Here is a 123,481-nt window from a genome sequence, read left to right on the forward strand (position 1 = left end):
GCTCCTAGCTTCCACATTCATACACTGAGGAAAATAAAACCACACAGCTTTTCCTATTGCTTTCCAAACTAAATTTACTTTCCCCTTTTCTCAGTGACTCAAATGAACACTGAAGCCTCCAAGTTCAGAAGAAAAATACAAAACATCAACTCTATAATCCCCTTTCTTACAGGAACAAAACCTATGCTGTCATGCTAGGCATCTGTCAGCTGCGGGTCCCAGCAACTTATCAGCTTGCTGGACAGTTTCATCCTGATCTGACAAAAAATGAAAAAATAAAAAAATTTAAAAAAATTATATATATATATGTTTTGTACAAGGTATGCATTTGACAGACATATCCTGGCCTGCCAGTCAGCACAAACAGAGCTCTTGAGCAGCGGTTAAAGTAGGGCTACCGGGGAAAAAGGGAAGAAGACAGGAAGGGAAGGGCTGCGGTCAGAAGACAAGAATTCAAAGGAATATTGGCTTCCTTATTTTGGTTGCTCATGCAGTGACTTGTTTTACTTTCTGAACTTAAAAATTGTAATTTGTCTTCACGATTTTGGAGGAGAAGAGGAAGGGTGCAGACAACCAAATTGCAATTTCTTAAATCCTCAGTAGGATAGTACTATTTTAACACACACACAATAAAAATAAAAATAAAAATAAAAATAAAAATAAAAATAAAAATAAAAATAAAAATAAAAATAAAAATAAAAATAAAAATAAAAATAAAAATAAAAATAAAAATAAAAATAAAAATAAAAATAAAAATAAAAATAAACATAAACATAAACATAAACATAAAAATAAACATAAAAATAAACATAAAAATAAAAATAAAAATAAAAATAAAAATAAAAATAAAAATAAAAATAAAAATAAAAATAAAAATAAAAATAAAAATAAAAATAAAAATAAAAATAAAAATAAATTCTACAGGACCAGTGATACCTGTTAGCAGCCAGGAGTGCTGCTTTACGTTGCACTTTGACAGACACTGCCTGGAGGAGCAGAGCCTTCTCTAACATTACCTAGATGCCCACCCCACAGCCAGAGACAGGACCGCAGGCTTTGTAGGACCTTTTTAATGACCACATCAGCTGAACTGTACCCAGCTCGTGCCATGCACACACTGCAGCCCTGTCCAGCTCAGGCAAAGCTTTTCCAGTGCAGACTTCTACAGAGGAGGATGAGCGCTGCAGCTTGCTCCAACAAGCACGAAGAGACAGCAGAGGGAGCACGCACACATCTCTCCCCATCCCACTGACTCCTGTGGAAACCCACTCCTGGGTCCAGCCCTTTGGTATCGCTCAGGAGAGGGACGTATGGGGTATGGCAATGCAGAGCAACCCCAACAGTCCCCTTCTGGGTAGTGAGATGAAATTTTAATGAATCATTTTAATGATTCTGACATCTTATGGTATACATATACATAATACCCAAAAATAATAAAAATGAATGACTGCCTTGGATTTCTCAGAAGCCTTAGGGTTAGATTGTAAACCCAACCCCTTTCTCCCCTGTCAAAAATGGCACTTGTCAATACTGAGACAAGCTCCCCCACAGCATCTCCTGGTCCCTACAGGAATCCTCAGAAAGCAGAGCAAAGAACTGCCTAATGCCATCAGAATTAAAAAGCAAAACCTGCGACTAAATGCCTAGCAGGGTGCAACAATGCCTACGTCCACCCCAGCAGGTGTCATTTCATGCACGTGTTGTGACTGGGAGGTTAAAGACGCATGCCAAGGGACGGGGAGAGGCCTCTACTACAAGCAGAACAACCCTGGCAGGTGACATTTCGCTGGGCTAGCAGGCCAGCTGGGGTCACAGCCCAGTGGCCCAGTTCAGAACTGAGATGTGAGCATAGCGGTGCTCCTGACCTGCAGCTGTCCCCGTTTAGACCACGCACACTGAAGCACTTAGCATCACATGGCCAGGAAGCAAAGGAAGATCTGCTTTAGAAAGATCTATTTCGAGAGCCCTTGGACACGCAGGTGGCCTCATTGCTTGAGCAGTGCTGTGTGTGCTCAGCAGCAAAACACGGGGGTGCAGGGCAGGAGCTGACGGGGCTGCAGAGCTGCTGACAGCCAGGCACAAGTAAGGTAGCAGTGCTGAGAAAGTCAGCGGGCAGGTACAGGAGGCAAAAACAGACCCTAAAAAACACAGTTTACCTGCAACTTCATTACTACTTGCTCTGGATCATGTTTTTCCATGAAAGTTTCTATTACAGGAAGGGAAAAAAAAAAAAGACTTCTTGCTTTTTGTCTTGACCTTAGCCTTCCACTGTATTCCGCACTCTTTGCTCAGTCAGTTTCAGCCTTAAATCTGGAGACAGGATGTGAGTGAGTCACGTTAAATGAAGACTGTTCTCTATATTTTCTGACTCACTGCAGACTCGAGTTTCCAAATCTGAAGTTCTTTCTGCACCGTCAGCCATCTTAGGTAATGTAGCAAATTCCTTAGCTACAGCGTTGTAACTTGCTCATTTTCTGCGGAAGCTTAGGAGATACCAAAGACTGACTGGGGGACTTCTTCCCAACTTTTATATTTGTCACCGTGTCCAGATGAGCTGAATGATTTCTTCTTTCTAAATTAATAGTATATGAAATATAACACCTGTGAAGATCTTGGCCTGTTCTGACAATAATAATAATATGGGCAAACATACTTACACAGGTATGTATTCTCAATTGTAATTCAGAGGCCTTGCTTTGTGGTAAAAGCTTTGAAAGATCATCTTTGTCTTTTTTCACTCTTATTTGCCATGATTCTGTATAGACCCATTGACTAAGACCATGACTTCCATCCACACACAAAGGAGAGTCAAAGCAACCCTGAAGAAGGGCATTAGGAATGATTTCAACCTATTTCCACTGGCTCAAAAATATCTGTGACCAGTTGTCAGTCAGACAGCTGCTGTGCAGTTTTCTGGGTTCCAGCACCAAACAGGGACTATGTCCATCCCAAAGTATCTGAAGGACATCCCAGTGAGTCCCTTGTCTCATTGGCAGGTGAGTAATGAGAGAAGTGCTGCCGTGATTTGGCTGCCCCACGGGGTGATGCCTCCATAACCAACAGAGAGCCAGGCAAAGCTATCTTTATGTGGGAAAAATGTGAACCACAGATTCAGGGGTTGCTAATTGGGGATGTGAGACTCAGAGGGGACTAACTCTATCATTTTCCTCATTCTTGTTTTGTGGACTCATAATAATAGCTTAATTATGGTTTTAATTTTGGAAATACAGATTATTGTTCTTCAATGCAAAAGCCAGACAGATAATGATTTCTTTGTTGCGAGTCTGGCAGAACACAATGCTTCTTGTTTATAGCAGTGACAGGATAATTTATTTGCATGCAGGAGATAGTTTGTTCCACTGGATACCCTTTAGCCTTTATTCTTCTATTGTTCAGAAATAACACACTATGTTACAATTACAATTATATCACAATAAGCCTTCAATTATTGGGTAAACCAATTTAATCAAACAAGCACGGCTCATACATAGCTGCAATTACCTGTTAAGCTATGGCTACTGGTGGTTAACAATGCTGTCTTTCATTGCATCTCAAGAAATGGCATTTCCTAATTTAAACACATTCAATTATCAGCAAGACTGACAGTGTCAAATAATATTATGGTAATTATCCTATTATGGTGTTATTCCACCGCTCTACCCACAGACGGACAGTGGAAAGATGACAACTTTGGTGCTCCTTGTGTATGTCGTACAGCCCCCTGCTGCCATCACACTGTGGGAATTTGTGTGTGCATCTCATTACACATGAAAGAGATCACAAGGGTAATCTCCTGTGATGTGATTCTTCAGCATCTGCCATCAAGGCAAAAATACCTTTGCAGCTCTGAACAGCACGGCAGCTACCAGTCCTGGTAGCAACAGCCTCTCCTTTGCTCACAGATGCCCTGAAGACCTTTCACACTGTGCTGAAGGATGAAGCCTGATGATATCAGGTAAAACTATAAAATAAGTAACCAAACCTCTGCCAAACTTTTCAGCAGAAATATCCAGCTTCCATGCTCACTCAGTAATCCCAACCCATCCACCACATCTGTACAGATACCCTGTGTCCAAAGCATTCCTCTGCAGAGCTTTGCAATTTATATCTCCTGCTGTCATTTTGCAGCAAACTAGCAAGTGATATGGGAGTAATGAGCGATAATAAGCTTGACAATGCAAAGAATTGCCCTGTCAATGCAATTACTCAACATCAAATCTAGCTGAACCAAACCCACCAGTGCTAATTTATCTGAACCTTCACAGACTGCCTCCTTTCCTGGGCCAGAGCATCTCAGAAATTTTTCTGCAGATCACAGACCTCGAAGCATCCACAGCTCTATACATGAGGATGTGTACAACTGCATACATTCCTTAAACACATACAGATAGTTTTCATGCTATAGAAACACATGTAAAAGTGCAAATCATATTTTATCAAACAAAAGCACTATGCCTCCTTAAATATGTACTACTTAATCTTTGAAATCTCTAAACTTTCAGAGTCTGTACTATAAATCAGAAGTAAATTAACTCACTCAACCATATCCAATCACCTCTTCTAGCCTTACTGCTCACTCTTTGTGACATTACAGATGTATTCGACTTTGTTTCACTACCCAATTGTTTTACCTCTAACTGAGCCTTGGATGAAGTCATAGGACTCAGTTTGTGTAACCCAATGTCGCTTCACTGGAGCTCAGGGAGTTATGTGTTCTTATAACAGCAATGAATCTAATTCACGCTCAGAGGAACAACATAGTTGCAGCACACTGCTCAACATGAATTATGAGGACAGCTTTGAGCACTCAGGTAAATGGATATCGTAAATTTAGCCCTGGTATAAATCTAGGAATTCATACTGGGAATGGATGCAACCGAGTTGTCTTGCTGTTCACGTGCTCTCTGGTTTAAAGGCTACACATTATTCATGGCTGATGTAAGCAGCTGAAAGTCTGCTAAACTCTCCGGAATTGCACTCAGCTATGCTAGCCATGAACGTGTCCCTGTGGCATTATCCAATACACAGCTAAGTCAGCAGTGCCAAATGGTGACACAAAACCGAGACACGCAGAATGAGATTTTTCAGAGCTTGTTTCAAAGATAATGGAAAATCTGAAGCCTGTACCCGAATATGAAGGACTATATCACAACTTCCTTGGAGAGGGATGACAGCAGTGGCAGAAGTGATTATCCCACATCTGAAGGAGTTAGCTGAAATCGGTGAAACTAATTCTGGGGGAAAGTGTTATGCAGAAGAACAAGGGCCAGAACTGAGCCCAGAGTAACATCCTATTCAAAGCCAGGAGGAGGAACCGAGGCTCCTCATCTGTTTGTGACACGATCCCCTCGCAGCACTTCTGTAAATCAAGATACAGGAACCCCTTATGTCATTGCTCTTCCCCCCAGCTTTCAATACTCCATGTAATTAGAGCTTTTTGACATGCAGCTCATGTGAGAACTTTGAATGTAATAACAAAATGCCTAATCTGTTTACCTGAGCCATCGGAAAGAACATGCATTGTTGCATATCAATGATGCATTAATACATCAGAAGCTTTTCAGAGTTATTAAAACGGACCTAAAACCACAAGCAATTTCCAAGCTAATATTCCAGATGCACCACGAGATCTAATTCAAGAAGTCCTGCCACAGAACAGTTTATCTCACTTTACTTCTCATGAGACCAATAATTATGAACTGATGTGCACAAAGGCTGTCTCAGGTGTAGCAATCCCCAGAGGAGCATCACCACAAACTGAACAAATGTATTTCATCCTGAGATTCTAGCAAACAAACTGAACAGAAATATGCAGCAAACAAAATCCAAGCAGTTACAAACTCAAGCAAACATAGTGAAATATACATGGCAAGTATCCATAGCTGAGAAACAACTGCTTTCCTCAGAAGGTCTCCTGACGATGCTTTGAAGCCTGGAGAGGATTATGGCATCAGCAGAATGCGCCCATTTTGCATTTCCATCTGCAAAGGTTTTTAAGTAATGAACCTTCACAAGGCCCCAGTGAGACAGGTAAGTATTTTAAGCCGCCTCACAGAAAGCTAAATTGGCTACTGATTTGGTAAAGCTGATGCCAGAGCAGATATCGGAAAGCTGTAGTCCCAAAGGCACTGTGATACTTCTGAGAACTTTTCTTCCCTGCATTGTACTTTATTCTTTCTACCCTCCTCCTTTGGGTTCAGCGAGGGAACACAGTGATGCTACGGCTGATTTTTGTCACCCTATGAAATCCACAGAGCTGACTCACTCCAGCAGAACATTTAGCACTACAAGAGCTATCGTGATGAGCAGGAAGTGGCTGACTTTAAGGCACTGAGCATAAAGCATGAAAGAGTGTTGCACTCTGGGCTGCAGAAAATGCCTCCCTTCACTTGAGATTGCAAGTCATTTATCTTCTACTGGAGTACCCCTTCCTGGTGAACAGTGCTAGCAGGGGAGCCTGCTCATGCTGTGTTAAAACCAGTTTGTTGGAGAATTCAGCCAGGATGTCGACTTGTCCTTCTCCTCCCCCTAGGGAAGATCTACACAGGGTTTAAAGCACTCTCTTGTTTCCAAACCCTTTCTTGTTCCCTCCTATAGGAAGGGGAAGGCACAAAACCTTCGTATGTGGCTTGGAACAGTGTAAGGAGACTGCAAGGCAGCAGGCAGCAAAACACGTGGCTATTCACTTGGGCAGTCTATCCTGATGGATGTAATGAGACTATTTGCAAACTTAAATATAAGGTTGCGTGGAAGTACTGGGCTGGAGCTGTGTGATGAGCCTTTAACTTTATTCTTTCTTAATATTCAAATGGTTACTTTGCAAGCTATGCTGAACATCCCATTATCAGTGCTTATGGATGCTGTTTCCCTTCACTGATTTGTTAATTAAATACTAAATTATAACAGGCAATGCATCACTGCTGATCAATTCATGTCTCAAGTCCTCTGTGAAACCCTGTCAGTTCAGAGTTCATGCCACCAAGAAATGTTCTTTTCTTTGCTATCCTACTTTCTGAGAATGCTTTATAAAATAAATGTGAAAGCAGGTGATACTGCATAGCTTCTGTCTTCAACACCATCCTTGTGTTAACAGTTCCACCTTGTGCAGCTCACAGAGGTGGTAGTCACTAAAATTGCAATTATAACATCTAAAGTGGTGGGATTATTTTAAGTACTAATTGAGATTCATTTCCTACTCAGATTTTGTCATAACAACTCTGTCTTCTTTCCCTTCTTTATGGAGAAAAGACTGGTGAAGCCACATAAAAAGAAACTCCTTCTTACAGACATTGATTTAGTTAACATTATTGACATTTAAAGATTCAAATGGCATTACGAAGTATTTCTGCATAGCAGAACTCTATCAATTGCCTATCTGAGAAATGCATTACAAGTCTGAACTAATCCTGCATTTTCTGTAATGTCAGCCATCATATGCATCTCGCTGCAAGATCTGAGTGTACAAAGAGAGAGTGGACTTCAAAGAAGAACATTTACCCCAGTTATATTCTTTGCACTGTATCGTCATTCTTTCCTCAAGAAACAAAGAGATGCTGTCACTCTACATAGCTAGCTGTTGTAGCCATAACTACTTTCTCTCACTTTTCAGTACCGCAGCTCTATGTGTGTCTTCAGAACACGTATTTTGTTGCTGGTTTTAAGTTAAAAATTGGTCTGTTCCCTGAGGCTGGAAACTGAAACCTGCTTTTAGGGGACTCCTGTTCCACTGCAGAGTTTGTAACGGAAGATGACACTGACTGTCCAGGGACTTTCTTTTTTCACCTTCTTGGTATAGTGCTGGGGGATCAACCACAACACAGCATGGCCCCACTCTGCACTCCCTTCTCTCCTGAGACCTGGTTCCTGCCTCTCTTTCCCCCCACAGCTGAGTGTTTCTAGCCTCAGCACAGCGAGTCTTTCCCCAGAATGCTTAATGCTGCTGTGGAAACTGGTGACATTGTGAGAAACTGACATGAGAGGTTCAGATGATACTGCCCGTCATAATGAAAGGGTCTCACGCAATAAGTCACAGAGCCTAAGCAAAACAAAAGAAAAAATGACCTCACAACGTAGCCTCTGAAAACTAGGCTTTTCTATTTTTTTTTTTTTTTTTCTAAAAAGCACTAAGAAAATGTTGACTCCTATGTGGAACAAGAGAAGCAAGATTTAACTGCAGAATAGTGTCCATAGATCTTGCCCATGGGGCCCTTTTCACACATGTAAAGCCCAGAGGACATATTCATCCAGAGACATTTTAATTTTTAATCAAAAACTTTCAGGCTGAAATATCATTATTGTAATTGGAAATGGTTCCATTTAAGCTAATGAACTGTTCTTGAACTGAACAGAACAGCATAAAATGCTCTTGGTTCTTTTATAAAATAGTAGGAAAACTACTTCACTTATAAATCAAAATGCTGGGGTGTTTGTTAGCTGCCATCTTATTTGCTGGAGCACTTTTATGTCCTAAGGTTGCACTGTTATCAGCTCCTAACATGAGCTCAGGCAAGGAAGCTTTCTTGAATCATGTCAGCCTTTTAAAGGGTTCAGAAGCTGAGTTTTTCTCAAGATGCTAAAATTCACATTCAACCTCTTACAATTTTGAGAAAAAAAAGTAATTATGGAGTTTGCTTTGGCTGTTCTTTGCTTGTTTGTTCTATTATTTTCTTGCTTCATCTATGTTCACATTCTATCCATTTTTTTTCTTTTATATTTTTATAGGAGATGCTGTTTTGATTGTGTTATTGTAGCATTCAAAAATATTGCCTGTAAAAAGAATAATGTATCCTTTAGTGTGAAACTAGCTGCTTGCATAGCAATTATACGATAAGTCATAGAGGTATAAATAAAATCACAAGCCTATGTTTCCATTTATTCTGTCTTTTTAAGGACTTTAACAGCTATTGAGAGCTCACCAGCAGGTAGTTCAGAGGGGTCGATACACGCAGTTCAAAGACTTTGCTAACTTTCCAAGGAAGCATGGATGTTTTCAAGCATTTCAATAGAGAGTTCCTCTTTCCAAATATAACCCTACAATAAAGATCTATGTAGCATGTACTTTCCCAGAAAACATCTGCACAGAACCATTCAGACAGTTTTTGCCACTGACTGCACTAGGACCAGGGTTTTGGTGTAACTACTAGTTTGCATTGTCAGGAATGCTTTTGCACGTGCTTTCTCTGCAAGCCAGGAGTCTGCTCAATGCATTAGCTGGATCCGGAGAGAAAGCAGCAGTACCTATATTTAATCAACATTGTTTTGAAGAGCTCAGCTTCCCTACAGTTACCATATACCATCTAGTGATACAAAAGGAAACTGCAATTTCTAATTCATTATTCTTTGAACGAAAGATGACAACAACATATTTTAGATATTTTGCTTTCCTTCCATTAAAATAAAATGTAGTCACGATAGTGCTATCTCTAATAGATTTTCTATCAAAAATCTTGTGACGCCAGCTAGTTTTCAAGATGTAACTTCTGAAGATGTCTGACTATATGAGAATCTCAGCTTCAACTAAAGTAAAAACAGTCATTTTTATAACTACAGAAATACATTTTAAAAAGGTGTAAAACTCAGGGGCCAAATTTAAAAGAAACTCAAAGTCTAATTTTGTTATTTTTTTTAAAACTTTGTTATTTTGAAGATCATTTTTTTAAAATACTAGATTAATATTCTCTGTTGATGGGAAGGAAGTCAAAGAGAAAGAGTTCTTAGTGGTCTTGAGACTAGGATACAAGATTCACTACTGGGAAAAGCAGGCTTTAATCCTGGAAACTCTCTGCATGGAAAACTAAAGGATTTAAATACACTGAATTATAGGGCAGTGGCTGTTTTGTTGTCATTATTGTTTGTTTATTTGTTTTTTCTGCTTGTCTGCATCACCATACGGACGATTTCAATTCAACAGCAACATATACTGTGATCGGATTCTGACAAATGGGGTAATGGAAAAAGTCAACGTTTACTTGGTGGAAGAAAATTTTACCTTGCCTGCCAAATGGGACAATAAAATAAATTTTTGTATGCTGTGTAGATTTTTTTTTATTGCTATTAAATGAAAGCAAAACAATCCGGATCTCTCCCTGGGAGTCTGCAGACAGAACGGGTACAGATCCACTGAGAGTCACAAGTCAGGAGAACTGAGAAATGAAACTCACCCTCAGCTTCTCCCATTTCTGCTCCTCAGCATCATGCAACATTCTTTTTTTTGAAGCAAAATGGGAATGCTCCCATGACTAAACAACGCAATCCTTCCAAACGTATGAAATAGCAGTGTATTTGCCAGGCATTGCTACATTTCTACATTATGTAAGCAAAACACAAAAAATGCACAAGGTAAAGTAGTTGGATTTCCATATTGCGCAGCAATATGATCCCACGCTCTGCAAGAGTTTAGAGGAAAGGAGTGCAGTGAGTGATAAGCAACAGGGCTTCATAGAACAGAATTGTTCTCAAAATGCAATCAGCATTTGTTTTTAATATAGTTGTGTTTTGGAATTCAACCCTCAGCCCATCCTCTGGCCGCTAGGAAAGAGCCCAGGGTTCACTGTCACTTGAGCGGCACAATGGAGTCTTCACAGCTTCTGTTCTGTACAGAGGGTTTGCTGAAGGTGCAGGGGTGTGGACAGGGGGACATGATACCATACATCATCCACTCCTTTAGTGCTAGAATAACTTACAGCTACTCTGAGGTTCCCAAATCTGCTTTGATATAAACTGACTTAAAACCACAGCAGGAGGAAAATGCTTTCTCCCATCTGTCTCTAACTGTGCCAAGTGCAGCAAGGGTCAAGCTCTTGGTAAATATGAGACATTGGTATATCTGCAAAGGTTTATATAGTATCAAGTACATTTGAAGAACCAGAAGCAAATTTTTATAAAAAGAATCACTGAAATATGGATTAATAGTTCTCCATTGTCAAAGCAGCAGCAAATATTAATGGCGTGTAGACACTTACCAGAGGAAGCAGTGTCTTTTAAAGACTAATCTGGTGAATCTACTTTTCGAGCCACTGTATTCATTAATAATTTAGTGGTGAGCATCAGACATCAATTCCAGATTGATGACACTGTAGACAATGGTAACAACAAAGAGACACATACGGGAGAACAGAACTGTGAAGGAAGAAGATGTAGAAAGGCAGAACTGAGGTGTTTTCATGTGTTATAACAAACAGGTATGAACTAATATGCATTAAGGAAACCATCACTGGAGTAGATGGGATGTGTCCGTGCAAAAGGCACTAGCACAGAAAAAGATACCATCTGCACTCTGACTGACATAAAAGCTGGTAATAAGGACTGTTTATAGTGTAGGTAACATTTTAGAAGGTATAATCTTACTAGATCTTAAGCAGATCATTTCTTATCCCTTTATTCCAAACTCTTCAACTAGATACTTTTGTGTTCCTTATTCCTTTAGTCCAGTGAGGTGTAACACATTTAAAAGTCTTTGGTTACCAGCTTTGGCACAATCTGCTATTGCCTTTAACTGCCATTCATGGAGTGGAAAATAAAATTGTGCATTCACTAGTACATTTTCTCAGTCGATCTGCAGTAAACTGTCACAAACCTCCTGAACACAGGCAGGGACTTTCTTCCCCCCCTAAATATAGTTTTCCAAGGTGCTGCTTCTCTTATGAAGCTGTATGCGATGACAGTAGCTGTGCTTTAAGTTCCTATATCCCCCGAGAACCCTGACTTGCTCTCCTTATTCAGGTCAGATTTCAACTGAAACCAACATGAATTTGGCCTCAATAACTTCCACAGGATCAAGGTCTGGTTTGGTACAGGATTAAGCCTACTGCTGGTGAACAAACTCACTGCCAGTAAAGGACTTTTCCTTCTTTATAATCTCTATTCTTTGGCCCAGCACCAAAAAGACCTTTCTAAATAGCAGGATAGGTTACGGAATCACAGAATCACAGAATTGTAGGGGTTGGAAGGGATCTCAAGAGAGCATCATGTCCAACCTCCCTGCCAAAGCAAGTTCCCTAGAGCAGGTTGCCCAGGTAGGCATCCAAACGGGCCTTGAATATGTCCAGGGGAGACTCCACAACCTCCGTGGGCAGCCTGTTCCAGTGCTCCATCACCCTCATCATAAAGAAGTTCTTTCGCATATTGGTGCGGAACTTCCTGTGCTCCATCTTGTGGCCATTGCCCCTTGTCTTGTCGCCACAGACCACTGAAAAGAGGTTGGCCAAATCCCTCTGTCTCCCACACTTCAGGTGTTTATACACATTGGCAAGATCCCCTCTCAATCTTCTTTTTTCAAGGCTGAACAGACCCAGGTCTCTCAACCTTTCCTCACAGGGAAGATTCTCTAGGCCCCATATAATATTTGTGGCCCTCCGCTGGCCTCTTTCCAGGAGATCCCTGTCTTTCTTGTACCAGGGAGCCCAGAACTGGACACAGTACTCCAGGTGAGGCCTGACCAGGGCAGAGTAGAGGGGGAGGATCACCTCCCTTGACCTGCTGGCCACGCTCCTTTTAATGCATGCCAGGATCCCATTGGCCTTCTTGGCCACAAGGGCACAGTGCTGGCTCATGGCCAACCTGTCGTCCACCAGGACCCCCAGGTCCTTCTCTTCAGAGCTCCTCTCCAGCAGCTCATCCCCCAGCCTGTACTGATACATGTGGCTGTTCCTTCACAGGTGCAGGACTCTACACTTGCTCTTGTTAAACCTCATTTGGTTTCTTCCTGCCAATCTCTCCAGCCTGTCCACGTCTCGCTGAATGGCAGCACAGCCTTCTGGTGTGTTGGTCACTCCTCCCAGCTTTGTGTCATCAGCATACTTGCTGAGGGTGGACACTATTCCCTCATCAAGGTCGGCGATGAAGATGTTGAACAAGACCAGACCCAGCACCAACCTCTGGGGAACACCGCTAGTCACAGGAGTCCAGGAGTCCCAAGGGGGAGTCTTTGAAGCAAAGATTGAAGCAAAGAAGGCATTCACTATCTCCACCTTCTCAGCATTCCCTGCTACCAGGACACAAATGCCACGTTGCCACACGGATGTTTGTCCTTAGATACAATCATGTCACATTTCCTAAAAACAGTATGAATTACAGCCAGGCCATTCTAGGCTTTTATAAATAACTCAGCAGCTTAACCAAATGTTTTTGTTTTATAATTACTGATTAAATTTAGAATTCAGCATTAGATCTGTTATATCCTGTGTTCTCTGATACCTGTGATTTCTGTGTGTTAAAACATGAAAAAGTGCAGCTGACAACACTTCTAGGCCTAGCAAGCATTTGATGAGACAATTTGCTCATTTAGTTATGTTGAAAGATTTAGTTTTGTATTTATGTGGAATGAGTACTCTGATGTGTTTGGCCTCTCTTCCTAGTATCATCAACTCCAACTCCTGGCTCCACATAGGTCTACCCAAAAATTCAGACCATATGACTAAGTGCACAGTCCAAACACTTCTTGAATTCTGACAGGCTTGGTGCCGTGACTACATAGCTGGGGAGTCTGTTCCAGTGCGCGATAGCACACCTCTCAGTGAAGAACCTCTTCCTGATGTCCAGCCTAAACCTCCCTTGTCGCAGCTTGACACCATTCCCTCGGGTCCTATTGCTGCACCTCACTTTTGTTCTTTTCTGTAAAGAATAGAATTAAATTATCTAAAAAAATGTTAAAAATAAACTCAGGGCACAGGATGGGAGGTGGAGGGCAGTCCCTGTGGGCGAGGGGCAGCCTTTCTCTCTGGCAAGCCAAATGGCCCGGGGGAGCCAGCCTCAGAAAAGGGGCCCTCAGCCCCCACAACCCTCCTCCTTGTCCATGTGAGGGCATCTTCCAGGCCGCTCCCAACACAGCTGCCTTTGGCCATGTGTGGGCCACTCCATTACAGAGGCTTGCTGAGGTCACAGTGGCCACCACTGCCCCGCCCCTGATCCAGGTCCTATAAACCAGGACCCCTGCAGCTGGCCCACCACTCGCTGAGCTTCTAGGCACTCTGACAGCCAGCTTGTGTGGCAGGAAGAAGTCCAGAAGCAGTAAGGCGAGAGGCAGGCCTCCTCGGTGTGAGAGGACAGCAATGCAGTCCAAGGAAGCACCGAGAATGAAGGCACCTAACGAGAAGTGTCATGGGCAGAGGGGCAGTGCCTGTGGCACAACTGACACCAGTGCCCAAGGTACCTCTGGCACACAGCCCATAGACATTTACAAGCGGTACCACTGGCACTGCAATGATGCAGGGAACAGGCCGCCCACTGTGTCAGCCACACAGTGACAGGGGGCCTGGGCCTTCCCAGTGGCACAATGGCAGCGTGGGGCGAAGGCAGAAGTGTCAGGCAGACATCCACAGGGAGCAGAGGCCTGCCCATAGTCCAGAACACAGTGTGGGACCCAACTGTGGCTGTAAAGCACACAGCAGCATGAAACCCACAGATGGAAATCAGCCAGACAGTGGCATGGGACCTAGGGGTGGAACTGGGTGACCCCCTGGTTTGGCACCCTGGCCCGAAAACATTCTGGATGGAAGGCATCCCGTTTGGGCAGTCCCAGGCAAGGAGTGGCTTATCCTTCTGCCAAACACCGTGGGGCCCATGCAGGTGAATCCACCAGCAGATGTGGAGGAACCGATGGAAGTGGATCCACCTTGGCCAGATCAGACCTGCGGCTACCCCAGCATGTCTTCACTCTCTGTCATCCGAGCCCACCAACAGCATCGCAGCACTGCCTGGAGAGCTCCCTACTCGTCATGCAGGCTCCATCCCAAGCATTAGCTTGGACCTGCCAAACACCACAGACATCCTGCAGGCTTACCTGCAAGATGTCCCAGCAATTAAGAACTCTGTTGCCAATTCTCACGGGTTGTGTGAGTGCTTCTTTCCCATCCCCCAGCCCTTGTGCAAGAGGTGGCATCCCTTCTGCACAGAGCCTTGAGGAAGAGCATGAGAGAGGAGCCAGCTTCTTTTGGGCTGCTGTGCTGGGGTGACAGGAGGAGTCCCTGAGGGCCACCATGCTCCTTTAACATTTGTGAAAATAGACTGAGGGGTAAAAATAGTAGTGTGTAAGCAATTATAGGTGGCTAATTTCTTATATTAGGAGTGAGTTTCTATACCTGAGTAATTGACAACGACAGGCATGGAGAAGGCTGAGGTACTCAACAATTTATTTGCCTCTGTCTGCACTGGTAGACGGACTTCCCAAGTCTTTAATTTCCCTGAACCCATAGATGGAGGTTGGGGGATCAAAGTCCCACCCACTGTAAGTGAAGAGCAGGTTCAAGACCACCTGATGAATTTGAACAGGTACAAGTCTACGGGACCTGATGACATGAATCCCAGAGTCCTGAGGGAACTGGATGATGTAGCTGCCATGCCTCTCTCCATAATAGTTGAAATGCACTGGCAGTTGGGCGATGTCCCTGGTGAGTGGAAAAAGGAAAATGTCATTCCCCTACTCTTCAACAATTAAAACAAAGAATTGAACAATGAGCACTACTCTTCAACAGTTAAAACAACTAGGAGACATTTCTTCTTGGAAAGGGTGGTCAGGCATTGGAACGGGTTGCCCAGGGAAGCGGTCAAGTCACCGTCCCTGGGGGTGTTGAAGGAAATCATAGAATCATAGAACATCCCGAGCTGGAAGGGACCCACAAGGACCATTGAGTCCAACTCCTGGCACCACACAGCTCTACCCACAAGTTCAGACCATATGACTAAGTGCACAGTCCAAATGCTCCTTAAACTCTGGGGCTTGGTGCTGTGACTACAGCCCTGGGGAGCCTGTTCCAGCGTGCAACAACTCTCTTGGTGAAGAACCTCTTCCTGATATCCAGCCTGAACCTCCCCTGTCGCAGCTTGACACCATTCCCTCGGGTCCTATTGCTGGTCAGTAAACAGAATAGGTCAGTGCCTGCCCCTCCACTACCCCTCGTGAGGAAGCTGTATCTCCCCTCAGCCTCCTCTTCTCCAGGCTGAACAGGCCAAGTGATCTCAGCCTCTTCTCATACGTCTTCAGGCCCCTATACGCCCTTCACCATCTTTGTAGCCACAGGAAGGTTGGGCCTGGTGCATAGGGACATGATTGTGGGTGACATTGGTAGTAGGGTGATGGTTGGACCAGACGATCTCGAAGGTCTTTTCTAGCCTTAATGTTTCTGTGGTTCCATCTGAAGTGATACATCGATTATTGTTTCACACCATGGTTTATTTACGGTGTACCTGCAGAAAACACGCCTCTCCTTCCCGTACGCTGCCTCCAATGCAGCAGCCCCAGTTTTGGGTCAGCCCAGCCCCCAGCTACACCCGGGTCCTGTCCCAGAGGCAGTAGGCCAGAGGAGCATCCAGCCCTCCTCGGGGCAGAGCTGGGGCTGCGACTTGGGGGAAGGCTGGACGGGGTGCTTAGGGACGTGGTGCTTAGGGACACGGTGCTTAGGGACGTGGGTTTGTGAGTGACACCGGTGGTGGTGGAGTCGGACCAGATGCTCTCGGGGGTCTTTCCCAGCCCTAACGCCTGTGTGGCTGCCCACAAGCAGAATACAGCCCCGCCGCCATGACACCTCCTCGGGCTGGGAGGCGGGGGGCGTGGCCGTGCCACCCCCCGCCCCGTGACGCCACCGGCGCGCGCGCCCCTCCCCTCCCCTCCCCTCCCCTCCCCTCCCCTCCCCTCCCCTCCCCTTACGGCCCCTCCCTCCCGGTGGCGTCACGGTGGCGCGGCAGCCCCCCCCCCTCCCTCCCCTCCCCGCCCGTGACGTCGGCGCGTCCCGCGGCGGCGGCAGGTGGCGGAGCGGCGCGCGCCGGGCCCGGCCCGACCCGACCCGACCCGGCCGTGCGGGTGAGTCCCCGGCGGCGGCACCCCGGGGGGACGGGGGGGCTCCAACGGTCACCAACGGTCACCAACGGCCGCCAACGGCCTCGCTCCCCCCCCCCGCCCGCTTCCCACCCTCCTCCCCGCGGCGGGGCCGGGCTGTGCGAGGCCCGGAACAAAAGGGCAGGCCCCGGGGTGCCGGCGGGGCTCCCCCCGGGCCCGGCAGCGCCGTGGGGAGGGAGGCGGCGGCCGGCGGCGGGGCCCGGGGGGGCGGCGGTGCCGGTGCCGGTGCGGGCCCTGCGCGGCCCGTCGCGCTGCGGTGTTGGTGTCCGTGCCGGTGTCGCTTCGCTGTGAGCCCAGCCCCCGGTCCCGTGCCGTGAACCGTGCCCCCGGTGATCGCAAGGGGAGGGCGCTGCGAAAAGTTGAGCCTTTGTCGGGTCTGTGGCAGGAGAAGCGCAGCCTCCCCTACCGCAGGGGATTGCTGAAAACAGGCCTGGAAGTGCCTCCCAAAACGCGTCGCCGAAAGCGACCTGCCGTGACAGCGCCCAGCGCCCGCTACGAAGCCCCGGGATCGATTTGGCCGCTTTGAGTTAATCTTAAATCCCCTGTGCTGGCCAGAGCCCGCTTGGCAGCGCCCTGTGGCTGATGCTGTGGTTGCTGTCCGAGGGAATCAAAGTGCCGATTGTTTAAATCGCTACAGTGCGGAATCTGTGCGGGGAGAAAATAAAAAAGTTCTTTTTGTTTCCTCCCAAACCCGCTGCAGCAGTTGGGGTGTCGGTCACGCCGTTGTCATTTGCCGAGAGGGATGGAGCTGCAGGATTTCAAGGGAGTTTGCATGGTGGGCTCTTGGAAATGGTGGAAGAAAAAACCTTTATTGGAATTGATTTCCCCCCCCTCCTTTTTCTGTGCATGTTAATCTGTCTCTGTTTAAAGATGTTCCTGTGCTTACTTTGTGTTTCCAAAGCATTGATAACTTCAGATGAACCCATTCTTGCTTTGTTTCCCTACGGCAGCTTTGACACTATCAGTTTTGTTTGAGAAAGAAGCTAATATTTTGCTCTCTTAAATAAAATGAAATATTTACTTCAAATTCAGTGTTCCAATTGTAGCATAGGACAAGAAACTCACTTTGAATAAATATGCAGCAGTTCAATAGCAAAATGGTTGACTGTTCTGCACTTGACTATTTTTCTGTGGTTTAGTTCTAAATCTATACAAGGTGTCTTTTGTTTTGTTTTGTTTTAATTAATGTGTAATGGCACTGCATAAGGAATGACAGGGAAGTTGAGCCCTCATGACATCTCTAATTTCCCAAAGATACTCTAACTTTAAGAAAGAGGTACAGAGAAGTCACCGTGGACAGGAGACAGGTTATTTATCTGCTGTGCATTGCCTGGTGATGGTTTGAAAAATATCTGAAAGGCTCAGTACCTTTAGCTGACACTGCGTTGACAATAACAGGCCTTCAGCTGGGAGAATGAGTTTTTTTCCCTCACCTTATTAAAAAAAAAAAAAAAAAAAAAAGGCAAAAATCTTCCCTTCTTTCTTTCCCCAGTGTTTGGCCGATGGTGGCTGGCAGGGAAGGACAGAGTTCTATCCCCTGCTTCCACCTCCTTCCACCCCGCCGCCCCCAGGAATCGAGGTATGAGATAGGGAGCTTGATGGAAACAGTCAAGTACTAAACTACATAAAAGCATTTACCGTTTTTATTTTGTAGTGCTGCACCCATTGATTTTTCAGCATATGGGGTCACAAAGGATTAGCTTGTGGTAACTATTCTAAGTAATCTGCAGAGTGCTGCAGAATTTATCATTTGAGGCAGGATTTAAATAAGGCTGTAGGTAACACCACATTTACATTCAGGAGCTGGTTTCTTAAATATGTGCATTTCTGGGATACTTTTTTTTTTTTTTTTTAATTATTATTGCTGTTTTTCTTTTCGCTCTGGTCTCCAAAGCAAAAGAAAAATGGGGGGAAAAAAAAGTAGTTTGGGCTCTGATAGGTTATTGGGAACCTGATGGGTAGCAGTTAACTGACAAGAAAGGTTTTGTTCCATCTTGGTTTAGTAAGAGCTCAACGTTTTTCTCAAAGAAGACCTGGGGTCACTGTTGGATGGTAGCTCAGGTAGGAGGTCAGCCACTTTGGAGTCATAAAGCTGCATGGAAGAGGCTGGCACAACTTCTCCCAGCAAGCGTCCCTGGAGACTTCCAAGGGAACAAAGAGCAGTCAGACACCGCCTGAGCCTCAGCGTGGGAGGAGCTGCTGGCCAGCTGCTGATGCCAGGTCGGTGCCAGGTCGAAGCCCTTGCTCCTGGGTGGTGGGATTGTCCTGCATCCGTTGCGTGTTGAATGCACGTTTCCAAATCCACGTGTGATGGGACGTGTGGGTTTAGTCAGTGCGCAAGGGGAAGGGACTCTTGCAGGTTGCCACAGTTAGCGTAACTCCCCGTACGAGGTGCTCGTCTAACGTAGGCAGTTAATTGCTACGTAGAGAACACGGCTCTTAGCCACTTAACTTCAAAGGAGCAGAGTCCGGGAAAGGGTGTGTGTAACCACCAGCGTCTTTTATCCCGTTTTGTAAAGTTTTCATGACTGGCTTATTACATAAATAACAACGTAATGAAGAGTAGAGGTTACCTGAAGTCAGTTTGTGAACTAGTTCTTTTTAAGAGCTGTGCAGCATTTAGAAAGTTGCCTTACCATAATCCCATAATTATACCCTAATTGGATTCTTCCCAGTATAATTACATGCATCGTATATGTGCGTGCATTTTTTTTAGTAGGAAATCTGTCAGAGCTGACCCAGCGTCCTTCTCCCATGCCCACGTAACATTTGGTGTTAGAATGCTCCACCTCTGACAGTGGATTAGAGGAGGTAGCAGATAAAACCTGCAGAAGGAATAGAAAGCCAGGGTCTGAGCTGAAGGGCTGGGCACCACACCCACAGCATCAAGCTTGTTGCAACCATCTCTTTGATCGTAGCAAACACGGTATTTGGTCTGAGTGGATTAGTAGAGCCAAAATTTCAGTGTGATTGCAGCTCTCCATTTCAGATTAATGTATGAAGATAGGGGAAGTTGCTGGATTGATGAGGGGAGAGCCATCTCCCTTTTGAAGGTGTGCTAGGACAAGTAGATAGGCATGTTCATTTTTGCATTTTTCCTTTTGAACGTTTGCTAAAAATAGCTGGACTGAATGCTACGTGGAGCTCAGCTATAAGGAAAAAAACACGTTTGAGTAATTTATCTTACACTGGAGTCATCTGAACATTTCAATCTGACATTATTCGTGATAAATGTTCAGTCATTTGATGGACCATAGCACAGAACACCGTAATACTAAATGCTCCATGTTCTTTCTGAGACTTACCACTCCTTGACTTTGCTCTAGTCTGTGCATAAATCTGATCTGCACCACGTTTACACCAAAACGATTCTTTCCTTGAGCAAATTGAAATCAAATACGTGACGTTCTTGGGTCTGCTTCAAAGCATTCGTAAGTGTAAGATTTTGCAGCAACTGAAAATTGTAATTCAAAATGCCTGAGAAACATCTTGAAAGCGACAGCCCAGAAGAGATGAAGATACAGCTGTATGGCTCACCAGTCTTCCTACATACGATTCCCAAAATACTTTCTGTAACTAAGGGTGGCTCTTTCAGGTCGAGACCTTCCTGTTTAGAGCTTGAGAACAGGACAGTGAAATCTTGGTGGTCTCCCTGCTCTTGCCCAGTTTGCAGATTCCTACCTGCCTACTGTAGAGTTATTTAGGTAATTGTTAAGACACTGGTTTCTAGTGACTGTTCTGTATTTGTGAAATGAATTGGTTCAAATTCTGGCTGGTGACATACTGCAAAATGTATTTTGGCTGACATTAACTGGTAGCCTGAAGAGGGGCATGTTACCTCAGAGTTGCGGAGCCTGAACTACACCCTTGTCCTCTTTTTCAGAGATCACACGTATTTGTTTCAGGATTGAACCTCAGAAGCACTTGGCACTTCATAAAGAGGGCCGTAAGCTGCAGACTGCTTGAAATGTGGACAGGACCTAGGGAAATCACCTGTTTGTATGCATTGTTTTCTCCTCAAACATCCCAAAACAGCCCTTGTTTACAGACAAGATACAAAGCTGGATAGGCCTTTGGAATAATATGATATGGCTCTTTTTAGATACAGGTTTAGGATGCTGTTGTTACTTGTTAAACTCTCTGAAAACAGGAAGTCATTTACTAGAGATTAAATATGCACAAACGTAACATACTCCTAACTTTAGTCTTGTTTCTCATTTTGTCTACATGGTTACTTTATGGAAATGAGGCATTAACTTCAGATGTAATAAGATAATTGCCTTTTATAATACTTTAGAAAAAGATAATTTGCATAAGTTAGACATCAGAATAATAGACATCAAACTCTAGGGCAAAATTGGCAATTGCAAAAAACGCAACAATGTCTTATGGTGTCTGCATCAAGTAAATTAAAGGATAGTTATTTCTTTTCTGTAACAGGACCATGGCATTGGGTTTTGTTCACTCATACCTGCGTACAGTGCTGTTGTAATGGTGATACTGTTTGCTTTCCATTAGTGTGCAGAGAAGCTGAAACACTGCAGTGTAACATTGGGCAGGACAGACAAGGAATGAGCCAGCCTTGGGAAAGAGGACCTGCCATCCTAGTTGGAGCCATCTGAAGAGAGGACATCTTAGTCTCGTGGCATGCGTCAGTAGAAATTACTCTGAGAAAGTAAGCTGCTGTTGTTTTGTTAATGGTCTTGCATGTGTCAGCTCATTGACAAACTGCTTAGTTGTAGCTGGAATTTGATCTGGAGTCTGAAAAATTACTTTTTGGGGTAGCGTTATGGGAATTTACTTGCTCTTTGGACAGAGTTCCAGAAGGCCTGGGGAATTTTAGTATAATTTTTATACATTACCTATTCCATACTTTGTGTGTTGATGAAGGCACTCTAGGCTATGCGTCCTAAGCTTACCAAATGAAATGTAGGTTTTAATATTAATTAAAAAAAAGAGAGAGATAATAGAAGTGAGATCTGCCAAGATTGTAGACCAGCTCCTTCACAGTTGGCTTTAGGCTGTATTTATGTTAAAATGTAGCATTCAGATGCTTGTTGTTCCCTTTTTTATATCTGAACTGATGATCCAAATACTTCAAATAATTTTATTTTTAGAACCTGTCACTGATTTTAATTTATTCGATAATGTAATTTTCCCTGTTAGCCAAAATTAATAAAGTAACCCATCTCTCCAAAAAACAGAGGTTAATATTTGAAAACCATTTAAATATGAATCCTTTTGTGATTAAATCTTGTTATAAAATATTACTGTTAATTTCAGGGAAAATACTCTGCGCTCAGATTTGTTTAGTTATTAATGCCATGAAGCTGGAATGAATGTGCTCCCACAGCCATAACTTAGCAGAATAGCAGCTCTAGATGTTTTTCCTCTTTTCCAAAGGGCTTACCTGTTCGATAAAAATCTACGTATATATGCCCTAGTACTAATTTATAGACAAACTCTATGAACTAGATCTGATACTTAAAAAGATAAACAATAAAGGATTAATTAGTATGTTCTTTTAGAAACAAAAAGTGAGAGCCTCAGTTCAGTTGATCTAAATCTTTAAATGGATAATTGTCCTGCATTCTGAACACATGCAACTGCAGTTGTGCTTGTCTTTTATTAAAAGTTTTATGTTGCGGGTAGTGCTTGGTTAGAGATAAGGGTATTCCTCTAGCTGTATTAATTTTACAAATACTGTCTTCCTCTAATTCATTAAAAATCAGTTAAGACTTTCAAAATAAGGCATTTATTCCTCCTTTCCGTTCATATGCTGCATTATTAGCTCGATCTAGTAAGGAATCAAAGAACCTTCAAATTAAAAGGTGACGTATTTAGCACAGCTCAAATATTAATGAGAACTCTCACACTGCTTTTTGTTTACTCATGATACAGCGTAATACATTTACTCATAATAGTAACAATACCAGAATTTGATTTGTCAAAATGGGTTTCATTTTAATCCCAGCAGTCTCCAAATTCTTAATTATTATACACAAATTATATAGAAGTTACTTATCTTCATGTTGTTTTTATATTTTCTTTGAAGAGGATAACCTTATAAAACATATTTAGGGAAAAGAAGCCTTTTGTAAAACTGTAGCATGGAAATAAAAATCTCAGCTGCTGTGCCTTTCTGCACAGTAGTATGTCATTATGGGAACACTTGAAAATTCAGATCTTTTTTCCTCAGCCATGGTTGGCACAAATTAATCAATACATGGATTTCTCTTTCAGCTCTTCTGTTGTGAGATAGCGTTTGACTTGTGTTCGTGGGTATTCTGAAATCTGAATAGCTTTTCTTCTCTCCTTTTTCTAATAAGTTTCTCGTCATAAAAACCTAGTTTTGGTGTAAAGTTCTGCTTCCAAATATAACCTCGAAAGTGTGAAGTTGCCAGGGAGCAACTAGTTCACAACACTTTTAGAATGTGTCTCACACGTAGATGTGCACAATAAAGACAATTACCAGGTGGTAATGCTGTCTGTATCTGCATGCTGACTGAAGAGCTAGTATGCATATTTGTTCTTAATCTCAGAGAAGGAAATTCAGATACAAAGGTGGACACAATTATATGCCACTTCAGAAAAAAATATATGAACAGTAGAGCTTAAAAAAAACGACTTGATTAAAGAATTAGATTAAAGAAAGGCATTCCTCTTTCGAGGGGAAATTACAGTAACAAGGGAATGGGTGGCATATAGAGATACATTATTGTAAAGATAAATATAGACACAGAAGCATAAATCTTTTTTTTTTTTTTCTAATCCCAGCATGCGTTCATAAGATGTATAAAGCAGTGGAGGCTTTTACTGTAACACGAGGGATTTTCTCTTGAGGTAACGTGTTTTACTAGAAATATGTCTAATACTGGAACAGGCTGTCCAGGGAGGTTGTGATACCACCATCCTTGCAGGTTTCACAAAAGTCAGCTAGACAAAGCCATGACTGATCAGATCTGATACTGGTGGTAGTGCCGTGTGGAGCTGGAATCTGGGCTCCTGTGACCTCTAATGGTCCCTTCTGGCCCACCCTTCTGTGATGCCTTTGGATGAACTAATCTCTGCTGTTTGTGCAAAGAGGACTAGTTATATTGAAAGGCTATTTTGCTGAGTGTCAGCACCATGCTGCCAAATTCCTTGGAGATTTAAAATGAAAAAGGCACATTTTTAGGCCCCATTCCCCCAAAGCCCGCTCTTCTCCCTCATTTGGTATCTATTGGTTTGTTTTGATGAGAATAAAAGGAAAATAACCATGAAAAAGACTGTGAAAGATTGCCATAGGTAGAATGTAGTCTAGCAGGCGTTTTTATTGTCTAGGCTAGAATATTTTGCCTATTGAAATCCTATAAAATGCCAGAGTAACATTGTAGTTGCTTACAAAATTTCTGTTTAATAACAGAGATAATACATGGCCAGAAAAGGCACAGGCAGTGACTTCACAAACGATCATGGCTGCATATTTCATCTCCTGTGATAGATACACTGCCCCTTCTGCTTGGCTGGAGCAATTCCTTTTGAGGTATCCTCAGCTAGATCAGCAAGTTCACCTGTTTTTTAGGAAAGAGAAATCCAGGATAGCTTTTGAAAAAGCCACCTGTCTTCAAATCCAGTTCCTCCTGTAGCCCTGTGGTTGTTACGAGCCCTGTCTGAGGGCTGGTACGCTGTGGTGACTTAAGAAATAGCAAGTGGGAATACTCCAGCCTGGTTCTGCTGCTGGGCATATTTTGTACTATGGAAACCTAGCCTGAAGTACTGTTCTGGTAATCCCCTAGTCAAACTGATGATCACCAGTACTGTACAGATGGATTGTTTTGTGGGTAGGTCACCTCTTGAGAAAAGAATCATAGCCTCTTCAGATTTTCTGAGGAGTTTCCAAAATAACAGGCTGGCTGGACACTTCGTAGTACCTTTAGGCTGCATAAAGCTAGCTGATGAGCACTGCTTCAGAAAAAGGACAGGAAATGCCAAAGTTTGGCATGGTACTGTGTTAAAAATGAAACAAAAGATTCAAGATCAGCGATTGGGGGGAAAAAAAGAAATCTACCAAAATTCAGCTTAGTTTGTTGACTCAGAAAACAGAGTGTTAACCTATCCCTTACTTTAGAAGTTGAGCTTCATAAATGATACCTCATCTTAACGCAAGGCAAGTGTCTCATTCTGTGGATGGTGAGGTAAGGTGCCAGTTTAGGTTGACACAGTAAACTGATTTACATCTCTTTGATCTTCTGCAGGATGGCTGGCTGTGGTGAAATAGATCATTCGATCAACATGCTTCCCACAAATAGGAAGACAAATGAGTCATGTGCTAATGCAGCACCTCCCCTGACAGTCCCTGAATGTGCTATCTGTCTGCAAACGTGTGTCCATCCAGTAAGTCTGCCTTGTAAACATGTCTTCTGCTATCTGTGTGTGAAGGGAGCTTCTTGGCTTGGGAAACGATGTGCACTCTGCCGGCAGGAGATTCCAGAGGATTTTCTCGACAAGCCAACCTTATTATCACCGGAAGAACTCAAAGCAGCAAGCAGAGGCAACGGAGAATATGCTTGGTACTATGAAGGTAGAAATGGTTGGTGGCAGTATGATGAACGTACCAGCAGAGAGCTGGAAGATGCCTTTTCCAAAGGTAAAAAGAGCACTGAAATGCTGATCGCTGGGTTTTTATACGTAGCAGATCTTGAAAATATGGTTCAGTATAGGAGAAACGAGCATGGACGCCGCAGGAAAATAAAACGGGACATTATAGATATTCCAAAGAAGGGAGTGGCTGGGCTTAGGTTGGACTGTGACGCTAACACTGTCAACCTGGCAAGAGAGAGCTCCGCTGATGGTGCAGACAGCACAGCGACCCCGGGGGCTGCAGCCGTACAGCCCCTGGTAGCTGTTCCTGCTAGGCCCCTGCCGTCACTCGATGGTCAGCTGATGAGTCCTTCAACACCATCGCCTGATGCAAGCGCTTCTCTAGAAAACTCTTTTGCCCAGTTGCAAATAAATGGAGACAGTATGGCCGAAAGGAGCCATAGGGGAGAGGGGGAGGAAGACCATGAATCGTCATCATCTGGTAGGGTGCCGGCCCCTGACGCCTCCGTGGAGGAGACCGAATCGGATGCTAGCAGCGATAGCGAGGATGTGTCTACCCACCTCCAGCAACAGCCATCCTCTGCCCAGCAGAGACACTTGAATGCCAACGCAAACCAGTCAGGAGCGGATAGACCAGTGGCAGGGGGAGGGGTGGTAAACGCAAGCGTAAGGTCTAGAAGGCCGGATGGACAGTGCACAGTCACTGAAGTTTAAATCTGGAGCCATGCGATTGAAAAACTCAGTCCCGTATCTGTAAATTTTCTGTCCACATTGGCATTGCACTCAAACCTAGCAGTGTGTTTGGTGGGAGGGTGGGGTGAAGGGGAGAACCAGATCTGGCCTAACTTAAGTCTCTTTAACGTGTATCAGCTGGAAGACTAAGTGTAAGAAACTGGGTCATCCTATTAATGGTTTGAAAGCTGCTTAGCAATACCCAGTTTTCTTGAAAATGTCTTGTGTTTATTTTGTAGCATCTTCCCCTTGGAGATACTCGGTCCCTTTTTGGCCAATGTATATCTACTGTACAACTTGAATTGTTTTCATTATCTGACTGTTGCATTAAGTGTCTTACTACTTTCTGCATGGATTGATGTATGAAAAGAACACTAAAGCAATGTGGGAGCAGGCAAGATGTTGGGTGTGAGCAGGATGCTTAATTTAATGTGAGAAAAAATAGATGTGAGTTTGGAGTTAAAATGTGTTTTTACTAGACAAAGAGCAATCACTTACCTTCCTTCAATGGAAATGTAAAAATGCTGTTAACTTTCGTTGCAAATTCTTACCTATACACTTCATGGCATTTTCATGGGCTTTGCCATCTAGTCCTTGTAGTTCTGTTTTTGAGGTCTTTCTTGATCTGTCTCGTTTTTGTTACGGAATTTATAATTTAATAAAACTACATTTTACCAGTAACAATCTTAGATATGTCTCCAGTTTAATTGAACTTCACTGGAGGAACTTTCAAGAAAACCATCATGAAACAGCTTCCTGTGTTTGCTGAACGGGAGGATTGGTTTTGAGTGGTATCTAAGTTCTTAACATCCCTGACTGACTGTATCTCAAACAACACTGTAGGAGTGTGCCTTTCTAAAGGAAAATCCTGAGTTACAGACTTAATGTTTACACAGGCTTAACGCTCCTCAGCTGAAGAGCTGATCAACTCACTTCACTGTTATGGTAGACAAAACTATCACAGTCTTATTTATTAACAGCAGAAACATTGAAATAAAAGAGCATGAATAATCAAACCCGACTTCAAGGTAAAGAACACATGTTAAGGAATACATTGCTATTCATCTTTTCTCCATAGCAAAACTAGCAGCACAGAAAAGATAATTGTGGGCTTGTATTAGAAATACATATCCTGGATACTGCATCTCCCAGTTTCTACAAACGTCAAGAGTACAATGTCTTTTTTTTTTCCTATGGCAGTTATTTCTCATTCTGAAAAATGGTGGTCAGTCATCTGTTGATTTGGCTTAATCTTTAAAACAAAGGTAATTAAACTCCAATTCTTAGTGCATATATCCCAGAATAGAAAGGGCCAATAGCTGAAATGTAATTATTTCAAATTGTGATAGAAAAGGTGCTAAAAATGGTAGTCTTAAGCTTCTAAGATGTTTTCCTTACTATAACAATGGCTGAAATAAATGTGTATTCATGGATAAAGCTGTGCAAGTCTTCCAGTTTCTGGGGTTTATTTTTGCCCGCAAGGTGAGACAGTGAGTCCAGGGAACAAAGGAATTGACACAGGAGGCTTAGATGGAATAAGGAGCATTACTTTCTTACCACTTAATAGTTCCAAAAGGAAATGAGCCAGTACTGTGATTGGAAGGAAAGAACTTAGATTGTCTTTTCTTCCATTTGTTAGTTGTCACCTGCCTTTTTTCTTTCTAGTTAGATTTTGATTAGAGCCATTGCATGCTAACTGTGCTGTAAAAACACAGAGTAAGAATGCTTCTGATAACCGCGTGCATTTCACTTAACACGAGGTTATGCACTGTTACAGCAAGATGCAAAATACAAGACTTGCTATATATGCTCAATTTGAGGACTTCCAGCACAAATAACATACAGTGAATTTTATTAGTGGTTATCCATGGGGGTTCTTGACCAAAGTAGAGGCAAACCTCTGAACACCCATGATGCTGCCTTTGGCTCCTGCTGGCTGACCGCAGCTGTGAATTACTGAAATTAGTTAAAGTAAGGCTGGTAAGTGCTTAACAGCTAATCATCAGAGTGGCAAATACACACCCCAGATCAAGCTAGGAAGACACAGTAACCAGTAATTCCCGTCTCACATTTAAATCATTACCATCAGTAGGATATTTGTTCTCTATTTTAGCCAAGCTACAGCCACACTGCATTATACCTTTTTCTGTAACTCTATGCATTACACAATCTTTCAACTTGTAGAAAATAACTATAGAAACGCAGAGTGGAGAGGAAAGAGGATATTAAAATACTATAAAATCTGTACTGCATCTCTTCAGTTCCAGAACAGATAGCTACAGATACAGAACTCCTCCAGCACAGTAAAAAACACCCAGCAAACCACGCATTCAGGAAGAACACCTCGGTTGCCCATTTGGTAAGTATATTCCTGCGGCAAAAATACAGGAAAGTATCAGTATTGCTAAAAGTGATCCCCAGCGTGACCGTATCATGCGATTGAACGCTTAGCTCACAATCCACACCCCCATTAAGTACTCGGGGTGTCCCAATACACAGAGGCAAGGAACAAGACAGGCGTTTCACAACGTAATGTGAAACCTCGTTTGCTGAGGAGGGAGCTGGCAAACTAGCCCCTAGGAAATAGAAAAGCTAGCGCTCCATTTAATTAGGAGGCTGGGAGGATCAATTTTGAACATGGATTTCTAATTCATTCTGTGCATTTAGCGCTTGTTTGGTTTTAGGTCATTTCTTAAGGGGAACAAAAGAGTGAAGCTTGTAGTATTTAATAAATTGTAATATATATATGTGTATATATATATAAAATAAATGCCTAAATGCCTATTAGCCACTGGTTACAGGTATTTGTCACTGTAAGATGATAATACAGTGATGTATGAAACTGGGCAGTTAGGTTTGCAATTGCTAAAATGGGACTCCATTTTATCTCTGGAGCCCTTGTAATACCACTCATGGTAATTTAGTTAGACTGGTTTTCATAACAAGGGCTACACTTGCTTTTAAGACAGAAAAAAAATAATAATAGAATACAGTATTAGGCTGAGCACAAAAATCCTTGATCAAAACAAACACCTATAATTACCTTGAGAATCTCCTATAGCAGCATTTGGTATGTTTGTGATTCCAACAGATCAGAGGACAAAATGAGTTTCTGTAACCTTTTCTGAAAGCGTCTTAGCCATTTCTAGCACCAGTTAATTATTTGTGCTGTTATTAAAAGCAAACACTGGCTTTGATACAAATCAGAGAGGATAGCTGGAGAAATGCACTTGCTGAAATGAGAAGTAAACTCATTGCCTACAGATTGAACTGGAAAAAGGTCCCCAGTAGATACACATACTAAGTTACGCTTACTGTCAGCATATGTCTAGTTCAAAATGCGCAAGTAAAACAGGCTGCTTTTCTGCTACAGTTTCCTCCCTTTCAAATTTATATCACGCAGTTCACAGAATATGCTATTGGACCTTATAGCCTGACACCCAAAAAATAAAAATATTCAAGGGTCTTGTTCAGGTTCTAAGTAATATTCACACCATTTTAAAAAACAATCACAATGTTAGTAATGGCAAATTTATTCTTGTTGCTATTAAAGACCTAACTATCTATCTGCCATTGAAAGTACTTTTTTTTTTTTTGACTAATAACAAAATGATGTGCTATTGCTTCAAAAAGTTGAACAGGAATTGGGTGAGCATGGAGTGAAACACGCTCTGAAAGTTCAGTGATGTTGGCAGTCTGGAATCCCTCAGGAATCCTGATGAGCTTCATGAAAAGCACATCAGCTTCATTACTAAATAGTTAAGTTTTGCCTTACTATATTAAAACAACCTTACCTCCTAAGTCATGGGTTTGAAATCCAGGAGAGAATCCAGCAGCACTGGACTAACAGTGAGCTGTTAGATAAAAAAGAAGGGTGGAGCACCAAACAGACCACTACCCTCTCCCCTGTTCCCATTCCTATCTAACTTGGAAGTAAACATTGAATGTTATCGTTGGGGAAGAAAGGTTTGAAATCTTTCAACAGTTTCAGGTGCAATGGCAGAAAGGAAGGATCAACAGGACAGGATAAGTTGCTTATCTTTTTTGAGGAGCCAGCTCAGAACACATCCCTTCCTTCAGCATTGCTTCAGGCTATACATGCTCCCCACTGCTAAAGCCATATAGTAAAATACCCAGCGGAGCATAGCATATGCTCAAAAGCTTTAGAATCTTAGCAGGCAATCCAAACCTAATTCCCATCATTAATCTGCCCCAAGATCCTCACTGTCTCAAACTCAGTAATTCTGCCACACTGTAGATACCGTAACATGGATTTCCCTGCAAGGAATCACCTCATTTTCCTAAGGGAGCTTGTACCACATACCTGTTAGTTATGCCTGGTCACAGCAAGAATGCACATCAATGCAAAACATCCCAGAGTTTCCTCCTTAACATGCTCCCTTGCGGGGGGGACATGGGTCCCAGGTTCAGGTATCGACCCTGCTTAACTTAGAGACAAGTTCCTTCTAATCAACAATACAGGAAACTCTCAGTCATGTATATGTCTGTACATTTTTGCTACCAAAGATATTTAATTTTAAACCAAGAATCATCTCCCAAAGCAGGGACTCAGTCTCAGTTTCTAATTTCTAAAGCAAAAACTCTCCCCACTGAGTTATCTGGTTATTCACACAGCCACTGGCATGGATATTGAGTTCCAAGTTGTCTGGTCTTTCACAGCCCAAATATGCCCTGCGAGTAAAAGTACTTTAAACGGAAGAAAAATCCTTCCAGAACACTGAAGTACTGAGACCATCCAGTCAACAAAATACCATCTGGGAGCATTACGCATCATGGCTTTCTAAGATTTCAACTAGATTTTAAGTGAATAATCAGGTCAGCAGCTTTGCACGTGCTCCGTATCAGATCCAGGCTGTGGGAATGTGCAGATGCGTATGTAAGATCGCTGTTCCCAAAGCAGTCAGTAGACACCTAAATGCACTTAAAGATTTGGATCCATGTCAGTGAACAAGGGCTACAAGCTCTTCAATGAACTAGAGCTGCTTCTATAAAACAATTGCCATTAAAAAAGACATATCACTTTCTTAGCAATTATACCCAGAACTGACTGAAGATGAAAAAAGAAAAAAATATCATCTCAGTAGTTACCATCCCTTCAAAGTTGCTTTAAGACACTGGCAACATGTTGGGGCACTCAGGTTTTCCAGCTTTAGGTGCACCTGCTCTGTAAATAAATAAAACTCTCATCTCTCATTTCCATACCAGTTAGAAAAACAAAAGTAACTCCAAAGAAAATAATCTTCAACCTCATTCCAAAAGAATTATAGTTCTACTCTCAGCACGGTATTTACCTTTACATACTAATTTCACTAATCTCCATTCAGTGGGTGATTAGAACAGTAAATTTTCTGGCAATTCCTCTGCGGTTGCACACCAAATATGTCTGCCAGACACAAATGACAGGAATGTTAAGAACTTGTTCATTTAAACTGGCATTAAATGATTCAGTTTTAACACCAGTTTCAGTGAAAGCTTTGCAAAATATCAAGAACATTCCTTGCGCATTGCCCATCATTTGTGTTTTGGCCTTCTAACCAGCGCCTGCAAATTGGCAGGCCCACCCCAGACAGTTCCAAAAATGTCCTTCTCTGTCCTTAAGGCATCTTCCAGAGGTAGCTCTCTTCCTGCTGTGACCACCTGTTTCGCAGCCCGAATCACACTAGCTGGACCCTCCGTGTACTGACTCAGCCAGGCTCGAGCTTCTTCTAGGGATCCGCTTTCCTCCGGGGACAGCAAGGTCTCCTCCGAAAGCCCAAGGTGCAGCGCTCTTTCGGGGTCCACCTTGAGGGCCCCGCTCAGCAGCCGGAGGGCAGCCCCGCTGCCGACGATGCGCACCAGCCTGGCGCCTCCTCCCCAGCCAGGAACCAGCCCCATGTGCTTATGGACGAATCGAATTTCGCTGCCAGGCGTCATCAACCTGTCAATGGAAAAACAAACACATTCAGAGGTCAGTCTCTGCACTGACTTTAGCTTTCAGCTCTCCGGCGTTCACTTCTCCATTTCCTCCTCCCCGCTGCTTCCAAAGGATAATCACAGAATCATTAGGGTTGGAAAAGACCTCCAAGATCATCTGGTCCAACCATCCCCCTACCACCACCATCACCCACTGAACCATGCCCCTAAGTGCCACGTCCAACCTTTAAATGCAACCTGGCAGCATGATAATTAGAGCCAGAGCTGTAATACCTTAATTTTTATATCACCCAGTGACTTCAGCTGCAGCTCTTGGCCCTTCTCAAAATGAGACCTGTAGACTGCCACAAGTAAAGGTGCTTAGTGCCCACACCAATCCCCGTAGTCTGTTCGAAAAAGTGTTTGAAAGCAGAATTGCAGAGATGAGAGAGTGCATTACACTTACAGTACTAGCACAGTCCCTCTAATTCATGCCTAAAGCAACAGTTTTGGCTAAACTCTGAGCACAAAGCTCATTTCTTGAGGGGATGCATCATGCTCATCTTAGTACTGACATGCACTAGGGGAGTTCTGTCAGCACTGTTGTGTTTGATTATAGTTTTGTTGTTGCTGTTGCTCTATTGTAGAGGGTCTGCCTGAGCTTGATTTTCTAACTACTCACTACAGTATGGGATGTCAGGATGGATCTTCTATTTATGACTCCCAGCATGTAACAGAATTGCTTTCTATCTATGCCTTACACTGTGTAACACAATTGCTCCTCTCCAGAAGACAGCCGCTTTCCTGTTTTCAAAGATTTCACATCTTTGCTTCATTTCTGCAGTCTGTCACCTCCCCTGTTGAAGACCTCACCTTAGGGTTGATTAAGCTGTCTCCCTGGAGGAGCTCTGCTCTGCTGCAGCGGGCTGTACTCTCTCCTCAGTGTTCACACTGGCACATTAGGTTAGTGGAAAAAGCCTCTCAAAATAGAAACACACAGAGCAGATGCATAGAAGCAGACCAGTACTTGCTCTTTCTCAAGATGTTCCGTGGCGTGGTTAGCCGCTGCCGCCTCCAAGACAAGGGATGGAAATTACACTTGTGAAGTAGATTAGCTTCCACCCAAGCACTAATTGGCTTTCTGAAGATAGATCGTGTAATACTGAGATACACACTCAAGTCTGTTTCCTAACAACACAGTTTTCCGTAATAAAAATACCAAGGTGAGCAGCTTTAAAAAGGGAAGAAAAAGAAAACCTTTAAAAATGCAACTACTACCGGGAGCTCACAGTTCCCCAATCTGCTCAGTTATTGTTAATTGTAAGGTGTTTTTTTTTTTTTTTTTTTTTTTTTTTTTTCTTAACCAGAGCATTATCAGCATTCATGATGTAATATAAAGCGCCAGGGCTGAAGAGCTTACACTTTATCCCAGTCCCAACACAATGCACAAAGGCAACAGCTGACACGCCAGATTGCATGAAAGCCATTTTGTAGAGATAGCGGAGGAAGGTAATGTGACAAAAGGAAGAGAACAGAGCATTGCAGGGGAGGAAAGGTTTTTAGCTAACATGAGCCAAGTGCTTCCCAAATGCAGCAAATGCCAGGGAGTTCAGGTCCCTTCTCTTCAAAAGGAAGGTTTGGCAAGTATTCCAAAATTCCTTTATTGGCTCAGCTTACTTTTGCTGACACCCAATGTCCCACTGGGAAAACAGGAATGAAAATATTATTTAGGATTTAATTCTAGCTGTGCTGAGCAACTTAAAGCATTAAAAAAAGAGTGGTCATATGCATCTAGTCACGTGATGCTAGACAATCTGTAGGCAGTCTCGTAACACAGCCGCAATAGATCAGTAAGACAGTGTTGTATTTGTTGAATACAACAAATTGATTTCCCAGATTGTCCCAGGCACTTGTGTTCGGGCCTTACAGACAACCTTTTCAGTGGAAAATGCATGGATTCATCTGGGAAGCTCTCTCAACGTAGTTGGAAGTGCACATGTGAAGTCAAATTTTACATTAGAAAAACAACCAATCCCTCAGTACCAACAAGAAAAAGGCTAAAATAATTTTCTGTATAGAAAATGATATGTTACCCTGCTCAGGCATCACTTCAGCGAAAATGGAACCAAAGATGCAGAAAGGAAAACAAATGGTTGACAGTGAAATCCACAGAGAGCCTTGTCAGGCTGCAGCTTCCAGGATCTCATGGGAATTCCCCTCTCCCTAAAATGCACCTTTCAACAAGCTCCTCAGAGAATAAGTGGCGGTCAGTAGAAGATGCTAAGGTAGTCCCTGGCTGTCTTCAAACTCCAGAAATATATCTGTGTTTTTTTCTGGCTTTTCAGCTACAAATCCTCTCCTTAGTTATTCCACTCCCTACAGAAACCACCCATCACGCTCTCCATCAGTTACGTGGCCCCCTTGCAGTCCCTATGCCCAGGGAAGCAAAGGAGACTTGAGCTCATTCCAGGAGGCCTTAAATGCTGCTGCTCAGCTCGCCTGGGACCAGCCTCAGGACATCACCAGCTGCAGCCCTGCATAAATATTTCCCCTTTTTTATTCTGTGAAAGGGGCTGAGTCTATCTTCTGAGACATGATGAATCTGATCTACTATTAGATAAATTTATGTAAGAAAAGTACATCAAACACTGCTAAGTACAGAGATGTAGAAATTATAAAGCTGAAAAGACAGAAGCACCATTCTATTCTCGAGCTGCTCGTAGGTTATTCATCTAGTACTGGCCTTGTCTGAGACAGGAGAGTAGATGAATACAAAACGAGGCTCTGATTTGACGCAGTGTGCCTGTACTTGTCTTCCAGGTCAAGAGAATTAAAATCTGGGTCTCCTATAACCCGGGGGAAGGTCGTATCACAGGGCTCCTGGACACACGCCCTCCCTGGACTAAGAAAAAAAAACAAAACACAAAAATCTGTTGCATGACACTGCTGAAAGAAATGTTTATCAAACCTAATTCACACACAGTGTAACTGAAGACCTTACAAGCAGAGAAACAGCCTTCAGAAATGTGAAGGGCAGTGAAATCCTCACGTCTTAAAATGGAGAAGAAAGCTTAAGGTAACATAAGCACCGAAGTGCAGCAGAAGCCTTCTGCGAGAACGTTATAATTCCATATTACAAACACTGCAGCACCCCTAGGAAGAAAGCACAGCTACCATGGGAAGCATCCAATTTTGGGTTAGTCATCTGAAGCAAACAAGAACTACAGCAAATGTTCCTGCTGTATATTTTAAAATGTTCTCAGATTCAGTAAATGTTACAAACCCTTCACCTTTGATGGAGGATTCCTTCGCTCTGACATTTCCTTGCGCCCACGAACTGCTGACTGTCACATCACCTCCCTGACAATGCATCTGAAAAAACACCTCGCTTGCCATTAACAGCACAACCTAACAAACCCCATATTTAAAGGGGCCTGCCAGCTCCCTCAAAGGCAGCACTCCTTGTGAGCAAGTGGCAGTGCTTTCCTGTGCTAAAGTACCTTCCAGCTACTTGAAGCCAGGGCACACACAATGAAGGCTGAAAAGATAATGCAAATAAAAGTGTACTTTCTCAGTTTTTTGAATCTGCTTTTTATAGCGCTCGTGTTACTGACCTGTTCCAACAGGTATAATCAGTCCCTTGGGCAGAACAAAGATGATATTAAGGTCTGTGCTGGCCCTTGCTTCCTCGTTTCCTAGACTTCTTGGGTCGGAATTAAATTCTGACAAGGCAAGGGCACTAATGACAAATGCCATCTTCTATGTTATGCCTTTTAAAAGCTCTTACCACTATGCTTCTAAAAGCCACGATGCAAAGAAGGATGCCTACAATATTAGATGTGTTGTCAACAACCTGGATTTCATTCCCATCCCTGTTTGGCTCCCAGTGTCACGTAAGGACACAGCTCCTTACCTCCAGTCTTCTTCTGTGATCTGGCATGACACGGACACATCACGGAGGGACGCAGCCAGTATCACATAGTGCTGCAGCACCTGGTTCTCAGCTATCGTTATTCTGGAGCAGGCAGCCAGAGCTGCAGGAGATGACTTTCATCTCTCTCACAGATACGCTGGCCTCCTGCAGCCTCCCACTGCTTGCTCTCGAACCAACAGCCAACACAAGCAATGGGCAAAGCATATGCCTTTGGGTCATGTAAGTTCTTTCATTAAATCTACCACCTTCCTCTATACATTTTGGCAACTCTATGTAATAACTCTATAAAATTTGGTAAATCTATAACCAACACACACACAAAAAAAGCAGCATCAAAGGCCTTAGGATGCAATTAAAAGGCATCCATACATTTAGCACACTGTACAGAAAGAGAAATATACAATATAACAGCATATAATAGAATTAGGCATTCAAATACAATTGGACATTTTTGCAAAAGGTAGATGCTAGACACCCAGACACACAAAAAGCAGCAGTCGTGGACAGCCACACATGTATTTTGGCTGACTGTCAATCACTCAGTGAGACCAGCAGAATATAATATTGATATCTAAGGCTTTCAACCAACCATCCAAACCACACACGCATGTACTTTTAGCATAGCAAAAGAGAGATATTAAAGAAAGAATAAAATTACCAAGAAAATGGTAACAGAAAGAAGGTAATCAAGGGCCACACATTTCTTTTAACCAGCAAACAACAGAAGAACCAAGTTGATGTACAATTCAGTCGCAAACTTTTCCAATGTCTACATTTTCCTAATATACTCATCAATATGCCATCAGCTTAATTAACTCTTGTTAAATTAAGCAACAGCCGTGCCATGCTGACAGGTGGCTAAAACAGCTTTTTAAAATAAGCACTGCTGGAGAGTGGAAGTTACAGACTTTGTTAGAGGTCATACCTTACATTACCTGTGGCTGGTGTTAATCACGCAAATGGAAGTCATTTTGCCAGGTGGGCATGAAACTTTGATGACCTTGCTTGCAAGTGACAAAAGGTCGCATGTAACTAGTTTAGGATTTTCCAACTGTGCTTGGAAACTACCAGGACAACCAGCAATTGCAGCAGGTCTCAAATCCACATTAAGAAATCCCGTGTCTATTGTCTACTTCTTCCCTGTCCTACTGCAGCTTCTCAACACTCAAAATACAATCCCTGCCCCACCGCTTCATCTGCACGTTGCACCCATCCTCTCACTCTACCTTCCTAATGCTTCTTCGTCACCTCAAGTGGCACAGGAGATCCCCATACTGGTGGTGGGTCCTTGCAGCAAGTGACTGGTGACTCAGGCAACAGGCAGAGTTACACAAGTAATATCCATAATCCAACTTTCCCTCTCCACTTGCTGATGCATGCAAAACCCACCACAAAAAAAAATAATAAATTAATTAAAAAAGAGTGCTACTCAAAGTGCTGCTGAACACAAGCAATAGACAGGGTGGTTTTACTCAGCTAAGGTGTTATTTGTAACCGTAAGCGAAAACAAAGCAAAAGAGATTTGTGTCTGTTGAATTTATAGCATCAGAGTAAGAAATAAACTACCAGTTCCTTTATCTGCACAACAAAAGCCCTGATTTGTGAACAGAAGCCCTTTATTTCAGCTCGGTCCAGCACACCACATAAATAAAATAATATCTTCTAGGCAGCATACTACATCTCTGGCTTTGCAAAGAAAATAGCTTTAAAGTGAACAAATGAAGAACATTAACTGTTCAGATGAGGTGAAAGTGGGCAGCAGGATGCAAGAGCATTTCCTTAAAAGAAAGAAAGAAGCCACCACGTGTCTTTCATGGGAGGCAGAAGCACTGCCATAGGTCTCTAGAGCTAAGGACAAGCTATAGGACCCGAGCAGCTGGGATCTTCCATGCCATCCGTAATGGCACATGAAAACCGAGGTTGATCTGTGCCTGAGGAGCTGCAAGTGTGTAAAAGGGCCTTCAGCCAACAGCAGGATGAAGCTCTTCCCATGGCTACAAAAGGAGCACACAAATCTATGATCAGTGCTTGCAGCACACACTGGGAACACCTGCCCTGCCCCAAAAACCAAGTCCCAGTGCACCAAGCACTGCCGTCACTGCACCCTACCCTGAGTTGCTCCTGTAATGCATTCTCCCCTTCTTCTTTGGCATGGGAGACAGCCCTGCAAGTCTTAACATATATCGAGCACTCAGTCCTCCTCCAACATCTGCATTGCAAATCTTAAAGTCATGAAGATGCACTGGATACCATGTGCCTTCCCATTTGATGCATCTGAACCCTGCCCTCCCCACCACGCACATACAGGTGTCTATGCATGTAAGAAACTGCACGGCTTTCTTAGTGCTAAAATAGTTCAAATTCTCGAGGACTTTTATGTGCTCTGTGGTCATTTGCCGTAAAACTCATCTGTAGCTTCTCCAGCATCTTGTAACAGCAAAAGCAATTGCTGAACATAGCCCTGAAAACAAGCCCTGAATGTGAACCACTGCCTTGACATCTTCACAAAGCCATGGAAAGCCTGAAATGAGAGCACTGTCTAAATTTAACTGGATCACACCAATGGAGACCTAACCTGGAAACCTAAATATTGACACTTAATTGTATTACAACAGTGTGCTCTGTAAGTGACAACTTGTCTTGTATAAATATTTAGGCTCTCAAAATATTCTTAGGGTTGTAAGTCTCATCAGAAAGGCTAGGGATATTTTCATCAGTATTTAACTGCAGAGTGTATGGCGTTTTATTTTTAATAATAATAAATATATATATATATGTGTGTGTATATATACATATATATTTGTAGTTTTAGCCTCTTCCATGGTTATTGCAGAAAGTCACCTTAAGACAACAAATGAATTAACCAGTCATTTTTTCAATCAAAAAGGCATTTTGAAGCAGCAAGGTACTGCATGGAGAACATTCTGTGGAAGAAATATGCAGTACTACACTAAAATAATTTAGGTAGTCAGCAAAGCCGCTGATGAGCGGTTTCTTGTCCTTACTTCAGTTTTTGTGACAGATGCTGTTAGAATTAGACCCTCAAGAATAGGACAGTCTACTCCAAAAAGCGAGCTGGGACTAATTAATCCATCTCTGCCTATGCAGTGTCTCTTTTATCACTATACCATCAAATAACTACCCAGGCACTCTGTAAAGTGATTATCTAGATAGATCAGCTGAAGATTTTTCTGAAATTCAGCTATTTTACTACATCTTCTATCACCAAAAAAAAAAAAAAAAAAAAAAAAAAAAAAAAAAAAACCACCATAATTCTATGAAAATACTAACAAGTGGGTTCATCCTGAGTTAGTTATAATTTCCTCTGCTCCTCTCCCACACTTTCTGTCATGGAGAGGAGCGTCGTGTTTCTGACCAGCACAGAGGAAGATTAAGGCAATGAGGCATAACAGCAATTGCTGCTTCAGAGCTGTGGCAACGTGAAGTGAGACTCCCAAAGTGAAAATACTATAAAACCAACAAAACGAAGGAATTGTCCATGATAGTCCATGCAGATTGACATCATAAAAACAAACTGACAAATCTTCACTCTTTCTGAAAATCCTTCAGTCATGAATATCCACTTGACAGATACCTAAACAGTAACCACTACAGAACATAAAAATAAAGAGAAAATGGTTTAAGAGAGTTTGGCGAAACTATGCCCCTTGTACATAGCTTAGATACAATTGCACAAAGCTGCTCTGCAATCCCAAATTTTACTAGGGTAAGAGAAGACTGTGCACATTAATCCTCTCTCCTATTTATCAGCTTTAATCTGTACTCTTTATTACAAGATTTCAATGGAAAGAAGTAGGTCCAGCCACTATTTTAATAAGCCCTTTAGAAAGTGAACCCATCGAATCCTTTCAGTGATTTAAAAAAAAATCAAACAAAACACAACCGACTTACCCTCTCTACTTGAGATTTAAATAAATTAAAATGATATCCAAGAACCAAAATTTAAAAGTTCCCACCTAGCCTCCCAAGTACAGAGTGTTCCAGGCACCTCCTAAAACTCAGTGTCAAAGGAGTAGGCTCAATGCCACCTTATGAAATCTCACCAACACAAGAGCTCACTTTTCTCAGCTCTCTTCAAACCGCGTTGCAGATTATATGGGATTTTATTTATAGTTACCGAATTATTTTGTAACACTCTCAGTGCATTCATTACACCACCACCCCCTCCCCCAGGGTTTACTTAAAGTAGCCTAGGAGAAAATATCTCACTTCTCCCCAGCATCTATTGCCTTTACCTTTTGTTGCTGCCCCCCAGTCAGATTTCCCTGGAAAATCTGGAACCCTAAGAATTAGGGTCAAAATCTGGTCTGAGAAAGAGCCTCCTAATGACAGATGCGTTTTCTGGAGGAAGAGCTAACATTGTTCTGGGTTGGCTGGGAAATCCAAGTCCACTTCCCAGAGGGGAGCAGATGGACCTAAACAATGGGATGCACATTTGAGGGGAAACCTTAAAATAACCATTTATAACCGTGACTCTATCATGCCTTCTAACATCAACCCAGAGTCAAATAAAATCTGGAAAAAAAAAAGAACAACAGAGTCATGTTTTCATTTAAATGCACAAAACATTTGGTAGATGCTAAAATCCTGAAAAGTGGGGTCGTGGATCAAAGAAAGGTGAAGCATAGTAATGAAAGAAGAGTTGGAGGTAACAAAAAACTCAGGCAGAGATGGAATACAGAGACACTGAAGCAAAGATAATCCATTTTAGCATGCATTTAGTCTCTCTACTGCCCAAACTTTGAGGCATTTAAAGGAAGGTGAGCTCCCAGAAGGCACAGGGTCAACTCAAAGAGACTGCAGGATTTCCAATTTCAAATGAAGCCACTCCAGGGAAGAAGCACAAAATAATATTGTTACTAGAAAAAGATCCACTGGATAACAGGATTTAAATTCTAACAAGCAGATTACAGAAATCTGAAAAACCAGCATCTCCTCAGTAGCAATGCCTGCACTCAGAAAAAGTATGAAACTGCTCTATCAGCAGCAAAAACGTGTGCATTTAAGCAGCAGAACACACTGCGTGACCTGGCAAGAACCAGACTAAAAGTGGTCCAGAACATATGAATGACCAGAGCACTAAAGAAGGTTTATTTCTCAAGCATCTCCCTAATCAGAGGAGAACTGCTAAAATAGGGCCAGAAAGCCTGTTATGGAAAGAAAAAGAAGAAAAAAAAATACACAGGGGGAAAGAAGTTTTTGCTAATAACTCACAAGAGGTACAGGACAGCCTCCACCAAGAAAAGGTAGGAATGGCCCCTGAAAGCCTCCTGAGGTGATGATGCTCATAATAACACTGGCTGCATAGTACTGCTGGCTCTTCTAATCTCTTTCTATACCAGGATCTCCCAAAAGTCAGCTAGGGATGAAGGCCCAGCAGTTCTGGATTAGGGTTTTTTTAAATCAAATTCTTTATTTCAGGCTGACACTTCCTTGCCTGCAGCGTCACAGAAAAGAGAAAGAGAAAAGTGTGCTATAAAAAGTTACATTTCTTCTTAAAGGGATAAATGAAGCTGAATACTGGAAATTATAGCAAGATTTTTTTTTTTCTGTAGCAAGAATGAAAAATTGTATTAGATGACAGATCATGGGGCATGAAATAGGTGCCCAAAAAAAGACTGATTAGAACTCCACAAGCACTATTAAGGGAAGTAAGATGATCCTTTTTGTTTGTTTGTTTTTTCATATAAAAATAAATAAATAAAAATGACAGGGAGGAAAATGATTTGGCCTAACTGGCCCTGGTGCTCCATGGTGCCTGGTCTGCTTCCCTCCCTGCAGCTGTAGTGCAGGAACCTGTGGAGGCCCACTGCATTTTTCCTTCCTTGCCAAGTCCCGATGCCCTTCTCGCTAACACCTCCAGTTCCCAGCTATGACTTTATTTCTGTTCCCCAGGTGCCAGTGGCCCCAATCACAGACACACCGCAACCTCTGCTACCACACAATTATTGTCAGAGCAGCTTCCAGCCTGACAGAGCACTTTGGTCTTACCCACGAAGCAGGTTTTGGCTACGCTTTACAAGCCGCTGAAGTCTAAACACACAAGCAAGCGAAAGCCAAAATAAGGCTCACACAAAAATTACTCATGCTGAAAATCTAAAATGTTACATGAGTCTTCCCTTCCCAAAAAGGAACTGGTGCCATTTGGATTTCGTTCAAATAAACGTTTTCAACACATATGCCTTTTGGACTTGAGCAAAAATTTCCATTAGAAATGGTGATATTTTCCAGATTTTTCAATGAAAAATGACCATTCGTGTGTAACATTCTGTTCTTGCAGCATATATACCTGTGTTAATAACCTGTTTCCCGAATCTTTATTTCTGTCATATATGTTTATCAAGACCACAGAAAGCAGAGCAAAATTCTCCTGGACCCAATTCAAGAGCCTCTTAAAGCAAGAACATTTCAGTCATATTCTTTGCTTGTCTCCACTGCTGACACAGAAAAGGGAGGGGGAGTTTTCCCAAAAACATGGCTCAGAGATTGGTATCTGAAATGTCAAATAGGCAGAGATCACTTTGCTCCACTGATCTCAGCTGATTGGAAAGTAACAACATTTCTTAACATCAACCCTAAGAGTTGCAAGATCCAACCTGCTCTATTACTCCATGATGTGTTTGAGATATCACATTTCTGCAACCCACGGCATGAAAGGATTTAAAAAATATCATAGCATCACACTAACAAACCTTTGCGAGAACTAGGGTAACAAGACACACACTGAAACTCAACCATCTCTGTGTGCAGTGTTACTGATGCTGAATTTGCACATCCTACACAATGATTTCTGACTACAGCAGAAAGATCATTTGAAATCACTGGTGGTGAAATTATGACATTGCCATTTTAGCGGGATACCAGGTTAATGAACCCATGCCATTTTTTTTTTTCCTTTTTAAAATGATCGCAGTGGCTGTTTCGAGTTTTCTGGATATGATTATATGATTTCAGAACTCATCTCTCTCTTTATTTATTTATTTATTTATTTATTTATTTTTTGGAGTGGGGGAGTGGTATCACAATGGCATATCTCAAAAAAGGCTTAACTGAGATGGAGAATTTAACGTTAAAATTCTACATTACAAACAGTAACTCGTTTCTTCACCTTTTTAATTTTTCATTATCTATATTGATGGGTAACTACAGACAGTTTCAGCTCACTACCTGGTGATACGTTCAAGACTAGCCAGACAAGGCACAGGCACATTTTCAGCAAGCTGTTGGAAAACCTGCACAAACACGCTTAAGCGTGTGACCATTTCTCTTGGCACCAGAAGTATAATTTCCCCTGGTATCCTTTCATTTCTGACTTTTCTCTCTCTCTAACACAGATAAATTCATACTAACTGAAATTACTGTTTTTCCCTCAGTCCACATATTTGCTTTTTGTTTACGAATGCATCAATATATAAAAAGAGAACTGGGGGATAACACCTAGTAACAGACCATGGATACACCAGAAGTTCTTAAACATACAACAGTTTAAGTAAAATAGGAATTTATTTGATGTAAGAACTTACAATTGTATTTATTTTTACTGTGACTGCTGAGTTACAACAGTAGCAACTCATTTTTTTTTTTTACTAACTACTTACTAGAAGATTGTATTCCCATCTCCTCCTGTTCTTCGTTATCCTCTCCCAGACACTGAATTCCTGCTATATGTTGGTTCTAGCCATTACTAGCCTGCTAAAAATCACCTTAACTCACTAGAGGAACAAAAAACGTCCAGCCTTTCTGTTGCTTTTAGGTTTGATAATTGACTCATACCGGCATTTTCACTGGTGCTTTGCAAACCAGTAAGTAGTGAGTTAGGAATGGCAGCAGCAACATCCTCTTCCAACATCAAGGTGAGCTGTTCAGCCAGTTTGCCCTCCCCATGAAATCACAGCTCAGTATAACCCCACCTCAGAATCAGCAGACTTTAATGTAAAGTCTGAGAAGGACTTAATCAACTTGTGGAGCTATCTGATATATATATTTTGTAGTGAAGATCAGCAATGGAGTGTCAAACCCAAATACCTGGAGGCACTTTATCTAAACTGGGGCTGAGTCACTTCACAGATGCAATCATAACGGCTGATTTCCATGCATGCCTACTCTTCCTAAACTAATTCTCCGAGAACCTCGAATGCTTCCCTACAGTGGAACGACAGCCTGGTGTCTCAGCAGGAGTCAGCACGGATCCAGCTCTGCATTCCCTAAAATCTGTCTTATCTAGATTTTCCATTATCTGGGCTATCTCTATTATTACTGCACAGCAGAGAATCGGCTGCATACAGGGTTATTCAACAGAAAGGACATAAGGTTGCATGGTAGTAGTAGTCAAAAAGGTAGATACATGCTGATGACAAAACACTCAGTCTTCCACAATAAGATGATTTGTTTTCCCAATGGGAAAAAAAAAAATGGGATGAAGTAAATCCCTACCTAAAATAACAACAACAAAAACAACCTCAAAAAGAAAAACTTCAACTCAAAATCATGTTTTGTTGCTGTTATTTACATTTCCAGTAATACCAAACAGTAGTAAATCTGAACTGTGGACTGTATGCAAAAAAAACCCTTTGTGTGGAAGACTGTGAACACATGAATTTCAAAAGCCAATAAAAACTGGTAATAAAGAAAAAGCAATACTAGTCCACAAACATAATTCCAAAAATATAGGTTCTCAAGTCCATTTCTAGCAGTGCTGTGATTGCTTAACCAGACATCAAGTGTGCCAGGTCACACAGCCTCCTTAGAGGCAGGCGACGTGAAACTTTTAAAACCATAATGCATCTCTCTGAAAATTCGTCAGAAAATTGTACTAACAAAGCTCCCAGGGATCTAAAATGGGAAGTGATACATGATTGCAATGAAATTCTAAAATTACCAACTGATTTCAAGGAGGTTTTATGCGTAGATACACACACATATATGTCCCCCTCTCATATATACGAGAGGGGAAGTTAATAGAGTTAAACGAGTGATTTGTGGCATACAGCAAGCACCTGAAGTTGCCACAAACCATTCTTAGACATAGCTACCGATTCTGTTCCCAACAATGTGCAGCGACATTACGGAGTCACTTCTGATGGAAAGTGCTTTGTTGGCCCGAACTTTGCAAGAACTCGTGGATATGTGAATTCCATCCGGTAACATTCATATCATGCTCTGCACAAAGAAAAGAGCTATTATGTGCTGAGGTCCTCTTTTTTTTCAAATGGCAACCTCCTGTATACCTAAAGGCTCCTTCTGATAAAAATGAAAGCTGAAATTCTTGCATACAGCGAAATATTTACAAAGAAGCAAGTGTGTTGTGCTCTGACATTCTGAAACCAATTCTTCGAAAAGCTTACTGTAGAATATTAACGTTTCTAAAGCCTTTTTTTTTTTTTTTTTAAAGGAGCAACAAATGAACTGTAGCCTAATAAAAGGATGACTGTTGACTGTCTACAAGCGAGAAGTCAGTCATAGTGGGCCTACATCTACGTAGCAGTTGTACTTTCTTCTGCTCCTGTCATTTTGTCCAAGTTACATTTAATACACTAAGTGCGTGCTTGTAAAGTATATAAACAAGTCATCACAAACACAAACAGCAGAAGCATCTCTTTGATGGAACACATCATCACCTTAAAATAATAAGAAGCACGCCTACATGTTTCACAAAAATGCAGAAAACGTTCAACTCACATACAGCAGGGCCAACTTGATATCAATGCAGTACTACTAGGACAAGCTGCCTCCCCTGTTAAAAACTTCATTCTGCCATTCGAGACAGAGCAGAAGACTGCTCAGAACGCAAATGCTTCTTTAAGTCAATGGTGCTTTTTACAAGTTAAGATATTACTCGGCACAAACAACAAGAGTAATGAAATTGGCCCTTTGTAATTTAACTATGAAACATCAGTACCACCTGAAGAAATTATAGTTGATTGATTTATTCTCTAAAAAATAAAATAATACGTCTGCTTCTACTGATGAGCCCATTTTGAAGTCAATATTATGAGCAGTGTATAGCTTTCTATCTTGGTATTCTTGCCCTTTGCCTGGAGACACCATCTTTTAAATTGGATTCACAATTGACTATTTTGACTGCAGTAGCATTAGAGAATAAGAAGGGGGGTGCGGGGGGAAGAGACTATATTTTTCAAAAGCACCAGGTACAATGAAGTTAATTTATCAAGTGAGATAGGGCCAGATTTTCAAAGCTGTTGAAGTGTCTAAATGACCTACAGATTACCCAGTGAGATTTCTCAGAGGCATCAATGTGAAACAGAAGACAAGCCTGTTCAGAATTCAAAGCCAGTTGTTCCGGCTATTGGCTGGTAGCCCACTGATGCTAATGTGCTCAGAGATCATTGTGTTCAGCTAATTGCACAGACAGATCCCTTATCTATCCCTTTCTGCCCCATATCTAATTTTTACTTCATTGCCCAGCAAACCACTATAATTCTTGTCCAAATTCCTTAGCCAACCCTGTAAACTCAGCTCTCCTTAAATTCATGTGTTGTGCATACAGGATATACTTCAGGTTTCTGTACACAGAGAACTCAGAATGGGTATTTCATTTCACTTCTTTGTAAAATTGCATCACTGAATCAGTTGAAAGCCTTCCTTCTCTCCCCCCCCCCCCAATCATCAGCCCTTTTCTACCTCCTCTTCCCAACCAGCAAAAGGGAAGAAGGGAGTAGGGGCTGCAGTCAGTCCCCAATGCTTTGTCTCTTCCAGTCCTTCACAGTCACTCTCTGCTGGAGCAAACTGCTCCAGCACGGGTCCCCCACGGGTGGCAGCTCCCCCCAGACCCCTGCTCCTGCGTGGGCTCCTCTCCACGGGCTGCAGCTCCAGCCTGGGGCCTGCTCCTGCAGGGGCTCTCCATGGGCCACAGCCTCCTCCAGACCACATCCACCTGCTCCACTGGGGGCTCCTCCACCCATGGGGGGGCTGCAGCGTGGAGATCTGCTCCATGTGGGACCCATGGGCTGCAGGGGGACAGCCTGCTCCACCAGGGGCCTCTCCACCGGCCGCAGGGGAGCTGCTGCTGCCTGGCTGGAGCACCTCCTGCCCTCCTGCTGCACTCAACTTGGGGTCTGCATGGCTTGTTCTCACTCCTCTCTTCCAGCTGCTGTTGTGCAGCAGGTGTTTCCCTTTCTTAAATCTGCTTTCACAGAGGTCCAACCAATGTTAGCCACTGGCTTGGCTCTGGCCAGCAGCAGATCCCTTTGGAGCCAGCTGAAACTAGCCCTTATCTAACATGGGACAGCTTCTGGATTCTTCTCACAGAGGCCACCCTTGCAGCCCCCCGCTAACAAAACCTTGACACATGAACCCAATACACAGTCATTTGTGCACTCCACTAAAATGGCTGCAGTGTCATGCAGACTGCAATGTACACTGACATTGGCAGCAGAATCCCACAGCCATCTTCGCAGACTCAGAAAATACACAGTAGTGGCACATTGAAAGCAGTCTAGATTTCTTGAAACTACCACAAAGCCTTGCTGCCAAAACAAGTTTCATACACACAGTTTTATTTTACTCAGATTTACAGATATAATTGAGATAAATAATTACAGTGTCAGAAGCCTTATCTTCCCAACTTTCATATCAGAAAAAAGTCTGAAAGGATTTTAATTACCTTGCACTTGTCTGGATAATTATAATTTTTTTTAATCATTTGTTTACAATCTTATAAGGACCTTCCTTCTTACGGAGAGATGTTCTGCAACAGTCCATAAAGTAAGATAAGATTGAAGATGATGCCTTGGGAAGACATCCTCTTCCAAACTGAAGTGGACTGACTTAAAATGCTTCTGCTTTTCATCACTGCCCTTATGTCAGCAATAAATGTGCCAAAGCTCATGCAAGACCTCCCTAACCTAATTTTACATGAGCTGGCTGAAAACAGAGTAAGAGACAATTAACCACAACAACTGCCACTGGAAGAACAGTGTACTATATCAGTAACATATTAAACCACATCAGATGTTTTAAAATTGAATTTGTCCACACCTCTACTCCAGTATAGATGTGCATCATGCTGCCAGAGTGCATTTCTGAGAAGGTACATAAGCCATTTTAGTTCAAGTGAATCACTTCAACAGCATCAGTATAGTTAATGCAGTACTAAGGTAGAGATGAAAATAAGAAAGTTTTTCAGGCCAGGACCAAGACCTTTATTAGTTTAACATGATAACTGAGAAAAATAGAATTGGATTTGAAAAATTAAATCAAAAGCAGCTATAACTCACTCACTCTCATTAAAAAAAAAAAAAAAAAAAAAAAGAGAGAGAGAACAGCGGTTTGTTCAACATAAAGAAAGAAAACAAACCTCTCTGATCTCTGTTCTCAGGTTCTTCTTTTGGTATCTAGTGATTCAGGACAATATTTCTGTTCCACAACTATCTGCTCACAGTCCTCAGAGAACTACGATTTTGTTGCCCAGTATTAAAAGCCTCAAATTCAAGAGCAATAACAACAACACAGAGAATGTTTCTCTATCTTGTCTCTGTTATTAATTATGTCCCATTTGCTTCTTCTGAATTGCTATTATTTAGTTGCACTGGATGGGTGTGTTAGAAAGCAGTGGAAGACGGATCAACAGCTGTAGTTATTGCGAAAATTATGGCAGCACATCAGAGGAATTGCAGCTGCTCACTTCATGCAAATAAGAGCTACTTGACAATGATTATAATTATACAGTATGTCAAACAACATAGCTGGAGTAAGAGTAGAAAGTATATGTTTTAGAAAGGCAAAAGATTTCCATCTCATTATGCTCACATGCCTTAAACTCCTCCTTAGGGATAACAGGATCCACTTTCTGTCAGTGGACTCACAGATTCAGTAAGATCTACTAGGTCTCCCAGATAAAACTGTCTGGTCAACTGTACAGCTATCAAACATGGCACTTCTTACCAGGTATTTATAGTACAGCATTACTCAGAGGCCATAGTCAGAGCTTAATGCATCTTTGTACCTACACTAAAAGCTGTGTAGATATGAAGAAAGATCCAGGTGAATGTAGTTTCAAAGCAAAAGTTTCAAAGCCACTCACTGCTTCTGAGAGGCTCAAACAACATGGATGCCATCTCCTCTTTGCAAAGCCTGGTTTTGATACCTAGAACAGCTTTAATATTCTAATTTACTTTTGCATGTAAGTACTTTCAGCTTGTTTTGGCCAATTTCTTTGTCATTTCAGGCACTAAGGCCCTCTTAAAGAGCACATTTCCTTCTCTTCAATAAAAACTTCACTGAAAGTTCCTAATTTTCAGAGAGGCTGTGTGCAGTGCTTATCCTGCTACATCTGTAGGCTGTCTGTCTGCACATTAGCAACTGTTTAAATAAAGTGACATTTTATTATGTTAGTTTCTTCCAGTTCCTGTTCTGCATTCAGCCTCTTTAATTAAAGCCCTCTATTTTTGCTAGTTGTTTCATGCTGGCAAATGCCTGCACCTGTGTGGAAAAAACAGGAACTGAACCTCATTTGCTTTCCTCTGCATCTCAAACCTGTTTCAAAAACTGTACAACAATTATGTTGCAAATAGTAAATCCACAACACTAAATACAAGATAAATGGACAGTTTTATTTATTTTTACTCACAACTGCTGCAACAAAAAGAGACATAAGGAGATATATAATTATGCAGTCTTCCTGCCTCTCACTTAGGTACAAGATCTTGGAACCACTTTGTCTGTGACAGACAGTTGCTAAAGTTCGTCACTGTTCTTGTTTTACACAGTTTTTTGAACTGTGTAACTCAGCAGTAAGTAATCTTTCATTTTTACTATACCAGGAAAAAAATTTGGAGTTTCCAGAAGTCTGCTGACCAAGGCACAATTCCGAAGGCAACGAAGCTGGTGAAAGGTCTAAAGAACAAGTCTTATGAAGAGCGCTGGAAGGAGCTAGGGTTGTTTAGCCTAGAGAAAAGGAGGCTCAGGGGAAACCTTATAAAGCTGTACAATTACCTTAAAGGAGGCTATAGCAGGGTGGGTGTTGGTATCTTCTCCCAAGCAACAAGTGGTAAGACAAGAAGAAATGGCCTGAAGTTGCACCAGGGGAGGTTTAGGTTGGATATTAGGGAAAATTTCTCTCTGAAATAGTTGTGAAGTATTGGTAAGAGGTTGCCCAGAGAAGTAGTTGAGACACCATCCCTGGAGGCCTTCAAAAAACATTTAGATGTAGTGCTTAGTGACATCGTTTAATGTTGGTCTTAATAGTGCTTGGTTTAAGGTTAAACTACGTGATATTAGAGGTCTTTTCTAATCTGAATGATTCTATGATTCTGTGATGGGACTCCAAGTTGAAGTGGTACCTAAAGCTTCCTACTTTTCATACGTAGTCATTAAATCACTGATGCAACAGTGGCTATTGAAATTGTTAATCTTACCTGAAATCACATGCTGTGGTAAGCTCGGCTCCTCCTCCAATAGCTTTTCCTTGGATTAGTGCAACACTGATCAATGGCAATCTACGCAAGAGAATTTTGCAAGCAAAATTCATTCTTTTATTCTGAGAAACAATCAAAGGCAAACTATCTTTACAGTAAAAGCTCAGAAGAACATTCTGCTCTAACTCATTCGTTCTTTGAATTCAAATCTATTGAATTTTTTCGATAACATCTTTGCAGGTTAGCAGCACAATACCAACTCCACTTAAACTAAATCCATTCTTTCATAATTAATATGGGAACCATGATGCAACAGCAAGACAGAAATATCTAATGGAATCACAGTAAAGCAGATCATGTACAATATTATGAAAAAAAAATTAAAAAATACATACTACAATTATACCTGAGAAGGCTTTCTACAAGAAGGAATGACAGGACAGTGACACAAGACTCTACACTAAGCCAGGACAGAGAGCAGTAGCAAGGGACCCCAAGAACTGCACAGCTCGGTTGTTGAGAAACAATGAGATTCAGCATGACAACTTCTGCAAACTTCTTCAAACAGCAGTGCTATCATCTCAAACATCAATAAAACTTTTTTTCGGAGGACAAAACTGTCCTTTGAGGATAGCAACAATCTGTTAGCTATGATGGTGCTGTATTCAATCACGTTCAAGGTAATTCAAAGGACAGAAGGAAGGAAGAGTATGTGGGGAGAAACTCTTTTCCTACTGTCATTGTGAAATCAATATTAATAAACAGTGACTGACTTAAGATAAGACAAGTACCCTAAGAAAGGAAGATAACTGGTCAGTCCCAGACCTGATACATCTTTTACTACAAAGAGGCATTTAATTCATTAAGCAGGGTTAAAACCACATTCAGAAGTCAGCCTCCCAATCACAATCTGGTATTTGGTTTTACTTCTACTTTAAGAGAAATGCCAAAAATTTCTTATGGCCCAAGTCCACTTGCCAGCTGCAGCACACTTAACACAATAATTTGCACAAGGGAACCCGTGGAAAAAGGTAACCTCATTATTCCTACGGTTTGTGGGAACCCAGAATATATGGGTTCGAGCACCCTACATCCACACTCATCTCATCTGTTTGAGGCACCTCCTTCATGATCACAGTTTGCCTCAGCTCCCTCTGAGGGAGGTGGATCCAACTAAGATAGATCTTGCCAAAGAGCGATTTAGTGCTCCACCTGAACCACAGCCGCAATACAGTGCAATATACTTTAAGTCAAGATACCTGAGGTGAGATTTTAATCTTCATACATCTTCTTCCTCTTTGTTTTGCCACATCACTTTTGATTATACCAAGGCCAAATTATACAAATGGATTCTAATTCAGATCCTGAGGATTCCTTCCAATACAGTACTACTAAGAATAAGTCTCCAATTTCCTGGGCAGTTTTGCAGAATACTGTTAGCTCATAACATTTTATCATATATACTATTTGAAAACACAAAATATTTATCTTAACAAAGCCCTGAGCAGTCAAAAAATGGAACCTACCATACATGCGTGTAATAGAAATGTGATTTCTTAAAGGAAGCTGAATCTAAAAGAAAGGAAAAAGAAATCAGGAGTACCAGATGGTAGAACTGAATACATTCCTCTTATGAAGTGGGAAGATTAAATAAATATATTAAATAAATGTTACCTGTGTGGGCTGCATAAGCTGGCCCTGCTTGTTTGTTAAGAGCAAGCAATTTCTACTGAGTTACAGAAGTCAGCTTCAGAAACATTAAAGGCCTATGCTTCCTTAACTATAGTTATCTCTCATCTCTCCACATAGAAACCTATAGGTATTCTTCTGTTCCAATCTCTGGAAAGTCTAATAATAGTTGCAAAATGTCAAGGCCTAAATTAAAATCCACAAATACTTACATAATTAACATATGCAAATACAAGGTCTGGGATTCAAAATTTAATATTTAAAACATCTGATTAAAGAGTTAGCCAAAACATATTTCAATCATTATAATTACTTCATAAAGAAAGGTAAAGAAAATATATTACCTCATAAGTCTGGTTAAGGTGTTTTGCATAAACATGCACATATTCATCCCATCCTATAAAGAATGAAAATTCAAAAATGTTAATTGGTTAATCTTGTCCATAATCCAGTCCAACCCCACTAAGCCCAAAGAGAAAACCTAGTGTAGATTGAGTTAAAAAAAACAACAAACACCCTCAATCATTTATTAAAATTGCAGTTATAATTAAACCACTATAAAAATAATTTCAATACCAACTTGCTGTGATGTGAAATTTTACATCCTTTCCTCTGAATCTCCTGTTCTCATTCCTCCCAGATAAACACCCGTAAAGATGAGCTTTAAACATTTGTATAGGACCATGGATGGCTGCGAACTCCATACTGTTCTAAATCCACGCAACTTTACAGAAGTGAAAATTTACCAGCTTTTTATTTTAATCATTTGAATCAAAAGCATTTCAGGAAAAAAGATTGTAAAACAAAAAGGAGGAAAGAAGTAACATCAGCTTGCAAACAGTAGTGACTAGGGAATAATTGTTCCCTTCTCTTCCAGTACAAGAACAAAGGCTTTAAATAAAATCAACTGCTGCCAGTTTCAGAACAAATATCTCTTCCTACAACATACACAACAGAACACTTTGCAGCAGATTACTGCAACCTTTAAAGGACTACATGAATTCAAGAACAACTACAAAATCTCACAACAGAAAAATCTGCAAAAGGTTACTAAGTACAAGGTAACACCTTCACACCATAAATTGCTGGAGACTAAGAAAATATACTGAATTAAAATCATTCTCTCTCTGCCTTCCCTGTTCTTACGTTCTTCTCCAGGCGTCTAGTGTTGACCAGGAACACACACACATGACTAAGCCAAATGATACAATATGACCATGGCTGTATATGTATGTTAAATGAACTGCACATGTGACATTTAATCCAAATTAAGAAAAATAATGCTTGGGTATAGTGAAAATAATAAAGTAGGTAACAATTCCATCTTGTCTTCCAAAAAATGGCAGGAAGAAAAAGAAACAACAACGTATCTGTATCAGTATTTACTGATTTCTAATGAACAGTTTTACAGGGGCTTTCATGTTAAAGAATCTGCCTTAATTAAAAGTTTCTGACTCATACCTCTGGGAAAGAAAAGACGCAGTAAATCTTCAGTACCTCTTGGAATAGGGGCTTGCAACAGGAATAGGACAATTTCAGCCAATTTATTGTTAATTTATTCATGTACTCCCAAGACCTACTCTGCCCATAGCCAACCAGAATTATGGTATTCAGGGACAGATTTCTGGCAGACAGAAGATGCCATGACAGCAGCATGAGGAGCAGCCAGCAGGCTGAGGGAGGCAATTATCCCTCTCTGCTCTGCCCTTGTGAGGCCGTTCTTGGAGTGCAGGTCTGGGTCCCCCAGCACAAGAAGGATGTTGATCTGTCAGAATGGGTTCAGAGGGCTACAGAGATGATCAGGGTGCTGGAGCACCTCTCCTACGAAGAAAGGCTGAGAGAGCTGGGGCTGTTCAGCATACAGAGAAGGCTCTGGGGTGACCTTATTGCAGCTTTTCAGTACTTAAAGGGAGCTTATAAAAAAGGTGTAAAGCAAAAGAGATGGAGTTACTTAAGTCCTGGACAACATACCCTTCAAGTCTTCCTGATAAGAAAAATAAGGCTACTAGTCAGAGTATTTTTTATCTGAATAAGAGAGATGTTCACTGGAGTCTAGTGGAATAATCACATTTTCAGCTCTAATATGGTCCTCAGAGTCAGAAGAAAACTAGTTAGAAGAAAGGCAGGTAAAATATTGTATGCACTACATGCAAAGACAAAAAAAAAAAAAAGGATTAATAGCTTGGGGTGCAGCTGGGAGATACAAGGAAAAAGAAAGTCACTTTCATAAAGTAGAAAAGGAAACTGTACCCCTGGTTCTTTTTGCTGCAAGAACTTACAGTCATAGAAAAATAGAATCACAGAATCATCTAGGTTTGAAAAGACCTTCAAGATCACCAAGTTCAACCATCACCCAGACCTACTGAGTCCCATCACTAAACCATGTCCCTTGGTTCCATGTCCACTCGTCTCTTAAATACCTCCAGGGACTGGGAACTCTATCGCTCCCCTGGGCAACCCATTCCAACACCTAATCAACCTGTCTATCAAGGAATTCTTCCTAATGTCCAACCTAAACCTCCCCTGGTGCAACTTGAGACCTTTTCCTCTTGTCCTATCACTTGTCACCTGAGAAAAGAGACAAACACCACCCTCAATGCAACCTTCTTTCAGGTAGCTCTAGAAAGAGATGAGGTTTCCCTCAAGCTTTCTCTTCTCCACACCAAACAACTGCAATTCCCTCAGCCATTCCTTGCAGGTCTTGTTTTCTAGTCCCTTCACCAGCTTTGTTGCTCTTCTCTGAGCACACTCAAGCAACTCAATATCCTCCTGTACTGAGGGGCTCAAAACTGAACTCAGCATTTGAGGTGTGGTCTTATCAGTGCCAAGGGGACAACCACTTCCCTAGCCCTGCTGGTCACACTGTTTCTGAGGCAGGCCAGGATTTTGTCCATCTTCACAAATCATTTCCATCTGCTCAGAAGTCCTCTGCTGCTTACTGGTTAGGAACCTCTGTTGTAAGGCTTCTAGACAGAGAACAAAGAAAGTGAAAACCTCCTTCATGCCTCCTTCTTCTTAGCTGTTCTTTCAAGAACCTCTTCTGCTTTTCAGATAGCCAGCTTTTCAAGTTTCACTCCAGAATGAGGATATTGTTCTTGGGAACCAGGTTTACAAGGGCAGAAAGAAAACATTTTTCTTTAACAATACCACTATTAATTTGCCTGCCGTGATTTGGTCATCCTAACATTAGTGCTCACCAACAAAGAACAGGTAGGGTATCTGGGTTCGTTTCAGGGTTAGGAATAGCTGAACATGAGAGGAAGAGGAGAAGGAGGAAGAAGAGGAGAAGCCACTCAAAGGCACAAAAATCCTTCAATGTTCTTGGCCATTATTTTGCCTTTCCTGCACCAGATGGAAAGGCAGACCATATTGCAGATTATGACAAATACCACATCCATCCAGCCAATTGGTTGAATAAAATAGAAGTGATTTCTGTCATTACTAAAAGCTCTTCAACCCCCAAATTACAGATGACTCCTCTAACTGGACTAAGAGATCATTGCCAAAGCTCAACTGGACAAGAGTTACATTTGTTCTTCCATTTTATTCAGGTCCAGACACAGTGTTGACAAAATTGAAACCTCCTTGTAATAGCAGCCATGCTGCTTAAGTTTGTTTTTGACTTGAGAATATATAAGAAGTGATTACTTGTCTTTGCTTTTAAAGGTCAAACTACTGAAGCATGGGTTATTTTATGTGTAAATGCACCATATACTGTTCTGAGAAACCAAAATGAGATTTTTAAAAGAAAAGGCTAAAAAGAATAAGTCATGTAGGAATTCAGAGTTACGAATCAATTACAGTGACACTTAAGCCATGGCTTAAAGTGGTTGCCAGCATATTTTAAACCATGTGCTTTGCATGTAAAATTGCAGCATAAACACAGTGAAACACCTCTGTCTGATAGGGATCTCTGAATATCAAAAAGCTCATTTTTCTCCCAAAACTTTGTATCACTACTTGCCTGGCTGTTGGGTATTGCTTTGACAGTATTCAAATCAGATCCTGAACAAAAAGTATTTCCTGCACCACAGATGATAAGGCCTTTGCCATCCTTCCAGTTTTCCAGTTCAGCTACCTTCTCCTGGAGCTCTAGCATCATAGTGCCTGTTACGAGAAACGAGAAGCAACGCTTAGAACAAAATGACTATAAGCAGCATGTTTTACACTACATTCTTCACTACCAAAATCAAGTTATCATTAAGATGTGATAGGCTTAAAAACACAAGGGAAAGAATCACCTTAAATCCCTGCCCAGCACTGACATGTTTTTAATCCAAAAATGTACTTACTGAAATTCTGATGAGTATTCTGCAACTTGCATTACACTCACCAAAACAAAACAAAAAATTCAAGTGGCATAAGCATAAATTCTACCTGATTTATTCTTGTTTATAATTGCATAAATTCAGGACACATTAACTTCTTGTGTCTATCCAAATCAGTCCATCTAGTCATGTCCATCATGTCCATCTTTTCATGTCACTGACATTTCACTCTGCATATTCAAATGTAAATATATTAAAAAAAAAAAAAAAAAAAAAAAAAGAAAAGGCTGCAGAGCAAACAGTGTTGAAGGCCAATGGCATTTAGAAGCGTCCAGATTTAGACTGGACATCTAGTCTAGAAATCTAGAAATAGATTTAAAAATTGAAGTAAAATAACTTTTTTAAAAGAACAATAAAAAAGGAAATTTCTCTGAAACATCTTCTATTCCCTCCCTGGTAACTGTCTAGAAAAGCTGTCTTTACAAAGTACGTCCTAGGCTTCAAATGTATGGATTAAATAGTACCGTCTTTTTACTTCAAATATTCTCACATGTTCACTTAAGAGCTTTCTCATACTACAGACGGTTATAACTGTGCTAATCCCTGGTGTTACACAACAGACTTTTTTGGGTTATTTTATTTCTGCTCTAAAGAAACTGGAAAAAAGGATGAAGGGAAGAAAATTATCAGTGCTGTGAGACAGCTATGTAGAGCTCACATTTAAAATGTGGAATTGAGAGGCTTGGACACTTCAGACATTTCGTCATGAGTTGCTGAGAGTAGAATCTAGTTTGTTCAGTGAAAACTCGTTTTACGTACTGCCCAAAGCAACTGCCTGAACTCGCATTGGCAGGCTTTACTTCCAGAGACCTCTGACAACACCTACCTTTCTTCATCAACTATATATGGAATTCGAACAATTACTGCAACAGCCCATGCCCGTGATTCTTTTCATCTTTTATTGCATAACACTGAGGTGTGAATTAACATCTGACATCCAAAAGTATTCACTCCTTAGCAAGAAACATTTTCTCATCCATTTACAGATCTCTGTTTTCAATCTACTTCACATTATAGAATATCCAAATTGGAAGAGACTCACAAGGATCATCTAATCCAACTCCTGGGTCCCCAGAGGGCCACCCAAAAAAAAATTTATATATCTATCTATATATATATGTATAAAAATAAGACCATGTATCTGAGAGCTTGTCAAAACACTTCTTGAAACTTCTCTGGGCAACCTATGCCAGTGCCTCACCACCCTCTGAGTGAAGAATTTCTTCCTTAAATTTCATCTAAATCCACCCTCCTTTAGTTTGAAGCCATTACTCCTTGTCCACACCAACTGAGCATACCCACATTAACTTAAAGCTCTTCCCCTCTGAAGGACTCTCATATGTTCTTAAGAGAAAAATATTTATACAAAGTAATTTTAAAATGCAGCATAACTACAGGATGATGATGCTTTAAGCTCTACCCTCCTTAGATGAGGATGTACATGGACAGACCTACCTTCTTCAGATGTAAATGACCTTTAGATTAATATCTCAAGGAATCTTTCATTTTTTTCCAAGTCTCTTATTTTTTTGACCCTACACACATTTCACTGAATGTACAGTGAACATTTCCTGGCCTAAAACTGCCTGTTAGCAGCCATCCTAACATCCTGAGATTTTTTTCTTCCTACTTGTTTTCCTTGCAGTTCCTTATGAAGTATGCATCCCAGCACCAGGCCAAGAACAAATGCTTTATAAAGGACCTCCAGCTTGGTTTGGTCTCAGCCACTGAAATAGCTAAGACCATGCTCCTGAGGAAAGCAAGAAGTGCACATTAAATATTATATACCAGAACGATTTTTATTTTTTTTAATGGCATACTATATACCAGAACTGCACTTTTACCAGTTCCTTTCCATTTGCTTTTATAATTTGCTCAGGCTATTTGTGTGTTGCAGATTACATCTGTTTTCACTGAATTTCACCTTTTTGATCTTGAGCTCTTTGTAGCACTTAAGCAACTTCACTTTGAATTCCACTCCCCTGCTCCAAATAACCTTCTTGCAAGTTCTTCCAATCCTGGGTCATCTGATAATTTCAGCAGTTCACTTTCTATTCATCACCCAAGATAAGAATGAAAATACTGAGCAGAACTAGGCTAGCAGAGGCTTCCACGGATCTTCACTTGAAATGCTTTCCCAGCCTGACAGCATATTCAATGTCTTTCCTGCAAACAGTTCTTTAAATAGGTGTGCTTCAACACCACACATTTTGCTTTTTGTGTATTTCTCAAGTTTCTTACATGAAAGGTATTTGGACTGGCATCAAAGTTTTGCCAGAGCCAAGACATAGCACAACCACTGTTTGTGGTGCTTTTAATAATGAAAGCAGTGAGGTAGTGAAGAGTCTTTCCAGAGAGTATTATGAACCAAAAATCTAGGTAACCAAAAAACTGAGCTTATAAAAAGGGACTGTATGAGCCAGCCGCATGCAACAGCGGGTGGAACAAGAGAAAGAGGTGAGCACCTGCCCCCTCTCCCTGGCAGAGGATTCCCTCCATTACCATGTACACTGACAACACTGAATTATTATTTCACCAACAGACACATCATAGGATGTCTGATACAATGATGAGGACACAACAGTAAAGCAAATCCTCGTTCTGCCAGTCTTGGTCCTTCAACATACGATACCAGTAAGTTCATGCTCCTCACAGCACTGAAGGTACTTGCAATATTTCATCTGTTTGTATATTAATTGTTAACTAAGAATAAATAGCTTTTTATTTAGAAATAACAAGAAATTATTCTAGATTCTATATTATAATTCTAGAAAATAAGTTTATCGTCATTACCTTCTAGTTCTTGCAGGCTGGCCTCCTTCTCTTTTAAATAAAGTTCAGCTTTAGTTCAGCAAGAGGTTGGGTTGCTGAAATTGGTTCCACCAGGCTTAAACTGACATTATTAGCATTTGTTTCCAAAGAGACCATTTCAAACAGGTGGCTATCAGATTCCAATTAAGAAGAGAAAAAAGGCATAACAACTTCCACATTGCCCATTAGCAATTTGCCAACAATTTTGTTCTGCTTTCAGTTCCATGAGTTGCTCAAGCTTTGAACAAACATAATTCCTCTGAGATAAAAAGCTGCTGTGCAAAGTAAATGCCTGGCAAATGGAATTTCTCTGAGCAGTTTAATGATGTTTTGCAGCTTTCTAAAGGAAGCGTATATGTACATATAAATTCATATCTGCCACTCTTGAGAAGCTCTGAGACACAACATTAACAGAATTTCTTTGAGGTAGGGTATTTCACAGGCTCTGGCAAATGAAGTTAACCAGGTCTTGCTGGAGCAATTTAAGGGCTGTACATCCTATTCCTTTCCACACTTCCCCTGAAGGGTATTACTCAATACACAGCAAATGGAAAAAGATCAAGTGCTTGCTAGTTCCTCAGCACCTATGGATTACAGACAATGATGTTAAACTGAAGTGAAGAGCATTGTAAATTAACGTACCATACCATCACTTGTTTTGGCCAAGGAGCCAACATGACTCTGCTTCTACTCTCCTTGCTGCAACAACAAAAAAATCTGTAGCAGAGGTGCACAGTGAAAAAAAGCAGTTATCTCCTAAACTGCCACTGTAAGATTTTCCAGAGCAAATTTCTGTGGCTATTACCTAGCGAAATGGGGTACTGCTCTCTAGAGGGCTCTACACACTCCTATAAAACAGAACTGTCTGGTCCCATGGATCATTTGCTGTATGCTAATCAGGGTCTGCAACAGAGACACAACTATTAATTTCCTCTTAGTTTTTTGTAGCTTCTGTTTGCTACTAGAACACTGAAGTCATTCACATTCACTAATAATTTATTTTCACAGCAGTCTTATAACATTACAGACCACCAACTAAGCCAGAGAGAAAATACCTGCTAATTTTGAGTGTCCAATTTGAGAGGTCTGATATGATTTCAGCACAATAGCGTTGTACAGCACTCAGTATAGTCAAAGCACAGCTAACAGTGGCCTAAACAGCAGTTGTGACTGCTCAGCACTTCTGGAAATCAGTTCTGAGACCCTCCCTTCAAGCACCCAGAAAACATGGAACACGGTTGTAAGTTCAAAGTTTAGAATCATAAAATCACAGAATATCCTGAGTTGGAAGGGACCCACAAGGATCACTGCGTCCAACTCCTGGCTCCACACAGGACCACCCAAAAATCAGACCATGTGTCTGGAAGCATTGTCCAAACGTTGCTTGAACTCCAGCACGCCTGAGGCCGTGACCACTGCCCTGGGGAGCCTGTCCCAGTGCCTGACCACCCTCTGGGTGCAGAACCTTTCCCTAACCCCCAGCCTGACCCTCCCCTGTCTCAGCTCCATGCCGTTCCCTCAGGTCCAGTCACTGTCCCCAGAGAGCAGAGCTCGGCGCCTGCCCCTCCGCTCCCCTCGTGCGCCATGAGGCCTCCCCTCGGCCTGCTCTGCTCTAGGTTTGGTTTCAGCAACTTGACTTCCATTACATCTGATCCCCATAGCAGGCTGGGCTTTATCTGTCCTTCCTCTTTTATTGCTCACTTCTCATGATTCTTCCAAACAAAACAACAAAAAAGCTATGAACACCCAGCCCATAAACTGTAGTTTGCACAGCTCTATTTTAAGTCAAAAAAAAAAAAAAAAAAAAAAGAAAAAAACAAAACAACCTGTAGAAAAAGAGCAAACAGTAGTGTAATTATGATTGTATAATAACATGTATGCTGACAGGGAAGTATTCAGAAAGACAATCTCCATGCTAATGTCTTTTAACTAAACTTCTCATGTTATGCAATGATTTTACACATGAGCTTTTAAGAAGAAACAAAAGAGCAACTGCAGAGACATCTGGGTGAATTACCACAAATTCTGTTATTCTGTTAGGTTTTCTTCCTTTCAGCTAACAATCATTTGTGGACATTCTCCATGTAAACAGCTCTATGCTTTGCTAGTGTGTTGCAAACTTATTTGCTGACAGCAAAGGAACAGTGAGAACTGGGCAGGAAAAGAGAACAGCAAAAAAGAAATCAACAAGATGACAAATGCATCCATTTCAGAATATTAAGAGATAAAGGCATTCTTACAGGCTTGCAAACAGCTCAAGTTCAGGCACATGTAGACCCTGAACGTGTGCCACTTATGTCTGAAAAGAATTGAATAAGTTGGAATATTGCTAGACAGTTAAAGAGAGAGAGCAAATATACATATCTTGGAGATCAAAAGCTTCTCATTGTTCAAGACTAGTAAAATATAGCACTTGGTTTTGATAACTATACGCTTTTACACTGGACAATACTTAAGAAGATTCCTCATCTGCAACACCTGAGAATACCCAACTCATCAGGCCTTTCACAAACATCAGTATTTAAGGTACAAGACAAGTGAAGAAGAAATGGAAGTCAGTCTGGGAAACTAGAAAATACCAAATTGCAGAAGCTTAAGTTAGAGGGAAGATTTGAGGTAAAGAACAACATAATAAACTGGCCCTTTCTACACCATCTACAAAACAAAGATCGTATTTTCCCATCCCCATAAAAATACCACATAGTTCCAGAGCAGTAGAGGCAAAACAAAAGAAGAAATAAGAAAAAGCACAGCAGCAGAATGGTCCTCACTGGAAAAAAAAAAAAAAAAAAAAAAAAAAGAGGAGAGGTACGTTCTGCAAGACATTCTTTATGTCATTAGGAACTTCTTGCATCTACGATGTTTAGGGCAAAAGTACCATGAAGAAGAGGGAATTTTACCACACCTCTGGTTAAAAATCCAATATTTCTTTTAGTTAAGGAATGGTAAGGCACAGCTTTTCACTTTGTTTATGCAAAACCATAGAAGAACTAACTGAAGGGGGGTGGGGGGGATCAAAAACAAACACAAAAACCAGATTCTCATTTCTGTTAACTAATTAATACCTGTGAAGGCATTCATTAGCTGCGGGTTGTTCACGGTAAGTATTCCAATGCCATTATCTTCTTTGGAAAGGTTGATGGATCCACCAGCAAACTGCTGAAGTTTCTTCTTTATCAATTCTTCCTCATAGCCATGCGCAACATTATACAGTGATACCCTTCTCTGCTGTATTATCCTCTTCTTTGCAGTCTGAAATATTTTTTTGCATAGAGAAACTGCCATTTCTGGAAAAAAAAAAAAAAAAGGAAATTTTTGCTTTGAGATCCAGCTGATCCAGCTCAGTTTTCTTTCTGAAAGAAAGAGAAGCAGGACAGCAGAAACTAATATGAAGAGGATGGCATCACAGAAGTCTACAAAAATTTGCTCATTACAGACTGTATTCACAAAAATCTTAGTTCGAAACTACTCCCACAAAGTTAACAGCTTGAGTTTTATGCAGTGATTTTAGCAGTTAAGACAGAAATTACCATCTTTTAAAACCTTTTCTTGTAAAAATTACCCCAAACTATTTGGGTACAGAACACAGAAGAGGCTCAAGAAATGCAGTAAAATACTTGCATATTCCATTAGACCAACGTATTCTGTACTAATCTTCCAACCCTCTTCCCCTCCAAAACAAACAAACAAAACATGCACAAAAACCCCGCATCTGTGTTGGAGAAGAAATCCTACTGAAACCTCTAGCTTTCAGGAAGAGGACTTCCTGTTTTTCTGTAAGCAACTATTACAATAATATGTTCCTGGGAGAAGTACTGAAGAACTAAAAAAATTAGGAACCAAAGATCTTTCCCACCTTCAGGTCAATTCCCTATCATCTAATTCCATTAACCTATTTATTACATCCCATCTTAAAACTGGTTAGATTGCCTAGCCCCTAGAAGCCACCGTATGTTTTCTCAGTCATTCCAGTATCTCTTGGAATTGACCTCACTCAGACACAGGGCACCAGAACCTATGCAGTATCCCAAAGGAGGAAAAGTGTAGAGCAGTATTATAAATGGAGTATTGCCCTTGCTTTCTACACAGCTACATAATATTGGTAGTCTACTTTTGTGTACCAGAATACCCACGGCTCATTCCTCCACTATTTCCACTCTACAAAGTAACCACGTGCACCAGGACATAACAAGGAAGTCATTAAAAATATTATTATTTATCTTTTTTAATTAAAATTTAATAAAGTTAAAATCTGATTGAAAACAAAATCAATTAGCTCATATTTAACATCAACCTACTGCTCTGTATCTATGAACATTCAAATATCTGCAACATTTCAGCTATCATCCTTCAAAGCTTTTAAAATTGCTTTTAATTTATTTTTTTTTAAATAGTGGAAACATATATCCAAAGGCAATTTCTTAGCCAAATTCTTTTTCTGATATTCAGGCTCTCAAAGAGAAAACGTCTTCCATTTTCTCATGTCATCTAGTACAGCAAGGTGCCAGAACACTAAATAAATAAATAAAAGAGCATAAGGGAATAAAGTAACAAATTTATTTAATTCACTCAACTTTGACTTATGGCAATCCGCACAAAGCACTGAAAGCAAGCTGTTGCTCTAAATCTTTATTCCCCAACATACATTCATGCAATAAAATCTCCCACCCAGCTACTAATTTTTGGCCAGGAGAGAACGAACGCTAAAAGCATGGATAGGTGCAGGCTCTTGCTGCAAAATGCAGCTTGCACTATGCCTGATTCAACACAGAGCAATTAGTTTCCAATTTTTAATGAATACAAAGCCTCCCCAATCCTCATAAGAAGAAAGATGAGACTTAATTCTCTAGGAAACCACAATGATTGGCTTGATAGAAAAGAAAAAAAAAAAAAAAAAGTCTGTTCTTAACCTAACCCCTTGCCAAATTATATCTGTTTGATCATTTTTATACTACCTAGATTTTACTTGTCAAAAAATGTATAGAGCAAAACAGCTTTAAGATATGGAAATTTCATTCCACCAAAAAAAGAGTCTGTCATCTTTAACTGTGTGGTTATATGCATTAACAGCTCTTTAATATTATCACTATGGCAATAAAGAGCATCAGCAAGTGCTGGATTAGAAAACAAATTGGACATCATTGCCTGCTGATCGTGACTCATGATTAATGACTCATGCAAGGTATTATCATTGAATTACTTTTTAAAATCCATCTCTTACAGTGCCGGTCAGTACCCACTACTTTTTTAATAAATACAGGATTATTTTTAACAGCTCAGTTAGAAAAAGCTAACCACTGAGGAAAAGCATGAGGTTTAAGCTTCACTGCTCTCAGACTAAAGGAATTTTTGCTGATCTCTGACAAACAACACTCAAAATTTCAGTAAGTATGGAGCAACCCACAGCATGACTGAGACTGAGTTTTTGTACTGCAAGTGAAAGGAATGCAAGAGATAGCTGTTGCTGTAACCAGCACAATGTTGTAGGACAAGCCAAGAGATATTGTACTAAAATTTTCAGCTTAACATAAAATAATTGTCTATTTAGATACATTAAAATGAAATCTTAGTCTGACATGCTATACCCATTAACATCAGTAGCGCACAGAATTTATGCATAGCTTTTATAATGACCAGATTTCCGACAGTATAGGAATAATGAACAATATGGACAATTTGCATCTTTTGAATTTTGAAAACTGCTAATGTATTGCTGGTAGCAAGGAACAGATAAGCAAATAGTATGTGGAATGTACAGCTCGTGATATCCAATCTTTAGTTACATCAGTACCCAAGTTTTGTACCTCTTATATAAAGCAACAGTTTCAATCCCATATGGTACTCAATTGATTTTTTTTTAATACACTTTCACATGGGCTAGAAGATTATGGGTTAACATGGACACATGTTGGAAGTCAACAGCTCAGTATCAAAGGAATGATACATGATGTGAAGGTGCCATATATACACCTGTAAATGTAGACAGTTACACATTTTCTGTGTATGCATATATATCAGAGGCCTTCTGAACACTTTTGGTAACTGCCTAGTTAGAATTCAGTTCTCAAATTAATATAAAAATAAAATAGAGAAAATATCGGCATCGATATTCCATCTCTAGTAGGCAGATTCCTTGGGAAAACAATACGCCCCAACTCTCAACCAAGCATACCTGTCCTTGCCAAAAACCACTGTTCTATTGCAACCCTAATTTTTCTTTTAAAACACACTGTATAAAACAGCAACCTTAGTCAGTATTGCCAGCTGCAATTGCCAGAGAGCATAAAGATGACTGGCCAGAGCAATGGTTAAAGGATACACACAGCAACCTCCTGGATGGTCAAAACTAAGATAAACCAGAGAACTGGATTCTGGGAACTCAGGCAGACATTTGAGCTGCATGCTCAAACAAGAAAAGCTGCGCTACAGAGCAGCTACACAGAAATAATCTACAAGTTAAAATACGCAAGCAGGGAAAACTCCAACTCCAAGATAGTGTCTGAATTACTGACACAAATCAGGGAAGAAGAAAAGGGGGAGAAAGGATGCAGGGACGTGCTATCACCAAGCAGCTTACAATGACTGGCCGTGATATATCAGAGAAATAAGGCTGCTCTTTCTTTTGGGTCAGGAAGTGACAGGTGTGAAGTGAAGACATAGACCTGTGCATCACCTGCAAAGAGACATCAGCTGAGTTTCTGGTTTTGGATAAAGGTATCCTGAGATAAAGTGCAGCAGGAAAAAAAAAAAAAAAAAAAAAAAAAAAAAGGACAAATTATAAAGTCCTTAAAAAATATCAGGGAGAAGAAAATATTCAAATTGCATAATAAAAGAACAATTAGAAAGAAAAATATAAGATACTGCCAAATGTGTTAAAGGCAGCTGACAGGTCAAGAAACACTGGGGAACTTGACCTGACACTGACCTCCAGCAGCTGTAATTTCAGTGACAAGCACAGAAGTGTGAAGGCAGGGTGTGGAGAAAGGGATAGAAAAATGTATACTGATGATGATCGTGAGATGATTCACAGCTTAACCATGCGTGTGTGTTACCAGTCACTGTCAAAGGCATCTATCTGTGCTAGGGAACAGTGAGGGTGACTGATGGGTGCTGCACTGGGTTCCCTCTGTGAGGGTGACTGACTACCAAATGGAAGGCAAGTGGTGAGCCAACGCTGAGGACCAGCACAACTGCCTCAATGTCTGCACGAAAGCAGACAAAAGAGCAGAGCAAAGGGGAAACACAACCAAAGCATGAAAATAGTCCATCTGTACAAAATAGGTAGGTTGAAAGTGAGTGATAATCGTTAACACCAGCTGACTGAAACCTGGGACAGCAGGCTGGTGAGTGTTGGAGGAAAAGAAAAAAAAGAAATTCTAGTGTTGGAGGTGGCGATGGAATTCAGAAACTGCAAAGAGGGCCAGCCTGGATGAGAAACCAAGACAAGGGCATGGGCCTCATAGTGAAGAGGAGTCCCCAGACCCTGGCTTCCAACACAAGAAAGGTGAAGGCAGGAGGTATCACCCGAGCACTGGCTGAGCAGGCCGCTGATGCCAGATGCTTGTCAGCACCCCTCACCTGAAGGTTACAGAGCCCTCCATCTACCTATCTCATCTGCTTATGCATCAGTCCTGTTTCCTTCAGCGATGCATGGCCAGGCGAACTTAAACACTTTACCTGGCAGGTTCTTCCCATTCCAACAACTACCAGCCGAGGCAACCTGAGGGCAGACACCTCTCCAGCTGGCTTTACTTCAACTGGAAGAAAGCAGTGAGCAGATCTTATGCAGGCCGAGGGATCAGAGGCACAAAACTTGCTCTCAAACCTGCTGAAACTTGTTCAAACTTTTAGTACATCATTGCTGGTACCTACATCATAGCCAAATTAGGCAGGATCAATAATCTCTGCAGTTCAGTGTGAAGATCCTTAAAGAGCTTTGCAATTCCTCTAAAATCAGACTTTAGAAGTACCTAGAATTAGAAAGGACTTTTTTTTAGCCATTATAATATATTCAGAGAACAAGCAGTTTGGGCCTCCCAATTTCCACTTTTCAGCATTAGAAACGATGTTTACCTGTCCAGAACTGAGAGAACAAGATGTGAGACATCCAAATAAACTAACTGAAGATGCTTCAAACCACACACCATGAAATAAGTTTTGGAAAAAGATTTTTAACATTGCAAGTTACAAAAAAACATTGTCGGTGATTTTAGTTTTAATATGGTTTACCCTTTACACCTCTTTTCTTTTACAGTTGCTTTTATGTTTTTTTCTCTTTTCAGCTTCTACCTCTTTTTTTCCTTGTTTTTTCTTTGTTTCTGAACAGATCACTTTTTGGGATGGTGTGTGGTTTCTAAACCATTTGTTCTCTGCTTAGTCCCTGCGTGCTAAATTTTAGATTTAAATCGTCTCTCTCTGTTCCTAACCAATTATTTTCCCTTTTAGTCATGCTTCAATTATTTTTAAGATTTAGTAAACAAATCACACAGAAAGTTACCCAAATCTAGTGAAAAATAACGGCCTTCAAGGACGTAAAACAGCTGACAAAAGAAGCCCTTCCATAAATACACACGACACTACCCAATGACGTTTGGTTCTGGTCCCACAATGAGCACAGGAACCGAGTTTCACAGCAGAGGGTGAGAGCAAGAACCTGTTATCTTCTGCAGAAAGCACACAGACACCTCATTGCTAATGCATTGGTCTAAAGAGGTCTGTTTGTATATCAGCATGAAAAAAAATCACTTTAAGTTCATGCAAAGCTCACTGTCCGCTAGGTGTGTTTTGGACACCTTTACGGGGAGCAGACGCGCCACCCCACAGGATCGCAAATGACCCCAACCAGCTCACTGCTTGCCTCCCAGTCACCAAATCCTGACCCACAAAAAGCAAAGCGGTGAATTCATCCTGGCCGTCACCTCTTATGATACTTTCCCCGATACGCCTTGAAAACGACGCGAAGTTTTGTAGCCAAAAAACAGCAGCGGGGACAGCAGCGGTGTCACCCCCCAGCCCGCTGCAGTGACACGGGGCACTACCAGGACGGCGGGGCGGCTCTGTGGCAGGACACACACACACGTTTTAGCCAGCAGCCACCCTGCGTGGCGAGCAAAGCAGGCTCCCAGGGGTGAAACCCCTTCCCCAGCAGAGCCTCCCTGCCGCCCGCTATGCGGGACCGCGCCGCCCTGACAGCCCCGACACGGGCACCCGGCCCCGTGCTGCCCGCCGCGGCCGCCCCGAGCCCCTGCGCCCCCCTGCGCCCCAAGGCGCCGCCGCAGCCCCGCTCAGCCCCGTCCCTGTCCCTGTCCCCGTCCCCCGGGGGAGGCAGGCACCGACCTGCCCGCAGCCCGGCCCGGTTCCAGCAGTGCCCCTTCCCCCGGCAGGGCGGTGCTGCGGAGAAAGCGGCCCCGCCGGGAACCACCACCGCGCTGCCAGGGACCGCTGCTGCTAGGGTAATTGGGTTGTGTCTCCTCCAGTAGTAGTGTGCACAGCTGGAAGCTGGGTTTTCAGCCAAAAAACCTGAGTTTCGGCCCAAGCCGGTGTGGCGGGCAGAGGCCAGTGGGATGAGGTTCAGCATGGCTAAGTGCTGGCACAACAGCACCGTGCAGCGCTACAGGCTTGGGGCAGAGGGGCTGGAAAGCTGTGCAGAGGAAAAGGATCTGGGGGTGTTGGTGGATGCTCCCCTGGACATGAGCCGGCAGTGTGCCCAGGTGGCCAAGAAGGCCAACAGCATCCTGGCTCATATCAGGGATAGTGCAGCCAGCAGGAGCAGTAGGTGATTGTCCCCCTGTACTCTGCTCTGGTGTGGCCACACCTCGAGTACTGTGTTCAGCTTTGGGCCCCTCACTACAAGAAGGACATCAAGGTCCTGGAATCTTATCCAGAGAAGGGCTATGAAGCTGGAGAAGGGCCTGGAGCACAAGTCCTGTGAGGAGCGGCTGAGGGAACTGGGGTTGTTCAGTCTGGAGAAAAGGAGGCACAGGGGAGACCTTACTGCTCTCTACAACTACCTGAAAGGAAGGTGTGGGGAGCTGGGGGTCAGCCTCTTCTCACAGGTAACTACTGATAGGACCAGAGGGAATGGCTTCAAGTTGTGCCAGGAGAGGTTCAGGTTAGAAATGAGGAGACATTTCTTCTCGGAAAGAGCAGTCAGGCACTTGGACAGGTTGCCCAGAGAGGTGGTGGAGTCACTGTCCCTGGGGATGTTCAAGGAAAGGTTGGACCTGGTGCTTAGGGACATGGTTTAGTGGGTGATATTGGTGGTAGGTGGATGGTTGGACCAGATGGTCATGAAGGTCTTTTCCAACCTTAACAATTCTATGATTCAAAAAGTTAATGTGTCCCTGTCCCCATCCATCCAGGATGACACCTTGCACCGTAACACGTGCTTCTGCCCCCAGAGCCCTGCCTGCAGCCAGGCTTAACTTAAGTCAGTGTATTTGGCTGTCCCAACCCCTGTGGCCACAGCCCTTGCCCACACCAGGCCTGCCTACCACACTCATGCAGCTTATTGCCACAGGCCCTGCGCTGCCATCATAAGGAGCAATGCCCACTCTGCGCTAACACATGTCTGGTTTGTGTTGTTCTAGGTGTGAGCAGCTACCGAAAGGAGAGCTCCTGGCCACTGCCTCCCCAGCATCAGGTACCGCTCACTGGCACCAGCACTCTGCAAGCTGTCCATGCATGGAAAGTAATTCATCCTGGAGATTCAATGTAAACTTAGAGCTGGCATGAAATGGCACTGTTACAGCCCTGCCTGTCCTGTCTTTCCCCTGGCCGTTTGTTTTACCTCCTGGAAGGATGTGTGCTGCCCCACCAGGAACTAGACTGAGGAAAATAAATGCTCGTTTCAATGCAGATCACTTTGAATACACAGCTGCTTTGTGTATTCAAAGCAATATGCAAAAGCCTGCTGCTCTTTATTGCTATGTCTTTGTTAATATACATATGTAAGATGACTCACTTTAAAGTATTTGTAGCCTGAATAAAAAAAAATATGCTTGGAAATACTTCTCCACCTTTATTAAAACTGTTTTTCAACGTAACTGTCAATACAAATGGCATAAAGTCGGTCTTGTTGATTAAATATTATGATTGAACATGCAAAGGATTTCAATTAATCATACATTTGGAAAAACAAAATCTTTGCACTCTGAACAGATATTTCTAATTTTCTATTGTTAAGAGATCCTGTAAGAATATGAAATATTCTGGTCTCAGATGGCAATATCTTCACAGAACAGACAATTTCATTTTCCTTATTATGACATTCCCAGCATACATAGAAATATTACAAGAGGTGAGCTTGCCTCTTATTTCAGTGTAAAGGCTTTTTTCTCTTGTTTGCAGAAGAGAGATTCTTCCAGCAGGATTCAGTCATGTATTTATTACTGTAAAACCTCAGTCCCAAGTCAGAAATCTGCACTAGTGAAGCAGCTTTCAGCATGTCCTGCTCCAATGCAGTATCCTCTTCTGTTGAAGCAATGTCCAGGCATTGTCCTAACTGTCCTAAGCAGAGAAGAGTGGTGGTGGTTGGAAGCTCGTGGTTTTCCAGGGAACATATTGCCACCTAGCAGCGCTCAGAGAAAGTAGCACAAACCTGACCTTAAGTTTCATACTTTGTCTCACTTGTCATTGTGTTGTACCATGTATAACATGATGATTGGAAAAGGATATATTTAGACTACAGAGTGAGGAATGGAGGAAAACAGACTAATTGTAGCCTCCTCTGATTACTTATGTGTTGAAAATTCCACCAGCAGGACAGTGACACTAGTTCCTGCATGCTTTAATGTACAATAAGAAAGAGAGAGAGAGGCACACAATTCTGTAAATAGCTTCTTGTTCTTATTTATGCAAACAATCCCACTGATTTCAATAACACTTTCTCCTTGTAATGCTAAGCCAGTACTGCCATAGGAGAGCCAGGTCATCACTTGAATTATTGAGTATGTTCCCGTTTCCTATCACTGACCCCAAAGCGACTTCATTACAGCTGATGGCTGTGTACTGGCTAAAAGAACAAAGCCCTGCTCTCAGATCCAAGGCTGCCAGACTGAAATATTGAATTCCAATATATACAAAGCTCCATGGTACTATTTTTACAAACTCCTTTCAGAGTCACTGAACAAACCAATGACAGATTGGGGCTTACATCTTAGGAATTATTAGATACTAACTGACACACAACCCCATGGTCAATTCATAACAAGTCTCTTAACTGTAATTTTTGGGATGAAAATGTCATCAACTCTGTTTGGAAAAATAACAGGCCAATGGTCTAACATATACTCCAGAGACTAGATCCACAAAAATGACTCGGTACCTGCATTCTATTTCTAAAACCTTTCTCAAATTTAAATCTCAAAATCATGATGCTCTGTTTCTCCTCCCCAAGCGTCTGTCTAACTCTGGAGGCTCTCAAGTCCCATTGGTGCTTGACAGCCTCACTTCATGGGAAGAGACAATTCATATCAGACTGGCTAACAAGACTAGCACCCCAGTTGTCTCTCCTGTCCTCACTGCAGATACTTGAAATACCCCTGAGCTGCTGCAGCTTTCTATACACGGCCCCACATGCCAAGTTAAATTTGGTTTGATTTCGTTGGGCTGGGGCTGGCTGGGAACAGCACAGTCACTGTGCATACCTCAGGACTGTAACCTTATCAGTCACTTGTGTGTCAGCCTGTCCCTCTCATGAACCAAAGCAATCAGCACTCAAGACTAGGGCTGCTTCCCACCTAAGATTCTATCACTGAGCATGTCTACAAAGGGCTCAGCTCTTTCTGGGTAGCTCCATACCCATCCCACCATGGTGTGTTGATTCAACATTGTCAACCCATGCCATTTAAGGGTCACCATCCTGTGGGCAGAGCTGACCTGGCTCCACCAAGACACAGCTGGAAGAAGAGGTGAGGAAGCATCTGCAAGGAAGTACCCACCTGTTGTACAGTGGCATGGGAACCATCACCCAGCAGGGCTGAGTGCCCTCTTCTGCCCCAGAAAATGAGCTTGTTTCTCTGATCACCAGTCTCTGGCATGTTCTAGGGAAGCTAAGGGAGACCAGCCCAGGCCTTCGTGCCAAAAGCTATTTCACTTGCTGTAGCATAATTAAATATCCATTAGGCCAGAGAAAAGGAAAGAGGTTCAGCATGGCCACAGCTTGATGTTTGCTCAGTCTCTCGGTGACCCAGCAAATATTGATGTATTTAAACATTAATACCTACTGTAAGTTATTACATGCAGTATAGAGCAGTTTGAACAAGCAGGATGAAGCAAGTTCTTGTTCTGCAAAGACCTCTGTCTGGTTATGGCTCAGCACTAGAAGAACAGGCCTGGTGTGGCTGCTGCCAAAGGGTCAGCAAGCCCCTGCTGTGTGGTCCCACCTTTCACTCTTACCAGCACCGTCATTTGTTGGACATTAATTTGCTGTCATGAAGTGTATACCATACAAAAATAAGCTTGTGTGGGGTTTACCTTCCTACACAAGAGCTTATTTCCCAATACTGCTTAATTTACAGTACATCTTGAATTAGCAGCTCACCCCCACAGAGGGATGGTGGTCCCATGCTTCTTTCTCTTCCTTCCTGGGAATGAAGGTGACTGCACAGTGAGCCAGCTGAGCTCACCCAACAGGCAGAAAACTGTTTTAGCACAACATCTAGTGTTTGGTTTGTTCCCAGGGCCAATGAACAGAACCAGACTGGCTTGCTACCAGGTGACCCTCAGGAACACAGAAATAGGGGAAAGAAGTAGGAGGAAACCTCAGGCAGAAGGCTGTCCTGTTTTAGCAGCGCTGAGCTATCAAACGAGCTCTGTCATGTTTTTATACCTGGCTCCCATGGTGGACAGGGTATTGCCAATTTGAGGAGAAGGAACAGGTTAGAAAATACGTGCCCCAAGAAAAAGCTGAGAGCCATGTGAGCATCTCTGAGGGGCAGCTAGTCACTGCATCAGGTTAATTGTACCGGAAAAGCTCAGCCTAAATCCCTCTGAAGATCCACCTCTATTTCTTCCCTCTTTCTCAGTTGTCTCTTGCCACTGTGTTCTATAAGATTTCATACTAAAAAAAAAAAAAAAAGGCATTGTACCTTTTTCTACAAGAGTCTTTGAATTGCATAGAAGTAGGCCAGGTGATAATTGCACAGCACATTGTAGTGCTGCTTAAATGTCAGCTGTTAATTAAAAGCCTCTCCTGAAAATGAGGACATTAATTAGGACAAAAGCAGCCATCCTTTATGGGTTCTCACTAACCACTGAGGAAAAAAAAAACAAACGAAACAAAACATTATTTTAGCATTGATATTGGAATTGTTAACTTTTATTTGATGGGGCTTATTTACTATTTAAAGAAAAAAATAAGAGAAAATGTAACACTGAATTTATTGTACTTTCTTTTAAAGAGAATTTAAAATAGATATTCTGGCACAAGAATATTCACATGTACACAGATTGTGATAGAAAATATTTCAATGTTAGCTCCAGATGTCTCTAGCAGTTGTATAACTTCAGTAGGAATGCTAAAACTCTGTAGATACTAAAACACAGCTCTAACCTGCAAAACAGCCCATTGTGGCACTTAACATACGTCTTTCTGTTAACAAGCAAATGGCACTATCTGCATGAACAATGTTACACAGGCACCAAAATGTTTGCTATATCAGGGCCAGAAAGTGAGGCTTCCTCTGAAGCTTTTCTAAATCACCCTGAATCATTAGGGAGAATCATCATATCGATAAAAGGTCCAAATTTCCCAGGCCAAAGAGTCATGCAGCTTAACCATTTCACATTTTTTCCTCTCTGGCCCAGGTTCAGCAAGGCAATTAAGACCCTGAGTAGTCCAGTCAATGTCAGTGACACACAAGCACTTTGCTGAATCAGGCCCATCCTGCCTGCCAAACCTCGTGCTCTCTCTCCTTGCAGTGCATTAAAGATTTCCAAAGAGCAGTTGCAGTATTTATCTGTAGCTGCAGCATGAAATTATGGTAGGTGTTGGCAGTTTCATGCCTATGCCTCAGGTCCATCCACCAGCAACCACGGAGTGAGCTGGTGAAAGATTTTTGTCTTTTGCAACAGTGCCATGGCATTTGCATGAACTACATTGAGGCACGTGGCTGGAGATGCATAACAATGATAAATAATCTCATTTGTGATGAAGACTTTATCCACATAGTAGCCAGATCTCGTAACTTTATCTCAGGTAGCAGCAAGAGCTAAGGCAAGCACTTGCTTCTCCCAAAATCTTCCCACTCCGGAGGAAAAACATGATGGATGCAATGCTGGGGTTGCTGCTAAATGAACAGAATTGGATGTTGTTTTAAGGCAGCATTGTTCCCTACTTTCATTTGCTTTTTCATTGGTTTTCATCCTTCTTGCCTGGCCATCGTTCTGTTTGCTTACCATATTTTTATACTTCACATTCTATAGATAAAGAGCAAATTGTAGCAGTGAGAATTAGGCAGCAGCGGGAGCTGCAGAGCACTTCTCTTTAAAAGCAGAGGTGTTTTTATTTGTCTGAAGGGCACGTTATGTAAGTGTATCGCTTTTGCAGCTGAGATATTTCAAAAGATAAATAAGCAGGCTCTCAGCTGGCCTGAGGCTGAGCAGCCTGCCTGCTCCTATGACCCCGTCCCCACTGGGGCTGCTAGGCCTTACGCCGAGATGCTGTCCAGCTTAGGGCTTGCCTGGTAATAGGCCACAATGAACGGAAACACAGCATATTTAAAAATACTGCAGTGGTAGACCAGGAAACTGATAAAAAGAAGTTTTTGACTGACTTCAGAGATTTCATGGTTACCCATGAAGATTTTTAAAATAGTGTTAAAGAACTAGTTCTGGCTGTGATCAAGTCTCTGAATAAGTTAATTTAGGAATAAACTCATACCTACACATTAGTGTTTTTTGTTGTTGTTGTTTTGCTTTTCGGGAGGGGGTGTATTTTTTGTTTGTTTGTTTTTCAAAAGAAAAAGCTTGCATATCTGCTGTTCTTAGAACCTTCAAAGATAACCAGCACCTACGTTTTTCCTCCAATGAAAGCATAATCCTGCACGCATGTAACAATCTAACTCATCACCCTTTTTATAATATTAAAATGTACTGCTCTTGTGGCATAACTCAAAGCTAGAGCCAAAGGCAGAAAGATCTGGAGGCAAAACAGACCTTTCATGACTCCTGTTCTGCCACTGATGCTTCCTGTGCTGACCCATCTCTCCTTGTTGACAGAAAACAGCTGGACAAACAGCATACGAAATCTCCATTAATTGACTTTTTGGAAGTAGCTAATTTAAGCCCAAAATATCACTGAACCTGAATAACACAGGCACACGAGTATCTTTGAGTTACCTCGTAATTTGTGCTATGTTTTCACTAGCAGTGCAGTCCATCTATATTTTACTAAAGTCAGTCTAGGTAGGTGCACAGTGCCAGCTGGCCTAAACTAGCAGGGGAGCCAAATCACTTGATTACCAGTGGTAATTAGGGGAACCTGTGCTAACTAGCAGGCTGGAGTCAGCCTGAGCTTAAATTAATGTGATCTGTGTCACTGCAGCAGGGTTGCCCCTGCTTGCATTGGTTGCACATCATCTGCTTGTACCTTCAGACAGCTTTATTTTGGGATGCTGCTGAAGATATGATCAGCCTACCCTGAACGGCACAAAGCAATGAAAAGATCATTACATCACTTTTATCATCTATCTCTATTGCCTTTCAAATACATGTGAATAAAATTGGATTTAAATTATTAACAAAAAGTTAGTCTTCATAGAATGCTTTTCTGTCTTTCTGGTATTTAAATAACATTCCCCTTCTCTCCCCCACCCCCCAGTAATATAGTAAAATAACAAATTTTACAAGCTTTTAACTGCTGAATCAAACAAATAAATCATAATTTGTAATGCATTCAATGCAGACAGTTATTTTTTCTGCTCCTACAGAGGTGATGATGAGGCACCGTGCCACTATTTCAGAAAGTGGTTAAGATTTGTGTGGTTTTTCCGCCTGCACTTTTTAGCCAGACGTTACTGGCTGGCTAGGTCGGTCTGCTTAGATGGGAGCTGACGTGCATGCTCACAGCGCTGAGCAAGGGTCTGGGAGCAGCTTCGCTAGAAGCCAGAGGAGCTACGTGACCTGACAGCAGGGATGCTCTGCCAGTGGGGTCAGGCTGAGAGCAAGCGAGCATTCCCCATCAGTAAAGATGCTGGCTAGAGGAGCCTCCTGCCCTTCCATTCACCTCCCTTCCCCTTCTGCGTAATGAGAGAGGAACAGCTAGGCAGACATCCTTTATAAAGCATTTTGTAAGACTGGATACTGTTATTATTTACCAAATATGATCAAACATTTGTGTCCATGTATATTTCAGCAGCTTCTGACCTGGCATGCTGTGCAGTATTCCCTTTGTTGTTTCCTCATCAACACAGGATGAGATAGGGATGGAGCATCATCAAATCTTTATATATATATATATATATATATATATATATATATATATATATATATATAAAAAGAAACTAAAATAACAGAAATGAATCTTTATATAGGCCATACATAAAGGTGCTGTGTAGGGAATTAGCTTCAACTCAAGGCCAGGTGGTGAAAAGCCTGCCTGGGACCTGGCACCCAAACTGCCTACAAAGTAGGAGTCCAAAGCACTGCCTTAAATGTGATGCAGGTCTTCGAGACAAAGGTGGAAAAAAATGGGTTGAGGCACAGGGCAACAGAAGCCTGTAGGATGTCTTCTACAGCAGAGGCCAACAGCTTTGCAAGAGTTTTGTTTTCAGGCACCCAGAATGTCACCCCAGAAATTCAGAGAAGCTTATAAAATGGGTGAGGAGGTATGGGTAAGTGCACGTTAGCATGTACTTCTGTAGTGCTGTAGGTTCAGTGAAATCCTGGTGGTCAAGCGCCTTCTTCCCTGTCTTTACAGGGAAGGGTGTTCACTGGGAGGGGTTTATTTGGGGCTGGCATCCCCACTACCAGCCCCTGCAGCTGCTATGTCACAGCCTGGTAGAGGAACAAATGCTCACAGCCTCCAGTGCTCCCTGACACCGTGGCTGGTGCTGTAAGAGGTCAGCAGCAAGGGTGGACCTAGTAGCTCATAACAAGGGGGAAGCCTTGGAGAGAGCCAGATCATCTGGAGTAGAAATTTGCTTTATGGCTTTTTTCCCCACCTCTACCCCTTCCCTTCTTGATAACTGACTTGATTATGGCATCTGTTTTTTCTCCTGGCTCCTGCAGTAAGGAAGGTTTGCCTGTTTTTGCTTCAGTTTTGAGGCATGAAGATGCTTTTGTAAGAGCCCACCTGGCCAGATGGCTGCTTCTGCTGGCCTTAATGCTTCAGTAAGCAAATGCAAATTGTCAGATTACATCGCCCTCTGATCATACATGAGTTTGCATGCATTGCTTATTTATGGCATAATAACTTCAGAGCTAATCAGCAATGCAGCAAGAGAAGCAAGGCCCAGGAATGAGGACCACCAAAATCTCTCAGTATATCTCGTCTTGGGCTACAGGCTTATGATCACGTGCTGAACTAGCGTGGATTAGAGGCATTACACTAGTGTTTCTCTGCGTTTGAGAACAGTGCTGCTGAAGTTCATACCCTCCACCCTCCTCTGGGAGCTCATTCCTAACTCCTAACATTCCTAATCTTTTTGACATTTCATCTGCCTTGACCTGTGCTCTAACGTTCCTTTCTGGACTTGGTCTGCCCAATATGTGTAGCTGCACGTACCTTATAGCCATTCATACCAAGGAAGCCTCTGTTTTTTCCTACACAGGCAGTCAGATACAGCAGCTATTAGCACTGTTTCTGGCACATGTAGCTTCTCTTTGGCACCAGCCTCACACCCATATGCACTGAATCATAGGGCTGTATCCGTATCTGTCACCTACAAGCAGAATGAGCCCAGAGAAGGATTTTATTGTTGTAATATGGTCATCTGCCTTATATATTGGGGGCTTCCTGACACACTTTCCCAGGTTTTACAGCCCATGTGATGTGGGTAGTCTAAGGACGTTGACTGCCTTGCCTGATTCTCCCAGGAACATGACAGCAATGTGGGGAGTGCAGCAAATCTATACAGACTGCAACCCATGAGCAGTCAAGCTTTCATCCCCTTGTAGTAATAACATTTCTTTCTTTTCGAGGGGGCTGCTTTTCTCTTCTTTCCTTATAAAGTAAAGCCAGGAAGGAACAAGGAGCAAGACATTAATAACAATGGCAAGTTTATACTGTGAAGACAGAAGGTAAGTGTCAGAAGAATAAAAAGGAGGAGGAGGGGGAGAAGGCTGGTGGGGTGCTGTGCACAGAGAGCTTGCTTGGCCTGGCCAAGACAGGAGACAATCAAACCTATTTACAAAGGCAGTGTTGGCAGGTCAACACTTTTGATATGAAGCAGGAGTCCTTTTTTGTGGATGTGGTTTCTGAGTTTTGCAGCTTCAGAGCTTATGCTGACAGGTGAGCACAGTCTGTGTGACATATCAGCACCCAGGTACCATCCTGTTTGGGGTGGCTGAATGACACAGAGCAAAATCCATTTATTGAGGTTTGCATGAGAAAAACAAGATGAATTTCTCTAGCATTTCTTCATGGTGAACCACCTAGAGAAGAAATCAGAAAGCAATCTTTGTTTTATTTATATAGATTGGTAGGTGTGTGTGTGTATACAAATTGTATTGGTCCAGTTTGACCTCACCATGCTGTTTGAAAGAGTGGCATGTTTCGGTATCTCAAAGGAGGCTGTAGTGAGGTGGGGGTTGGTCTGTTCTCCCACATGCCTGGTGACAGGACAAGGGGGAATGGGTTTAAGTTGTGCCAGGGGAGTTTTAGGTTGGATCTTAGGAAGAACTTCTTTACCGAAAGGGTTGTTAGACATTGGAACAGGCTGCCCAGGGAAGTGGTGGAGTCACCATCCCTGGAAGTCTTCAAAAGACGTTTAGATGTAGAGCTCAGGGATATGGTTTAGTGGGGACTGTTAGTGTTAGGTCAGAGGTTGGACTCGATGATCTTGAGGTCTCTTCCAACCTAGAAATTCTGTGTGATTCTCTGTGTGTGTGATAATCCTGAGGTATCTACTCTACGTACCCTTGCCTTGTCATAGAACCAAAATGGTAGTTTTAGTGGTGGGATCACCCTGGTCTCAGACCTCTTTTATGAGAGAAGAGTGGATGTGGAGAGAGAGGACACAAAATTATTGTCCAAGCACACCCTTCAACAGGGGCTGCACTGAGTTTCCAGAGGAAAACATGAGGAGGGGCTTGGTTTAGTCCTTGGGACTGGAAGGTCATATAAACAGCATGGTTCATGGCAAACAGGACAAAGAGGAGAACACCATGACTATAGCAGGACAGAGGAACAAATGGCATTATAGCTAGCACTTTGGTGAAGTTAATGATACAACTTCAGGAAAAGCAAGATAGCAATAAATATGCATTTTGGTTTGGCATGGTATTCATGAAGCAAGTCTGACTTTAAGGAGATACAGAAGCCTTGCATCTCGGGCTTACCCCAGATCATAGACTTCAGGAGTTACGGCTTCTTTGTAGGAGAATGCTTCAACTTCTCATGCACTGCTGTCTTCAACTCCTTGTGAGGGATGCCAGGCTTTCCGCAGTGGAGATGCCAGAGGAAGGACACCAACAGGCAGGCCCTCAGTCCCTGGCAAGGATGAGGAGGTGAGGAAGGCAGCCCCAGTCTGCAGCATTATGCTTCACCATGAAGACTCACATGTGCCTTGGCTTGATTTCATCAACCTGGTGCCCTTGCAAGGAGAAGATATCAGCTTCCATGGGGTGATCCATGTTGGCAGAGAAATACTGTGATGGGAACCAGTGGCTGAGAGTTAGTTCCAGGGGAGACATCTTCCATGCTCTCAAGTGAAAAAATAGATGCTGGTATTCTAAGCCCACATGGGTGTAGTGAGGAATCAGCCACAGCAACAAATGCCAAGAAAATGAGTGGACTTTTAAGCTCTTGGTGTGCATTTGACTCAAATGTCTTCCAATCAAATTCCCAAGTAATTGTGCTCTACATAGGAATAAATCGGTGAAACCACAGAATCACAGAATCACAGAATGGTTTGGGTTGGAAGGGACCTTAAAGACCACCCAATCCCAACCCCCTGCAGGGATACCTCCCACCAGACCAGGTTGCCCAAATCCCCATCTTGCCTGGCCTTGAACACCTCCAGGGATGGGGCATCCACAGCTTCTCCAGGCAACCTGTGCCAGGGCCTCATCATCCTCTGTTTTGCTCATCTGGTCAGGCTGTCCTGGCTTCGGTGTCTATAAATCAGGGTTGAGTGCCATCAAGTGCCATCCTGAGTCAGCGTGTTGTGGAAGGCCAAATGCTCCCTGGGAATAAAACCAAACATTTTAAATAATATCACTGTGGGCAGGGCACGTATCATGTTATAACCTAAACTTCAGTCAATGGTGTCACAAATTACAAGATGTTGTGGCTGTCCTACCAAGCCCATCTTCAGCTGTAGCTGCCAAGGTGGGAGCTGCCAGCTGTTCCTCTGTAATCCAACAGCCCAGCATCATGCCCTCCCACTGCCCTGGCTCCAATCCTGCAGTCAGAGACAGGCAGCAGAAGTTGAATCGCTGTAATTATAAAACTGCCTTGACACAGTCAGCAGGCAGAAACAGATGTGTGTCCATCTTGCTGTGATATAATCCAACGCTTGCTGTTAAATGTGCTTTCAACTGTGTTTCAGGAGGTGGTTTCTCATTCCTGTTGAGTGAAGAAATCAGCAGCCTGACAGCCACAAGCTGCTTTCTGAACGTGGTATGGGCCTCATCAACAGTGAAGAGAAATGGGCGCTGTATGACCTGGTTGAAGCTGGCTTTGGCTAGAGGTTTGCAAAGTGACTGGTTGGAGCAGCTGGTCCCACCAAACCAGGCTGAAGTACCTCCTGACCAGCCTTGTTCTTTTTCCTTATTGATCCAGTTGCTCATGGGGCCTAAGTGATTTGGCCACGGAAGGTGAGCAAAGAGCCAGTTTCCTGCCATTGTGGGCAGAACACACCTATTTGTCACTTTAAGATGAGCTTTTTCAAGCTCCCCCCTCAGGACTAGATCCCTCTGTGTCCACAGCCACACTCAGCTAACGGCCCAAGCCTGCTAACATGCAGCAACTCTAAAGCAAGCTTCAGGTTCATGGCCACTGGTGGTGTTACAAAACAGCTGCAGCAGACTGATGGATCTGGCCAGCGTGGTAATCAAATATTCGGGAACCTGTGTGGGAACAAATGGGAGAGTGTAAAAACAGTTGACTGTGGGAAGGTTTTTGTGGGAGAACTGAGGAAAAAATATCCTGTGGTGCCAAAGACTGATGGTATTTTGAAATTGCTCATTGTGAAGCTTAGTTATTGCTCTGCATATCTATGCCAGGGAATACTCTATTCCCTTCCATACAGTTACCAGGGAAATTAAATAGGAGGTTGCTACTATTTCAGGGCTCAGGATGAAAAATAAGAGTGCTGGTTTGCTGCAGCAGAGTGAATTTACAGGAAGTTTCTGGGACAGGCTGTTGAACCAGACTGAAAAGTGCCCAGGGAACTTTACTGTTCTTGTCAAAAGCAGCCCAGGGCTGATTCTCCAAGCAGGATGAATTACAGTGGATGTGTGCACCTCTCACCTTGCCCGCAGTGTGGAGGGACAGAAGTTGGATGTGCAGATGCTACTCAGTAAAGCACAGCTCTGCCTCTGTTAAAGGTGCTGCAAAGACCTCACTGGGGTGAGTGCTTTTCTGCTGCTCAACTACTGCTGTGCCTCACTTATAACCCCTGGTTGTTCCTCTGACAGATGCACACAGATACAAGGAGATGGCTAAGAGAGGCTGAGCACTGCTAACAGGGCTCAGGGAAGCACTGGGACTGAAATTGTGACCAGAGAAATTGCTGCGGCATGGCACAAAGGCATGCACACCATTCGCCAGGCATTCTGCTTTATTTTTTCACCAACCTAAAACAGCTCAGGTGTATATTGATGCAGGGATCTGGCATTAACAATGAGGATAATGCGGAGAAGCGGAGATATCTGCTATATGGATTATTTATTTATTTATTTATTTATACAGCTTCCCAAGGAGGAGAAGCACAGAGGGAGGTGCTGGTCTCTTCTCCATGGTAACTGATGGCGAGACACGTGGGAACAGCACAAAGCTGCTCCAGAGAGAGTCAGATTGGGCATTAAGGCAAATGTCTTTACTGTGAGAGTGGTCACACACTGGAATAGGCTTGTGAGAGAGGCGATCGATGCCCCATGCCTGTCAGTGTTTGAGAGGCATTTGGACAATGCCTCCAATAACATGTTTTAACTTGTAGTTAGCCCTGAAGTGGTCAGGCAGTTGAACTGGATGATCTTTGAAGATCCCTTTCAAATGAGCTATCCCATCCCATCCCATCCCATCCCATCCCATCCCATCCCATCCCATCCCATCCATCCCATTACATCAAGTCACTACAAGAAGAGCAGTGGCAAGCAAAATCCTCCCCTAAGTTATACCCTGATAACTTCATAACATAAGACATGGTACAACGGTCTGGAATTCCCTCGTAGTTCCTCCAAGATGCTCTTTCTTCCTCTGTGCTCTGTAATGGCACATGAATAATGCATCCTCTGCCATCAGCACTCCGAGTCAGAGAGATGAACGATCTCCTATGAGAAACCATGTCTTCATTTCATTGACAGTGTATCAAATGCCAAAAGTCCCCAGTGAGCTGCAGAGCATCTCTTTGAACAAATGACAGGGGATCAGGGCAAAGAAGAACAGGATGTTAAGCAGATAGTGCTGAGCGGTGCCTCTCTGCCACTGGGACAAGCTGCACTGGCTGACTCCCATGATTGCTGGGACAGTGTGAGGTGAAATGGGAGAGCTCAAGACCCCTGAAAACAGAGCAGGCCAGCCAATGCTACACCTCAAAGTATGGCACTGCTGTGCCCTGAATTCATGCCCAAAGGGACAGGAGACATTTTCAGATGCTGCTTCAGACCTCTGCTCTCCTTCTCGCTCTCCCTGCCTGTAGCTGCAGACGTCTCAGTTCTCCCTCAGTGACACGTAAAACAACTGGCTGTGCATCTGTCAAATCTGTGAAATATTTACCAAAAATATCACAACTTGTGGTTTTGCTAGAAATGCCACAAGGGGGAAGAACTGCATTATTTACAGGGCAGCATTCCTATGAAAAATTTGGTCTGCGTAGAGAAATGAGTTTGCTCTTCATACCCTCTGTTGGGTGAGGCAGGGAGGGAAGGAGAAGGAAGGACAAGACCCAAGGAAACCTCAAACTCTTCAAACAATTCTATTTCTCTATTTAGCTTGGCCAAACTGACAAGTTCTACATCACATTGGGGTAAATATATATAAACAAATAAATTCTGGCCTATATAAAATCAATCTCTTTCAAAAGTATTCATAGCTTTGCTCCTGGACAAACTGCTTTTGCTTAAATTTTTCAGTAATCTGTTCAATGAAAGAAGATTATAAGGGCTCAGTTTAACAGAAAGTCCAGGTCAACAACTGACTAATCCCTCTCTTTTTAGTAATATATCACAGGAAAAAACAAACAAACAAACAAACAAAAGCTAATATGGTTAGTCAAAGTGCCTGTAGGCTCACTGGATATGATTTTCATTTTAAAAATTAGGGTTTTGTTTTTGCCTTTTTTTTTTTTTTTCTTTTCATCATTCTAATGATATCTAAGCACCTTGGTGAAAGATGAAAATCCCAGCCATGTTTCAGGTTCATTTCAAAGCACCAGTGCTTGCCTAGCATGCAGAGCTGCAATATTTGCTGACACGGAGCTCCAGAGCACATCTGTATGATGGTGGGGTAGTGGGTTTTACAAAAAAGAAGCAGAGGCCAAAACAACCTGCTGCTTCAGATTAGCACATCAACTTTGCAGCCTATGAAATGTAACTGCTGTGAATGTATGTATACATGCATAAGCATCATTATGCTTACGGGTTGACATAATATAGACATGCTTGTGTGACACTGTCATTTGGATGCCCGTAGATAGCTGAGTAATGAGGTAGTGTAATGAAATACAAAGTGCAAATTGCTTTAAAATATTCTGGGATGATCCCAAACTTTTACATGAGTGGTTTGACTGTAAGAACAGAAAAAAGAGAGGCACTGAATTAGCAATCCTAGGAAATGAATAAACTGTTGCAGCCAGAACGGGAAGACAAACAACATTTTCTCTCCTCAGGAAGTAAAGAAAGCTAAATTAATTCTGCAAAATATAACAAGGACTGTTTGTAGTAAGTTAAAAACAGCAAACTCCAGCTGGTCCTGGAAGGTTCATTTTCAATGATAAAATGTTTCTTCTTGCAGGAGCATTCCAGAAAAGAGATTTCATCCTCAGTAACTGTGCTGAAAGTCAGATTGTATGGGACATATGTTTACAAGCTAGTAGAGGAGCTCTCTGATGCCCCATTAAAAGCAAAAATTGAACACGCCAAATGAGGATTTTAGCCCAATTTATAAAAGATTGGTAGAATGAGACTTGCCTGTTCTTTTAACTAGAGGTTCAGCCTCTATTATGAAAGCTGTCTCCTGGCTTGCCAAGGAGCACTTTCTATTGCCAATCCATCATGCTGAGGCATCCTGGGGACAAAGTAACTTCTGGCACAAAGCAGGCTAGCCTTAGGGTGTCTAACTAGTAAAACACTGGACTGTCTAACTACAAAAGTATCTCTCTAACCAGAACAGATATGGCATTTGGACTTTTTTTCAACTTCCAGTCCAAATCAGCTTCCTCTTTACTGTTCAAGAAAATCTGCTGTTTCAGTGCTGTACTTCTGTCCTGGAATAAAAGATGCTTTAAGTCCTTTTGAGAAGGAGTTGCCTCGGTGGTAGAAGTCAGTCATGTTAAGGATCTGGATGCCCATTTCCACTGTGATCATAGATTATTCCTTATGGATATGGAAACAAACTTGTGTGGTGGCGAGAGGAGAAAATTAAATGTAAACTGTGCACCCAGGCAATAAATCTGGCAGAACTCCCTTTCCTTTTGGAAACATGTCCCACATAATGTCTGTTTGGATGGAAAATAAATGATTTCATAGTTTCTGGAGTTCCTCACTACTACATGTCAGTTCTCCCAGGAAAAAAAAAAAAATCAAAACTGTAGTGAGATTTTTAAGTCTGCCTTCACCTGCACTAGAGCCAGCCAGCCAACCATCAGAAAAAATCACGTCACTTCTGAGAGCAAGCACAGCGAGAAGTGGTGTCAGGGTGAATGGCTTTTTTATCCTTCAAAAGCTATAATAATGCCAGGTCATGAGTGAATTTAACCAAAAAACACACAGGAAGAAGGGCACTTGTACTGCAGGCAAATTAAGATAGATCCATAGAGTGGTTTGCTCGCTAGCAGTTATCCATGCATATTGAGTAAATAACTAAATAAGTGTAGATAACTTCCCTGTGTTAACAGGAGAGAGAAGACAATAGAAGTTACAGTTATACATTTGTTTCACATTCTTCTTTTAAGATATGTAAAGACAGAATGGGAAAGCAGTAAAATAGAAACTGCTGAATTTTTCTTCTATCCAGAGTTCATTCAAAGGATGCCCAACTAAAATGGTTAGTGTAAGACAATGCTGATTTCACCCATTGAAGAAATCAGTTGACAGAAGTAGCTTACACACATGTAACTTTTTATGGTTTTAAAAATTCTATAAAGAGATACGACCTTAACCTAAAACCTCATCCAACTGTGTAACACAATCTGTATTGAAACAACATTTTTCTTTTAAAAATGTGTACTACCTCTCACTCCTATAAAAGATCTGTGTGACCACATATCTCAATATTGTTTTTTAGTGAGGAATCATGACTGAAAAGTAATTTACCTTGGGAGCTTCTGCAAACCTTGGCTTGAGTCTATCAACAGCCATTATTTTTGTCAGGGACCAAGAAGTAAACATAAAGTCACTGCTACTAAAACTGGTGGTTGAGGCAAGACTAAAGAAACAGACAAAGATCAGGCTAAGACTGTCAACTGTAACGATCTCTGTCAGTTGTTGAACTGAACCTATTCAATGAAAATGTCTTCAACAAAAAGTTGCAAATTATCACATCAGGGAAGAAGAGATACAAGCCAGACCAACAAACTGAAAGACACTATCCTGGGAAACAAGCAAATAAACAAAGTGACCTAAAGAGTCTGATCGTGAAAAAAAGGTAGCACTGTTACAGCACACTCATGAAGAATTCTGTAGAGTTTAAAATATATCTAAGCGTATAGACATAGTGTTACAAAATCAGTGTCTCAAAAATTAAGCCAAATTGATACACGTGAGAAATTACAGAAATATCTGTACCTGCCCCTGTGTATGCGTGCAGATGTATGTATACACATATAAACACAACAATAAAGAAGTTACTGAATGGTATGACAGTCTCCATCTCTGTTGTCTCTAGTCTCTTACTAGAGGGAGTAACACCCTTGGAGCTGGTGATGCTGGAGGGGTCTGGTTTGATGGGAATACGCAGTGGAGGATATGAGCATTTGAAAGAAGAGTTTATCAGGGCAGGAAATGACTGAGCGGTGAAAACCCAAGGTTGAACATGGTGTTTAGAGGCAGGCAGTAAAAGCCAGCAGCCTGGAGACAGAGCAAATTCAGAGCCTGCTTCCACACACCCTCCTTTTCCTGGCTGCTGGCTGCAGCAGAAAGTGAGGAAACTGTCAAAGCCAAACCATCTTCCAAAACCCACTGTCCAGAAGCACTGCAAGAGGGCACATGCCGTAAGGCCAGCCAGCATAGTGCTGACAGTTTTGTTGTGTCGCTGAAAAGCTGTGTTGCCAACTGCTTGTGGTGCAAGAACCCAGCATGACCAGAGGATGGATAGAGCTCACCCTAGTAATTGCACCCAGCTGCATTGGAGGATATCTTTTTTTTTTTTCTTTTTTTTTTTTTTTTTTTTTTCTTCTGTTCAAATGTGGTTTGACCTAACTTACCTCTGAGCACATTTCATGCACTGGGGCTGTGAGTGCCGGAGCTGCTTTTCCATCCCACTACACTGGTGGCAGCAGGGGGAGGCCCTGGTACCCGTGCACCAGTGCAATTTGTACCAAGCTTCACAGATGGCAGCTCTCACATCTAGGGCAGAGCTTGTGCTTGCAGGCTCAGCAAAGGAGCACAGGACATACTGCTAACAACAGTGAGATTCAGGGCAGGTTATGGCACTTAGCCATGGATGGACTGAACAGAAATTTTGGAAGTGCAAAAAGAAGTTCTCTTCACAGAGGTTTGTCTCAAATCCCCAAAATACTTTGGTGCCTAATTTCCAAGGAAATAAATAGCAATTAAATATTCTGCTACATTAAAGAAGCAGGAATGAATCACTTCACCTCTGCTCTCAGAATTGCTGTATTACCAAGATGAAGCTCTGAGAAAACCTCACAAACAGGGACAACATTAAAGGAGGAAAGGCAAATTCCAAACAAATGCTGTGAACAGTTTCTTGACATTCAGAGGTCATCTCCCAAGAGCATCCCACCCCAGAATTTTTCTGGAACAGTTTGAAGGATGTAGGGTTTCAGGCTATTAAATTCCTCCTTATAGGTTTTGGATGCAACTGATTCACAAAAATCAGAAAACCCTCTTATTTGCCTCACCATTTCTGCTACATAAGAGTTTAAGAAAATGAAAATGAACAGGGCTTAATAGATTCTTTCCACACAAATATTTACTGTTCTGGCTCCTCCTTCACCAGATGCACATTGGGATCTTCCCCCAGCAGGACATGGTGAAGCAGCACAGGAAGAGTGAGTTCCTCCCTCCCTCTCTCCCTCTCCCAGTTTCCTGAGCTGAAGTCAATGCTGAGTCTGGCTGCATGATTTCAGAGCCTTGCCCCTCTCAGGGGGCTGCCATTTCTATTCGTATTTTACAGATGTGCTCAGTGGTTCTTTTTGCCCTTGGCCCACTTTGTGCTCTGGTCTCAGCTTCTGAGCCCTGCCTACAGAATCCACAGGCAGTAAGCACCAAGGCAGGGAAGCATTAGTATGCAAGTAGCTTCACAGGCACTTAAATCTACTCTTACTGTGGGGCCACATCCTTTACGAGAATGCTGCAGCTTACAAGAGCGAGACCAAGGAACTGATTTGCACTTCTAATTCTGCCATGGGAGGTTCCACAGAGCACAAATATAGGAAGGAAAGCTAAAGTCCACTCCCAGAACACATTTTGCATGAAGTTATCATGGCTTACTAAATGTAATGCTTGTTTTCCAATGGGGGTGTTTTCCCTTCAACACAGAGCTTGTCTCTGCTATCAGATACTGAAGGCACGTGGGAGCACTGGGAAGACTTGCTGTAAATTGTGCTCACAACAGAGAAGGAAACAGGGAGTCTTTGGTTCCTCCAGTCCTTTACTCTCCACTGTGCTCCCCCTAGCAAACCTTATGCCTCCGCCTGCTGCTGGGGCTCAGCAGAACTGCCTTGGCTTCACCATGGGCACCATTTTTTTGCAGGCTGCCAGACAAGCCTACCACCTCTCTCTCCATCATCACCTCCATGCCTGCAGAACAGGAGTAGTATTACCCATCTTATGCACTTTGGCCTCTTTGTCACTCAGCAATGACTAGGAAGTGCTTTGGATGAAGGGTTCACCAAAATACTGGGCCTTATCCTTACCATGCCAGTTTTGGCTACTTATCCCCAACTCATTATGTTTGGAGTTTATCATTGTTCCTCTTTTACTTATTCCCTGAAGGTTAGCATTTTTTCCCCCACCTCTGTTTTACACTTTCAGTCTCTCTTTTAATAATCTTGCTGTCCAGTCACTTGCCGTGCCTTCTCTCGGGGCTGTGGCTTCATGACAATTGGTACCAGACCTGAGCACTGCCTGGCCTAACAGGACAAATGAGATCAAACCACCTCATTCCCCCCAAATCAACCCAAGTCCACAGCAGCTGTCAGCGGCAACCTGAGGCTGTCCACAAGCAGCAGGAGAACAGATGATACCTGATGTGGTATGAAGTTAAAACAGCGTCACAAAGCTGATAAAAGCATCAGGGTTTGTTGAACATGTGGGAGCTGGCAGAGTATATTGCTGTTGGACTGGCTTCAGGTGAGGGATGAAAACTCTCAACAGATCGAGCCTCCCACTGCCCCTTTGGGAACTCTGGTGTTTGGAAGCTTGTTATGTCTGTGCATAAAAAGCATTTTGTCTTCCCTGATGGCAGCAGAGTTCTGGGACTAATATCATTACTCAAATGTTGCAGAATGAGGGCTCATACACATTGTCATTTTCTGAGTCCTGAAAACCTAGTTGTACATAAAAGGAAAAATAAAATTGCAAAACCACACATCTTGGTTGTATTGTAAAGATGGCTTTTTAGAGTGTAAAGAAAAAAAAAAAAAAGATAGGATTTAGGGCCAAGAGAATAATTTTTGTATAGATTAGCTCTATGGACAGCTTTGTAGGTTTATGTAAGAAGTGAAATTAATCCATTCAAGATGTATACTCAGCCCTTTCCCACAAATAAAATAAAGCACCCAATCACATTTTGAGAATAGGAAGCAATATGTGTGTTGCAAGCTGGTCTAGCTGGGACTGAGTTAAATTTTAAATTATTCCCATCTGTTTCATATATCCTGATGCATTTATCACAGTTAAAATACTTAAGAGCACCATTTCTTGACAACCCAAGAGAATAAGCCTCTACTGTACCTGGTTCTATATGCTCACTCCCCCCATTTCCCTAACCCATGAAACTCACTTTACAATCTTTATGCAAAGAAGCCAAAAGCCAACAAAAATATTTGTAGGTTTGGTAGAGGAGCCGCAGTGTGCTAGGGGGATATGCAGATAGTTTTCCGCATCCCTCTGGCCCTGCTTGTGTCCTGATAGCACTGCCAGCTTAAATGAAGTACATAAGCTTGAGCAAAGGTCTGGTCTAAAGCTTGTGCAGGACCATGTTCAACCTCTTTACAGCAGGGAGCCTTTGGGCAACCATTTTCTGGCAGTGTTTAGACACAGAGGGAACAGCAGCATCAATAGGACTGCCCTGGAATAGGATCTGTGTGAAGATCTGGGGGACAAGAAAGCAAAAGCTGAAAGGAGAAAAGGGAAACCAATTCCCCACAGCAATGGTGGGTAAGAGAAGAAAGCAGGGCTTCAAATTAAGTGCAGCATTGGAAATCCTGTTTAGCTTTTGGACAAAGCTCTCCAATAGCAGGGATAGCAAGGCACAGGAAGAGAGCTCTCTCAGGGACTTCAAGTCTGGCTGATTTTTCTTTGGTATTTGAGAGGGGTCCTGAAGCTACTTCCATCTCTCTTTCTCACCATTTTTTGAACTATACCGTAAGGCAACTACTTTTTCCTGGGATTAAACTAGCCTGACCAGTGAAGTGTTCCTCAATATTAGGCCTTACATCACAAAAATATAACTTTTATTAAACCTCTGGGCATCTGGGAGTCTCCCAGGCTATTCCAGGTGCTAATAGTTTTTAGTGCCATTTTCTTATGTGCAGATGCACATAAGATGTTAAGATGTTAAGTTAAGATGCGTGTAATTCTCTGAGAATTCCTGTGTTAGTAGGTGGTCTCCCGCATCAGCCAGAGAAAGATAGTCCATAAGAAATATAGCTAATGTCTATATCATCTATCTCTGGCCATATAGTTTATATATATATATATATATATATATATATAAATACATAAATAAACAGAAGGTGTATGTGTCGAGAGGAGGATGAGAAACAACAGTGGTAGCCCTATAGCTTACTCTGGCAAAACCATAAGGCTGTAAACATGCAGGCAGCCCTTGCTGAAGACAAGCTAAGCTAGCCCAGTGCTTTCCACCTCTCTTTGTTTTCAGAACACCAGGCAGTTCCCAGGGGAGAAGCAGACCTCTCTTCTCGCTTTTCTTTTCCTGCTTTTTCTTCAAAAAACTCCTCAAGGTACAGTCCGTGCACACCATTGGCCACAGGTACTGCTATGGGAGACAGCTTGCTCAGAATAAATTTATGAGCTAATTGGAAATACAAAGGTGCAGAAGGGGAAGGAATGGACTGGTGGAGTACTGGAAGCTCGGTGATTTTCATGGCAATTCACTACACAATTAAAAATAATCAATCAATATAATGACAGTAACAAGTAGCAATTTGTTGTCATGGAGTGCAGAGCAGGCACACAAGGAGCAGGTTCCCGTTTCCCGTACCACACCAGCAAGGTGCTCATGAAATGTGGAATTGGGGCCAGCAAAGCATAAAAATCCTTTTGACCTGATTTTTGATATGTTAGTACACCCACAAGTGTTCCTGACATGAGAAGGAATAGCACGTGTCAGCATCTCTGCAAAACAAGGTCCTAACAGGCGTGTGTATGAGTGCAGCGGCGGGATGTGGGCTGTGACAAAAACCAGCCTGCTGGTGCTCAGGTTTATTTACAGTCTGTTTCAGTCAATAGAGTTCTGTTTCTAATGAGATGCCATAACCCAGACCATTTCCCAGGAACACCTAAATCGCTAAGGAAAGACCTATAAAACTGGATGATGCTCTCAGGAGGTTTCTTTTAAGATATTATAGCCTAGAAAGCTATAAAGTAAATAAAGCTTTTTTTTTTTTCACATCTGTAAGTCGAGATTTTGAAGAGACAGATACACTGAGATTATATGGAAGAGAAGAATTTCTATTCTTAGTGCCAGGTATTCATACTATTTTTTCTTGTCTGTGGAGTTCATCTAATACATGTTCTGTTTTTATGTCTTTAAGTGATTCTCATTACATCTTCATGGAACAAAAGCCATTTTCCAAAAGAGCTTGCTGCTCAGGCATGTCTGACTTTTACAGAATTCTGCTTTATTGCTCTCTTTAATGGAGCTGCTGCTATTGGCAATGCCTCCCCACTTAGTGTTGCAGGCAGGCTTCTAAAACAACCCTCCAGTAAGTTTGCAGCGCTAATGCACAGCAATTATTTTGGTGCACAGTCCCTTAGATACCACTTTGAACATGATATTAAAACGTTGTTCTCTGATGTAACACGTGGAAACAAGATATTTAAAATGCTGGTGAGTACTTAACTGCTTTATTTGCTAATGCATTCTTAAAGCTTTCAACACACTTTAGCATAGACAAATTCCCAAGCAGAAGAGCTGCAGTGCATGGTGCCTGCCCATGCCACGTACTGCGCTCCTTGGCCCTGGGCATCCTCACCAGCTGACACTCCAGGTGGTAGCACCCAGACACTTTGTTAGCAGTGGGCGTCTTTGGGGCCACCAGGAGAACAGCACTGGCACAGCTTGGAGTAATGGCACTGAATCAAGTTGGTGGGGAAATGCAGGAAAGGCTTCTGCTGCACTCTGTTCTCAGTGAATGCATAGAATCACGGAATGGTTTGGGTTGGAAGGGACCTTAAAGACCACCCAGTCCCAACCCTCTGCCATGGGCTGGGACACCTCCCACTAGACCAGGTTGCCCAAAGCCCCATCCTGCCTGGCCTTGAACACCTCCAGGGATGGGGCACCCACAGCTTCTCTGGACAACCCGTGCCAGTGCCTCACCACCCACTGAGTATGGACGGTCTAATCTACTATTAGAGTATCTAATCTACTCTCTTTTACTTTAAAGTCATTACTTCTTGTCCTGTCACCACACTTCCTAACAAAGAGTTCCTCCCCAGCTTTCCTGTAGGTCCCCTTTAGGCACTGGAAGGCCTCTATGGGGTCTCCCTGGAGCCTTCTCTTCTCCAGGCTGAAAAACCCCAACTCCCTCAGCCTGTCTTCATAGCAGAGGTGTTCCAGCCCCTTGATCATTCTCATGGCCTTGCTCTGGACTTGTTCTAATATGTCCATGTCTTTCTTGTGCTGGGGGCCCCAGTGCTGAACACAATGCTCCAGGTGGGGCCTCACAAGAGCAGAGAAGAGGGACAGAATTGCTTCCCTTGGCCTGCTGGCCATGCTTCAGTTGACGCAGCCCAGGACACGGTTGGCTTTCTGGGCTGAGAGTACTCATTGATGGCTCATGTTGAGCTTCTCATCATCCAACACTCCCAGGTCCTTCTCCTCAGGGCTGCTCTCAACCCATTCTCCACCCAGTCTGTATTTGTGCTTGGGATTGCCCTGACCCAGGTTCAGGGCCCTGCACTTAGCCTTGTGGGTCCCTCATGAGTGTCCCACAGGCCTACTTCTCAAGCCTGTCCAGGTCCCTCTGGATGGCATCCCTTCCCTCTAGTGTGTTGACTGCACCACACAACTTGTCTTGATGTCACTGGCAAACTTGCTGAGGGTGCACTCGATCCCACTGTCCATGTCACCAACATAGATGTTAAACAGCATCAGTCCCAATACTGACCCCTGAAGAAAACCACTCATTACTGATCTCCACCTGGACCCAGAGGTGGGGCATCATTCCCACCAGGCACATCCTGCTCCTTGGCTGCTGCTTCGGCAGCACAGCCCCTCCTCATCCTCACAGGGAGAAGATAGGAGGAAGCACTGACCAGAAACCTGTGAGCAGTACGTACAACGTGGGGATGCCTCAGCCAACACCAGAGAAGTCTGACAGGGCTGGGCTGCAAGTCACCACAGCCGTGACTGAAACTCTGTTGAGGCATGGCACAGAGTTGGCAGTTTTACGTTTCTTGTTGCTTCAGCTTGTGTTTTTTTTTTTGTTGTTGTTGTTTGTTTTTGTTTGTTTGTTTGTTTGTTTTTGTTTTTCCATCATTCATAGTAGCACCAGAAGTGCGTGACAGGTTGTGTGGTTGTCAGCACGCTGCCAGGTGAAGTGACATGAACTTGCAGTCACTTCATCATAACAGCATGGGTTGCTCCAGCCCCAGGCCACCTGGCCCCAAACCACCTCAGCTGTGGTGGCATCTCACTTGTGTTGCCCTGGGGCTGCTTGGTGGGGGGCACCTGCTGTACAGCCCTGCTTCGCACTGAAGAACACAAGGTCACGCAAAGACCAGGTTCAGCACCCTGTCCGATGCACACACAGGCCTGAGGCTCAGCTGGATGCATGCTGACGCCCACGCAAAGGCAGAGCCAGGCTCAGCAGGGCAGCTGAAACCAGGGCTGAGATCGCACCTCAGCTCCCCGCCTGCTGCTACATGATGTACAGCATAGGCATATATTTGGTGGGGTACAAGCACAGCTATCCAGCAGCAGGCAGTGCTTCAAGCACAGGTTAGTTAATTCCTTGATATTCTACATCCTTTTTCATCCCTAGTGACAGTTAATAAGCAATAAATAAATAAATAAAAATACTATGATACTTTAAAAATAGATCTACTGTGTGAACACATGGTTGTAATTACTTTCTTTATGAACAAGTCTATTATTTTTCTTTCCTTACATCTCCTCCTTTCTACAGGAAGCATGCCAATTTTCAGGCATCTTGCTTCATTGTTATTGGAAGGAAATTTCCAAAATGCAGTGTGTTTAACACAGGCTCCTAAGCCTATCCTCGAGTCAACCTTAAAAACTGGGCTGAAGCAAGCCTGAATGAACTGAAATGTCTAACAGTTATGGGCACGTCCTTGACTCTCCATTTTCATTCTTCATTGTTCTCTATTACATTAACCTCTTGCATGTTTTCATTCCCTCTTTTTTCCTCCTGATTCTTCTTCCCCAAGCCCAGCCTCCCTTCACCTCTCCCCATTATGTTTTCTCTGGCTCAATCCCTCTTCTGTCCACAGCTTTCCCACCAGCCCTCATGCCATCCCCAATGCTGCAATGCAACATGTGTCCCTCTGCGGCCATGAAGATTTCCCTCCATTTCCCCATAGCTCAATTCCCTCCCAGGAGCTTGAAGCCACCCTCTCTCCTCATTTTCCCTCCTTGCCCTCTTTTCCATGATTTCCTGTCTCACCACCTTTCCCCTTTCCATGATTTCCTGTACCTTTTCCCCATCCTAGCCCCACATCCTTTCCCAGTCCCCATCTCCCCTTCCCTCTGCCCCCCTCCGTTGCCTCTGTCCCCCCCAACATTCTCTCCTGGGTTCCTCGCTCACCCCCAGAGCCATGTCCCCAGCCGGCTGTGCTCCCACGTCAGCTGAAGCTGGGGCTCGGGGTGTGCAGGGGGGCTGTGGCAATGCCGGGTTAGGTGGCTGCAGGCATTGGCAGGCTCTCTCCACCTCTGTGCTGCTCTGGCTCCAAGAGGCTTGTTTTTAATGAAAACAATCCTGCTGGATTAGGGGAAGCTGCCTCTTCCAAAATACACATTGGATTTCAGCATTAGAAGGGGAGAAGTGGCCAAAGTAACATGACCCATGAAATACCTTTGAACTCTTGTGTTCTTGGCACACCAGCAGAAGGCACAGCATTGCATCCAGCCACCAGAGCAGTTCTGCTTTCAGGGCTAAAACCGCTCCTGCTACCACTTCGAGGGTAACCGCACAGCCCTGCCTCCCAGCTGAGAATGTCAGAGGGTGACACAAATGTTAATTAATGAGGTGTCAGAACACTGTGAGCAGATAAATATTCTTGTTCTCTCACACAAGCATCCAGATTGGGCATGGTGACCTAGTGTTTCCAGTGCCACTTGGCACCTTCATTCTCACATCCATTCAGTACCAGAAAGATAGTCCAGCTTAGTATCAAATGTTATTTTATTTTGTGATATCATTTATTGTCAAATAATAGTTAAGATCAAAGTCAGTTTGAGTTTCAGGGAGGTTCTTTGACCACTGAATGCCCAATACCTGCCATTTCCAGCCTGCACACACTGACCTTTCAGGCCAGCGCTCAGCGTTTCGCTGCAGTTCAGAAGTGCTCCCAGAAACTGGGTAAGCAGTCCAGTTTGAATCAGAGGCAAACTGATGGGTGTACTTCAGCATCACCCAGGGAGATACTTGCAGGACCAAGCCACATGCAGACCATGGGTGAGTTTGTTGCATTAGAGTGAATGTCTTCCCTGAAGGTGAGCGGGAAAGAGCTCAGGGCTGTTCCCTCTCCCACCATGAGATGCTAATGCAGGGAAAAGATATGGGGCCAGCAACATCTTGAAGATGGATCTTCAAGTACACTGGTCCTGATGGCCTATGACATTTTTTTCCTGTCCTAAAATAAGATTATGTTGCCTTTGAAAGTGGCATTATGGCACGAGAGACATGCCTACCAAACCAGAGATGTGTTGCGCCCTTCTCCTGACTCAATGGGAGCAGCCACCAGCTGCTGTTAGCAAAACCTCATCAAAACAAGAGAAGAACCAGTGAAGGCTGCACAGCACGTTGTGGTGCTGAACTTTTCCAAGTCACAAGCCTGGGATGAGCACATGAGCTAAAGGCAGTATGTTGACAGCTGAAACCAAAGAAAAAGCATCATGGACTTCTGAGGAGCAACAGAAATCAGGCTTCATGGGCACAGAGCTCACTGGTGTGGCAGACTGGGGGATGCTGAGCATGGAAAATGCCTGTTCCTTCCAATAGTCCTTGGGAAATCAAGGCTTTGTGCTTGTGGGTCAAGTACAGTTACACTGAAGGACACTTGATTCATGTAATTGGTAATTTCTCCCAGTGAAAGTGATCCTGAATATCAATGCACTGTTGCAGCTGGACAAGACTTCTCTTATTTCAATGTCTGCTGGGTACTGACAGAAAGAAAGCCAAGGAATCAAATCCATTGCACTTTTAAATTGCAATTTTTTCCCTCCAAAGAAACTGCAAAACACTAGAAAGATCACAAGCCAGAATTAAACTTGTCCCTCACTATATTCACCTGTCACAAAACCTGTCAGGAAACAAATGATTTCAGGCCAGACAGTGAGTCTGTTGTCTTTTGGGGCTGCTGTCCTGGGGTAGGAGCCTCTACAGATTTATCTGCAGAGTGTCACAGTCACTTCTCTTACCCCCTTGCTTCCACTGCTTTCTGATGATTGTCAGACCCTGCACAAAAGGCATGTCAGTGCCCCAGCCTGACAGAAGATACTTCATTTTCCTTTGATGGGTTAATTAGTTGAAGTTTTAATGTGCTGAACTGCTCAGCATGTGGTTCAACAGACCCAGAGCCATTGCAACAAGGGGACAGACATAGCTGGAAAGGGGAAGGAAAAAAGAGAGAGATGTTGGGCCAGCCAGCAATTGGTCTCTCACCAGCCTAAATCCATGTACATACCTAGGGGGATACAATTCTTCAGGTCTAATGCTCATTTCTATTTTAGTCTAAAAGGACAGTTCAGATAATGAGCAGTCTCCTTGAAACAAACCCTCAAATTCTCCTCTAGGTCTGACCTGCGTGAACCAGACCAGGTTTTTGTGTGCAATTAAACAGATACAATTTCACACCGTCATCTAAAAGGACATGACTGGCCTGCTGCACACTCCCAAAGCCTCCCTAGCACTGAGGTGGGGACAAATGGCAAAATGAGTCAGGGAATGTCTCAGTCTGGACGTCAGATTTTATTTTTCCCCTGGGCCTGTTTGCAGCTGGATGTCTCCCCAGATCTTGCCCGCCGGGTCAGGGCAGAGCGATGCTGCTGCGAGCCATCCTGGCCACGTGTGCTGAGCTCAGCGTGCACATATGCGTGTGTGACCGTGTCCATGTGTAGATCCTTTCTCACAGACATAGCAGAGTTTTCTTCACAGGCATGGAAACTGGTACACACATGATTTTTGTCCTGACTTGGCAAGGCTTCCCCATCTTGCTGCCATTAGTACATTTTTTCCTCTCAGTGGTCCAGCCCTAGAGACCACCCTGAGCTCTTCTTGGGATATGTTTGGCAGCTAGAGGGGTCTGCATGCCAATTGGATTATATTTTATACATCAGCAGCAGTGCCTGGAACAATGCCTGATCTTTTGGCTTCCTTCTGTGGTGACCTTCTCTTTTGTTCAACTGCTGCATGCTCCAAGGCCTGTCGGTCTGCCAGGTGCCAGGGAAGCAGCAGCAATCCTCCAAGGACAGAAATCCTCCAAGCATGTACCTGCCCTTCCCACATTGGTATGGGCACTACAGAAAGGCTCACAAGGAGCAGCCTGTGAGCAGTTCAGCTCCTGCTGGACAGTGTCCTCTCCGTCGAGCACTGGGCCAGCAGGAGCTCCTGGGTTTGACAGCTTTGGCTTGTCTGAGTTAACAGCCATGCAGTCAGCCCAGATCCGGCCTGTAAGAAACAATGAGATCTCCTGTTGCCCCTTGCAGATGATATACGTCCTTTGGCTTGTGTCCATGTGAAAGTTTGCACATTTGTACCGATCCTGCCCTTGCTATACAACAGTTTGGTGTGCTCTCCAGCACTCTCTCAAGCTGCTATCAGCCACCTCTTTATACCACATAGTGTGTAAGATCAAGCTGGTATCCCACACCATGTGGACCGAAGGATGTGGCCTAACTTTTCACAGACCTCAAGATACTGCTAGCATCAATATGTTCCCTGGGAAGGCTTAAGAAAGATGACATTCTCTCACATCAGTCTGCAGACTGCACGGCACAACCTCACAGACCACACGTAGCAAGGAGTGGGACCACATCACGTGCTCTCCTGGGATCCACAGGAGCCTGACATGAAATGATCCAGCTGGGCTCTTCCCCTCCTGCACTGCCTCCTGCACTTTGAACTCTGCACTGGGAATGGCATGCTTTCTGTCCTCTGGTTATATACTCTGCTTTCACCCTGGAGACACTTTAACAGTCAGGAACTCATGGTGAACCATGGTCCTTGGAGGTTCCTGCAGAGAAGAGGCAGGAGTCCTGTCCTGTGGTCCTGCCCACGGGCACCACTGAGGCTGCAGGCAGCAAAGAGGAGTTCAAGCACATCGCTGAGTGTGTCTGCCTTTGGCACCAGGGGACTGGTTCACTGGCACCATGGGCCTTTCACTCAGTGCAGGAAGTGTAAAAGCCCTTGAAGCGAAGTCTGTATCAAGTCATTTGGTGTCTTTACTGCCTATTCTACTGTAAATGAGAGCCAGGCCCCAATATATCCCAGTTAATGTATCATATCGATATAATTTCATGTTGTGTCATACCATGAAGGACAAATGAAGGGTCTAGTCTTGCAAAAAATATTTAGTACCTACAGAACACTCTCAAACAGCCCTTGGTGACTATTTATAGCAGGTGTGCATTACTCCGTGGTGCTCTGAGGTCTGGGGCTGTAGCAGACGGATGCACAATCTGGAGCAAGATGTATTTGCCCATGGCTAGTAATAACAGAGTTTGCTGTAGGTCTTCCACTGCTGTTTGCCTCTCACTTTTAAATGCTACTCACTTTCCCTGCCAGAAAAGTAGATTACTACTAATTGTCAGAATAAACCACACTCCTAATCTCCACTGAAATGCAGACCCCTTCAAGGTGAATGTCTCCAGCTTAGCTCTGTATAGCTATGCTAGGGTGCAAACAGGGGAAAAATAAAGAAGAATATATCTGCACATAGCAAACTAAAAGAATTGTCACGAGTGTTTCCAGTACTATATTTTTTTTCCCATTTTCAGATGTTCCTTTGCTATTGCCTTTTTTTTTTTTTTTTTTTTTTTTTTTCACCTTTGGCTCCAGTTCAGTGAAATGTTTGAGCACATGTTCAGCTTCAAGCAGTTAATCGTGGCTTATGTGCTTTGCTGAATTTTGGCCCTGTTATTAACTACCTGCTTCATACTATTAAGGACAGTCCTGTATTACACCATCTGCAGACCTCACCTCAGGCCCTGTGAGGTTACTTCAAACACTGGCCCAAACATACTTGTTCAAGAGCATTGCCAGTTGCTGTTTCCCCTGGGAACACACGGTGCCATCACTGTCTGTCTTGGCCAATGTGTGCCTCATTCTTGAGAGGGCAACCTTGTGCGTCCTCTGCAGAAAGCAGACTCTAAATCAGCGGTTTCGTGTGACACTGCACTGTCACCACCTTGAAGCAACAGCACTGGAGACAGCGGACACAAAATTAAACTCTCCATGGCATTCACAGCGAGGGGTAGGAAGAGTATGCTGTCGGCACACAAGTTTCTCTCTAATTGTGTGTGGACTTGCACTGCATCAGCCTGAAGGCACTTTCCTGCTCACGTGCCCATTAATATATACCTCATTCAATAGACATCTGTTTCTCTATTTTTGCACTACAGCTTAAGGTAAAGTGAATCTGGCAGAACACAAACTTTGTTTTCCACTGCAAGCCCATTCAAGAGAGGCTTCTCCTGGGACTGCAGGTTCATGGAGCGACTAGAGGGAAAGCTGCAGAGCCAGGCACAGAGCCACTTTTGCAGGGAGAGAAGACTCATGTAGTGCCATCTGCCCTGTAAATGCTTTTGGCAGTGCAAACATACATACCATGTCCCCAGTGTGTAACACTTCCCACATAGAGAAAATTAACATCCCTTGATAAATCACACCCCTCTTCCTCTGGATTTCACTCTGCTTGGACAGATTCTCACAGAAATGCTCCTTAAATGCTACATTCTCAAGCTGGCTTTAGTCCCTGTCATTTTATACAGGCATGAATTAGTGTGCTAACAGGAATGCATGTTAAGTGCTTTGTTCATGATTGAGCAATAAGGATGGAAAAGCTTTAATGACTGTTCCATGATGCAGACACTATAAATAGAGTGTATTAAAAGAGGATGGTCTCTAACACATTATGTTCTAATCAATAACAACAGGCTGACTCCAATTATATTTTATTGTGTCTGATTGAGAGAAGTATTTACACTGAAGCACTGGTGTGACTCACAGCAGTGCTTTAGTTAGGAGTCAGATTCAATTAGGAATATTTCAGATTAATGGCCATTGTTTCCTTCACTCAGCCACTGTCCAGTTCACAGGTCTTGTTTCAGTCAACATGGATGTCCTTTCTCTGAGCTTGCATTACCTGCACACATGGTTGTCTTCACAAGGGCGCTCTCTAAGCTCGTTGAACCATACGATTCATGTCCTTGCTGGATGCAAACCCCAAGAGATGTAAGAACTCTTTGTATAGGGAACTCTACAGACCCCAAGTGCATATGATCCTTCAAAAATTTTTAACAACAGTAAACAGGAGAGAGGAAAAAGTACAAGGCAAGAGAGGAACATGACAGGCCAAAGCAATCTGCCCAAAGTTGCACAGCAGATGAGAGCCACAGAGAGGAAAAATACCACATCTCGTAACTCCTGCATTGTTAGATCTACCTGCAGTCTTCTAGACATCAGGTTTTTTTTTTTTTCACATAGGTCTGAGCTCTATTGCCTTACCTTGCACCTACATATGGCAGACTAGACGTGGGAACACAGCAGAAGTCTGTGGTACCCAGGTCTTAGCTGACACATGGCAGTCAGTCAACAGTTCACGTGGCAGAGACCTCACGTGCCCATATGAGCCTGAGGAAATGCTTCACTTGAACATGATCAACCTGCAGACTTCAAATGCTCAGAACACAGGTAAATTAAATCTGAATACTCATTAAGTGTGGTAACACCTAATGAGAACTGGGCCTATGACAAGCACATAACTTCAACTTTCAGCCATTTTCCCTCATAAAAAAGAAAGTGATGGAAATACTTAGCAGTGAGAAAAGTGGCATGTTTTATCTTTCTTTGTGTATTGGGTATATGTGACAAGATTTGTTAGCAGGCAGGCTCCATGGGAGGTTTCTGTGAGAACTGACCAGATTTAAAGCTTGGCTAATGCTGTAGGAAAAACCTTCGATCATATACTGCATTATGACAGCTAGTACAATGGTAATTATTACAATTTCATATATCTATTTTACACAGCAGCAATTACGTTCCTACTTAATACTTTCTGACATCTTGTGAAGATGACTTGGGAGCTGAAAAGCAGGGAGGCAGACACACAGTAGAGCATTTGTATCTGCAGTAGAGCAGTTGCCAATGGCAACTGATACTATAAAGATCATTTCTGTCTCCTTAAAGTGGCAAATCTGAAGACATTTCTTGTGTTTTGTTTTTTTTTTTGTTTTTTTTTTTTTTTTTCAGCTGCCAGGCAAGGACAGAAAAATGGAAAGAGACAGAAATAGGTAGCAATAAAGACCAACATACATGGTGGTGTCAAAGATAAACCAGATTTATTTGTCTCTCAGAAGCTGTTATGATCTAGAGAGAGGAAGCCCACTGCTGTCAGTGAGTTACAAAAGTTGGAAGCTAGGACTGAAAATATCTATTAGAACATCATTGGAAGGCTAGATCCCAAAATAGCTTTGCCTTTGAGAAATATGAAGTTTACTTTCTGTTAGTCTACACCTCTGAACTTTTGAGGTTATGGGATGTGACGGCATCCTTGGGAGCTGCTAATGTCAGCATCCTGACTTCCAAAGAAACTGTACATTATTGGGATGGACATTCTTATCCATCAATTATTAATAAGCAAAATGTCATTTCTCCCCCAATTTGGAAAGTCTCAATAGCACTCAAGTAGCATAGGTACCATGTCTCACTTGTACTAGGGATGTCCGATGTTTATTCTGACACAAAATGTGAATTTATGTTGCCAACTCACTACTTCCCAAGGCTCCAGGGATCTAACATGCCGCATAAGCATCACGTGTGCTAAGTTACCATGGTCAGTTGGTGACATCCTCCTCCTCTGTTATTGGCAACACTATCCAGTTTCACAGGCAGTACTGAGGCCCATAGGGACCGAATGACCACAGCCGTGTAAATAGCATCACCAGGGTAAATATGTAGACACACACAATGTTAGGAGGAGGTCATGCTCGATACTTTCAATACCAGGCTATAGTTAGTACCTCTGCCATGACCTAGGCACTCAGAAATGAGTTACTGCTGATCTCTTGAAACTTGTTGAGCCTCTGGGCTCATTTGGAAGATTTATCTCATTCTGCAGTAAAGAATCTCTTAATATTTGTCTGCACATTTATAAGAAATGTGGGGTTTAGGATACCTCTTGATGTGGTAAATTAGACTAGAGTATTTGGAGATGCAATTGTAACACATATTTTGCCTATAACATTTCCAGAGATAGTTTCCATCTGATTCTGCCTACAGCGTGAACTTTCAGCACAAGGACACTTTGTTGTTTTTTTTGGTCCCTCCATCTCTCGTATTTGTTGTATATTATTCATGCCCATGAGTTCTGATCAATGTTTTTGTATGTGTCTGGCACTATCAAGGCCTGTTGCCTCTAAAAGGTACACCACTAGATTTGTTTTTTTTTTTTCCACATTAAAATACGCCTATTATTATCATGATGTTTTTACACAATTTCCCAGTATATCATTACCCCTTGCTTTATTGTGTCTACCCTATTTTAAAGGATATCTTTTTCTGAACCTAGATTTGGCTGAACACTAAGCACTCTCTTGCAGTCTAAGAGAATAGTTCATTTTTACTGAAACAAAATTATCTATTTAAACACTTTTTAAATCAAGCCAGGGATCACGAGCACTGGCCAGTGCTAAGCAACAGGCCTTTGTGCACTGCATTTACATATATTAGCTAAGTTACCATGTTCTTTAAAGGAGGAAAGGCCTGTGTTTTACCAAATGAGAAAACTAGCGGCTTTGAGTGAGACTGTATCACAAAGATTTCATAACAGCATGTTCCAGAGTGGGGGCTAATCCGCTTTGTACCTGTGTTGAACTTGCATCCCTACTTGTGCAGACAGCCTGAGCTTAGGCTCCTTTTAACTATCACTTGCCCCATGGCAGGTGGCAGCCTGTGAATTTCTTGTGAGCAGGACTAATTTTTTACAAATATATTTGAAGTGCAGCCTTCAGTTGGATTTTTCCCTACACAGTTTTACTGCTTGTCTGTCCCCGAGGAACATCTAGTATTTCTACTAGTCATTGGCAAAACTCCCGTGGACTTCAATGCAAGTTAAATTTGGCTGCAGAAAGAGACATGTCATTTAGTCTGTGTGATGGCTTTTGGTCTTTCATTAGCATTTGCTGCCCACTGCTATACAAAACAAAATGACCAGTTTCTAAAAAGAAAGATGAGTCTTCCGTATGCATGTTTTCTAACGACATGAGTAATAAATAGTCATGGTAATTTCATTGCCTGCATGTGAATGTCTGCAGCTTCTAGAAGATCATTTTTCAGAGCCACCAAGTGAACCTGCAGGTCTCGTTAGCTGTGACCCTGCTGCTAACTCCATATACAAGCACTACTTAGTGACTCAGAGATAACCACTAAGTAACGTTCAGTGGCTTAGCAGCTCTCAGGTCAGTGCTTGCCCCAGCTCCACTGTTGTTGTGTGGACATGCCCCGGGGCATCCCTGTTAGGAATTAACTTGGTGTTGGCATAGACAGCCACAGAAATCCTCTGCGTGCTTTGCAGTAGTGGTGAAAATAACTAATGTATGTCAGAATGCAAAAAGAAGGGGGGTGGAAAACAGTATGAAATACGCTCTGGGTCATGTGATAATACAGGGAGAGTTTCTTATTCAAAACACAGTTTGCTTCTGCCTATTTTGTGAGGACTGGATGGCATTAGAGGCAAATCCGAAGCATAATTAGAGGCATGGCAAAATTCCCCATAAAGGATGCTTGAGAAGTTTGGGACAGTTTCTGTGGACTGAGTCAAAAAAGGTTTTGTAAAAAGGAACAAGACTAAAAGCATGTAAGATGACCCAATCAAGAAAGTGAATGAGGAAGTTACATTTATTCTTTCTTTCATAAGAGCATGGGGAGGAATGAAAGAAAAGCAGTTAAAAAATGTACATTTTCACCATGTGCATAGACAGCCTGTGTTCTCATTAAAGCAGGCACCCTTAAGGACAGAAAGGCAGGTTAGGTTTGCTTACAGCTGAAAGCAATTTCAAGAGCTATAACAGTACTAGTCTGCAGGGTCCAAATCCTAATCTTAGCTGGTGGGGATGGTCTTGGATGTGGCTGTAATGGTGACTGTGAGAGGTATGGGTTCAATTTCCTTCCCTACCCTGCAATCTCAGTTTGGTGGGGAGGAAGGAAAGACAATAGAGGGCCAGATGCTTAAACGTGGTTTGGAAACCAAAGTCCCATGAGAACAACACATGTCAGTGCCTTTAAAACATGGGTCTCTCTGTGCCTCTGCTCTCCAGCTACAGAGTGCAAACAATGGCATTGCACTCCATCCAAAAAACACAGAAGGGCCAATCTGTCAAGGCTTAAGAAGTGAACAGATCCATATTCCTGGGACCAGGGATATGAGAAACATTATCTTCAGAATTAATTAATATTCCTAATTCTGTGGGATTTTTTGCTTGTTTGCTTTTTTCTCCTTGTCCCAAAGTACACGATATTGCTGACCTCTGAGGAGGTCAGGCTAGGCTAGTATGGCAGCAGTGGTCCTGCTCTTGGAGGGGGATATTCTGATGCCACAGAGCCAGGAGAGCAATAGCAGTGCTTGATGAGTCCTGCCTGTGACTCAGCGTCCCTCTCCCCTTTCTGCCTTAAGTTTTCAGTGACTGAGGTTGTATCCATGCCTTTGCTCCAGCATGCACCTTTGATGACAAAGCATCAATGAATGTGATGAAAAGCAAAAGCGAACTCAGCATGAACCTTGGAACCAACTGCTGGCAACTCTGGGATGAACCTTTACTCCTCTTCCATACACAGGTACTGTGCTGAAACTACAAGACCCAGCATGCAATACCACATCTTCATTGAAACAGAATATTAGCTACATAGGGATTAAACATCTTGGTAACAAAATATCTGCACTTATTACTGTTTGGGGAAAAGCTTTTTTTTTTTTTTTTGGATTTGGTATTTCTGCCCCCAGGAACCTGCATTTGAGGTGTATGATACAGCAAAGTTTGGAAGGCAGCAGGTTCAAAGCACCCCACCGCTACCACAACTACACGAGAGGAAGAAAAACAGCTATGCAGCACTTTTTGACTGCATTCTACACAGAATTGGTATATAAAGCACATAACAAATATCAGAAGATGGACCTTGGCATTATATCTGGCCATGCTTGAATAATCGGGTCAGTCGCATTTGTTCCTGTTCCAACCTCTCCTGCAGATACTGGCTTCCGTGCTTTATTCTGGTTCATGCAGGCCCCGCAACCATCTGCAATTTGGCAGCTTCTACTGAGTTAGAAAATGTCAGCGGGAGAGGGGAGGGGTGGCTAAAGAGAAGAGAAAAGACAGAAACTTTTCCAGCCATCAGCTTGCCTTTCTTTTCAGCATGGTTTGTGTGAGCTCTGCTGGCAATACCTACAGCTTCTTTCTTTCATTAGGACATCTGATTGCGCTAACTGCAGCTGCCCACTGCTTGATTAAAGATGTGCTTTTAACTGACAAGAGTGCAATTAAATGTGAGAGCTGTATGGATCCAAGACCTTAATCAGGGGCAGGAGAATAAAGTATTGCAGACTTGGAGCATACTGCCTGGAATCTGTTAACTCAACGCTGACAGGCACAGACCAGCTCGGTTTTGAATCCAATATGCCTTATATGGAAGATTCAGCAACATTTTAATAATTTTATCCACTAGGTTGATAATAGGAAGTTACTCTGATGACACTCTGTGAGACTTGTGCGCTGGTCTTAGGGATGCCCACAACAGTTTTCCAGAACTAGGACCAAAACTCAGCAAATTTTGCCAAAGTGTAATGTGGAGATACATGTTAATCGAAGAAAGGAATTCTCTTTGCATCTTTTCATGTCTTTCTTCCATGGCTCCTTTCCAGATTACTCTCACAAATTCAAGGATAGGAAATATTAGGTGAAAACTGATCTTAAACATACTGGGCATGATTCAAGACAGAAAAGACTTCTAATGATTTCAGTGGATTTTGGATTTGTTGCTCTTTGTTTTACCCTGAAATAGGGAGTTCGTGTTGTCTCTCTGCTATGTCTGCAGAGTGACTAACATAATCTAAACAGACAAGTCAGCCAAAGAAAGTATTATTATAACCATTATTTTGAAGAAGGGGAATGAAAGTCCAGACCTGCAAAACTATGCAAGTGCCTCACTCACTCCTGCAGAAACGAGCACTGGGTCCCTCTTTGGTAACCTGACCCAGTGGTTTGAGTGAGATTAGCCAAATTGTCTGTTGGTACAAGAAACCTGAGCATAGACCCCCACAGTCCCAGTCCCATGCTCTATCTTGATGCTGTTTCTTTTCTTGGATTAAGATGAACAAACCAGAAAACTAATAGTAAACATGCAGTGATTAGTCCTGAAATGTAAGTACAAGGATGAGGCTCTGCAGAATGCACGTAGATTTTAAAAAGGGACTCTTCAAAGTGTAAATATAGATTTACAGAATAACTTACCCAATGTTACACAGCTCACTGGCTAGAATAAGCTTGACACAGTTATCAGATTACTTGAGATAGTGATCAAATTTCTAAATAACTCATCATACCTTGCTAATCTGTGAAAGCACGTAAAGGCTGTACCCAATGAGTTGCTCTCTAGAGTTACTAGTGAACGGAGTCTGAGCAGAACAAATGCTACCTCCTCAGTCTTCAGTGAGATCTATAGTTAATATAACATAGCTCTGACCTAGTTCATATGTTCATAATGGCACGATAACATTGTCGGACTGGAGCACTCTTCTGAATGCAAAACCAGCTAGGTGTGAGATGACATCAACGACACCATCACTAGACTATGCAAATTAGACTAGTCTGGAAAGAAAAAAAAAAAAAAAAGTAAAAAAGACAAACTGAACAAATTGGACTAAACCAGGGTTCTGAATCTGTCCAATTTTGGATGAATTCAGTTTGGACACATTTGACCTCTGTGTGCCAAGTGAATGAACAGAATTTCCCCAAATCATCCTGAGTTGGGGAAATCTTCAATTTTATTCCAAGTCTTTTTTCTACAGCCTTTCTCCAAATCACAGGAAAATGTAGGTTGGGAAAAATATAAGCTTACTCAAACTGGCCCCATAGATACAGCAGCAAACCTATAGTGTTTGAACAAGATATCACGAGAAAGTATTAGGACTGCTTTAGCTGAAATGAGTAATACATGGCTTGGTCCAACTCCCTACCCTAAAATGTCTCAACATTTCCTTTCACTGGGGTGTTGGTTGGGATCCCCAGTCCAGTGTAACGCCACTGTTTGTTTCAGTTTAGCTAACACTGATTCTAACTGTGTATGGGCCCCACTGTTGCTGCTTCCATACAGTGAGCAAAGCAAGGAAGAAGCAATAAAAAATAGATCAATGTGTATATGCACATGTTGTGTACGTGTTCTGTGTACACATGTGTATGTGTATACATATAAAAGCGAAGCAAGCACTCAGAACTGGTGAGCTTTGATTTTTCACAAACACTATAGAGCCCCAGAGGTGGTGTATCCAGCATTACATCATCCTGCTTCTCCCAAACATATTTAAATGTATAGCTCCTATGAAACACAACAGCCAAGACCAAAAGACATATGGTCTGGCACTGAATGGCACCTCCTAGGAAAAACACAATGTCTAACACATAACTACTCTTAGGAGGTTGTACAGACAGCATAGTGATGCTTAAATCACAAGACCACTGTTATCTTCATTCCCGAATATTGCAAATTACTCTCATCGTCCACTTTCCACTCATTACGACAGAAACAAGTTGGTTTATTTCCCAGAGACAAGAGTAAAGGGACAAGTTAATTCTAAAAACCTTGGTGGGCTGGCAGCAGATCACTGGCTGGAGGTTTTTAAACAGCTTTAAATTCTTCTTGGCCCTTTATACATCTTGTTCAGTTTTTGGCTACCTTTCAATAGAGAATGAGGAATTCTTCACTTTCTGTCCAAACTGTTGTAAAGTTTTGCTATAAAAAGAATTAAAATTGCAGAAACCCATCCAAGAGGTGGTTGAGAGAGACAGAAGAGCAGAAAACAAAAGCTTTCTCCCCAGTACAAAAAAAAACAACTAACCACTACCACCACCAACAACAAAATTCAGCCCCAAACTGGCTGCTTTAGAGCTTGTTGCAGGACGACCACAAATGGGACCTTTCTCTGGCTTCTCAGAGACAGGCCATGGAAACCTCTTGTATTTTGCAGGTCTGGAGGCCTGCAGAAGAGGAGCTGAAAGGTTAGGAGAAGATCCTAGGTAGCTATTTTTACCAATCCCTTTTCTCTTCAGTTGAGTGGTTGAATCTTTACCTCCCAATGGAAGGAGAGGCAGGGAAGGAGTAAAACTATGGAGGGGGGAAATGGAGATTCAACTTCTCTGCATGGACAAGAATGTGACTTTATTTGTTTAATTTTAAACTGCCAAAACACTACAAAAGTCTCCAAACCATGCAATGTCCTTTTGCAGTGCCTAAGCTAGAGGATTTTTCTAACTCTCTCTATTACCACTCACCTTTTACCTCCTCCCCCCACCCTTCAGTAAAAGAGGCAAAATTAGGATCAGAGCTTGTACAGTAGGCTTACAGTATTTGGAAGGAAAAGGTGGTATGTATAAGCACATTTTTCTCATTAAAATATTTGACTGCATTTACTTACTTAAAAGAAAATGAGCTTTCAGAAATGGCTGGATCCCATTAACTGACATGCTGGTTTTAATGTGTAAAGCATTTCAGTACCATTTTTTGGGAGGAGTCTGTTTACTTACAATAGTGGAGATAATTTGCCAATGTTTAATATGAGTCTGACCGTGGTACCCATCTATACACAAAATGGCATCCTAGAGCCAAAACAGCTACACTGGACACCGTCAGACTTTCCGGAGGGAAAATTGTTAGCATGTCAGTTTGGAAAATATCATCTGACCCAGAAGATCAAGCACTGTGACATATATATACACAGGAGATGTGACAGGATAAGAGCCAGCTTGTGATCATCTTACCTCCTTTGGTAGCAGGCTACTTCTCTGAGCAGGCATTTTGGTTTCAGAAGAATTCCCCATGGGACTTCTTACCAGGAGTAGCTCAGGTAGTTCATCTGCCTTCGGGTGATTTTGAAAAATGAGTCTTAAACTCCCAATCAGCATGCCTTTATGGAAACTACAAGGATTCTGCAAAGAAACAAGCAGTCCATATGTACACATGTATTTGTCTGTGGTGCATTTCCATCAATAATATCTTAAGCAGCCCTACAACATATATGGTTCCAGAATTGTTGAACTGCTGCAGATATCTCATGATGTAGAAGCAAAACCCAGTATGATTTTCTGTGTCACCATCCAAAGTGCACATACATGTATGAGTGCAATTTTCTTTAAAGTCCTTTTCTTTAGTTCTTTTCTCTCTTCACAAGCATGATTTCTTGATGCTACAAGTTCTTCCAGTTGCAGTAAACTGCTTTAGGGAAATCTAAGGGGCATTGACAAAAGACTATGCAGGCACATCTGCTACATCCCTGTGACATGCTACCAAGTTAGAAGTCCATGCATCCACGGAGTCCAAATATTAAAGAACCTTCGCCATTACTGGGGTGACTCGTCAAGAGGCTTGAGCTCACTTGTTATTATCAGCCATTAAACTTGCTTACCTGTATTACACAGCTGTGCAGTGCTTGTGCTCTTCCCTCCATTTCATATTGGTATCACATCTACTCCCTAGTAAAGGGAAACATTATCTCATGCAACACAGCCCAGATATTGAGGGCTCACACATTAGATGAAATGACATAAAAGTAAGATGTAGGGATTTTTCCCTACAATGTCATTTTTTCAGTGATTATTGGCCATGGTGATTGTTGACCCACACAAACATGCATCACTGGTAGGAATCAATCTCTGGAACTTTCAACAGAAGCACTGTAGACTGAGATTACTGAAGAAAAGGCTTAAATCAGCAGCCTCTGGATAGGTACAGGAAAATTAGTTCCTATAAGAATAAACACTAACTAGTAGTTGCATATTTTTTTCACTGCTCTTTTACCCAGGGAGTAGTAAGAGATTTTAGACTACGTGAAATGAATCTGATCCAAATTCATGAGATGCTCCGTCCCAGGACAGGTGCTACTTCTCCTTCAATCCCCAGATGTCCTTAGAGAAGGGCATCCCCACAGAAAAGACCGTAAGACTATAATTTTTGTCCCAGTCTGGTGAAAAACATCCTGTACAGAGGACTGACGTTGCTTGTACTCTTGTCAGGCTGCCTGGCATGACCCATGGAGCTGAGGTACAGCCTGGCTCTTGTTGTACTAAGGCAAAAAGCTGATTTACATTTATGTTTCAGGAATCTCCACATTTCAACAGTGTGACAGAGTGTCCCCTTGTTGGGAATCCTGCGTGGGTAGAAGATACAATCTGCTGTGCATTCAGTAACGTTCATGCCATGAGCACTATCATGTTCCTGGTGGTAAAACCAACTGCTGCCAATGAAAGGATTAACAAATGAAAAAGGCATTCCTCAATAACCACCACAACATCAGATATTGGAAAAGGAAGGATTGGTATTAATCTGACATCCATTTCAGTATCTCTTGCTATTATTGGCTCACAAAATGGGAAAAGGGTACATACAAGGATGCTAATTGAGAGAAGACAGCACATTACGGGAAGTTTCAGGCAGTATGAAGCAGGCAGCACACAGACATCTTCCATCAGAAGCAAAGAACTAGCCACAACAATCACTACAAGTGTTACAGCCTCCTATTTGATTGATCTGTTTCCTTTCTGGCTTTTATTTGCACACTTTCACTTTGATCTTATTGAGGGTTCAAGTCTCCTTACACCCCCGAAAAGCTAATACAGTTCTCTGTAGAGTAACACAGTTTGAAAGGCACCCTTAGGTATGAGCTGCCATAGCCACACAACCAATGAACGAACCGTACACGTCAGGAACACATATCTGCTGACACAAGCACTTTGCAAAACAGAAAAGAAATGTTGGTTAAGGGGTAGAAGCAAGCCTCACAAGCAGATCAATCATCGTTTCAAAAAGCATGAGCAACAGGTTTTATATACTGATGCCATTAACAGTTGATGAAGAAATTGCATTTTCAGTAAAGCGAACCAACAAGTTCTAATATATTTGTGAATGGCAATAATTATATCAGCATTTTTAAGAACAGGCTGTCAAAAAATATTTTGTTGGTGGTACAAATAGAAAGTCCTGTGGTATGGCATATACATAAAGAGCAGTGGCAATAAACAACCTAAAAATATACATCCACCAGGAATCAAGGAGGGATGGAAAGGCCAGAGGCAACAAGGGGCTTTGATTTAGTGCACCGAGAGGAAATGCATTCTGCCTTCCAGTTTAAAAAGCACATACACAATCAAAGAGTCCACTACAGATCCATTCAATAGAGAAAATCAGCAGTATAATTGCTATAGCTGTACACCGCAGGTCTCAAAGCCAAAGGAATTCTTTGCATAGCAGCACTGTGAGAATTGCATAAGTTCTCTCATGCTAGGACATTTAGGCTCGGTCCAGAAACAACAAAACTCTGAGGGAAATGGCCTACCTGCTGGGCTGCTGTGGAGCTCGCTAAAATGCTGTTGAAGACATTTGGATAGAAAATTCCTATTTACAGGTACAAGTTCTTAAGTAGACAACTGGAGCAATAAACTGGTGCTCTGAGTGCTCTGGAGAGTTATATTACATTGATTGCCAGTTCTTTGCTATACATAACAGTTAACTCCTTTACAGTAACAGTCAAAGAGAATTGCATTGTTGATGGAGAACAAAGTTCATCCCTTCAGCAACGTTTTAAAGATATATAAGAAGTCTATCACTAAAACTGTAAAGATAAAACATTTAGGGGAAATATATTCTGTCTTTGAGGAACAATATCCAGAGGTTTTGCAGCACTCAGGTAGCCTGCTATGTTGTATATGGAGCCAAGGCCTGACCCTCTCTTCCCTGTGTGTTTCCTCCACACTGCGGTCCTCCCTAAAAGGGTTTGAGGGAAAGATGATGTCTCCATCAGCTTATAAATATTTCAGTGGGCAGCTGATTTCTCGTGTGCAAGAGGGTGCCCTTTAATGTGCCTGCCCTGTTACTTGGTTTAAGGTTTTTACACTTTGAAAATTCTCTGCTGCATTTATTTCAGTGCCCCTAAGCATACACTCACAAGATCCCAGACTTGTTCAGAGCACAGGTAAGAAGACTCTGTATCGACATTAAGACTTGAGGTGGCATATAGAAGAATAATAAAAACTTATTTTAAAAAATGGCTTAGAAAACAATCAGCTTCCATAGGCGACACCAGCATTATGTAATAAGTAGAGTTGATTCTACCTAGGCTATTTATGGTTCTTTTACTAGTGTATCTGTGTGCATGTGTATAGAGCCTCTTTTGCCCAAGAGCTTCCAAGATAACTACATTTTCCTGTCATATGGGGGAACCTGGAGCTCTTTCCTCCTACAGCAAGTGCAATGAAGCCAGTACTACGGTTCAGTAATCACAGTTCTGGGAACTAAAAAACTCACAGCAGTGCACTGCACTGGCCCTGTCATGGGTATGACTGAAAAGGATATTTAAATAGCTTCAGCAGCAAGTTTCTAAAATTGGTATATTCATCTAGCCACCTACAGATCTAAATCACCAGTTTTGATACTTTCAGGCATCAGAATCATGTCTATAATTAGATGGACACAGAAAATCTTGACAAAATGGACTTATTCTTTATTTCAAAAACCTTCTGTTCATTAAACTTACATACATCAGGGAATGTTGTAAGTATTTGATCCTTTCTCTGTTATTCAACAATGTGATATATGTCCAAAGCAACCAAAAAATAAATAAATAAAATTAAGTGAGCTAAAGAAACACCTTCACTGATTAATTAAGGGAAACTCTTTCATAGTTACATTCGTCAAACAAAAGTGCACCACCATTTTTCAGAACAAAACTGCTTAACATTACCATAAAGGTAACTGAAGGAAGTTTGATTGCAGTCAGGTAACTGAAGGAAGTTTGATTGCAGTCAGCACTCTGAAATTAAGAACTATAATTTTACAGTTCTCTCACATTACCCTTTCCTCAGCTTTAGGCATTTAAAGCTGCTCAGCTACTTAGGCATTTAAAAGGTCAATTTGCAAGGCATTTCAGTTTGCCGGTTTCCACAGTTAGAGAAACTTTTAAGCAATGTTCCCAATTCACTATAAATCATTTGTAATTTTTCTAGTTCTAAGGAAGCTAATGGAGTGCAATCTCTAAATTAGGTCAAACAAGAACATTTATAATACTCTTGATTTTTCACTCTAGCACATGGATTTTTGTGTCTGTCCAAATTGTATATTTTCTTCAAGATTCTCTGTCCTTATACAATTTCCAGTAATTACTTTGCAATAATGTCCAAGTGAATTTTGATGAATTGTTGATCCGTTTGAAGCCTTCACAAATTGTTATTGGGTTTCCTGCCACTCACACATAGAAAGTACCAGGAAGTTAAGACGGGGCAAATTATTCTGAGCATGCTTTTGCCAAGCAGGCAGCCATGACAGCATGGCTAAGGTTGGATTTATGGCTCTAATACTTGCTCAATCCAACACTGGCTTGCCCGAAAAGTTATTGATACTACCTTGGAGGGTATATTGCTCAGAACAAGCTGCCCTCTGCTTTCTCTCTCTGCAAAACTACAGTCATGCAGAGGAAAGAAGAATAAGGCCCTAAAAGGAAGCAAAAAGGTGTGGATTCTTATCATGACTGGAGTAAGACAATATATCACTATCAAATTAAGCACAACTAATTTTCCCTATATTGCCACACAGACAATTCACTAGGACAAAAGCCTATACCCTCTCTGAAATCCTTTTTACATTCACATATGAAATGTGCACATTAATGGATCCTGGGATGATTTCTGAAATTCCTTTGAACACACTGTGTTTCTCCAGGAGAAGAAGAAAAGTTGCAAGACAAGATTAGGCTGATGTTGAAGCACCTCTTTACTCCTTTTAACCTAGACATGTTGTTTAAAGGCGACATTTATCATCTTTACCACACTACGCATCCAGCAACAGCCTTGAAAAGGGTGCAAAAATTCCAGGATGAGGGACACCGTCTTTTCAGCAAGAGTCTGGGTAGTATCTGTGTTTCTTTCACACTGTGCGGAGGAACAAGCCAGGCTCTGTACACATCATCGCAATGGCCCATAATGCCGAGTCAGGTGATAGCAAAAACACACTTCCAATGCCATTTGCCTGGGATTTCTGGCACCACTGTGATGATATCTTGATGCAGTATTTCCGTACTAGATGCAGCTTGTTGCCAGAGTGCACGTAAACTTTGTAACTGACTGCCACGAGTCAGTCAGGGAGCGGTACATTAGCAAGTGGCTCAGGCACTCTAGTCTAGGAGGAGAGTAAAAAAGGAGTGTGCCTGCAGCACTGGGAACAACAACGGTCCTTGTTCTCCTGCCTTGAGTGAGAGTAAACAAGTCCATTGTTCTGTGACTTTGCCAAACCTCAAAGTATAGCGCTAGAAGGAAAAATAAGTTTCACAGAATTGAGCATATACAACCCTTATCTTCCCTTCATAAATTGTATGTTACGCTAGTTGAAACTACCGAAGTGTTTACAGTATGCTATATATATAATGGCGCATTTAAGCTTTTTAAAGGGATTCGGTCATTTCAGGAATGTCTCTGGTGCTGAAAAAGGTTAATGTATTACAAATCATATAATATTTTAATTCAGAAAAAATATGTCTGGGTATTTTGACCTAGTATCATAAGGGTTAGGAAACTGAACGAGGATGCCATGAAGCATGACTGACAAATCAGTCGAGCTAGTCTGCTTCAGATACATATTGTGCAAGGCATTATCGCTGCAATCAGTCACAAAAATGCATATTTAGTTTTTGTACATTAAATACTACACCTGTGAACCTATGTAAAAGATATACAAAATATAAATGTCATCAGGACTGTATATTTCAAACTTTTTAAAATAAACACAAAGTATATATATATATATGTCAGCATATAGGTTGTAGTTTCAATGTCAACACTAGCACAGTTTTTCTCTTCTAAATACAGACCTGTATACTTCCTAGTCCAACACATGCACCTACAAACACATGATCATGCATACAGCTTTACGTTCTGCTGTTTGCAGAAGAGTCAGAATATACAGCACTATACATTGTTCCAACTCAAAATTGATTGGCAAATTAAGGAAGATGCCACTCAAAATAAATTCTTTGTGAGCTAGTACTAAAAAAAAAAAAATAATAAAAAAAGAGAAAACCAGGGATATAGTTGTTCCATCTTAATAAAAACACTGAAGACCATGATGACGACCTAAGATTCAAAATGTTTTGTCCGGCATGTGATGGGGTCATTCTTGGACAAGATAGGATAGGGTAGAACTGGTCACTGTAACATGTCAAACACAGTTACAATGAGGTGCAGAGCTTTCGCAACACCACCCAACCCATCTCTGGGTTCAGACTACTGAAGTCTCTGAACGAAAGGAGACAGAGCAGTTGTATGCCGTCCTTCTCATAGCAGGTGGTGCTGACGGTGATCTCGATGCCCATCTGGAAGGTAAACGTCGATTTGCTGGTCGGGCTGGTCGGGAGAAACCCTTCCCACTTGAACATTTAGCTGGCACAGATATCTGGAACACAAAGGCAGCTCCTTGCTTTAACACGTTAGGGCACAAAAGTCTTTTGTGGAATGCAATAGGAATGTAGGAAGACATTTAGGGTGACCGCAGAGCAGGTGGTCTGAAGCTATTAAAGGAACGCAGCAATGAACAGAATGCAAAAGAACAGCTACTTCTATGTATAGGGCTTCTTGCATCAATGGCAGTTTAAAAAATGTGGAGACAAGTGTCAGATGCAAGGAAAGGGACAAAATGTTAATGCAAGACAGAACTGAACATTCCCTGTTTATTTCTTTTCCTTTTTAGAAGATTTGTGAATGAACTCTGTATACTGTTCTACACATAGAAGTTAGAATGCCATCTTACATTACTGGAGTGTGGTCTATGGACTTTCAAGCACTTTCTGATAAATCCTTTTTCAGCAGTCACATCTTGCTGAGAACTCTTTTTCCATTAGCACAGCATGAAGCTGTTTACTCTTGGTAAATAATTCAGAATGCTTATTTATTAATGAAGTGTCATGTCTGCACGCAGAGCCTTATATACACCAGAAAAACAACAGACTTTGATATTAACTACAGTGATGTGAATCTGAAATAATGAAAATAAACCAAATTCCTCCATGCCTCATGCCACGTGTAGTTCCTTACACCTCTGTGGCATGAATGCTGCTGGACTTAGAATGGTACCCCCTAATCAGGCAGTATCCCACACTTTATACAACATAAACAGCCATATAAAGTGTGAGCAACATAAAGTGAGTGGATAAAATGATCCAATTGGCTTAGTAAAGTTATTCTTGGCTGATATCAACATAAATTCAGCCATTATCTGATCATTATTTCTTCCCTACATACTTATTGATGAAATTTCATTTTCCTATCAAACTTTCACTGGATAAAAAAGAAATCAGAGGTTTTCCTCTATGCTGTAGCAAAGGTGTTTCTACTAAACAAGATGCTGCAAGAGGCTGACATAAAGACAAGCAGTAGAAAATCTATATGGTCAGATTCTCAGCTGTTTAAATTCACATGGCTCCACTGAAGTCTGTGAATTTGTGACAGTTTAAGGCATACCAGCTGACAGTCTAAACCCATTTAAGTTTCTCGGCTCTGAACACATTTGCCTTCTCTTTTCTGAGATGCTAAGGGGCATGTCTATTTATGTTCTTTGGCCAAGGAGCTCTTCAGAAAAACTGATTTTTCTTTCTTTGTGGCCTTTTATAAAACCTGTAACTTATAGTATATTTAAAAAAAATAAAAAAATTAAAAAAAAATCAACACAAACACATCTGTTTCTTTTCTCATTAAGAAAGAATGTTGGCAAAAGCGATACTTCTAAACTTTTGCAAATACATTTCTGCCAAATATAAATTAATTAGTTATGCCATACTCTTCTGTTCCTGTGAGCCTATTCTTGAATATATAGGACAAGCCTGGAACTGAGACATGAGTAAGAGGAGGTCACTTTATTACTGGAAGCTTTAAAGAAGCTACAGCACCCATTTTCAAAGGCAGTTACAAGAAAATCCTGAAACAAGCAGCACCCAGGACAGAAGAATCCTGTCTCCTCTAGGATTTTGACATTACTGTGTGCTTAAGACTTTTGGAAAGTCTTATGAAATATCTAGCCAGCTAAAGGAAAAGGGGAGTGAGTTAAAATCTGATTGCAATTTTCATTAGTTCAGTCCTTGAATAACTGCACTGCAGTTAAAATCTAGTTTTACGTAGCAGCAGCAGAGAGGAGAATCTGGCACACATCTTCACTGGTCGTGCTTACTTAAATGCTTCTGCCTAAAACTCTATTATCTTCAATGAAAATCCTCCTGATTCATCCAGATCCTGGCCTAAATAATCTATTTTTATGTAATTATTTACACTGCCAGGTTAGCTTGCCTCACATTAGAATCTGAAGCTCGGTACGAAACTGAACTATTTTGCTCTTGCCATTCTTATGAACCTTACCTCTGGTAACTTCTGTCTCTCCTTTCCTTGCTTGAGTTGCTGCCCAATATGCCTGGCTGAATTCCTCGGAAATTCTTGCTTTCCTTGCTCAATCTGAAGCATTTCTAAATACTGACTCAACATCTCACAACCGCCATCGGTGGATTCAGTGTTTGCCCGTGTCCACTTATCTTTGCAGTGTTTTTCATTACATGGAGAAGTCACTGTGGATTTTTCATAGTTTTTCAAAAGCTTTTCAACAACACCATAGTTTGACCTTGAGTCAGCTGAACGCGGGCGACCGGATAAATTACTTGGTCTCCAGTCATGCTCATGAAGCATGTGTCTATAACTGCTAGTACTTGGAAGTCCATTTACTTGCTTTTGTTGCCCTGCTGATCTGACAGCTTTGCTGGGGTTGCTGGTTTCTTTTTCCTTTTGTGCAGACAATTCAGGATTTGAAACATGAGATGTATCTACAGTTTCTGTCCTGCTAATAGCAGAGTCACAAGGTGGGCTGCAGGGTTTGTGATCTTCTGACACTGTTTGAATCACCAGGTTTTCTTGCAAAGCATTGCTACGTTTATCTGTGTGGAATACAGTCCGGTTAAACTCATCAATCTTTGCTGCTAAAGTTTCATTTCTTGGGGCCTTTCCCAAAGTATACCTACAGTCTCCCAAAAGATCACTGTGCAGGGTAGCAGGGGCATAAAAGTCATTACTGTAAAAAAGACTGCTATGAGATTTGGGATTTTGTTTCTGGTGCATCTTGTTGCTTTGGGCCATATTTCCATCTGAGCAACTTTTCTGGGATGACAGTGGGGAGGACTCACTTTTACTGTCTTTGCCAGCATCATATGCCCACGTGTTGTGGCAGAAACTTGTTGGTACATTGCACTCATTTTTGGTTACAGGTATTGCAGCAGTTACCACCACAGGACCTTTCACAGTCTGCCCTTCATTTGTCACTGCAGTTTCATTTTGTTTTATAGGCAATGGATTCATCAGTTTCCTTCCACTCCTACAGTCCTGAACTTTGCAAGTGCTTTTGATGCCTGGATCTCTCATGGGTGCTTCAGAAAGCTGTACTACTGCAGAAAGTGAATTTGCTAGGTGTCGAGAAGTGCTCCGTGGAGGAACTGGTGGAGCTTCTTTCTTTTGCCAAGGTCTGAAGTCTGCTCCTCCATCACCAATAAGACCACCATAGGACATGTCCTTCAAACCCTTGCTGGAGCTCATCAGATTCTTCCTATTATTATGCTCCTCTGTTTCAAAAGCAGCTGAAGTCTGTGATTCACTGCTGGCCACATGGTTCATCTCAGGCAGAATAACTGTGTTTTGGGTTTCTTCAAATTCCCCCAGGAAAGGAAGTGACTTCATTCTGGACATAAAAGAAGAGGTATTTTAGGGATGAGCAATAAGGGTTTTCCCCCAGGGGACCTCAGCATGGATCCATTCTCTCTGAGAGCAGGTGTTTTAATGCTGGCTACTTAAAAGGATTTGGGAGTGGTTTTGCTGCAGCTGATACATACAACATATTTGAAAAATACATGAAGAATTTGAAGAAAGCTCAACCCAGGGAATTTTGTGTTCCATTCTCTTGACACTAAAATTATTTTTCAGAGTTTTTAGTGATAGATAGTCAGATGACTAGTTGTTCCCTTAACTGTCCTATAGCAAGGATAGTGGCAATAAAAACTTAGTGACAGGCAGCACATTGACTGTATGGTTGCATAGGAGAGTGTAAGGAGTCCCTCTCATCTTTGGGTGCATGTGAGCTTGCCATGTGCAGATTTCCTAGGGAGCTCAGCAGTCATAGATTAGTCATAGATTAGACATAGCCCATCTCCATCTCTTTCATGATGTGTCACACCATGTCAGATCATGGGTACAGTCTTACCTTCTGAGCATTTATGCACTACTCAAGAGAAAGTCTGGTGTTTAGCTTGCTAAAAGAGACCATGAGCATTGAATTTTTAATAGATGGTGGAATATTCATTTACTGTACTTTTCAGGGTGTGGTTTACTATCTTTCCATTCATACAAATGTATGATCGTTCTTCCTTCTCTTGCTTTCTTCGCAGTCTTGGATTATAATTCCCTGACATATCTCCAATATTTAAGGCTAAATCTGTGTTTAAGAAACCTCCCAACCATACCCATACAAAATTGTACAGAATTGCATGGAAACAGCACCAGGGCAAAGAGAAATATCTGTTCATTTTCCCAAACCTCTATAAATCCGTTAGAAAAACACGTACAATGTCATCTCATACTTATCTCATACTTATCTCGTTTTGTAGGTTCTATAGATAAACTAAATTCTTCTAGTAAAACATGGTCTTTTATTATATTTCAGCAAATTTAATTTGAAAGTTTTATGCACTGAGAGACTGAGAGGATAGAAACTGCTCAGCTGCTAATAAATTCAAGAGCAAACCTCCCTTCAAAGTGAACAGGAACACAACTTTATTATTAATTTTCTTCCTCTAAGATAAAGAGTCCAAGTATGTTTTTACCTTCTGTGGTTAGACTTCTTTCGAATTTCCTCTTGATAGCTGCATAATTCTTCACTAACTCTGGCAAGTTCTTTAAGAGCCTTTGTAAATATAAGAATAGTCTTTTAACATAAGCCTTTAAATGGTATCTCCGGAATTATTTTGAAACTTGTGGTGATTTGAATTTAAGATTCACAGCAAAGGGAATTAGCAAAGCAAAAGATATTAATATGCCCCCCGGTTAGGAATTGATGTAAAGTGCATGCTGTTAGCACATTTAAACAGTGGTAAGACACACAACAATGGCAAACTGAGGAGGAAGTAGAGGAAATAAAATGTCTGCAAAAATAAAATCTGGAAGATCAGTTCTTCAGGTTAACCCTGGCAGGCCAAAGCTCTCAGTATTTTCCTCACCCTTATAATTGAAACATGGTAGACTTTACTTACTACATTGAGATCACCAATATAATTCTTGGCATTTTTCTTGGAAGTTCTGATGCTGATACTGTCTTCAGGTTCCTCATGGTTCTCAAAAGCCAAATTGTCCATTAGCAGAATATTGTTTTTGCTCTTGGCTCTGGCTTCTTTACCTTCGGGTCCTATTTTACTGAGCAAACTCCCTTTTTCCATCCTGTCATTTACCACATTGTGTTGATAGTTCAGCTCCACTGTGTCACTCTCTTCTGAAGTGGGGGAATGCATGGACAGCTGCAGCATCTTGCTCTGAATGGCCTTATTATCATGGACGTTCATGTTGTTCTCCCTTCTAAGTTTTACTTCCTGGTAAAGCTGAAAAAAACAATACAACTTTCTATTAAATCACAGCACTCTTCTCTATGACTCAGTGATAAGTCCAGAATGGCATATTTGGCAAATGCTGTCACCCCTTTATTTTCTTTCACACTGTCTGCTAAGACCCAGTAGCTTTATTAGTAAATGAAAAGGTGTTAGTTCCTGTTACCCAGCACATCAAAACCAGGGAACTTTGACAAATTATAAAGTAGAAAAAATAGCAACATCATAAAAACCTCTTCTGCTTACAGTATCACTTCTTGTGCCAAGTATCCCATGGCTCTTTATAAACATTCATTCTTAACCTGCTTTTATGAAGAAAGCATAAAGCAAGCACCTCTGGACAGCCATCTGCCTGCTCTTTCACAGTGTATAAGGCCAACCCAATGGCTTTTGGAAAGACGGTGAAAAAGAATGACAACGTGAAGAACATGTGGACATTTCATGGTTAGTGCTGTGGATCTGAAGTATTCTCATGTTCAGAGACTTGACACTTGACCTCATCCTAAACTCTCAAATTCACTAACAAAGCCCAGCTGCTCATGAAACCTGAGGACTAAACTTTGTAATTTCCTAGAAATGAGGGCTCCATATGGGTTCAGCACAGCAATAAGAGAGAAGGATACTACCTCGTAACTTAGCAATATCATCTCCTAAATCACATAGGTCTTCCTGGAGGAATCCATGAACCAAGTTAGTATTTAGTGGGCTAGAGAAAACTACCAAATGAAATTACAAGTTGATAAGGTAGCACAAGTTTTGTTGAGGAAAACCCTCTACAGATGATGGCATTTAAAAGGCATCTCCCCTTTTCTCCACCCTTGTGGCTTTTAGTGAAGAAACACTACGCAACTGAAATCAAGGGTAGCTAGTTACAGACATAGCTTAAGAAGGGACTTTTGGATACCAATAAACTTGGGGTATCATCTCTAGTTTTGTCTGGTCCTGTAATACTCAGCTATTTGCATCATCGATTCCCTTCATTCTCTTTTTCTCTGTCATACTTTTATAATCCATATGCTAATAAAAAACATTGAACAAACATGGCCTTCACTGACATTGTCAGGACTACTAATAATCAGAATACCTTTTCACAACACATTATTGTCATTTGAAAACCGCTCATAAACCTAACAAGCTTATTTTCAATATACACGGATCACACAACTAACTTTTGTAGCCCCCTCACTTTGGTGGTAAAATCAGGTAAGACAGCAAAGAAATGTCTTAACACAAAGGACAAAATGCAGCAGAGACTGTCACACCAAGGTATGTAAAAACTGTAGGTAATATATGGGAGAGCTGACATTATGGAGTTATGTTGTATGCTGAGGGCAGTATATGGCTGCAATTCGTTTTCCTTCTCATACTAAGCAGTCTCTGCCATACATTCCTGTGCTGCTCAGCCACAGGGAGGTGTTGGCAGAGAGCAAGCAAAACTACTCCATGCGTATATTAGCATGAAAAATGTGGACAGCTCAGTGATGAAAAAACTTGTCTCTGTATGTTGCTAAAGCAGATTCCATTTATGCATTTCAGTGTGTCAGAGGGTTCTGTTGAAGTGACAATTTGGAGATAAAAGAGTAACAAAAAATTACCTAAACTATTTCTGGAAGGAGATGCCTTACAAATGGCACAGAGCGAGTATTTGTTAGTATGTGTAAACACAAGTGGTGTCAGGGCTTTCATACTATTTATTGTAGCCATTTTCTCTACTAAATGCTGTCCATAAATGGAGCAGGTT

General features: G+C 42.2%; 3 protein-coding genes across 9 annotated transcripts; 1 reads left to right on the top strand and 2 right to left on the bottom strand.

Moving 5' to 3' along the window:
* Positions 1-16,732: 16,732 nt before the first annotated feature.
* On the top strand, positions 16,733-26,835 carry RNF146 (ring finger protein 146). 4 transcript variants are annotated; one of them, XM_032183969.1, is made up of 3 exons: positions 16,733-16,795; positions 21,350-21,506; positions 25,069-26,835. In XM_032183969.1, exon 3 carries the CDS (start codon positions 25,070-25,072, stop codon positions 26,126-26,128), a length of 1,059 nt encoding a protein of 352 aa, XP_032039860.1. In that variant the 5' UTR covers positions 16,733-16,795; positions 21,350-21,506; position 25,069; the 3' UTR covers positions 26,129-26,835. The 4 variants fall into 4 exon arrangements, with proteins under 4 accessions (XP_032039860.1, XP_032039861.1, XP_032039862.1 ...); XM_032183970.1 differs by lacking the exon at positions 16,733-16,795 and adding an exon at positions 18,729-19,051; XM_032183971.1 differs by lacking the exon at positions 16,733-16,795 and adding an exon at positions 23,609-23,674 and having other exon boundaries at positions 19,090-21,506.
* Positions 26,836-27,844: 1,009 nt separating this feature from the next.
* Positions 27,845-68,608, bottom strand: ECHDC1 (ethylmalonyl-CoA decarboxylase 1). 4 transcript variants are annotated; one of them, XM_032183973.1, is made up of 6 exons: positions 68,554-68,608; positions 62,283-62,504; positions 56,043-56,185; positions 52,423-52,475; positions 50,390-50,470; positions 27,845-32,084 (listed from the first exon to the last, which is right to left on the bottom strand). In XM_032183973.1, the coding sequence occupies exons 2-6, from the start codon at positions 62,500-62,502 to the stop codon at positions 31,679-31,681; spliced, it is 903 nt and encodes a 300-aa protein (XP_032039864.1). In that variant the 5' UTR covers positions 62,503-62,504; positions 68,554-68,608; the 3' UTR covers positions 27,845-31,678. The 4 variants fall into 4 exon arrangements, with proteins under 4 accessions (XP_032039864.1, XP_032039865.1, XP_032039866.1 ...); XM_032183974.1 differs by lacking the exon at positions 68,554-68,608 and adding an exon at positions 67,090-67,170; XM_032183975.1 differs by lacking the exons at positions 62,283-62,504; positions 68,554-68,608 and adding an exon at positions 59,200-59,285.
* Positions 68,609-114,824: 46,216 nt separating this feature from the next.
* Positions 114,825-119,836, bottom strand: KIAA0408 (KIAA0408 ortholog). Its single transcript, XM_032185910.1, has 2 exons — positions 118,469-119,836; positions 114,825-116,516 (listed from the first exon to the last, which is right to left on the bottom strand). Exons 1-2 carry the CDS (start codon positions 119,834-119,836, stop codon positions 116,343-116,345), a joined length of 1,542 nt encoding a protein of 513 aa, XP_032041801.1. The 3' UTR covers positions 114,825-116,342.
* Positions 119,837-123,481: the final 3,645 nt, after the last annotated feature.

Source organism: Aythya fuligula, chromosome 3 (assembly GCF_009819795.1).
Source record: "Aythya fuligula isolate bAytFul2 chromosome 3, bAytFul2.pri, whole genome shotgun sequence".
NCBI lineage: Eukaryota > Metazoa > Chordata > Aves > Anseriformes > Anatidae > Aythya > Aythya fuligula.

Excerpts from the sequence above, each read along its gene's own strand:
- ECHDC1 (XM_032183973.1), bottom strand. The coding sequence starts at position 62,502 with ATGGCAGTTTCTCTATGCAAAAAAATATTTCAGACTGCAAAGAAGAGG. Across the intron at positions 52,476-56,042 it reads AAGCAATACCCAACAGCCAG|GATGGGATGAATATGTGCAT; the intron begins GCAAGTAGTGAT and ends CATTCTTTATAG. Across the intron at positions 32,085-50,389 it reads ACCACAGCATGTGATTTCAG|GTTGATGACGCCTGGCAGCG; the intron begins GTAAGATTAACA and ends TTCCATTGACAG.
- KIAA0408 (XM_032185910.1), bottom strand. The coding sequence starts at position 119,836 with ATGTCCAGAATGAAGTCACTTCCTTTCCTGGGGGAATTTGAAGAAACC. Across the intron at positions 116,517-118,468 it reads AGAGACAGAAGTTACCAGAG|ATATCTGTGCCAGCTAAATG; the intron begins GTAAGGTTCATA and ends TTTGTGTTCCAG.
- RNF146 (XM_032183969.1), top strand. The coding sequence starts at position 25,070 with ATGGCTGGCTGTGGTGAAATAGATCATTCGATCAACATGCTTCCCACA.